The sequence below is a fragment of the Parambassis ranga genome, chromosome 17 (assembly GCF_900634625.1).
Source record: "Parambassis ranga chromosome 17, fParRan2.1, whole genome shotgun sequence".
NCBI lineage: Eukaryota > Metazoa > Chordata > Actinopteri > Ambassidae > Parambassis > Parambassis ranga.
Window position 1 is genome coordinate 7228831 of NC_041037.1, and position 144179 is coordinate 7373009.

A 144179-nucleotide genomic window follows, 5' to 3' on the forward strand; every position below is an offset into this window, starting at 1 on the left:
CTCAGCTGGACAACGATTTGCGGTTTGTTCCACTAGATGGCGAGAAATACAACAGAATAAGAGCTGTACGCTGAGCCGGTCTGTACGGCCTTGTGAAATGGCGTCCTGATGAGATGGTGCCGAAGTTGCCTCGTCACCACTAGTATAAAAAATAAGTCCTGCACCGAGGCGTAATTTATCCGTGCAGCAAAAACTATATTAATTGAGCAGTGTGCGCAGGTAGTTGTGAAACTGAATCAGAAATAAGAGCTGAAAGTTTGCGCCCATATTCAACAGTTGGCATCCGTGACTCACACACACACACACACGCACGCTGTGTGCGCCATACTTTAGGGCGCTGATAGTTTTCTGAGCGCACAGGTCCGCGCGCAAAATATGTGCGCAGCATACAGGGGATGTGCTTCTGTAGCGCAACGCCAAACATTATATAGGAGCTATGTTTACGCCCCTCATCTGTTCACCGCCTCACTTGACAGAAACTGGAGAACTGCATTCTGGGTAATGTATTTACCTCACAGCTTGTTTTCAGCAGCGGGCAACTCTTTACGGAATACACTTTCCACAATGCACTGCGTTGTTGTTAACGACCCCATCTTGTGTCCTCCTCATGAATATATATCAGTCAGTATTTGCGTAGGAGGTCGGCCGACGTTCATTTCATATTCTAGTACTGTATTTTAGTCCAAATGGGACGCACAGTCACGTCTCCGCCCTGAGCTGCCTCTGCGCGCCCAGACTCTTCCCAGCGAATTTAATCAGTAAAATGTTTTTTGAACAGCGGAGGAGCCTCCGACAGGGAAGGAAGACAAGAAGTGAATGACTACTAGTGGAATAACTCGGCAACACCGCCCAGTTGGCGGACATTTACCACGGCGGGCACGTATTCAGGCTTTCAAATGTAGAGCTTTTAGGTGTAACCAAGTGCGCACCGTTATTTATTTAGAGTGGGGGACTTTTCATTGGCACCGATGGAAAGTGTGCAGGCTGTCGCTGAGGACGGCGCGTCAGATGGAAGCGCGACCAAGTTAATGAAGAAGCCCAGCGGACTGTCTGTCGCCCGGGGGACTCCAGCAGATGATGGCGGTGGACATTTCGCACCCTCCCGCGTAGAGGCAAAGAACGGGAATAGCCTTTCTCATTCCGCCTCTACATCGGGATCTAGTGCGTCAAACCGAGCTGTGGCGTCTAATGGCCGGGGCTCATCCAGCAACTCTAGCTCTCTCCTGTTGAGACGGAGGCGCTTGAAGAGGAACCTCTCCGCCGCAGCTGCAACCACCGCCACCTCAGCTGTCACTGCCGCCTGCGGCGCGAAGATGAACTCGGCCCTGTCCTCAGCGTCTTTACATACTCGGAGTTTGGATAGGAAGACTCTCCTGAAGCACCGACAGAACATGCAGCTGCAGCCCACAGATCGCGAGTGGGTAAGAGCAGATCTCCACCGGGGCTCAATACATGTCCACGATAAACTGACGCCTTCATATCCCAGGCCGGTTCTTTGCACTATGGATACCACAGCCGGCGAGGTGGCGCTCCGGCTGAGTAAACTCTGCAGCAAGTCGAGCTCTGTTGTGCGCATTTTTTGTAAAGACAGCTCAAAGACGGACCAAAATGGCAACTGCAATGTGAAGTATGAATATAATGATAATCCATGTAAGGTGAAGGAAGACTCAAGTATAAACTGCAACCATATGACTCCCCTGGAATCCACAGAATTAAGGAGTCACCCCAGTGACAGGTTGAGACTGCTGCTCATGGAGAATACAGATGACAGGCAAGCTCAACAGGACGTTGATGGAAAACTTTTCACCCCAGAATCAGAATCACAGGACAACATAACCTGTTCACTGTCAGATTTAAATTCAAACTCTAACATGGATACCCTTAATGATGATGATTCAGAGCACAGGAACGGTGTGGACAGCTATGGATTAAACTCTGGCTCAGATGTGGAAAGCAGTGCATTTGATGACCTGAGCTCCGGGGCCCGGCTCAGTGAGCACAGAGACTCCCTCAGTGATGACATGATTTTAGGAACAGAGGCATCCATCCTCAGTCCTTCTTTTGACAGTGCCACAGAGGGTCACGACATGTATGGTAGCTCCTCAGATGAACTGGAGCTTGACTGTCCAACATCAAGTGTGGTCTTGGACCCCATCTCCCAACACCACACCAATGGCACCTCTGCAGTCTCTGCCAACTACAATCAGAGCAACATGGGACATTTAAATGACATGGCAAACAATGTGGGTCCAGGCAGCAGACTCACTCCACACAGTCTGGGCAGCCTGCCACCCAGCAGTAGTGCCGGCTCATTGTCGAGAGCCTGTTCTACAGGTAACACACCTGACATCCAAGATCTGGACTGTGGCCAAAGTGCTGCAAAATCAGGGCTGACAGCGCACCAAAATGGAGATTCCTGTGATTCCAGCCCCACACTGTATGTTCAGCTGCATGGTGAAGCTGTCAGGAGGCTTAGCCCAGATGAGAGGCCCCTGCAGATCCAGAATGACTTTCTCTTTAAGCTTGGATTTAAGGACCCATGGAGAGTTCAAGAGGAAGGGCTTAACACGGAAATAGGCTCTTTGTTACGTTTTTATGCAGGTAAATGAAATTATGCTTTCAGGTCTATTCTGGTATGATCCATGTTTTACTTTGACTGAAACTTTTTGAGGTCTTCTCTTGTTGCATAGCACAAACTTTGTTTTTGAATGTAGATCCTTCGTTTTCTAACAGGTTGTCTACCTGTTACAGTCTGACCAGTACAGTCATGCAGGTGCAGATTATGACATCATTAATAGAGCAGTTCAAAACATTCTTTCCTTTTTTGCTGAGACAGTTTTCACACACAGCTTGTGTATTAATTTGAGTGCAGCAACAGACCTTTGCTGATAACTGCGACTGCACTTTAGAGGGTTATTATTAAAGGTCTGTTAGCCTAAGCCTGCTTCCTAGTGGTGGTTTACCATGTTCTGGTTTAAGTGTGCTGTGGTCTGAACAGGTCATAGTGAGGTCATGGTGCAAAAGCTGTTCCAGATCTACAGTGCCCTGTTTAAATTTTCAGGCCTGCTTTTTTGTTTCTTCCAGCTTCTACTGTCTTTGTTGGTTTGTAGCAGCACACTGTGCTCCCATGGACACGCATGACATTGCTACAAAGCCATCACCACAACTTATGGTGCACAGACATGGGGCCCTTTCCGGCTTTTGCCCCATTATCATCCTAATGAAAAGGCTGAATGCCTTTGTGGTTGGATAGAGAATAGGGGTGGGAGCGATATGGCTGGGAGGACCATAAACCCTCTCTGTGGACTCAGTGAATTCTGGTCATTGAGATGCTGCACGTTGCCTGTCCTATTGGCATCCAGCATGGCTACTGTCACACTAACTAACTGCTTGCCAAGCTGGGTTAACGTGCTCCTCCAAAGCTCAGGAAGCCCTTTTCTTCACGATGCCGCTACCCCCACCAGTGGGGCTTTTGCTTTGGGAATTGGAATAGAGGGGGGAGTTGAAAATGTGAGTCTTGTGAGGAAGGTGGAGGGGTTTGAAGTGTGTATAACAGAGACAGTGATACTGTAGTATCCTGTCCCCAGGGACTGCTGATAGAGAGGTTATTCACTGTGAAGTAAAAAAAATGGCCGGACTTTTTCACGATCACATGTGCTTTTTGACCTTATATGCTCTTGGTAGACTGCTTTGCTGGAAGTATGGCCAGAATGATTTAATTTAGATAGCATCATATGGCAGGCTGTATGAGCAGGCATGCTGGGGCTCATGTGGAAGTATGCACATTTAGAGGAAAAAAACAAGTGAGTCCTACATGAGCCTGCGCAGTCAGCTGAGATGAACCTGTAGCCGCAGCAGCAGCCTGGGTGAAAGAAGCCCTGATGCCCCTCTGATGGTAACGCCTCCATATCCCATGTGAGGCAGCTTAAATGTGGTCACCTGACCTCTCCTCTTTACTCCCGCCCCTCAACATACACAGAGCCAATAGTACCACTCAACACTCAGGCTGCAGCCTGCACAAAATGACTGATTCTCATTCAGTAGAAGGACACTGTAGAGCACATTATGCACATACACAGATCATGCATTGTAAAGAGAGAGCGGGGCAAATGCCCTTGTAACATGGCATGTTCTTGCACTACTTCCTTACGCAATGTAAGCATGTGAGGAATGTACGCTGGATCCTCTAGAATGTCAGGCATGTCAGCTTCAGGAGGAAGTGCGTGAGTGAGGGGGTTGGGTGTGGAGAGGGAAAATACTGCACTAACACATGTTGAACTGATTCTGAATGGATGTTCTGCACAGATCCTGGAGATAGGGCCATCCTCAGCTGACTTGCTGGCTGACTCAAAGGCACAGCTGCTACAACTGTAGACCACAGTGGCACTAAAGACCTTTTTGTCTGCATGCCCATGCTTGCCGACTGGCCTTTGATACAGAATCTAAACAAATGCTGGCTTACTCAATAAGAGCCTTATGTTGTTTTATTGGAAACTTAAATAATAAGCATGTGAGCAGCATGTGCTTTATCTTTTGATATGTGTGACAGATGAGGTACTTAGCATTCAGCATGATTAGGCAAGCAGAGAATGTTGGGAAGTGGCTGTTAAGTTGATAGGAGTTGCCTTGGGCCATCCTTTGGACAATGCAGTTTGACTTTGAAGGGGTCAGGTTATGCTTTGAGTGCACAAACTCTGCAGTGGTCAGAGGAGAGAACTCCCTTTGCCCTACCAGACACACACACACATGCACATGTACAGAAGGCAGCCTAGATCAAAAGGCCGCTGTCCTCTTTGGCAGGCTGATGAGTGATCCTTTCAGAGCTGCCCACACAGGAGTCTCTTGTAATGCCCGGCCAGCTTTATTAGAGTTGGAGGGACAAGAAGGAACAAAAAAAAAATATAATCAATACATGCACATTCAGGGCCAAAATGCCACCATTCTAAATAAAAGTCAGCCTCCTCAAGAGACTCGGTGTCCAATCTGTTGTTACAGTCATGGTTTAAGTGACCATCCAGGTTAAAGTACCGGTCAGTGTTGCTCTGTAAAAGAGCTTCTACTCTGACAATTGGAGATTCTAAGTCCAGCATGTAATGAACCTGCCCCCTGCTTAGATGGCTGCTTTGTTACACAGACTGTGTGTAGACCTGCGAGAAAGGGAAACGGCATACTGAACCCTAACACACACTGGCACAGGGTTTCCCTCGAGGCAGAGGACCCGGAGTTCTTAAGCAAACCAAAGCAGCACATTAAATTATTTAGATTCATTAGCCTACTTAGCTTTGCAAACACTCACATCTCTGCACTTCAGCATCCCAACAACTTTTTTTTTTGCGCGGTCTCTACTCACCCTATTAAAGTTGAAATGTTTGAAAAGCAGTTTCTTGTAAATCTAAAGTGGTGTTAAGATTTGGTCTCCTTTATGAGTGAAATTAATGACCAATGGCATATACCGGCCTAGAAACTATCAGGGTATTAATCCCTTTCACCCTCCTTGTACTTTTATAGCTCAAGCTTCTGTGAAACAAAATCAGAGTTGAAAGCAGTTTCAAGCACGCTGCACCCAATTTTCAGGTAATTCCTATGTTGTTGTCATCTGCCAGGAAGGTGAACTTGGCAGGAAGAATCATTCATGCAGAACTACTGCAAAGATAATGGAGATAATACCTTACAAAACAGAAGTGTAAAATCCTGCTTACCAATGTTTGCAGCTTTGCACATTCATGGCAAATATAACAGCTGTTATGATTTCACTTTATGCCACTATCCCAATTAGTAACAGGAATATCTGTTCCTCGAAATAACATACTGCTACGGCTTTTTATTAGGTTTTTAATATGAAAGGTTTTTAGTGCGGCGGTTCTCAAAACAAATTGTAATTTCATGCTCGCTGCTTCACTGTTATTGGTGTACTTATTTACAAAGTCAAGCAATATCTTACTACTTTATTGCTTTGGGATCCAGCTACGACGCCAATGCTAACACTACATAGATCCTTCATTTTTATCTTTCTTCATCTCTGAATGTCAAATTATTTTCTTAGTTTTAGGAAGCTAAATGGTGTGATTATGTTGAATAAGTGTATTTGTGGAAAACTTGGGGACCAAGTAGTTTTAATAGAAATGTTTATTGTAGATCTACCTATTTTTGGAATCTGCCTCAAGTGGCCATTCTAGGAACTGCAGTTTTTTGGCGCAGCCATCAAAGTTGCTGCTTGCTGTTAATCAATATTAAAAGCAATAAAATATGAATAGGTCGACACGTAATATTCCTTTTAAAAGACTGTATCTTTCCAGTCCTACCTCAGGGCCTGTCTCTTGAAGAGGCAGCGGCTGGTGACGTGATGACTTAAAGGACTGTGCAGGATTTAAAGGCTTAATGAGGCTCCCAGATTTCTCCAGCAGGCTCCTGTGGCAGCTATTAAGCAGGGAGCCACTCACTCTGTCTTGCCTGTGCCATATCTTTCTGTCTTCGTACAGTCAGTGAGCCAGATTGCTCTCACGCTTGCATTAATATGAAAACATTTTGAAAGGCAGAAGGAGAGCAGCCTGTGTAAATTTTTGTCTTTTTTTTATGAACGATCACTGATTATCGCGATAATGGCATGATGGTCTCCTGCAGTGGTTTAGATTGAATGGATTTTCTTATTCAAACGCTGTTTTACTGGTTGCCATGGATTTATGAAATGCAATGTTTACCTTCACCTACATCTATAAAACAATGCAAAAAACAACACTGTCCCCTCTGTAGGTTTCTGGGAGATCTTCCTCTCTCGTTCGTTCTCACATCCACGTCCTTGCCTGACAGTTAATGGTCTTTCTAAATGGCCCATTGCTGAGTCATTATGTAATTGTGTAACCAGATTTCACACGTTCCAGAGCTCAAATCCAATACGCATGTGTCTGTGTGTGCTGAGGGTTATTTTTGCATGCATTAGTATATGCCCAAGAGAAAAGCATGTGATCAAAGCATAGAATTCTATATTCCTTCACATGCTGGCTTCACACGTAGAAGTGGCCGCGCTACAAGCCCGAACATTGAGCTGCGTGTGGATTCTCCTTGCTTGTGTCTACGTTCTGAGACAGACATTGAGAGGATGGTGGTGTCAGCTTGTAGCAGTTAAAGCCAGGGGAACTGTTTTCTGTCTAATATAGATTGCCTTCTTGGCTGACATCCTACCACCCTCCCCTTCTCCCTTTCCTCTCACACAGAATCTTCCTCCCTCTCTCAATTTCTCTCATGATCGATCCTCCTCCCTCTCCTCTCGCTATCTTTTCTCGCATCTCCTCCTCCCTCACACCATCTGACAGTAACCATTTATCTTCCCATATCTCTATCTTTCCCTGGCTTATTGCTTTTGATTCCAAGAATTACTTGTCACCCTCATAATTGTCTTTAGGAATATTAATTAAGGTAAAAACCATCAGCTCACATCTCTCTTTCTAAACATTTTAAATAGCCTTTTTCCTTTGTTGAGTCTGTACCCTCTGTGGAAGTAAGTTTCAAAACATAATAAGAAGAGAACAGGGGAATATGCAATTGAAATTTTCATTGCTTTGTGGTAAGCAGATGAATCTAGCCTGAGCAATGTCATGCTGATATGTTACTACTGTCTGCCAGCCAGCACATCTCAGATAGGGAATTGGGGAAAGGGAGTTGGGAAGGGCACCGGCTTTTCCTGCCGTATAGGAAAAGCCAGGCCTCTCAGCCATCTCAGCTGTCAGGTTGCCCTTGCCAAATGCTCCTCAGAAACCATGAGGGGTTGGAGTAGATGGTGTTCACCCACCCCCCTCCTCCCTTCAGCAGGGTCATGGAGTGGGCTGACTGTCCCCTAGCTGAGCACCAACCCCTGCTTTGACCACATGCATGAAGGGAGGGATTAGAGGCAGGCCAGCGGGGGCTCGCTATCCACAGCTTTGATCAGCAGCAGCACAGCCTAATGCCAGAGAACATCTGCAACTCTCAGCATTAAAGAGGCCCAAAAATTCCGATTAGGGAACACGCGGCCTGCTTGCCTGCTAGTGTACAGGACAGAACTGTGTCAATTCCTGAATGGGAGGTTTTTTTAAATACCACCACTCCAGTGGTGCTTACACTGATTTGTTTTACAAAGACCGAATTTCCCGAGAGGACAGTTCACTGCATGTTTAAAACCCCAGCATTTGGTTTTTCTCTTTGCATTCAGTGAGTAATTGCAGAAAGCTAGGATCAGTTTAGTTGTGAGGTAGCTCTGTGTTGAATATTTTGTCATCTTCCTGCCTTGCTGAAACAAAAGGTTGAAGAGATGAACTGTTTTGCAAACAGCATTATGTTAGAATCAGACTGTGTTTGTGTCATCAGGTCGCAGCTAGATAAGGTGTGTTTGGGTGGAGCTTAGCTTGTTTCTATGGACTCTGCTCCAATAGAAAGGGGCAGTGTTGTTCATATGAAATGACCTAGTTTAAAGTTCATCTCTCACAAAAATGCTGATGCTCAGGAACAATACTTCCTTATTGTCAAATGTGTGGTTTAAGAGGACGGCTTTAAAAGCACAGAAAACAGAAAATCGATCCTTGTGGTATATTTTGACCCTCAGCTTTAGTGTGTTAATCAAATCAGCATTGATTTCAGCCAACACAGGTATGCTGCAACCTGTAATTTAAAAAAATACTGCACGACATGTGCTGTGCTCCAAACAGCAGACAGATGGTTAGTGGATAATAGCAGCTAAAACAAGAGGAAAAGTGTATCTAAAATAAAAGTATACGTTGGGCTTGCATTTATTATGTAGCCTAAAGAAATGATTTTATTATTGCCTGACAAGATTTACTTTAATACTAATGTGTGCCAGTGGATTATTCCTCAAAACACAGTTTGCAGAATAGAAACCGAATAATGAGAAGCTTATGAACAGGCTACAATAAACGTAAAAATTGATTGCAGGACTTATTGCATTAAATCAGGTGTGTGTTAAACTCAGGTGTGCCCAATAAACTGGCAAGCTGGTGTATACAGTTTAATGGCAGTGTGTCTGAGATCTGTCAAGCTGAACGCCCAGCGTCAGCCCGGAGAGAACGAGGAGGAAACACTCCACATGCGGCCGGGTACAATCATTAACATGGCAATTTGCTTGTCTCTTGCTGTTAGCTGTGCAGTTTGATAATTACCCAAGTCCTGGAAAAAAAAACAGGGAGAGCTGTCACCTGCTGCACCAGGAAGCTAGCTGTCACTTTCTCTCACCGTGTCCTTCTCATTTGGATTTTATATCCTCTTGCACATGCTTATTTTTGGCTGGCCAGTCTTATTCTGTCTCCAGTTTCAGCTGTGGTGTCTGCCTTATAAAAACTGCACTTTTTAATCAACTCTCACTCGCTCCTGTCTGTCTGGTTAAAGGCTTTCCTCACTATCCTATCTCTGTGTCTCTTACTGCCATCCCACCCCGGCACCCCTTCACTCACCCTCGTCCTCCTCCTCCTCCTCCCTCTCCCTCAGTGCCACTGTGTTCACATGGCCCCTGCATGTGACATGAAGCTGAGCCAAAACACCCCGGATGCCCGCTTCAGCCCTCCACTGTTCCAGACCTTGTTAAATTTTAAACAAAACAAAAGGAGCAGGAAGGAGGGAGGAGGGAGAAGGAGAAGAAAGAGAAAAGTGAACACATGGGGCCAGGGGAATGTGCAACAACATCACAATCTCATTCATTCCCTCATTCGGCCCCAGTGCATCATCAGGAGAGCACTGCCCTTTAATTCATGCTCCTCTGGTGTGAACGCTTTCCTCTCTCTCTCACTCTTTCTCTCTGCTCTGAACTGGACTGATTGTGGCCTTAACCACAGATCTGGGGTCTGATTACTTTGTGGCCTGTCCTTCTGTGGGATTAAAGCACAAGTGACTGTAACTGCTGTCTTCAACTACTTTTACCTCCAAGGCCTCAGATGCAGATGAAACAGAGGAATAAGATTGGAAATAATAACATTTTTTATTAATACTTAGTGTGCTTTTTCTTTGTGGAAATATGAATTTCCATTTTCACCAGCAAAAAAAAATGCCACAACTTGACAGCCTTTAATATAATATATCCCAGTGTGTTGCCACCATATTTAGTTATCGGGACATTTATGGCTTCTGATAATAAATAGCGTGAGAGGTTAAGTACAACAAATGATGCTCTTAATCTGTGTGTCTGTGGTCTACCCTCAGGGAAAACTAACTGAGAGTGCTTTGCTTTCATCATTGAATAGAAGCTAATCAATCAGAGAGAAAACTTCACATCATGTAAACACTGCTTCATAGCGTCCTTCATAATGCTTTATGATGGATGAGGCAACCAACAGCAGCATGCATTTTCACAGAGTTGTTTTGTGTCGTGATTACATTTGCTTGAGTGGGCTAATTGATTGAACTTTCTGGCAGGTAATGGTCAAAGCATGTCAGCTGCTTGGTGCGGTTTGATATTCGATATCACGGATGCTTTTATAATCCTTGTTTACGAGCAAAAAAACAAGTTCAGACAGGAGTCTCTGCAGTCCATCCCACATAATATTCATCCTACCAATCTTACGCACACACACACCCAGATATCCTTATTATTTTACAGTACAGTAAGCTGCTTTGGTATTCACCCAGCCTCTTGCTCTTTCCTGTGCTATTCTAGTCGTGCTTGTATGAAAATTCTGCCACCGCCTACTTAAATGTGCTTTTCTGTACTTGACTCTTTGATTGGCAGCACTTGCTCAGTGCACACGGCACATAATATCACATCTGCTCCATGCGATCATAGTCTTTACAGTATTCTTAAAGACACGATGATGTATGTTCGCTAAGCTGGTGAGCAGTTTGTAGACACAGTCAGCCTGAATTGCAACTTTGATCATGTTTGACATGACTGACTCACAAATACACATTCACACACAACATTCATTGTAAGGAAGTATAAGGAAACAGAGAGGATGAGACTGACACTCCTGTAATTATGATTCTGCTTGGATTTCAGTGCTGTAAAATATGAGCACAGTCTATGGTGTCGCACAATAATTCACCAAATGTTATAGAATCACATTTGTCAGAGTGCTGTGACTCAAACAATCCACATGATGTTTGTTAGCAGTTTTGCTCTTTTGTGACCTTTACATTTTCTCCATCTAATGGGCGTCCATGTCGGCCTCCGGGCTGGGATAACTGCTGTCGCGCCTCAATTAAGACCTCCAATTTTTGAGTGTCAAAAATAAGACTCTAATTAAATTAGTAATACCAAACAAGATTAGTATTACTGGAGGGCCTTGCTAAAAAAAATAGAGGGTAATTTTTAATATGATCACCCGCTGAGGTTTCAGACTAGGTGAAGTTTCACTTCCATTATCTGCATTTGTTTTTTCATTTAAAGAGACTGATTTTTGTATTCAGTCCACTTGAACATGATGTTATGAAAATGGCAGTGAGCATGATGAGGAAGATTGAGAATGGGGAGCTCTGAATGTAAAACGTCCCCATTTTATTTCCTTCAGTGACAGGTATTATTAATGCAGTGGTACAAATGAACACGGAAACCCCGGGTGACAAACAGGTGGGAGTCCCTGCATGCTAATTAATCATCATGCACACAATGCTCATGTGTTCACACTCCACCACAATCAGCTCCAACCTTTTGAGTGACATCAAACCTTCACTGGCTTACCAATTAACGTGCTCATCTTGCCTCTTTAGCCTCTGTATCAGAGGTAGGTGTTGTCATCCTTCTTCTTATCACTGCTTTCCTCTTCATCCCTGGCTCTCACGTTTCACCCTCCCCTGATGCATTTCCCAGGGGGGGGCTGAGTGCTAGGTGGGTAAGCCTAAACCTTAGAGTCTGGAAGGGTGTTATTGTACTGTGCTTAAGATGACAATACGTCGTCCCCCCAATACAGTATATGGCGCTGGACTTTATGAAAAGGCTGTATAGAGGGCTGCAGAGACAGGCTGCTGCTGCTGTATACAGGCCATTAGCAGCTGCTGAGTGCAGAGGCTGAAGTGACACAGTGATGCAGTTGACGAGCAACCGGTGTCCTGAACAATAATATGTGTGTGAGAGAAGGAATATGCATTGCTGGTATTTACTTTGTATATTTGGTTGTCAAACATAACCAAAAATCTACTTTGCTGTAGCAAAAGGTGAATGTTTGGTACTGAAATTATGTTAGAGTTAAAATTGTGAAATTTATGATATGGCAAGCAAGCATTGATAATATGTCTATGGTTATTGTCGGTGGACTCTGTGACATGTTGTTGTGATAAAACTTTATTGTGTGTAATGAAACTCAGTGTGGATACCTTGTTTAAAATCTCCTCCAGGCAGAGACTCAATCACAGTGTTGTCATACATCGTTTTCTTGCTTTGGGATTCACTTTAATGAATCGTCTTTACTGCCACACTGCTGTCTTTGTGTCATTGTGCATGCATTGCCTGTGCGCGAGCCTGATTATGTGCCCACATGTGTTAGCGAGCAAGCTGTAGGACTGAAGGCGAGTGCTGCATCATTCATGAGTGTGTGCCACCCTGTGCCTGGACTGCAGTGACCCGTAGCTGTCAACAGTGTATCCTTGAGCATGATGGCACAGGCTGTGTTGAGGACACACCGCAGGGGCTGTTGGCATGTGGAGGGCTGTGGGTGGGACCAGGGGATGGGTGGGCCTGTCTGACCTGGAAGTGGAAGCAGTGGATGCAGAATAGGGCTGAAAAACTAATATAAATGTAGCAGACTCTTTGGAAATCCTCTTTGGGTTGCCCTCTGTGTGCAGCAATAAAGCAGGACGGACCCTGCGCTGACTTTATGAGTGTGAAGAAAAAGAGATGATGTTGTGAAGTAATCCTCTCCTGGAAAGATCAATGCATAAAACCATTCTGACTTTAAATCTGCCCAAAAGAAAGTAAGGAGAGGAGAGCAGAGAGCGTGGATGACAGCTGGAGATAGTGAAGCCTGACGTTATGTACTCCAGGGAATAGTTAATGGAGGATGATAAGTAGGAAAATGAAGAGTTTCTCTTCTGCTGAGCCCTTCCATGCCCTCTGAAACAGTAAAATATGTCCACACACATAGTTAAAACCTTTCCAGTCATAACCTGTGTGTGTGAGTGAGAGTGTGAGCAAGACAGAGGCACATTACATAACTAGACACCACGGCTCTGCTGCCAGTTTACTATCACACAACAGTAACTCAGTTCACACGTGCGCAGGCTTGCTTTATTGTGTGTGTGAAAGCATAACCTCCCATTTGTTTCTCACGCATTCATGACCTGCTGTTAATTCATCATCTCCCTGCATAGAGTAGCCATGAACAAGTTTATAAGGTTTTTTTTTATTTTACTCTACTTGGAAGAGTATTACATAAAGGCTGGAAGGTTTGACGGAGAATACATCTGACCTTTAGCTGGCTAGATATTGGATACTCACTGTGAGTGACTGAGCTATCAAAGTCTTTGTCTGAGCTGATATTATAACAAGAAAAAACTGGCTGATGTGACGTAAAATCTTATCAGAAAACCGAAGAACTGGATGCCCATTTATGCTACAGATAAATGTGATGTCATTATACTAATGTATGAGATTATTCATGTTTTTCTTGGTAAAGTCAATCACTTCTGTGCAGTAATTGCACATTTTTTGTGTTTACTGACTCAAAGTGTCCATGAAAATCAGTGTAGAAGAAGAATAAGTAATAATTCTGTATAAAATCAATTTCATAGTTGTAAATGACAGTTAATTTCAGTTATGCCTCTTTAAATCAACAGATATTGAATCCTGCGCTACTCAAGTAATGATGGAGGCTCTTGTGTAAATGAAGCTATGAAAACAACATTATTCTTCAAAATACATTATGTATGATTTTTATATTATTATGTGATTTTTGATTTTCCTCAGCCCCGGAGGATCTGCTGTTTTGTCTGTTTTATGCCACTCTCACTGTTCAGATTAGCTCCCATATCTGTGCTGTACTTTCTTCTTGTGTGTGTGTCCCTGCTTAAGGTGACAGGATGTGCTTACAGTCTATCTTCTGTGTATTTATACACTTTGTTCATCTATCTATTCATTTGTTTTTTTTTTTCATCTTAGCCACCTCTTATTCCACTGTTTATTTCCATCATCCTCTCTCTTTCTCTCTCTCTCATATGCCACAAAGCAGCCTGCATGGCTGCCAGTATTCACGCTTTTACTGCATTTACTGCTACTAAGGACCCTCATTACCCCCCCCCCCCCTTGTTCTTTTATTTATTTATTTTGTACACACATATACACACACACAAACACTAAATAATTCATTTGGAAGCCTTGCACACATTGAGTCTTGCAATCATGCTCAGATTTACACCCAGGCATTCAATTAATTTGTAGTTCGCATACTCACAAACTGCATGCAGCATCAGCATACACTCACACACAAGCAAAAGGGGTGAAAAAAAAAATTCCCAGGAGCTCTTGTGTGTCTGTGTAACTGTGCATGCCTGTGTGTGTGTGTGTGTGTGTGTGTGTAAGTGCATGCTGGCTGATCACTGGGCTCGTGTTTTCCAATGTAAGGTTTCATAACACACAGTCATTACATAACAGCAGCAGGACTGGAGCTGGGAAGAGAAAGGGGAAGCACACATCTATGTACGTCAGTATCCAGCTCTCTCGCTGACAGGGAATCACAGGGGAAATCTTTTTATTTTTTCACACACTGATGCCAACACCTGCGATTTGAAGCATCCATAAGTCTTCTCTGTCCATTGTTTCAAAGTCTGTTTTTTTTAGTGGATTTTGTTTGAATGAAACAATAAAGCATGTTGACAGTGTAGCTGCTGGGTGTGAAGGATGGTGCTACTGATGGGAAATGTTATTTCTTTCACTTAAGGGCACATAAGTCATTTGTTTAAAAATTCATAGTCGCGCAGCATGATTTACCAACCACTTATGGAGCCTTTGTAGTTCCTCATTCCAGCTGTCAGGAATAAGAGTTATGATTGCATATTTATTTGCATATGCTGCCCATAAATACAGATTTGCATCAACTTAACATGACCTTATATGGAAGGATATTAGTGTCTGCTACCCTGCAACAAAGTGTGCAAGTGGGTCAAATTCATGTAAAACACAAAATTAAGTATTTAAATGCTGCTTCGGGTCATGCCTGTGTCATTATGCTCCCCCACACTGCCCCTACAGGTGACCGGTGGCAACGCATTAACCTGATAACTGCGGTTGTAGATTCCTTTTAATAGCAGAGGGCTGTTTAGTCGGTGTCTCCCTAGGGGCAAAGGGTAATAATGGTTTGATGGGGAAGATATTGCAAGCTGTGACCTCATTTTGATTCAGGATGTGCTTCACTGAAGTGAGAGAGGATGTTTTTTTTGTAGCGTCTGCATGTTTCCATGGGCCTCGTGACATGCAGATTAGAACTATTAAATGTCCACCTGAACCTCTGTCTGAGGATAGACCGATGTCATAGCATCTCACAGCAACAGTGGCACATTTTCCCTCAGTCCCTTGTCTGTTTGGCTGTAATGATGGGGTGAAATGTGTGTGTGTGCGTGTGTGGAGGGGGTATCACCTCAGCTGTGCTGTTTAAGCTGAAGGATGTTCAGCCTGACAGTAGTCAGGAGCACAAAGCTAAGTGTCACTCAGCTCTTCCTAGATGGATTGGAAGCACTCCTCAGCAGCTCTCTTGAGTGTAAAAAATAAGTGCACACACACAGCCTGCCTGTCAGCTTATCCTGAATAATTATTATTATTTTAGTATGCTAAATCACTAATTAAAATTCTGTCCTTTAACTTTTTTGCAATCACACACAACTTATCTAAAATGCATAACAATCTAATCATGTTTAATTGTTTTATTAATTACAGATAATGAAAACAAGCTGCAACATGGATGATTGAATGCACACTCATCTAGCTAATCAGCAGCTTGTGGTGCTGTCCAAACAAGCCGAGTTTACAGTTGTTTATCACAATGTGACTGCTAATTGTTATTGGAAGAAAGCGTTGGATAGCTGTATCCGATCTGATGTATTCTCAATAAAGCAGAATGCTAACAGGATGCTACACTATTGACTCCTTTAGATGCAGCACTGTTGATGAGCTAGATGTATTCGCATGCTAACACGGTTACTGTTCACTGTATACAGAAATAGTCCAAGAAGTGAGCATTACAACTATTAACCTCTGGAAACAAAACTCTAAAATATGATCACATTTCCCTTTTTATGTTTTGATTGCCCACCTAGCAGTCAAAATATTAAAGCCGAATATTTTTAAAATAGTAAGGCTGCATGGTGACCCAGTTCACTTATGCTGAGGATGATGTCCCAGTTGGACACGTGTGTAAGCACCACAAATGTGGTGTCACACAGCGATAAAGCAGGAACATCTCACTTATTTCCCATGCAAACACGCATTTCATCTTCTTATCACTTTTACACAAAGGACAGCCTGACACATTTCACACATCGACACCTCTTTCGTCCCTGAAGGGGGGAGAAAGCCCCTTTTTATCTGTAAACTAGTTTGTGTGAGAACATCTGGGAACATTTAAAGAGGGTTTGTAGTTAATCCTATGAAGCTACTAATTAAGGATCACTCCTTCTAGAAGCTGCAAGGCCTTTCCTAAAGATCTCCAGTGCAAATTGCACACTCACGGTTCATTGTGTGTATTCATCTGAAAGGTGCAGAGAGGTAAAATGTAATGCAGAGCCCTTAGGTGAGCGCGACGAGCAGCCTGTCACCCATGATGGCCTTTGACACCTTCAAAGCAAGGCTGCTCAAGCAGACAGTAGGCTTAACAGGAACTGTCTCTTTGACTCTTAAGTTATCACATCACACACACAGAAAGAGCACCAATGAAGCAATAAATAAAGCAGTTTAAGCAGAGGGGTGATTAGATATAGGAAGGACATCTTTCCTTGTGTGTTGTGACGCAGCTATTTGTGTCCCAGTGTAACAGCTGGTTTTACTGTGTTGTAGGTCAATTTAAATATCCCTTCTCCACCTACATGTGCCTACTACAGTTCTTCATTCATGTAATGTACTGATACAATATATAATCATCAGTTTTCAGTGATAAGATTTGTATAAAGCCATTATTATTATTACAATTATTATAAAATTCACAGTAGTAGAAACTGCCAGTGTTGTAAGGCTTACAAGCATTTATAAGTCATTGCCATCCGGTACATCACATCTGTCATCCCCTATAGAGTGCAGCGACGCACGCTCGTGCTCTACTGTGACTTATGTGGGTCATGGATGCCCCACGGTATGGCATGCCCAGTCCTGTAGTGGAGGTGTGCCGATGTCAGGTTGCATTTAGCAGGGCACAATGATTAACCAGGGATGTGTCCTTGCTATTACTGAAGAATATCCAGAGTAAAGGAGCATGGAGCTGTTAAATGGGAGATGGATGAAGAGAGGCTGGCCTTGGATGCTGATCACTAACAATGATGGATAACGGGGGCAGTAGGGCATAGCATCAGCTCAGTATACTGACATCTAAGCAGCCACGTGTTGTTTCTTTCATGTCTGTGTGGTTATCTGCAAAAAATACAAACAATATAGAGCATATTATGTATTATTGCAGTATTTAAAGAGGGTTAGATGCACAGTACCAGTAGCAGATGTTCAACATCTGCATTCTCAGTCTTGTGAATGCAGATGTGACTGAAAAAGCAAAGCGCTGGTCCTTTATTGGGTTCTATAGGATGTTGAAGTTGCTAAGCACCTTTATGTCTGAGGTCATGATTCGCTTCTGAAACAGGATGATCAAATGAGAGTGCCTGATCCAGGTGGAGTAGCTTGGGAAAAGAGAAGAAGCTTTGCCTTAGTTCAATTTAGTGGTTGGTCCATATCTTATTGGATGAATTTGAGGTAATTTGGGCAAGTGAGATTGTAAGTTTTAGAAGGCAAGAAGGCTTAATGTCTGAGTTCTGATGGGATGCTCGGAAATCCAGAAGAGGCTCAGAGTGAGGAGACGTACTATAAAGAGGGGGTCTTACTATGCAATGTCTGTGTGAAAGACTTTTAAATGTATTTAAAAAATGAATTCATTATTCAGGTTAGGACAGACTTTGATGTAAAATGCAGCTTGTTGTTGGTTCATGTCCTATTTGCAGGACTCCCCCCTTTTTGTTTGCATGTGAATCCCTGATTGTCGCTTTCAGAGTCTTCAGAAATAGAGTCAAGAGGAGTCATGAGAGGTGCTTCATTGGTCCTGTGAGGGTGTGTGTGTGTGTTTGTGCTAAAGCAGTAGGGGTTTACACACGTGGGTATTGGGAGCCTAGTGTGGAAGGGAAACCATTACTTCCTGAGCCTGGGGAAAAGGAAGGAAACCATCTCTAGACACACACACACACACTGTAGTACTCCAGCTCCTACACTCAGTAGGAATAGACTGACATGAACGTGCCCACATTGCCTGACTATTATTTTTAAATTCCCATCATGTGCATCGCCCATAGATGATGGGATGTCTGACATCATTACTGCTTAAAATATTTTTGTGTAGGTGGCCCATGGTTCATGCACTTTGAATATGGAATATGTCTCCTATAATTTCCTTCCCGTATTGGAAGGTTTCCTTTGGCCCTCCCTTATAAACAGGATGCTCACGTGGGAGTCCCGCCCGTCTCCCTATTTCCTTCACGGTGCATTCCCATGGCCAGACTGAAGTATTCAACCTCCATCATGTCATCCTACGTACTGTACGGTAGTACCCTGCAACATGCGTACAGGATCAGCTTTCCAACTTACTCTCATCTCAAAATCAGCCCACTCAAGCTGTCTGCATTGTTCTCCCTATGAAAAACCTCTTACTGCTTTTAGTCCATCAACATTCAGAGGGGGCAATTAGATGGATGCTCATATGGAGATGGTTAATCACTGTCACTCTAACAGTGTATGTGTGGATGTCAGCACAGAGAGGAGTGGGAGGAGTTGGGTTGTACAGTAATGTGCTGTGTGTGTGTGTGTGTGTGTGTGTGTACGCGCATGTGTGTGTGGGAGAAGAGCACGCTCCAACAAAAGGCCTAAAAATAGTAGGACTATGCCCATGTGACATATTGAGGCTAAAAGCTTGTGAATAATTTGTCTAGTGCAACACATATTCTCTTCCTAAGCTCAATCATGAAAATATGCTCCTGCTGGTAACCTCTGCCAGCCAGCAAGTTGGAAGGAAAAGGGGGTAACCGTCTGTTCCATCACCATAGTTGGGCTGACTCTGTATTTGCAAGATATCACATGGATTTGGATGGCATTTGGGGGAAGCGCGCTCTCTGCATGCAGACGTTTAGTAGGGCATTATGATGTGTTAATTTCTTTCCCCTCGCACATGATATTGCTGTCCATGTGTTTCTTTTCTAATGTTTCTCATCTTTCCCTTCCCCATGTTTCTGATTTAAAACTTGTTTAATTATCACACGTGCCGATATCTAAATGAAAATTAAAAAAAAAGTAGATTCCTTCTAAAAATGTGCATGTTTAAAGGTGGATAAAGATGGCTTCACCATGACAAGGGGAGCAGCCTGGAGTTTGTTACTGTAGCATTCAGGTGACTTTTCATGCACGTTGTTGTATTATCTCTACAAGTTAAAGCCCTCAGTGTGTTTCAAAATAATGATGTTACCTTAGCCAGCACCTTTACCACTGTGTGTACACACGACAACATTAATACAAATGGTAATAATGCTTCTTTAAATAGAGATAAAACCTGCCTGTTTCATTTGCTCTCTGCACACTCCACTTGTTTTATGCAATTGTTAAGTGCAATAAATGAGTGTAGAGATCAACAGTACTGTATAATAGAGGAGAAGATGGGGCAGAGAAAGGGAGGTTAAAATAAAGCATCAGAAACACATTTTCATGGACATATAACCTAGATTTAGCTTTAAAAAGCACAACAAGCCAGTTCCTTCAGCATATTCTTTGTCACAGTGTTCTTATAGTGAAAACGTTGATTCAGATATTGAGTTAATTTGCTAATAGGTTAATGCCTAATGTGGTTTCAGCAATGATTAGAGCGAGAGAACAAGTACAATACTGCAGATTTATTTCATTTCCTGATAGCTCATTAAACACATTTATACACATTTACCTCCAGATTATGATTGCCAGCTTTTAATTGCTGCTGTGAAGTTGAGGCTGACTGCCAGAGCACTGAGGAAAAATTATGAAATAGACAAAGCTGTGCTTTGATGCCATTTATAATACATTACAATACACTGCCATATACAGTATATTTTACAGATAGTTCCCAGCTTTGTGCGCAGTATGAACTGGATTTACTATTACAGGCATTGCCTTGAGGCAGGTCTGTAAATAGTCCTTAAGAACCGCCCACTTGTGTTCAGTTTACACATAAATGGATGTTCCTTTTGCTTCAACATAATTGCACAAAATATCAAGTTTTCCATTCCATACAGAGCAAATATTGATGTCAGAATGTAGTATTATGTTATGCATTCTACGTGACTGTCTACATTACACAGCTGTTGTGTGGCTTCTGCGTATTTCTTCTTTGCCCTCGAGTACAAAGACAGCTTGCCCTTGTTGTCAAGCATGACTCCTAATCAACCTCTGACAAGTGTTATATGTCATACTCAGCATTTAGTCAAAGCAAATATCCTTTTGCAAAGTGAGCAATTGATTCTGCTGTGATTAGCTTGTACCACAGACGAGAGGTCAGAGCTCGGTGCCTGTGCTGGTTTAAAAAAAAATAGAGTAAAGCGTATATTAAGAAAATGATTAGAATCAAACATGTGGTGTTATGCTCCTTCTATAGGAGCTGATGTGGTCAGGATGCTTTAAAAGTCTACTGAGCTTGTTGGATTGAAGCAGCACACAGAGCACCACAGTGCTGCATTAGCTGTACCGTCGGCATGTGAAAGACCTGAATTATTTAAAGACACTGGAGTGTGTGCAAGTTCGCACTTGCTTACCCTACTGACTCCTTCTTCCTCTCTTTAACTGTCTTCTACCACCCATTCTGCTTCAGTCTGTGTTTATACTGAAATGAAATATGTGTGAGGGAGACAGTGCAAGAAAGATGCAGCTAGTTTACAGCAGGCCACAGGACCAAAGACATGTTCTACGGCCATCTGTCACTTGGAAAGGAAAACTTCATAAAACCACGCCACCAATCTCTTGGCTGAATGAGAGAACAATGAGGTTGAACACACTGCGAGCACAAAACATCAAAGCTATAGATAGAATAGAGAATTTAAAGGCCAGGCTGGACAGATAGAAACGAAATTCTGGGTGCAGGGGAGGAGGACAGCCACATGCCTGGGAGTTTTTTTGTGTGTGTGTGTTGTGCGGAGGTGGAGGTAGACAGAAAGCAGGTGGATGTTTAGACAGAATGATAACACAGCCTGGCTGACAGAATGCCTGATAAGCAGCCTGACTGTCAGGTTTGGCAGGCTGGTGGTGAAGTGAGAGAATTAGACAGAGGGGAGGGAAGACAGACAGATGGGGGAAAACCGAATAAAGGCAGCTCAGATATTGTAAGAGCATAATTTAGAAGTGGTGCACCTGCTATTGAATTTGAGACTCTATTAATGTAGACTGCAGTGCGCTAAATGCAAATCTGTTCAATTCCAGGTGCAAAGTGGGGCATTCCAAGGCTGATGCTGAATTTATTCGGATCTTTGCTGATGGCCACACATATTTATTTAGCCATTTTATAGCATCGTGGATATGAGGAGGATAATATTTGTACATCCACCTTTCATGTCTTGTGTTAATTATAATTAGAAGAATTTATGTGGCACGCACATCATGATATTTACATCATAACATTGGACATTCAGCATGTTAACATACAGCTTAGCAAATTCAGGTAATATAAGCTGTAGTGCTATGCTAATTGTAGCTCAAAGTGACATTAACATGGGTGCAGCCTCTTTGCCTTGTTTCACTTTGGCTGTTCATGTTTTTGAGTGACATTGCATACCTGTTATTTCCACTAAATTTCTCCAGTTTTATTTGTTGTATGATTTTTATTCATGTTAGTAATAACAACAATGTTCTGTGTTAAATGCTGAACACAAACAGATGGTTTGTTCTTCCTTGTCTATTGTCAGTGTTATTGCCCTGAAGGCAACATTTTGCCACATCATAACTGTGCATGCAGAATGTTAGAATAAAAGGTTGGCTTCCAGCCCTTTGTGATATCACAAAATTCTCTTCAGGATCTTCAGATTTCAGACATTCAATAGTAAGACGAGCGTTCTCCTTTCCCAATCTATGTTGAGGTCACATCTGGGATGCTAACTGCACATAAATCTGTCTTTCAGGGAAGCCTCAGAGCATTGAGAGCTCAGAGCGGGTCCAGCTGTCTGGAACCTACAACGTTCGGAAAGGGAAACTCCAGCTGCCGGTTAACCGCTGGACCAGACGGCAGGTCATCCTGTGCGGCACCTGCCTCATCGTCTCCTCCGTCAAGGAGAGCCAGACGGGGAAGATGCACATCCTGCCTCTGATTGGAGGAAAAGTGAGTTAAAGTCACACCACAACAGCGCATCATGCACCTTCCTTTTTTTCATCCTGGTAGTTTATGATGATGCTGTATAATTGATGCTTTTAACTATAAACTTACAGTGTCATATCAGCAGAGAATAACCTGATAAAGTTGATCTTATTACCCTCTACAAATGCTTCTCTGCAGTGAAATTTGTCTATGACAGTGTGTCACCTTCAACAACTGTTTGTCCTTTAGTTTGACATCCGGTAGTGCTTCCTGTTTTGTTCGTTTTAGCTCAAGGTCGAGCAGGAATAGTACAAGCAAGGTCTCACAAACTCTCAATGATTCCAGCACTCTGCTGGGATGTTTTGTTCATTTCAAATCAGGAGTCCAGACACGCTTAAATGTTAGAGTAATAGATCTCTATAGCATCCAGGCAGCCTTGCCTTTTGAAATTGCCTCCCCAAAAAAATGCCCTTTATTCATTTATTGCTTTATGTGTGTGTATGTGCTAAACAACCTCTGAAAAGCCTTATCTCTTTGTCTGGCTGGCACAAAGGACACTCCAATACCCAACCACACCCAGTTTTTAAACATTTCACACACAGCACATGACCTCCAGTCAGCCTCTTGTCCGCTCTAGTGCCTCTGCTTGTGTTTGTATGTGGTAACTTTGTGTCTGCGTGCTAGCAGCACTGTAACTAGTCAGCCATTCATTCACTATGCACTTGAGTGTGTGCGAGTCTGCGTGTCTAAGAGGCAATTTCACATACATTTATTGTTGCTCATGTCACGCACGTGTTTATGATCATGCGTGCCTTAGATTCTTTTTACAAGTGTGCTTCTGGTTGACTGAATTTGTCTACCCTGAGGCATGAAGCATTACTCCCTTATTTCCTTAGTCTCTTCGAGAGAAGTGTTTCTAAATAGGAATTAACCTTATCTTATTAATCTTAGACACCACTGTATCAGCGTTAACTCTCTGTTTTCCTTTTCTGATTCTATAGCATTTGTAGGTTATCATTTATATGCATGGGAGGGTCGAAGATGTCAGCCTTGCAGGCTCTAATGTCACTCTTCTGTGTGTCTGCCTGCAGGTGGAGGAGGTGAAGAAGCACAATCACTGTTTGGCGTTCAGCTCGGCAGGGCCTCAGAGTCAAACCTACTACGTCAGCTTTGACAGCTTCACGGAGCACCTGCGTTGGCACAGACATGCTGCCAAGGTAACGTATGTGCTTGAGAGTTGGAGAAGTGAAGCATATGCTTCTCTAGAACTGCATCATATATAAGAACATGTGCAACTGTGCTCTACGCCCAGTGCAATCTCTCTGGCACATGAGCTGAGTGGACTGAAAACTGCACATATTTCACTGCTGTCCAATCTGTAGTAGAGTCCCAGGGAGCACTCCCATACATAAACACTACTTATGGCTCAGTCTCCTTTCTCTCATTTGAACTCAAGTAGGCCATAGCCAGAAAACCTCTTTTCTAAATATTAACAGGGACATGCATGTCACCAGAACCCTGAGGGCCACTCAGAATAGAAGCCAGGATAGAAGCAGCACGTGCCTCAGTGACGACTGCTGAGCCTCTAGCTAACTCCACTCTGAAAGGCTCAAGTTCACAGATCGTACTGTAGATTTCTCCTTTTAGACGAGGCAGGCGTTATTGCTGTCATTTAATTTTCGATTGCAGCCTGCCTTGTGAATTTGACTAACAAATGATCACTGGCTTACTACATCATGCACCTGCAGTTAACTAAATTACACAATGCTGTGAAGTGTGATGTTAGGTTACTAACCTGTTGGCTTTCCCTTGACTTCTCCTGACATTCTAATCCTTAAGAAGATTGCTATTAAATGACTTTTGACCTCCCCTAGGACACACACACACGCACACAGAGTAAACCAGACAAGTCTTGTGTGGTTGATGTAATCCTTTTTAACTCCACGTCCCTCTCTCCCTCCCTCTCTCTCCCTCCCTCTCTCTTTCTCTCTGTCTCTCTCCTTGTTAGATGGTGTCACAGAGAATCAACTCGGTAGACCTGTCCTGCTGCAGTCTGGAGCATCTTCCTCCCAACCTTTTCTACAGCCACGACCTCACCCACCTCAACCTCAAACACAACTTCCTGCCTGCAGACCAACGCCTGCAGCAGCTGCAGAGGTACAATGCCATCGTAAAACTACACTAAACACACCTGAGGCCAAAGGCGAGGTGGGAGAGTCAGAAAGAAGTGAAAGAGAGGGCAGACGTTAGGAGGCATTTTAGGTCGAGGAGTTTGGATGGGCTGGTTTAGACAAGATGAAACTTGAGGCAAGATAAGGTGTAGGTAATCTTAGCAAAACTTAGCCGCAACAGGAGCTGGGATAGGCTGCTCCACAATGAGATGAGAGACACAGTGTGGCTTCATTGAAAACAGCAGGTCATGGCTGACTGCTTTGGACAGCATTAGCTTTCGCCTGTAATTTGCAAACCATCGACCTGAGCAGTCTAGGACTAGGGCCATTGGCACAGATATGGACCAAAAAGGCTAGCCAGGGCTGTACCAGGCTAGGCCAAGTGAGCCCAGAGCCCCAGAAGGGTAGATGCGTCTGCAGGGAAGCTTTTAATGTGCCTGGCCTCCCTCACTTTTTTCTCTCTGTGGGCACCATCTGCTGCATGCTTATCATGCTCCCAGATTAAAGACCACAGCCAAGATATGAGTGTGTTCATGTATGTGTGTGCATGCCTGCACTGGCATTCATGTGCACACTGGGTGCACTTGCAAGCCTCAGTCACAGTGTCTTCTTGTGAAGATTACTGCCAGAAGATTTTGACCATTTATCTGAGTGAATTGTGTGACTCCTTGTGTGATGCCTGGGAGTGTGTTAGCAGTGTGTGTGTGTGTGTGTGAGAGAGAGAGAGAGAGAGAGTTGCTTGCTTGTGTGCAACAGAAAAAGTGTCTGCAGGCTATAGATTTGAGGTCAATGCATATAAAGTCTGTCATATTATTTTTTTAATTTTGTGACAGCTGCACTACAGGCAGTGGTGTTTATGATACAATCTTGGATGCTTTTGTGTCTTTCTGCTTTAAAAATTGTGAATGAATGAGGTCAGGATTTTAATGATTCTCTCCCACAGTCATTTTTTGAATCATCTTTATTTTTTTAATCCCTGGTATAATGGGTGATGTACAAAAAAAAGATGATGATGTGTGGGAATATTTTTTTTAAGCTGAGTGAATGATGCATAGCTCCCCTGCTGGTCAAGTGAGATAACATCCATTTAGCTTTGCCAAACCTAAGTAGGCTCATCCGCATTTGACCCAGCATGACAGAAAAAGAGGTCAGTAATGAGAAAGAGATGAATAGTTAGCTGAAAATAGAGGGGGTTTGACGAAACATGCAGTGGAGTTACTTGAGTAGTTGCTGCCCCATGAGAGACTGGAGCTGCAGTCAAGAACAATAATACTCTCTATGCAGCCTCTATGAATGTGGGTGTATGTGTTTTGGCGTGGACTGTTGTGTGAGAGTCTGTTTTTGTTTCAGTATAAACACTGGCTCTCTCTGACATCTAACATGGGGTCATAGTGCTTTGTATTTTTCCAAGAGGAATGGAATGTGTGAACCTGCCGCATGCCTCTCCCTTTCTTTCTCTCTCTCTCTGTTTTGTTTTGTTTTTTTTCTCTGGCCAAATACAAACTGGTGGGTGATTTGCCAATAAGATATGCATAATCAGTTGTCTGGGATACTAGCTCTTTCCTCTGGCATGGGACTACCTTCCCAGCATGCAACTCTCTGTGAGACAGAGGTCGCCACTCACTGTGGGGGGAATGGCTGGTTGTTCTGTGCATATAATTGAACCTTTGCCCTGTTTATTTACATATGTATGATAGTTGCAGGAGCTGTGAAGGACATGGAAATGAATGGAAAAGCAAAAGGGGAAGTGAAGAAGTTCAAGATGATGAAGGGGGATTATTTAAGGCCAAGGGAAAGGATAAAAGTTGCATGAATTATTATTTTGGGCCAGCCAAGGGGCAGCAGGAGAAGCACAGTGTTACCATATTATCACCTTATTGAAGTGCTATGATCAGTATTTTCAAGGCTTATTCAGCAGACATTAGCATCCATTCATCTACATCTAATGAATATAAATGCAATATTGACACTACCTTTGCATACTTTGATCATCATCAGTTCCTTGTAAGGATATCAAGCTCTTTAGCTGCTGAATGTTTCAATGCATTCAGTGGCTAGTTGCTTAATTTGTATATCTAATGACTTTATATGCTAAAAGATAACAGTGGGGACGCTTGAAACAATGAGCTAAAAGAGGCTAAAATAGATTAGCAGAGCTGTGGGAAATTACCGAGTTGGCAAAAAACTTGTTATCCAAACAAGCAGTCATCATTGACTTTGTCTGTATGACTACTATTTGGAAAACAAAACTTTAAATAGACACAGACTGGATTGAGAACAGAAAAACGTGATCTGGCAGACAGACAGCATGACACAGAGAGAGTCTGAGGAGGGGAGGGTATGAGCATTACTCAGCAGATTGCAATGGTTGATTTAATGGTGGAGTGACATTTTCCCACATACTCACCACCCACCGCTTGCAGGAGTCACCCTCAGCTGGAATCACTTGGCCACCCTAATCAATAGCCCTGACAAGTCGTTTGCCTTTTCCTCCATCATCGTGATATACTGTGCGAATGTGTGCGTGCGTGTGTGTGCGCCGTGAAAAATCAAATGCCAGCTTTAGCAGCTGCTCCAGCGTGCGGTGCTAATATGGCGCGGTGCTCATCCCCGGCTGCCTCGCCGCTCTCTCTGTGATTGGTGATAGCAGGTTGGCTGTGTGTGTCGGCGTGTGTGTAGACGGGGGAAAAAATGAAAAGAGAGGGAGTCATTTCCCCTGCTTCACTTTGTTCCCTTGGCTCTCTTCTCCCCCTGAGGGTCTGACCCCTGTTGAAGGTCACCATGTCTGCCATGGGACAGCACAGTGAATGCCACTGGTCACTGGTGTTTAAATGAACAACACACACGTGAATGCTGCACTTGTTTGGTCAACACTCAAATGTGAAAGTTTACCTTTTTAAAGAAGGGAATTGTTTGTCTGAATCAAACTATGTGTTTTCCATCTGAAAAAGTTCTGTGTAAGCTACACTTTGCTACATTCCCCATGAATATATTTATAAATATGTTACACTCTCCTGCATTATTAATGTTGACAAGATTCTCCTCTCCTCTCCTCTTCTCTTTTTTTCATCCAGGTTTTCTCGTCTTCGGAGCCTCAACCTGTCCAACAACCACCTTGGCCATTTCCCTCTGGCCATCTGTGACATCCCCACTCTGACTGAGGTCAACCTCAGCTGTAACTACCTGGCCTCTGTCCCCAGCTCTGTGGGTGCCATGACCAAGTAAGCAACAACATGAGGTTCCGGGTTCGGGGTCAGGTTCAGGTGTCTTGGAGTATTAAAAAAGGATGTCATCCTAATTATTACGTTCGCTTAATGAGGACACAATGATGACACACATCTTTTTTTCCAGTACATATGATTATATAAGTTGATAATAAAATTGCATCTACAGTCTTTTCACTGCCTACCTAGCCCTGCACTGAGACTGGCTGTTTGTGATGCGGGTAATTACCCTGCTGACATGGGCCAATGCTAGCTTACATTGATGCCATCTAATGGCTTAGGAAACCACTGAACCTTTTCACAGAACAACCACATTTTTGCCTGTTTGAGTGTCAAATGTCCACATAGCCAAATGTGTGGGTTACCTAGCAACGTGGCAACGTGGTCACGTGGCAGAGTAAGCACAGGGATTTAGTAGTAGTTTCAGCAAATGAGGAAACAAAGACAAACACGCACACATGATCACCTGTGGTGCTTGGTAGTGATATTTGAACTCAGTCATGGAACTCTCCTGGACCATTATATTTACTCTGTTTAGTTTTTTATGTTCTATAAATGTGTCTACTTTGTTATTGAGCTGATCACATTTTAGTTTTTCTTTTTGAAGGCCAGTTGCATTTCTCTCGAGGTCTGTGCTGTCTAGAATGCATTGGTTGGTTTTGATGGATTATTGAATTGCATTTTCCAACTGAGTTCTCACTTGGTTATGGTGGCTAAGCTTACTTGAGGTCAGAATTGCTGATCTTGTTGCTTACTTTAAAGAGGATACAACATAGCAGATTTTTTTGGCTGAACACCACTTTTTTTCCACTGAGAACATTTTGAGTGCCAGTATCAACCCTCTGTAGTAAAAGCTGTTACTCTCTCTCTGTAAAGAAGTGGTTCAAAAATATTTCCAATATAATCCAAAGCCTTTATTACATCAACTAAAGCTCTTAAAATATGTGCATAATCATTTGTCCACCATACCATTTGGGATTAGGAGAGCTGTTCAGCAACTGACAGTCTTTGCTTCAAACTCATTCAAAACTAAACATACAGGTATGTCATTTGAAGTGGGGGCAAGATGAGAAGTTAATCTGCAGGAATGAGCTGGTATGCCTGTAAATTCCTCAAGTGCCCAGTAGGGCATTAATGTTTCTACTGCCATCTGCTGGACCATAGATGTACTGAATTTGAATTTAGAAATTGTTTAATAAGTTCTACATCATACTTAGATCCTAACCCTAAGAACTGTAAGCAGTCATAGTGAGCTCACTTTTGCTGAAATATAAAGGTCTTTGTCTCTATGGAAACAGCACAGTCATTGCCAGAAGTAGAGAGAACTCAAATGATTGTTGTGTAGCTATAAAGACATCAGTCATTAAAAATGAATATCAAAAGTTAATTTTGTTAGATTATTGTTTGTGCAAAAATGTGAAATATACTTTAATCAGTATCTGCAACATATGTATTGTATTTCCATGTTACTAAACTTGAGAAAAAAAATGTGCTATGCAGTTTGTATTTTTAAAACCTCTACAAAGCACTCCTTACGCAAAGGAAGGTTGCAAATCAGCAGTCATGTGATGATGGCTACTGATTTGCACCCTTCCTTTGCGTAAGGAGTTTGTTAGTGCAAGCACAATTAGCATGTTTTTACAGCCACGGAGTCTGTGATGAAGTATGACATTCTGAACGCATGAGTGAACACTAATCATACGATCTTCTGTTTCAGTTTGCAGACATTCCTCTTGGATGGAAACAGTTTAAATGACCTGCCCAATGAGCTGGGTTCCCTTCAAAGGCTGAGTTACTTGGGTCTTTCCTTCAACCAGTTTAACCACGTGCCTCAGGTGCTTGAGCGGCTGGCCTCCATGGAGAAGCTGTGTATGGCTGGAAACCACCTAGAAACCCTCACGCTGCAGAATTTCCGGCTTCTGCACGTCAAACACATCGACCTAAGGTACGACTGGAGTTTTACAAATTATGATCATTATGCATTTTACAACTGAGCTCATCCATACCTTTGTAGAACACAAGCATCATTTTCTGTCCACCGTTGTGCAGGTCCAAGGTCTCAATGACACTTGTTCATCCCACTAATGATAGAAACAAAAACACGAGCATACAGAGCAAAAAGCACGGAATCAGGAAATCATTTGCCCACAGTGACTCCATCAGGTGTCTTCCCATCGTCTGGGAAAGCACAGAGCTGGAGTGACTTGCACTATTTTACAGTTAATGCTTCACTCTTTCTGACTTAGCTTAGGCAAGTTTGTGTTTTTGTTCCTTACGTTGTCAAATGTTTGGAGAAAGATCACATGGAACATCCGAGAAAGATTATGATAGTCAATCATGAATGTCAAAGAAATGTTGCTCTGTCATCTTATTTTAATTTATGTATTATGTATTAATGTTTTTTTGGAGAAAACAAAAGTGTGCATCTGGAATTTATGTAATGGGATTACATGGGATAGTTTAATGCAAGAGGTTACACACTAATAATTATATATAAATGCAGTTATGGTCTAACAATTAAACCGCTAACTTCTAATGTTTCTGCACCATCACTTGTCTGTCCATCACTGTTACACATAGAATGACACAAACAAATAAATCTACAGAGTATATCGAAAGTCACCCCAGGCATGTTCTCTGCCTTACAAGAGAGGCCACAGCCAGTGTAGTGCACCCTGATCCAATTGGAGATGAACCTTTGCTTCCTCTTGTCAGGTTGAATAAGATCTCCATCATGGTGCCAGACGAGCCTGACCTGCTGAGACACGTGACCCACCTGGATGTGAGGGATAACAGGCTGACAGAACTGGATGCCTCAGTCTTCCCCAGACTGGAGGTGCTGCACTGTGAGAGGAACCACATCACCAGCCTTAAGGTCAAAGGCTGCTTGCTCAAAGGCATCTACACCTCCAACAACGGTGGGTTTGGCACACAAGACTCTCATCATCTCTGCAAGCTCCCCTTCACGTTTACCCTCCCACCTTACTTGTTTCTTTTAACTTATTACACAAATTATATGTCACCTCTTCCCCTTTATATAAATTCTATCCAGGTAGATCCATATTTGTTCTCATCAGTGCAGCAACCTCATTGTCTCTCCCCATCAGTCCTATCACCCCTTCCATTTCCCATCTACCTGCTTTTGTAATAGACCTTGTCTGTCCTTGCTGTAGGTTAATGTGTTTGGATTTCTCCCCACAGAGCTGCGACAACTGGATGTCAGTCCTGTGCCCTCCAATCTTAGTTACATGGATATATCAAGGTGAGGAAAACTCACCCTTTTTGCCCTGCTATAGCAGAAGTATATGTTGGTGCTTTTCACTGCACAGGAAAGTAACAGTAAAAGTGTGTGACCCTGTCACTGCCAACTATTGTCTGTTAACTCTGTCAGAGACAAAAGTGGAACGCATGCTTTATGTTTATACATCAGGCCTTGATTTCTTTTTTTTTGTCCTAAACACACCTGGTATTCAGAATCTATAAATATCATAAAAAATGGATCCAAAACTGAAATTCAAAACAGACTTTTACTACATTATGTCTCATGATGTGAACTGCCTGTAATTTATCATCATCAACATAATCATCATCCTCTCCTTCTGCAGGAACCATATGGAGTCGCTGCCAGACTGGCTGTGTGAAGCAAAGAAACTGGAAGTTCTGGATGTGAGCCACAACCTCATCACTGAGCTCCCGGCGCGGTCAGTTTCTCTCTCTCTCTCTCTCTCTCATAGCAATTGTGTCTGTGTGCCTATAACTGGAGTACAATGCTGTATTATTCTGCCTGCTCTTTGTCAGCCAGTCATCTATCCCCCATAGAGCCTCATAAATCACCCCGATAGCCTGTAACCTCCACAGTCTTCGTCCATTCTCTTCCTCTTTATATAGGCTTTTAGAAGGTCACTTTAAATGCACCTCTTCCTCATCCCCACATGTCAAATTGACACTGTCATCCTTGCTCCCTCTGCTTCACTCCTTTCCTCTTTCTCTCTTTTTTCTGACTACATTTATTTTTTACCCAATAAGTGTCAGAATGATGAATTTCTGCTGCAGGCTCCACCAGAGGCAGTGCTATTTTTTGATTTTTTTTTTCCATTCTCATCTCCACTACCATCTTCTTCCCCGCACTATCCTCATTTCCACAACTGTACCAGCCTTCGTCTGTCTATCTGTCTCTGACTCAACCATCTGTACCTTCCTTGTGCTGCAGGTTGTTATGCAGCAACAGTCTGAGGAAGCTGAGTGCAGGACACAACCAGTTGCAGAAGCTGCCTGAAAGAGTGGAGCGCCCTCTGCTGGAGGTTTTAGACGTACAGCACAATCAACTGGTTGAGCTGCCCTGTAATCTGTTCCTCAAATCTGACAGGTAACATTAATCATCATGGATTTTTTTTTTCTTTCTTTCTTTTTTTTTTAAACTAATATGCAGCCAACATCTGACAAAAAGATTAAGTGCAGAGAAAATGCAGGTATATGAGGATGAAGGACAGAAATTATGAATAGGATTTTTAATCAGGGTTAAGATAACCAAGGACAAGGATGACAGGCAAATAAAAAAACACCCAACCCTGTAGAGGACAGGAATGTTTTAATGGTGGGGGTCATAGAAGTAGAAACTTGTGTCAAAACTGTAATTAAAGTGACTCATCTCATTTTTTTTCCTGTCCTAATGTGAAGGTGAACTAAAATATGTTTTTTTTAACTTTCAGCTTAAGATATGTAAATGCATCAGCCAATAAGCTGGAGCATCTGCCACCATCCAGCCTATCAGAGGAAAGCCACAGCATCCTGCAGGAATTCTATCTGACCAATAACCGGCTGACAGACAAGTGTGTACCCATGCTGACAGGCCATACACACCTACGAGTTTTACACATGGCCTACAACCATCTGCAGACCTTCCCAGCCAGGTAAAGTCAAACATTTATTCTTCTGTATTTTTTCTTTCTAGTTTTATTCACCATTACGTCCGCAGAATGTCAGAAAATGATGAAAATCATGATTTAAATATCAGGCAAAGGCATATTTTTTGGACGCAGTCGGGTGTTTAACATGGTTGCCCCAGGTTTCACTCATGATCCATACACAATTGTCCTGTCTGTCAGTTGATTCAAATTCTTTTTGTCAAATGTCTAGTAAGAAGGTCAAGAATTTAAGTCACATCACATTTAAGTCATATTACAAGAATTCAGATTCTATTATTTCACACTGTGAAATTTCTTGTGAAATGATAAAAGGATAAAGTCATGTCTTTCTACATGCAAAAGGTCAACTTCGTTGTGACATCTTATGTTCTTCACTGTGTATATCATGTTTGTGAATGGATAAGTACAGCAACTTGACTAGTTAGCATGAGGCTAAATATATACAGCATGAAAGCGTATCTTCAGTCTTCAGACGATCAGAGATATGTTGAGTGTGACTAAGAAACCTGACCTCAGTAGGCTAGTTGAGGTTTTTAGCACACCTTTGCTCACCTACTGCTGTCCCACAGTAAAATGGCCAAACTGGAGGAGCTGGAGGAGGTGGATCTGAGCGGTAACATGCTCAAGACTGTCCCCACCACCATCATGAACTGCCGGCGAATGCACACGCTCATCGCCCACTCCAATGCTATTGAGGTCTTTCCTGAGGTCATGCAGCTGATGGAGATGAAAGTAAGCCCTGTAGCACTTTTCTGCAGGCTCAGTTATTCAGTGAGTGCTGACATCTTGTGTTTTGTTGTCAGTGTGTAGACCTGAGCTGTAATGAGCTGAGTGAGATCACTCTACCAGAAAATCTGCCGCCAAAGCTACAGGAGCTAGATCTCACCGGGAACCCACGTCTCAACCTGGATCACAAGACCCTGGAGCAGCTCAAGTATGTTGTTGTTCTGCAACACGCTCTGTGCGTCTCAAATCGTTACAGTTCATTTTATCTCTTTGTTTTTTTGTTATCTTGTTTTCCAGTAATATCCGTTGCTTCCGTATTGATCCCCCTCCAACCTTCTCGTCGAATGAGGCATCTAGTGGGCCTGCTGTGTGGAGTCATGGTTACACGGAGGCCTCGGGCGTCAAGAACAAGTGAGTTCAATGCAATCAATGATGAAACAATAACCACCATCTTACTCAGCCATTAAAGCCTCACTAATTCCAAACCTGTCAGTCCACATGGAAGAAATACTGAATCATTTAGCATGTCAGCTAAATGGTCAATTCAACACTTACATGTGCATGAAATGATATAAGCTCTACAGTTTCCTATACTGTGTTAGTGATGTTGGATGAGAGAAGTTCTGTTGTGCAGTCAGCTGAATCATTCTTCTCTTGGTGATTATTGTAAACATTTGTTATGTTTCTTTCTTTTCAGGCTCTGTGTTGCAGCCCTCTCAGTCAACAGTTTCTGTGGGAGTCGTGAAGCTTTGTATGGTGTGTTTGATGGAGACAGGAACGTGGAAGTGCCCTACCTGTTGCAGTGCACGATGAACGACGTGCTGGCAGAAGAACTACACAAGACCAAGAGTGAAGAGGACTACATGACGAACACCTTCCTCGTCATGCAAAGGTAGGTCTGATGGACATATTTATGTCTTTTATTTACAAGAAATTATTTGTTTCCTGACAAATATATTGTTCTTTTTTCTTTGCTTCTGCAGAAAACTTGGAACAGCAGGACAGAAACTGGGCGGCTCTGCAGCCCTGTGTCACATTCGGCATGACCCCACTGACCCCGGTGGCTGCTTCACCCTCACAGCTGCCAATGTGGGAAAGTGCCAGGCCATTCTGTGTCGTGATGGAAAGCCTTTGTCACTGTCGCTTCTTCACAATGTAGGACTTGAGGAGGAATACCGCAGGATCAGGCAGCACAGGGCTATCATCACTGAGGTTAAGATCCTTGAGGAGTACATGTAAACTTTAGATGTGCAAAGCATGAGCTCTGTATTAATTTGTCTACTTTCTTCTCTGTAGGACAACAAGGTGAATGGTGTGACCGATTCTACACGAATCATGGGCTACTCTTTCCTTTACCCATCCGTCATCCCTTGTCCCTATGTGCAGACAGTCACTCTCACCCCTCAGGATGAGTTCTTCATTCTGGGTAGCCGTGGGCTGTGGGATGCTGTGTCCCCTATCGAGGCAGTGGAGGCCGTTCGGAACGTCCCAGACGGCCTTGCAGCAGCTAAGAAGCTGTGCACATTGGCGCAGGGCTACGGCTGCACAGACAGCCTCAGCGCTGTGGTGGTCCAACTCAGTGTGAGTGAAGACTGCTGCTCCTGCTGCTGCTCCGAGCCTCCTCAGCCACCTCCAAGCCCCGGGCTGGGCCCCTACCCTTCATCTTCGTCTGCCATCAAGGAGCGGCCCTCAGACGGCTCTCTCCCTGTGCCTCCCTCTTCCTGCAGCGAAATCAGCAGTGAGATCAGCACCAGTGAGATGAGCAGCGAGGTGGGATCCACTGCCTCGTCCGACGAGCCTCCGCAGAGCTCTTTGGTTCTTCTGCAAGAGCAGTCCCACCACCCTCACCTCCACCTGCACCATCAGACGCACTTGCTGTCCTTACAGCACCAGCAACCCCATGCAACTACCCAGCCCTGCCAGTATCTCTTCCCAGGTTCGGAGCTAGCTTCTACACGCAGCTGCTGTGCCCTCCACCCTGCCTGCTTAGCCAGCTCCTTTCAAAGGCAACTGTCAAGTGCCACCTTCTCCAGCGCTCTGTCTGACAACGGGCTGGACAGTGAGGACGAGGAGCCCATTGCTGGAGTATTCTCGAATGGGAGCCGCGTAGAGGTAGAAGCTGATGTCCACTGCCTGAAAGCTGAATCCTCCTTGACCTCATCCCCCCAGACATCAGCACCCACATCTTCAAGTCAGGACCGCACCCTCCTTACTCTTCCCCCGCCTCCTCCTCCACCACCGTGCACCCCAGAGCCCTTGGAGGAAGTGATTGACATCAGCCACAGTGAGGCTGAGAATGGGCTCGAGAGGGATGAGTCGTGGCAGAGCGTGGGAGCGGCAGGTGGGGATGGAGGAAAGCTAGCAGGCAAGAGGAGGGTGAATGGGTCGGTGGCACGCCAGGAAAAGAGTCACAACCTTATTGAAGTGGCTGCAGATGCTCCCTCTAAGAAGTCCGGGGGTTACTTCACAGCTCCGGCTCAACCCGATCCCGACGACCAGTTCATCATCCCTCCTGAACTGGAGGAGGAGGTGAAGGAAATAATGAAGCAGCATCAGCAGAAACAGCAGAAGCCACCTGGAACAGATCAACCCACAGACTACTACGACACCCCTCTCTGAACTGCAACACCACTAACACGGACTCAGTTTCTCTAACACTCTGATTTTCCCTTACAGTACAAAGTTTCCTCAAGAGGCTGTAAAATGCACATGAAAAAAGTTTTATCCAGCTTTTTTTTACCTCAGCCTCATCATTGAAGTAACATTCACTGTAATCCGCTGTACCCAAGCAACTCGTCATAGTATAAAACAAGCAAATGAGCCCTTTAATGATATTCTACCCTTTTAAATATGCCTGTGGACACTGCCCCTAGTGTCCATGGGCGTGCCCTTCTCACAGACTGTGGAACTTTATTTTTTACATTAGACGACCAGCTGAGTATATAATTGACACTAGTCTCTTTGCAATAGCATTAGCTTGCCACAACATGGTTTGTTTGTTTGTTTTGTAAGAACTTACCATATCTTTTAATGTGAAAGCAGTGAAAGAACCTTTTAAAAACAGAGACACATCTTTTTATTATCAGTGAACTATGTTTAATGGTACACCATTAATACCACCACACCTAACTGTTGTAGATAGGGCACTTAAAATACTGTATTTCTTCAGTAAATCATGGCTCTTGGCCTGTAAAATGGCATAGAAATTTTTTGTAGAAATTTGCAATACTAACTCCTAGGAGTTGCATACTCTTTATGGTGACTCAGTCACTATTACTAATCTTCTCTGAGAGAAATGGTGATTTTTTTTCCAATTATTGTAAATAAGAGAAATGTTGTATACTGATGCTTTTAAAGGAACTGTGTACCTGTATGTCGGTGAAGGTTTTAGTGGAGGGGAGGATTTGCTGTTATGGAGGTGTCTGCCCCACCCCCCCTTTTTATCTTACACAATTACAGCATACAGACACACACGCACACATACACACAAATGTAAATGTGCAATTGCAGGTCAGAAAGCCCAACATTCCATGCAATATAATGACACTAAGTTGCTATGGTTTGCTCCACTTTGTTTAACTGTGATGTCCTGTAGTCATCACTGTATCTATTAAACACTAATGTGCATGCACAAACATACAAACAAACACATACACACATACATGGACACTCACAGGTAATATTAGTCCCACCTCCCTCCTACAGTAACTGTTATCACCGGCATGACTGTGTCAAGTTCAGTAATACAAACAAATATATCCACATGGAAAAGAGACAACACAAACGTTCCTGTCTTTGGTATAATAAATTTTAAATTTGTGAATATAAGTCATCTGTCTGAGACTTGTTTTTAACTGAAAATCTTTTATTCATGTAACATTTAATTGTACAATTATTTGACAGTATTTTTTTTCCATTGCACAGGGGTTTTTACATTAACTGACCAGCAGGGGGCAATCTAAGCTCTTTTTTTGAACCACATTCTTATGGCTCTTCCCTAATTCTATTTCAAAAGCTTGGTTTATTATGCTTTAAAAATTCAACCTTGTTTTAGTTTGCATTTATGTCATGTTGTTGTGTTCACCAAGTTTGTGATTGAGAGTCTTTTTAGAATTTGCCACTGGCATACACGTTTCCCATGACCAAGTCACTGCTACTGCGTTTTTTATACTTCTTCTTTACACAGATGACACTGACTGCTGTAACCACCAACATTACTCCCAGCACAGACAGAGAAGAGGCAAGAGCCAGGGTGTTTTTATCCATGACAGACCCTTTGTACTGACAGCTGTCACCGTAGTACCACCAGTCATCACCCACCACACACCTGCAGCACAGAGGAGAAAAGGTAGACAAAAACACACTGTAAGGTATCTACAGTATTTACTATGAAAAATTGTGAATTAAAGCATAATATAAAATAATAATATGAAGTAAGAGGGAAAATGAAAGTAATGAAGGTGACAAGCTTTGAAAAAATTCTATAACTTGTTTCAAGAAAGTTTTATTATGCCATCATATACACAAATCTATGTTGTTTTATTTTATAATTCTCATTCAAGTCAGCATACATAAGTATTGAAAAATGTAACACATCAGTAAGAGATCTGTGTATCCTATAGTCCCTGAGGTGTCTGATTTAATGGGTGAGGTGTACTCAGTCAGCTAACACCAGGTGTCCAAAAGCCTTTTGAACTGAATGTCTTTTGAATATCAAACTTCAAACTGATTTGTAGATTTGTACCTTTAAGGCTTACATTCTCTGAGTGTAGTCCAAATAAAACTAAAAATTAAAAAAAACAACCGCTCACCTGCAAGCAGCTTTATCTGTGTCCAGAACACAGACTCCACCATTTTGACACTTCACATTGAGGCAGACGTCAGGAGTTGTACTGCTGACAGGTGGTGGAGTTGTGGAAGGCAGTGGCTGACTCACGGTCAGATGGGACACATCTGAAGAGAGACAGAGAAACAGATCGAAGCTGAGATATATGGAAACAAAATGAGCTAATGTTAAGATCACATGGATCACATAAAAAGAGTATAGTGTAAAAATTAGTATGCTTGTAGCATCATAAGAATGTTACCTTCCATGGTGAGAAGAAAGATGGCATCTCCCCCCTTGATAAAATCTCTGCTTTTGGCCCTGAGGTGAGTGAGATACACCGGGGTGCCAGCGCCTGGCCCCCTGTAGTACTTTGAACCATCTGTATCCGTGACCTCAACGCCAACCTTTTGAGGATCATCCCAGAATAACTGATCAGAGCCTGTTTAAAAGAGTATGTAAGTACACAGCAAAAATGTTCAACGTTTTCATATTCACATCAGCTGCACCTGTTGCCTTCATGTTAGGGTCAGTGGTGACACTTCGCTGGTTGGACATGCGCTTTTGGATGTGAGGGTGCTGGTCCATTAGCATCATGGTCATCTGTTTCCAGGGACACGGCCACGTCTTTCCCGTGTCGCCTTCACGGGCCACCAGATGAGCATAGGCTGACAGCTCACCGGGGTAGCCTTCCTTACCGCTGGGGTACAGTGACATTTGGAAGGTGTAACCCTCTTTAGAGGTGAATGGGGGGCTGAAGATTGGTGTGTTCAGTGGAGTGTTTTCCATAACATGACTGAAGTTTTTCACTCTCCATATAAACTCTGGGCAGGTGGTCTCAGAGAGGTTGATGTCATCCAGGGACAGCCCTCCTGCAGAGGCCCCAGAACCCCCCTTTGTCCCTTCAAAGACTATGCGGAATTTCAGTTTGACGTCTAGACTCACATGGTGCAGCTGCCACAGATTCTGAGGGGACCCTGTTACAGGTAAACAACAAAATGTACATTTAAATTATGGACACGTGTTATTAGCAACAATTAAATGTTGTAATATTCACCTTCTATGGTTTTAATAAAGCGTAAGGTTCCATTGGGATGAGCTTTGTCGTACTCTCTGACATAAATCTTCAGTGTGTCGCTGGGTTCAGCGCTGTTGTAGTAGAAGAACTGCAGACATTGGTAGCCTCTTTTGGGATAAAGGAGTCTGCTCTCCAGTAGTGCTGTATCTCCAGTCTTGGCTGTGCCAGTGTTAAAGTGCATGAAATATCCCGAGCCTAAAGATACGGATATCACCTGATGAATGATGTTACTTAGAAGTGAGCTTAAAGGAAAAAAAAAAGATTATCCATCCATTTGTCAATAGATTTGCCTCAAAATTATCACAAACGTACATTACATGATCAACAAATTGGAAAAAAAACATGTGATTTTGTGTGTACAGTGTGTCATTTGAACTTAGAAAGTTTTACATTTTTAATAAAATGATTTGCCTGATATGATAGATCAGGCTTTGGGACTCTCATGCTGCATTTAAGTGCTGGTGAATAACTAGGACATCTGTGTTTCATCTGTGAGTTATATATATATATAACTATATAATATCAGAGAAGACCTTTCTTTCCTGACCAGTTACAATAGATATATTTATTAATGTATATACACAGAATACAAATAAGCTAGACATGTATGGCCAGGCAAGGGAACTGTTCATAGTATCAGTGCTAATGATAATGTCTGTTTGCCATTATAAAAAAAGTTGACATAAACAAATGTTACTGGTCCCGGTGATGGTACCACAGTAACAAAGAGAAATCTGTTAAATGAACACACAAAAAGTGCTTGTCACATTGTGGTGTGCACCACACAAAGCACCAAGCCAAGACAGATACTGTTATCTGATGTTAGGGTGTAGCAATGTAATCCCTTCAGAGGATGATCCCTGGGACGTCTAATGTCTGTTAGACCACCATTGTACTTTGTCTCTTGTTGAACATGCACATTTGTGCCCATTCTCAGACATTTTATTCCTTTTACAATAATATAGAACACATGTAATGTGATTTAATAGGGACTATAAGATGTGCATATCCACTGGCTAAGATAGCACTTGATTTGCATCTTAAAATACTCTCTTTATGTATTCATCAGCAGCCATTTTGGATTCCACTAGGAATAGAAGAGACAATTGCTGGGTCCAGTATGTCTTACAGTGTGCATGCAAAATGCAAATCTGTCCTTTGATCATCCTCACCAGTGCATTTGCCCATGTTGGAGTAGTCAGTGTCTGGCCCTCCTGTAGCTCTGGCAAGCCTGACCCAGTCAGCCTGATCTCCATGTCCCTGGATCATGCCGCAGATGTTCTCACGTTCAAAGTCACATGAATCCAGGAAGGTGGAACCCTGAGCTGGGTAAACAGTTCATAAACACATAAGCAGGTGGAGGAGCACTTTGAACTGCAATAAACCATCTTTTTGTCTGTAACACCAAATGTTTTGCTTAGCTACATATTTCCATCTGATTAACAGATAAGCCATCATATCAACAACCTTAAATTAGCTGTAATAAAACATGGGATTAAACTGCTTACTGCAGTTGTAGAGGCGGTGCAACTTGAGCAGGTCGCTGTCACTGAACTCCATGCGCTGTCCAATGACATCACTGAAAGCAGGGATCTTGGTGACGATAGTGGGCTCTGTGCCATTCTGGAAGGCATTTTTACTGTAGTGCATCATTGAGCCATAGTCATAAGGCACACCCAAAGAGCTGGAGGTGGTGTCGTTGTAGGTGTTAAAGTTGTGTTCTTTACCTGCAGATCAGATGAAAAACATTAGAATGCATCATCACAATGTGGACTTGGATATCAGAGGTGTTTCTCATAAAGGCTGCTATGAGCAGGTAAATAAATTAGACATTAACAATGTGATGATCATAGGTCAATGCAGTGCTGATAGCCTGATGTGTTGATAATGGTGCTTGCTTATCTTGTGAGGAGAGCAACACGTGCATGCTTATCACACAAGGAGAATATCAAACACTGCACTCAGCACTTTCCTTTAAGTTATAACATCCTCCGAGTGCTGCTTGGAGAATTTCAATCTTGTATAATGTACTCAGAAGGACATAAATGGTTAATATTCAGAGTAGAAGTGAGAGTTTCAGTACCCTCTGAGATGCGGTCCCACATGATTCTGACGTAGTCATCACGGTCTGCTCTGGACTGCTCATGCCAGAAACCCAAAGCATGCAGGAACTCGTGTTCTATGGTGGCAATGCGGTCACAGTTTGTCCCTATTGACAAGCTCTGCTTCCCAACATGGCGGTTGCCAACGGATGAGAAGCAGCTTTAGAAAAGAACACAGCACAATATCTGTACCGACCTCATTCCAAGGACTGCAGAATTCATAATGCAGTCATCCTTGAGAAAGTTCAGTTTGTCATCTAAACAAGCTGTAACACACTGCTTGCCTCACCCGCCCCCTTTAAAGATAGAGATGTAGTTTGCTTCTCCGCTCCATGGCTTGAAGTCAATACAGGACTTCAGTCGGTACTGCTCAAAGGCTTTAAGGATCACACCTTTTGCATTGATCTCTGCAGAGAGGATGATAAATCACTTCTATTAAAGATGAAAAAAAAATAACTTCATAATTCCCTTTTAAGAATGACGATAATGCCCTGTTAAATTATTAAAGCCTGCTAAGGCTCTAGATTATGTCCACTCCTATAAGGCTCACATTTCTGACTCAACACAGCATCAACTATGAATGGCCGAACATCAAACACACAGACAGTAAGGAGGAATGTACAAGTAAAAACACATCAATTTTAGAGTATTAAAGGTGTGGAGTGTTTAAATTTACTTACATGATATAGTGTGTGTGTGTGTGTGTGTGTGTGTGTGTGTGTGTGTGTGTGTGTGTGTGTGTGTGTGTGTGTGTGTGTGTGTGTGTGTGTGTGTGTGTGTGTGTACATCTTAAATAAAAGCAGAAAATAGTACAGGAAGGTCATACTCTTTCATAGAGATACAAATATTGTATCAATCCATTCATTTTCTTTCACAACTATCCCACAGAAGTGTTTTCCTGACCCAGCTGAATTTAAATAACTTCTTACCTAAGTCATCTTCCATGTAGTAAGGGATTGTCTTCGGCCACCTGTACTCATCTCCAATTATAGAATTTCGAGTTTGCCTCTGCAGCAGCCGGCAAAAAGCAATCACAAAGATAAGAGGACCACAATGAATTAAGGTTCCTCCACAAAATTCTGTCTTGCAGGTGAAAATTAAAAGTAGTTAAAATTTGCATACCTCATCAAGCACAATGTCTCCCTCCACAAGATTCAGCCCTGCCTCTTTAGACACGGAGTACAAAGAACGTTTATTTACAGGGGGGCTGAATGAATAAAAAAAAAACGAATTCTAGACACAGGAGGAAGAAAAAGGTTTTTTTTTACAAACCTTCGTTAATGTCGATGATGTCACGGTCCCTTCCACCGTCCACATCATGGTCTTTAAGTGAAGTGAGTTAGTTAGAGAATTTGTATTGGACGTCTGTCTGTCTGTCTTAACGTGAGGAAAAACACTTACCTAACAATTTTGCTGTGGGCTGAGCAATATAAAAAGACAAAATGTAGTTATTATTTATTTACAAATGTATTCAAATCAATATTTATAACTTCAGTACAGACTGTAAATTTTCTCACCAAGCAAAGAGTTGCACCACAAAGAATGCATACAACGTGAAGAAGAGCAAACACAACCGTAGGTTTCCTTCCTGCCATGTCCTCAAATCGTCCTCTACATGGGAGCGTGCAGGTGAAAGTTACTGAGCTCTAAGAGACAGAAGTGAGGTGTCCTAATTAAAATGCACGTGATTACAAGTCAATAACTGACAGAGCGAGACAGAGTCTGAGTTACACAACAACCTCTGCCACCTACCAGCAAATCTTTACACATTTGCAAGGGGCAAAGCAGCCATAAAGCCCAGTGACCTGCTGTCGGACAAGTTTTTTTATGCACTCATACCTAAATATGCTTATCGCTTATTGCGAAGGTGTGGACCGTCATACTAACATGTAAGGAGTGTGTCTGAAAAGCTTTGTCTGTTTGACTGAGGGCAGGGATGAGCAACAAACACAATCCAACAATGTGGCACCTTGCTGCTTTGTGCTTGCTAACCTTGCTCCCTCCCTTGACCACCACTTTGCTCTCTAATTTCTGTCACTCATTGAGCTATAGGGTTAAGGTTTGTAGCATCCAACAAATCCTTTAAAAAACCTGCTGGCATGGAGAGTTATTTAAAGCTCATTACAAGCCAAAGATTAGTTTACACTAGATAACCATTACATGGTTTTGGTTTTCTCCCATTCTGAAAAATTCAAAATTCCTCTCCGTCACTGAATGGATTGTGATGACGGCAATGTGTCTGACTTCCAAACACGTACGCACAATACTTGTGGCTTGTTGTTGGCACTGCTTTGTACTATATGATTGCAGAATGGCAAGAAGATTGGGACGTTCTTATCCTTACAAATCCTCAAAAAAGTAAACATGACCCACCATCACCTCATAATGACTTCACCAACCCAACAAAAAAGAACACACTGACTATTGTCCACACTCACAAGGACTCCTGGCGTTTTACCCTTTAAACTCTAAGGGTTATTTTTATTTTTGTTTATTGTGGATGGTTGTATTTTAGCAGGTGGTGTGCTGCACAGTCCACCACATAGTTTTCACTGTTAACCAGATGCTGTTGTTTCCTTCTCCACATCTTACCATCACACCTGCACTAAAATAATAATACTTTGGATTTACTTAAAAAAACGTATGTAATTTTTTTACACCTAAATTTATTAGTTTTTCTTAAATTAAATGTAGGACCTGGTTTGCATTCTCATTCACTGGTTTACAATATTGGTTATTGTAATGACCACACACCATATTTACATAATTTTTTCAGTTATACTTAATATTACTATAATTCACTACATTAAAGTAGATTTTACTTTGATGTAATTGTTACATGCAATTTTATTTAGTTCTCTCAAGTTAACATCTTTGATTCAGAACTGTAAACTGCCAGAAACAAGCCAAAATGTCACTTAATGCAGGTCATTACATTTTATTATCTTAAACCTAAACAAGTCAGACTATTGATGTAAAGGACTATAAACAGTACTAACAATACTTGTTCAGTCACTGATAGTAAATTTATATAAGAACTGCAGGAAGAAACCGACAAAGACATCACAAAGTCAAGAAAACCTTAGCCTTGGCTACCATTAAAGATGGAGGTGAAAGAAAAAAACATGAAAAGCTGCACTGTTTTTCAGTATAGGAAGCAGTTTTTATCACCTGTTATTTACATTTTTGACACATATGGAGAAAAATTTTCAACCTAATGGCGCAAAGTACAGCAGATTTGATTGGTCAATACAACCCATACTGCAGACAGACAGACAGACAGACAGACGTCTGTTCTTGGATGTAAAACTAAAAGTTGATGGTGCTTGTGCTCTTGCCGGCAGGAAAGGTTGCTTGGACATTAAGAGGAGCAGCTTTATGGCAGCACAGATGTTTAATTTGTCCTGCAGATGGCAGTAGAGATAGCCAAAGTACATGGTGGCTGAAGATAACCATGATGCACACACTGAAAATTTTCATATTAAAGTTCACTTTGTAATATTTTGTTGGTGATGTTGATGTATTCCTCCAGAGGTGAACACATTTCTGTGTTCTCAGTATTTATTTATTTATTTTTTTATGGCTTTTAAGCCTGACTCCAAAGAGCAGCATATCATAGTGCCATTGATTGTAGTGGAACTAGGACAAACCAGGAGGAAACCATCCCACAGCTGTCACATTTGTGCAATCTTTGTGCGGCTTGATGGTGTCATATTTTGGCCTTTGGTGATTACATATTGATATTTTCCCGTCTCTGCTTTATATTACTTAAAAAGAGGGTTCATGGGATGGATGGAACTAATGAAGCTGAACTGATGTAACTCGGGCTCTGGCCGTTTTTTTTTTTTTTGTTTTTTTTACTGTGACTTAAACACAGCAGTGAGATCAAACTTTTAATACAACAAAAGTGCATAAAACAAAAAGTTGTTTAAGATAAAAAATGGAGGAAGCATGTCCAACAACGGTTTCAGGAGAGTAATAGGGTTATGCAAATGTTATGTTTATGTCCTTCCTAGGCCCTTTCATTCTGCTTTGTATTAATTAAGAAATATATTTGAATGTATTTCCCTGCATTTTACAATGTGTAGCAGGGTCGACTTAGTCATTAGCCTTTGATCTGCTGCCTGATCTCAGTTTGCCTCCACTGGAAAACCCCAGCACGTGTGTAGATAAAGTGAATCATTATAGGAAACTGCAGCAGCATTTGCAGTCAGCCTACATTTGATGTTTTCAGTGGTGATTCAGGTTTGGTTGACAAATTCTTATGAATGTCAACTACATTCTGCAGCTGTAGCTACATGATGATTAATGTAAAGCATATAACTGGAGGGTTTAAAGAGAAAGTGAGTTATTGCCAGGCATGGAATCGTTTGTATGTGTGTGTGTGAAGTGTGGAAGTCAAAGAAATGTAATATGTGCCCTTCTTGTGTCACAGTTAATCAGGTTTATACCTGACAACGGACACAGACACGACAAAGAAAAACACAGAGGAATGAATTTCACAGCACTCCTTATATGTATAAATCAGAAGTCTGAACATGACGTGAATACAGTTAAGATAAAGCTGGACCAAAAACGTTAGACAGAAAATTAAACAGAAGTCACCATGTTATCATGCACATTATCATTGGCAGTCAGTTACCCCGCATCACCCTGTATAGAACTTTTTTATGTATTTAGAAAAGTTGCAAATGAGTAAAATGATCTTTATACAGGCATCTGCAGACAGTGCATTTATCAGCTCTTCTCTGGCATTGATCCGTCTCAGCACAGCAAGAATTCAGACCTTCCACCACTGCTTTCATAGCAAGCTCGCTGCCTCTCATTGATCTAACCATCAGAGAATGTGTATCTGTATATCTCTCCTGCATTTATATTTTTGAATTTACATATGTATTAGATCTCACACAGCATGTGGTGTTGAGGTTACGGTATTCCAAGTGATCAGGCTACTTCTGGAAGGGGATCATTGGAATGTTAATGAAATAAATACAACACAAAAATCCAAAAAGGTCAGTAACTAGGTTTTTCACAGTTGTGAAAAAGTGTGTGCAGAAATGCTGTAGTTTGACTTTTGAGTTACTCAATGTAAGATTTCAAAGGAGTTTTTAATTTTTTATCATGGAATGACAAAATAAGAATGAAGATATTTTTAATGAAGAAACTACTGGAGAGAGCGTGCGGTAGCAAATGCACAAGCAGCGAAGAATTGTAATTAAACGTATACATAAAAACTATTGGTGTTGATTGACTATGTGAGATGAGTTTTCAAACGGTGTCGCCCTAGGTGTTGCAAACTAAATTGCATTAACAATGAATTCACTACCAACATTAATTGTTTCTCATTAATTGTTCTGCTGAGCACCTCAACATCAAACTTAATAAGGTAAAGTCTTCCTGCCTACAAATACAATTGATAGCCGGAGGCTTGGTGGTAGTTTAAACCTGAGCGTCTGGCAATAATGGCCGGTGTAAGCTCATTATGTGTTTATGTGTCCTACCATTTAACCCTCAGGCATCTACTTTAATTTACTACCCTTTTGTGTGATTAAGAACAAAAAAATGTCCACTTCCAAAAAAACTTATCACATTAATGTGTTTTTCTGCATAAATCTCTTAAACAACTTCAGCCCTGCTCAAAGCTACCAAACATTAAAGCCTTTTGAGGAAATTTAACCCTTTAAATGCCAGTTTGATTACTTGATGTCACTTTTTTTTTTAATTGAAAAACATAAAACATTTTGTCCTTAGTGACATGAAAAGGTAGTAAATTAGTTTCACAGTGTTCTATTGATGCATTAGATTAAATTAAAATTTGAATAGCCTATTAAACTTTGTCATGAGAGAGTCTTTGTGCCATATTCACCAACACAGACAAAATGGTGGCCAGGTAAAAAGATGCAAAAATTCCCAAATGGACAGAAATGTCCATAATGATGCCTGAGGGTTAAATCTGTTTTTTTGTTTTGTTTATGCCAGCTGACGGGTTTCTGTGGGTCTTTCCCTGCTCTGAATTCCATTAAGCTGAATTTAAAAAATCTCATCTCACTGGGCTGGCAGTGACTTCAATCAGTGGTACAGTATGTGGCTGGAAGCAAGAACACATTTAGACCTCTTTCTTCTCATGATGTACTGATGTGGGGTGTTTTTGGTCCATTAGACTGCTGTTTGTTGATCTCCAGATCACAAATTCAAATACATCCAAAGGAGAACTGCAACAAAATATGTTGCATAAAAGCTTCATGAGTAACAGCTACATTTTATTATATGAAATCACCACAGATACTCAGCTAATACTGCTGCACATCCTTTAGAAGGACAGTTTTTGCATCTTTAGTGTGAACACACTAGTCCTTGGCAAGTCCTTTGCCAAACAAGTTCTCAACAAAGCTTTCAGCGCAAGGATGCAAGGATGCTCGGGTTTGAATAGGAAGGGCGCCTTTCACGCAACCACACAACCTAACACATAGCATGTGAAGGTCAGCTGCTCCTCATGCCTCATGAAGGTGAACTGTTAAACTACATGTTTGCACAAATAAACACGGTTTAATATTCCACCTGATCCTCTGTATATATGCAGGCAGGATGCTGCTTTTCCTCACAAGGTAAAGTTTGTGCTCAATGCTTATTCGGTATTCCCAGCAGACCACTTTGATGTCCATGCTGTGTTTTATCTAATCGTGAACGTTCCTTTCTCTCTACCCTCTGTGGCTATCACAATTAATTCGTTGACAACACCATTACACTTTGAATGGAGCTTTCATCTCAAGCTTTGGCTCAATCTGTTCCAGCCTCCATCTGTGTGTTGGTTTATATATATATATATATATATATATATATATATATATATATATGTGTGTGTGTGTGTGAATTCACATGTGAAGGAAAGAAGGAGAGCAAGTGGCATGCAATGCAATATTTTCACTGAGTGTAATTCTTTTGAAGATAATTCATCCCTGCTTTCAAGGTGTGACAAACTGGATTGTTTCCCGTTCTGCATTTTCTGAGACAAATTCGAAATTAATTTTCAAGTGCCACCATGTGTGCCTTTGACCCACTGTGATTTAATTTATGTTCATGTGGAGAGATACGCAATATTGAGTTCTAATTAAAAGCAGCACATTATTGCCAGAAGGGGTAACTAATACTTTTGAAAATGGATATTTACTGGGCTAGAAGTGACAGTATTTCCAACAAAGAACCACTTGGCTGAAACAATAAAGATTCAGATTTAACCATCTCCTCCTCTGGCTGCCCTTTGGCAAGTTCTTTATTACAAACTCATGTGTGGAGAGGAGCTCAAGGAATTTCAATTTCAATTCTAGTAACGACTAGAAAGACTCCAGAAGAATAAATATTATATTATGCCATCCTGACTAGTGACTTATAGAGAGATATTCAATGCATCTAGTTCCAACGTGTACAGCGGATATTTCTGCTGTATTGGCCCTGTGCTCCTGGAAAGTGTATTGAGAGGAAAACATCATGACTGACTTTCAGCTTTCACTTGTTGTAGGTTTGCAGTGTGTCTTCACTGAACAGCTTTCTGTTGTGTCCCTGACCTTTTTGAGGGTTTGTGTAAAAAAAAAGGTTATAAAAATGTGAACAAAATGTACAACCACCTCCAACTCCTTCAAAGCTGAAGGTCAGTAGCCTATCTAGTATACCACAACACACAGCAGCTGTACAATAGAAATGTGTCACTGTACACTGCAGTGTGAGAAGTGATGTGCAGAAGGGAGCAGAAACTCTTACAGGATATGATGTCAAACACATGTTTTAGCTTGTTTCAGTAAGGAACTAAACATCATTTGTGTGTTTTTATGTTAATTATGATAACATAATCGTTTTTTTTCTGATGTCAAGCTAACCATGTGTATTAAAAAGCTATAAATCCACACTTGTAGACAAGTGAATGGTCAAGGACTACACTTTATTTATATGCAAAAATATTTATATTAGATTTTATTTGTTGTTTTTTCAATAAACCACACACATGCTGCCTTAATAGCCCAACAAAGTAAGGTTTTTGTTAGGTCTGAGTTTTTGTAGGCCTGCAGCACAGCCAAGTAAATCACACCCTGACAGTACAATAATAGAAACAACATCACAATTTAAGGCACCAAGACAGAGTCCTTACTCTGGACAAAATATAGACCTACATTATGCCCTAAATGTATCAGAACGAATGCAGAACTAAGACTAATCTCACTGAAGCCACCTTTAATTTGCTTGAAAACAGAGATGAAGTGTGAACAGTTGTAAACAACAGCGCAGTCCTCTGGGCTTTAAAATAGCCTGAGGTCAAGATTTTAATTGTTAAAGAAGCAGGTCAATCCAAGGCATTAAAACTATGAATATTGCAGGTGACCCCCGCTGGACAGACACTAATAACCAAAACCAACACCTGGTGGGAGTGAAGCGTGTTTCTGTTTTCATACCTGCAGGCATGCACTGACAAAGAGCATCCTCTGTATAGTCAATCACAGCACACGCTGCAGTGGGGGCGCAAACTGTGAGTCACTCTAATTTATTTTCTTGAAGTTATTCTTTCGGCTACAGATGCTTTATTTGAAGGTGCTCCTGCCCCCCCCCCCCCCCCCCCTCCCTATTGACGTGAGTGTACCCTAATGAATTAAGTCATAATTGACGTCATTAATTGACCAGAACAGCTCACTGTGTTTGGGGGACCCGACGCTCCTGCTCCTTCACAGACGTACAGTAACATGCAGAGTGTGCGGTGCGCTCCGCAGCCACTGAGCGCTTCCACTGGACATCACTAACACAGCACTCGGGCGTCAGCGACAAGCAGGGTGTAAAAAGTTTCTCTTTGTAATTTTTGGAAACTTGCTGGGATCTTGATTGGCTCAAGGAGACGCAGATTTTTGAGATTTGACGCACATTCCTCAAGGTAAGCCGTATTGAGTTGTACATATAGACCGAAGTGTCTCTCGTAATGCATCTGATTAAACTGAATGCTGCACGACTTGACCGCCTATAAATGGATACCTATTGATAAACTGAAATGATAATCTCTCGACTTCAGGAACGAGCTTCTAGCGTCTAGTCTAATTTCCTTTCTCTATCTGCATGATGAAGAGCGGACATAGGTGAAACAAGCGTGCGTAAACAGTGCGTCTGGATGAGTTTTGCGCACGGAGAGAGATTTGTAATTACTGACTTGAATCTATAGCGGTAGAAGCCTGATAAGGTAGTTTTGCTTTTCTTTGGATGAGCTCCTCGGATGTGATGTTCTGGTTTGGCAAAGACGTGTTCTCCCACGTTCACGCGGAGATGTTTCCTTTCTGATAACATTTGTGGTTCAGACAGTGACAGTCAGATTAACACAGATAATGAGCAGGTGAGAGGAGCGAGAAGTGCACATTTTCTCACACGTTCCGTCTGGCAGCATTAGAAACACAGTGCCAAGAATGATGTGTCCAGCAGTTACTTACTGTACTTTTCCCCTTTTTTCCATTTTTCACAGATAAAACTGCAACAGGTAAACATAGAATAAAAAGTATAGGTAGGCCTATAGGAGAGAAGCATATGCCCACATATACCCATGTAAAATAGAAAAGCCAGTCACAAACGGAGCTGTTGATTTGTCAGCTGGTGTCATGTTGAGCTAATTGAATACTGATCAAATGTTCTGTTTGTTGTTGAATGGCATGGAAGAAGACCATGCATAGCATAAGAATACTGCACATTTCTATAGCTGTTCCTGCACATGTCATGTGTAACTGATGATTTTTAGGAAATCTGTGCAGAAAAACATGGCTGATCCCAGCATATGTGTGGGTGTGTTTGATGTGCTTTTCCTGTTACCTCTTATTAAACCACTTGTTTATTGACCCTCACATCACCCATTGATTCATGGCTGTCAGTCACTATCTGACTTCGGTTGCTGAAGCAGAAGGAAAACTGAGAGTGCTGATGACACTAACTGCTTCCTTGCAAGCATTTTAATATATGTCCTCCCCTTTGAATTACAAACATACACCATACTATATATTACCACTGCAACGCCATACTGAAACTCCATACAATTATTGCATTTGGATTGACTTCTCAGATCCAGTGCTAATACCACAATGAATTAAATTCATTCAAATGAATATATATGCCCAAAGTACTAAATATGTTACTTTTTGTTATCAATAGATTATGAATAATAAGGATTTTACGTTTCCTGGGTCAATCGTGAATCGCTATGACCCATAGACACAGACTACATGTATAATGTTGGTGTTTTAAAATTGCTCATCCTAAATTCAAATTAATTAAAAAATAACTAAAAGCCACAAATTATGTCATTTTATATATTTATATATCCAGTGATTGTTTCAGTGCTTTGTTTAATATACAATCAATCATCATTATTGTATGAGCTCTCCATGTTTTTTGTCTGTAAAAATCTGAATTAATAAAGTGAAAAAGCTGTCAGGAACACTTCCCTATGACTGTAACGATGAGGTGCCTTCAAAGAACATAATCACTTACTTTGGTGCTTACAGTCTAGTAAATGTATTTTGTTACAGTCCACTAGCAGGATTGTCTGTGTCCACATGGTAAACAGTTCGACATTCACTCTCCTTTAGTGCTTTTATTTTTCATTTAGTCTCTACAAACTCCTGAGGGATATATCTGTCTCTTCAGGCGCTAAAAGCTCCACCATGTTGAAGAGCTAGTTGCTAACAGGTTTTGCCTGCTGTTTGGCACTGAGCATGTTATGTACAGTGGTTTTTTAGAACTTTTAACTGAAAACATTTGCCTGCCTGCTGTTTTAGATGACATTATGAGATATGTGAGAGTGACCCAAAATGGGTCAAAATTAAACAGCAACAGTGATATTTTGTGCTTAAAGCTCGCTTTAGGGATACATAAAGCCAAGTTAAGCTGTCTGTAAACGACCCACGTTGTACAAGCAGGCTATAAAATGAAAAAAGACCTGCAACATGTTCTACAGCAAACAGCCTACACACAAAAAGTAATATACTGTCAGCTAGTTTCATTCTTGAAATGACTCTTCTGTTTTCAGATGGCAGTTTTAGCTGAAGACTTTGCATTCCTCTCTAATATTCCTGTACCAATGGATATCACTGTGGCTGTGGTCTACTCTGTCTTTGGTGAGTTGAGTCTACACAATTTTTTAATTAAACACCTGAAGAAACCAACAATTAATTTGATAACTGTGAGTTCTACTGAAGTTAAAATGAATAACAGCCTGAAGGAGGACACTGTGTACATACTTTATTACTTTTTTATATTAAATATGTTGTCATATACACTGTGTCTAACACACCAACATAAAGGGACTCTAATAACAAATGCTATGGTTGTGTCACGTACTAAAAACACATCCAGGTTAACTTTCATCTCAGTGCTTGATCTTGTTAGAATCCCTACATTTATGAGCTGCATAATATGAGCTATAGACTTTTCTTTTCTCTCTGGCATGCTTCAGGCCACACTTTAGTGTTTCAGATTGCAGATGGCAACCAAATCAATACCCCTCTCTTCATAGACGCCCTCCAAGTTTGTCCTTTGTGGGCTACTGTGGAAAAATAGTGTTACAACACAAGGGAAAGAGGACTATCCCCTTAAGTAGATACAGCATATTGCCAAAAGTATTCACTCACCCATCCAAATAATTGAATTCAGTTGTTACAATCACTTCCATGGTCACATGCGTATAAAATCAAGCACCTCTGCATGCAGACTGCTCCTACATTTGTGGAAGAATGGCTCTCAAGAGCTCAGTGAATACCAGCATGGTACTGTGATGATGCCAGGATGCCACCTGTGCAAGAAGTCAAATAGTACAATTTCCTCACTACTAAATATTCCACAGTCAACTGTCAGTGTTGTTATAACAAAGTGGTCAGAGTCAGTCACTACAGACCTTCAAACTTCATGTGGCCTTCAGATTAGCTCAAGAACAGTACGTAGAGAGCTTCAGGGAACGGGTTTCCATGGCCAAGCAGCTGCACCCCAGCCAAACATCACCAAGTGCAATGCAAAGCGTCGGAGTCAGTGGTGTAAAGCACACGGGCACTGGACTCTAGAGCAGTGGAGATGCGCTCCCTTGAGTGACGAATCATGCTTCTCCAACTGGCAATCTAATGGACTAGGTGGGTTTGGCAGCCGCCAGAGGAACAGTACACCTCTGACTGCATTGTGCCAAGTGTGAAGTTTGGTGGAGGAGGGGACTATGGTGTGGGGTTGTTCCATGCTCCCAACTTTGTGGGAACAGTTTGGGGATGTCCCTTCCTGTTGCAACATGACCGTGCACCAGTGCACAAAGCAAGGTCCATAAAGACATGGATGAGCAGGTTTGGTGTATGTACAGAGTCCAGACCTCAACCCAATAGAACACCTTTGGGATGAATTACAGTGAAGCCCTTCTCATCCAACATCAGTGTCTGACTAGTCCTTCTAGAAGAATGGTCAAAAATTTCCATAAACACACTCGTAAACCTCGTGGAAAGCCTTCCCAGAAGTGTTGAAGCTGAACCCTATTGATTAAGAATGGGATGTCCCTTAAGTTCATATGTGTGCAAAGGCAGATGAGCAAATACTTTTGGCAATATAGTGGCAACCAGCAGCTTAGCTTAGCATACCTTTAACTGTAAACAACTGAGTGAACAGCTAATTCTGACTCAATCCCCCAACCAGCAGCACAAAAAAAATTAATTTGCCTAAAATGAATGGGGTAATTATAACAACTTGGTCTGCTTTATTTCTGCAGGTGTGTGCTCTCTGTTTGGCAACAGCACACTGCTGTATTTCTCCTACAAGAAAAAGCACCTCCTGAAGCCTGCTGAGTACTTCATCATCAACCTCGCTATTAGTGACTTGGGCCTGACTCTGTCCCTCTACCCTATGGCGATAACTTCAAGTTTCTACCACAGGTACTAAAATTGGAAACTACTGCAGCATTAATCAAAGGAAGAAAAAAAAAACTAAAGACAAAGTGACTGTTCTCACCACCAGAGAATGGGATACTTTCAAGTGAAACTGGCTATGGGGAAGACTTTTTATAGGTATTTTAAGTCAGACACCCTTTCATATTTCATGGTTCATTTAACAATATGGTTGGTTAGCAGTATGATTGCCTGTGAGTTCACAGATATGGAGTGTCATGCTCAAGCTACTCTCTTCTTTTCCCTTTCACACCTTCTCCCTCATTGATCTTCCTTCTCCGTCTTTGCTTTGCATCGTCCTCTTTCTCACACCCTCTTGCCCTCCCACACAGGTGGCTGTATGGGAAAACAGTGTGCTCCATATACGCATTTTGTGGCATGTTGTTTGGCATCTGCAGTCTGACCACGCTAACCCTGCTAAGCATGGTGTGCTTTGTGAAAGTATGTTATCCGCTCTATGGTAAGTCTTCAAAGAAGCTATTTTTGCTCATTGAAAATGACATTGGATTAACCATCACACTCCTAAGTGGCTGACTGTTGATTTATCTGTGGAAGGAAATGCAGTGATAATCCCTCTGTGAGGCACTGCACATTAGCCTCTCTTTGATGACTGACAAGTTAAGGGGCTGCGCTCAATAAGAATTACTTTTGAAGTAGGTTAATGCAGGGCAATTGGGCTTTTTGTTTGGCCTCAAGAAAGTGTGCGTTCTGTTCAGAGTCATAAAATGGTCTAATATACAGGAAAAGTTACAAGCATCATTACCTGTAAAACTAAACTCATTTTAAAATACTTATCAGTCATTGTGGATTGTACCTAAAAACTGGGACACTTATCGACTTATGCGTTTAATTATCAAATCCTAACAGACATGTCCATATGTATAAGGCTGATGTTATATCACACTGATGCTGCAGACAGTTGGTGTGACATGTAATGCTCTACCTGAGCTAGTCTGACAATGATCAATCCATGTAATTACCCTGTATCCCTTTAGCACGTCAACAAAATGGACACAACTGCCAACCTGCCTCCTGTCTTGTGGGTGAGGGAAAAATACTCCTAAACTGTAAACTATAGCAGCAGATGGTTTGTTAAACTAGAAAGGACAGATGGACTCAAAAGAAAGTTAACTTACTGAACTCTCTGCCAGTCAATGTGTATGGAAGAGGATCAGAGACATTTGAAAAGATTTTTTCTTTCTTTTATGAGTTTTTTCCTCTTAGAAAACTTTTCCCCTCAGAATTCTGACTTTAATCTCAGAATTTTGACTTCTTTTTCTCATATATCTCATATATAATGGACGTTAACACTTTAAAGTGACCGTCTCATTCAAAAATCAGGATTGACAATTGGATTTGCGTGTCCATACAGACCTGAAAAAATCTCATTACCCAAGAAATATCAGATTTAATGTGCTACCTTTAACCAATCATAACTCGTGATCCCATTACTAAGCATTGCTCCCTAAACATCCCCATGTCTACCAGATCTTCATTATGGATCATTGATTGGTCCTGGTAAAGTTAACTTTCCCACTCATAGATGAGCTTGTAGGCTACAATATAACAATAAGCCACTGGTAGCTGACGACTTCCAACCAGAGTTGTGAAGAGCAGCACTTAGGCAACACATTCTTCCCTAATAAAGGAAATAAATGATTGTCAGTCAATTTTTTAAGGCTTACGAAACAGCTATCATTGTATGTTCAAGGACAGAGCAGTGACTCTGAAATGGGTTTCTTGAGAAACATCTTTTTTTTTTTTATCAGGCCGGACAATGGGTCTTTGTGTCTTTTATCGTGAGGGCCATGTGTCCATCACTTACACAAGCTGCCACACTTAAGTGTGATGATGCACATGTCTTCTCTCTTCAGAAAGGAAGGTTCTCATCTACCTTTACATTGTAGCAGACATTTTTACTACAAAATGCCATCACAGACAGATAAAGCAGGTAGATGTATAAATACACCGGCGTGAATAATAAATAATAATAAACTTCTTTGTTTTCACAGGAAACAGATTTAATTCTCTTCATGGCTGTCTCCTCATTGCCTGTGCTTGGGTGTATGCCCTGCTGTTTGCTGGCTCCCCACTGGTCCACTGGGGGGAGTACGGACCTGAGCCATATGGTACCGCCTGTTGCATTGACTGGCGCCTGTCCAATCAGCACACAGCAGCGCGCTCTTACACTTTGATGCTCTTTATCTTCTGCTACATCCTTCCATGCTGTATTATTGTAGCATCCTACACAGGAATTCTGCTCACAGTGCATGCATCCCGCAAGACTATGGAGCAGCATGCATCGAGGCAGACGCACACAAGCAGCATCCACGCAATTATTGTTAAGGTAAATGGTGCTTGAAAACTTGTGAAATCTAAAATATCAGCAGATTTTACTGTCCTGCAGCAAGACAACAACAATAAGGACACAAGTCATTTCGCAAATAAAATGGTTAAAGAACAAAGTACATTTTTTAAAAAGAAGTAGTCAAGTTTTTCTGAATAAATAAATGACCATACAAAATTTCTCTTTTGTTTGTTTGTTTGATTGGGTTCTCTTTGCCCACTTTCAGTGCTTGTGTGAAATCATTTCTAGCTTTGCTGTATTACCACCAACTCCAACTACAAACAAATAAACAAAAAAGCTAATGTGGTCCTACAACTAAAGGGTTGACATGAAGGCCAGGCTTCACGAAAAGCATGTCAAAGTATCCTAAAAGATACAAGTCTTCTGTCGAGATTCGCACACCTATGTTTGTAGAATAAATTGGCAGTGACCCCAATAGATCCTCCCTATGATGCAGCTTCTCATTAGCAGGAACTGGCTGCAGTTGTACAGTGTGATGGATGAGAGGCTGCTGCTGCTTCTGCTGCTAAATCATCATATACTTTCTAAAAAGGACTTTATACTACTACTTATAAAAAGGTATCACCAAACTTGTAGAATATTAAGGATATTGGCCAAATGTTTCAGGTTTCAAGGATAAATGTTCTAATTAATCCAGCCAAAGAAAAGGTGTCATGTATGTACTATAAATACTCAATTATTGTCCACTACCTACAAAGGTTAGATTTGTAGGTAGTGGTTTGTTGAGAATTAACGTATATGCATGTCTTTGTTCCCCACCAGCTCAGTGTTGCTGTCTGCATTGGTTTCGTTGCTGCCTGGAGTCCATACGCTGTGGTGTCCATGTGGGCTGCCTTTGGACACATTGAAGCCATTCCTCCTCTGGCGTTTGCCATTCCTGCCATGTTTGCCAAGTCCTCCACCATCTACAACCCAATCATCTACCTAATGCTGAGGCCCAACTTCCGCCGCATAATGTGCAGAGACCTGGGTACCTGCCATGCCTGTCTGAAGAGCTGCCTCTGCCCGCATGGCCCAGTCCGACTTCTCACAATCCACAGACAGACCAACCAGTGCCCCCTATCCAACTGCTCTGCTGCACCACCTACAGTACAGCTGAAGGATCACAGCTGTGACAGGTGCAAAGATGCTTTTGAATGCTTCAGACACTACCCACAAATATGTGGTGTCACTAACCCAGCTGTCAATAGTAACTTATCGAAGGATCAGGACACGCCAGTTTCCCAAACACGTAAGCAGAAGGCTGAAAGTGTGCACCACAAGAAGTCCCTGTTAGCCACCATGTGTGCAAAAAGGACTTCAGAAATGGAGAACTTCCATATAAATTTAGAGATGGTTCCAGGGCATGCAAAAGTGGCTTGGCCCTGATTTATCATTTCTATTGTTTACAGAACATTTCTGGACATGTTCTTTTAAAAATGTGCAATTATTAATTTATGTTTTCAAGAAAAGTCCCAAAGTATGCTATATTTCTGAAGTCTTCTTCTTCTCCTCCTCTTATGTCCTTCTCCTTCTGGGCCAGCTGTGCTTTACTTTGGCTAATGTGACACAAGACAGAACGGCAGATTGAAGGAGGCAGCTATAATTTGAGGGGTATATTTAATTTTCAGGTTCATTAGTTTTTGAATGACTTGAATGAACAAATCAAGGCTGCAGTGACTCAATGAGTTTACAAAACATAAACAGTGCAGTCCCATTTGATGGGTGGCTAAAATCTTATTCTTAAGGACTACATAGGCTGAGATGCAGGTTTTTCTCCAACTAAATTAGTTGTTGGCTTTTATTGGAGGCTATTTTGCAGTTTCTTTGAAATTTGTCAATCCCAATAATTGCATTTTTCCCGCTAATTTTAACCAACACTATTCCCAGCAGTATTGGAAAAATCTTACAGGCTCACAACAGATTAGTAAAGTTAAAAAATAAACTGTGAATGTTCATGTTGTATTCATAGATGAAATTATTCAGACATGTTTTTGTTTGCTAGCCCTGAAACATGAGATGAAAGTTGCTGAATCATTGCCTTGCTATTGGTTCATCAGTGTCAAGAAAAGAGAGACGACACCAGGTTAACTAATACGGAGTCAAACATGACCGTTATGAATGTTAAAGATGTTTTTGACAGCATTGTTATAAATGACTGCCATACTCATTTCTGTGCAGACACTTTTTTTTAATGTTTATTTATTTATTTTTACGAGTCCTAGCACTGCTAGTATAAGGTAAGCATAAATTCAACCTCAGTCTCATTAATTGATGGATGCTATGTTGTATTAATCTCACCATTAGCTTTTTAATCATGGCTTTGTTGAAAAAAGGGATATGACGTGGTTTAAAAGATAAGGCCTTTAAGGTGAGGACATTCCCCAGGTTACACAACACAACAGACGTCACGTTTCAAATTCTAGTAAAATGTTCTTATCTATGCCAGGCCCAACTATTGTTTGTACTTACAAATGCAGGTATAGATGATGGTGCTTGATGAAGTATAAATGTGCACATATATGTGCAGAATACATTGTGGCATAACACTATTACCATAGGGCACGGTATGTACTGTCTATATAATGGGAACTTTAAGTCAGTCTTTATTAAGTGTAAACTGGAATGTATGTTTTACTGCCTAACAGTATCTTCATTGGAGGACACAAACTATTAGGTTCATGTGTTCTATATGTTTGTTGTGTGTAGATTTGTAAAGAACATATATATCTGGGATCTGGGAATTCACTCGGGAGTCTCGAGCTATTGTTAGAATGTTTTCTTCTTATCAACTGATCTCAAACAGCTGTTCTGTGTAATCTAAATAAAATAAAATATTTTTTTTCATTGTTATACATCCTGGGATGCAGGGTCTAATCAGTTTAGATTTTGTCTATTGAGCCACAGGAGACCATTTTCATCTTTCGATCTGATAGAAAACGGATGTAATTATTAAGACTTGTCTCCCTGAACTTTATCTTTAATTCCTAATGGAAATGAAGGGATTAAATTCCCTCTGTTTAGTCAAGACATCATTAAGCTCACCAGGTAAAAGAGGGAGTGCCTGTTTGATTTGTGAAAACATACTATCATCACATCTGCAATCCATTGAAAGATCTATTAAAATGTGACTTCAAACAGTCTTCCTGTTTAAGCCTTTCAACTAGAGCTATTTTTCACATTTTAAAATAAATGCTGGTGTATTTAGACAAAGCTTGAAAATACACGCTTTGTATATTGCAGTGAAACCTTCTAAATTTGTTACTTAAGGCCTACAGCGAATACAGCGTGAACTACATGCATGGCAACACTTACAATATGTGACATCATTACTTTATTAATAGTGAATTCTCAGTGTAAAGGCTGTTTAGACAGTAATAAGCAAGTAGTTAGGTTGTAATCTAAGTGTTAATTACAAAAACACACAATTTAAAAAATGTATGTGTAGTTTATTTTGAAGGTTTGGTAAGGCTTGTGGATTTGTAAAGTGATGAACTGCTTGTTGCAGGTTTTTGTGATGTTGCGGAACAGTTTGGTGTAGCACACACAGCCAACATCAAGACTGAACAACAGTAAACAAAGTAACTGTGATCTATAATCATAACTACTGTATTAACACATCTCCAACAACATGCATCATAAGCACAATCAATCATTAACAGGGAGTCTGCACACACTTACACAGCTGATACACACATACCTTTGTTGTACTGTAATATGGAAACATTACATTCAAGTAATTACCCATGGCTGCACATAATATGTGTTACTTCAACACTATGCTTTTTGCTAGATTCTTTGTATAACCAACGTTTATATTTTTTCTTTACGACTATTCATGGGTTTCACAACTTTCATAATCATTGACTAGATCAGTTGTTGATTCATTGTTTGAGTTGGGCTGGAATAAATGTTCACCACGCACCATTTATCATACCAGGAATCTAGGTACATCATTTTGCCAAAACTACAGTCATTACGCATAATGCAATGAATCTTCCATAATATCAAAACAAAATAAAATGTCAAAAAACAAATACTAAAGTATTACATTTGTAATCATTTTTGGTTTGGCCTCCTACATGCAGTAAGCATGTCACATGATTAAGAACAGCCAATCATGACACGTATGATTTTGAAAAAAAAAAAAAAAAACCCACAATCATTTTAACACATTAAGTTCATAAAGACAGGTTTGGTAGAAAATATCATTTGAAAATGCTATTTGAGCTTATAACTAACACATTTCCCCCAAAAAAGGTGAGTTCCAGGCAGTGTTTTTTTAACACAATGTTTGTGGTAATAAAATAAAGAATTAAAACAAATAATGTTTGGTTAAACTGAGCCTCTGAGTCTGTACAAAAGTACAGAATGGGACCACCGGAGTTAAATCTGGGTGGAACAGCAGTTGTCCAGTATTTTCTGTATCACTTCTACCTTTACGGTTCCTTTCAGAGCACGGCAGAGATTCCCAATAGTACATCCAATGGATCCCTCCTTCATCTTCCAGCGCTCCAGCATCTGGTGCACCATCTCAGGCAGGCCATCACGGCAGTAGTCATGATCGATGGTCTCTATTTCAACACTGGTCAGACCAAGGCGCCGTGCACATTGCTTCCATTTGGCCCCAATGTTATCCCTCAGCAGGTCCAGGTGGTCCTCGGACACAGCATGGCCCTCTAAATGGGACAAAAACATAAATAAATTGTGTTGAACATTTATTCACAGAGTTAACAAAGACTTAAGGAATCATGTGATTAGCATTAAAATAAAGCCCCAAACTTTGCTGTCTGTGCTACCAACATTCTTTTTGCTTGTGTTTACCATATTTGAGTATGGCTTCTGTGATGGAATATTTAATGGAGCCATTAGCAGATGGAGAAAATGAACTAAGTGGGGACTCATAACTTCTGATGCTCATTGTGTTGTTGCTTCCAATCTGGATCCCACTGGCATTCTGAATGAAAAGAGGCCCTGGAATGAGCACAAAAATATAAGTATATATACATATATGTACACAGTTTCCCTGAAAGATGATGCAAAAAATTACTAAACGCATTGAGATTTAGTATTGGCCAGAACAGGCATTGTTGTACCTTGATCTTGTAGTGAGCCACACTTGGAAGTAGCCAAAACACGCCCAGAATTGACATCAGGCCCATAGGTATCAGACACTTGGTAAGCTGGACAGGATTGCTGCCGGTCATAGTGGGAATGTGGATGTTGCTGGTTAAAATGTTGCAGAGAAGGTGTGCTAGCAGACAAAGGCAGGTGGGTTGAAGTAGGCAGGAAAGTGTTCATTGGCTCATACTGCCCTGGTATGAGGCGATGCCAAGTCTCTTCTTGGCTGGTGGGGTGCTCAACTTTAGTCCAGGAATGGACAGAGGATCTTTCTTGCTCTGGTTGTCTTATAGCGTGATCTGAATTGCTGAATTCATTTTGCAGAAAAGGATTTGAGGAGATTTTAGGAAAGGCGTTAGCAGCATCAAACTGATTGTCACAATTATAGCTGCCATGTTTGTGGTACTGAAACTCCCGATCCAGCTTCTCCTCCAGTGCTGATGGGCTGACGTCGGCCATAGCATCTGACTGAATAGACCCCACAGGTGGCTGATAGTGGAAGCCATGCAGGTCCTCAATACTGGCTTCAACTGGCACAGAGACACTTCCGTCTGAACTCACCAGAGGAGCAGGGCCATCTGCTGGGTATGGACAGATTAAAGTAATGCAGCTGCCCTTTTTCCAAGCGATTTGGTACATGTAGGAACAAAGAAAGACAATTGGGCTCACCTCCCGAATAAAAGGTCATTGACAAAGATTTCATCTTCTCAACAAGTTCGTCTGGGCCTTCATATGATTTCTGCACAAAAAAATAAAATGAAAAATAAATACGTAGATGCACAAAATCTGTATTTATACCCTGCTACCACATAAAATGAAACATATATTTACCCTCAGAACAAGTAAGTCTTCCTCTACCAATGGTTCAAGCTTTTCCGTGTAGAAAGGAAGAAAGTTGTCGTTACTCTCTGCACAAAACAAAAAAGGATGTAAAGGAACAATATCTTCATATTAAGGTGCAGGGATCAAATTCCTGAGCTTAAAACGACAGACTGCTGCCCTTCGAAAATGCTACAGTACACAATGGTTGGACATATTCCATGAAAGTAAAAATCTTGAACCCAGTCTGTATGATCAACAGTGTGATTTCTCTGACCATGTACAACCAAATTCAAAACATTGATATACAGTTTTATAGTATACATTTAATGACAGGTCCATCTTTTAGCAGCAAAATATTAGTTTAAATTACTGCCTTATGTATGCAGATTAGTTGTGCTGAAGGAGAATTAAAGTTATTCTTTCTACATTTTTCTGTTACCTACAGTATGATTATGGTTATTTTCCACTATGTGCCTTAATGCTAATACACAAACACACAAACTGTACCTTTAAAAGTTGGTCGTTTCTGAGGATTGTGGTCCCAGCATCGTTTCATAAGCTGAATTATCTCTGAAGGTGTATCATATGGAATGAGGTTCTCTGCTGGTCGTTCACCGTTACGAACACACTGGCTGATTTGCTCCTCACTTCTGGCATCTGGGGATAAAACCACATTTGTAAAGCTGACTTGCTGTTCCATCAGATTGATTAGGTTTATATTGTTATGTTTTGGCATCCCAGCTTACTTGCATATGGTTCTGCCCTTGTCACAACGACCCAAACCACAATTGCAAAACTGTACACATCAGACTTCTCAGTGGATGGTGTGTGTATACTCTCCAGGTGCTCCGGAGCCATGTAGCTTAGAGTGCCATCACCTCTTGCCCCACCCGACTGCGCCTTATTGCTCTTCCTGCGAGACTCCTGCTTTGAGAGCCTGCTCCATGTCTGGCATGTGGCCAGGCCGAGGTCTGCAATCTAAGCAGGACATAGGAACAAATAAATATTCTCCATGTCTGTAAATGCATAAACTTTTAGGGGTAATTTAAGATACCTTAATGTGAAAATCCTTATCGACTAAAATATTCTCTGGCTTGATGTCTTTGTGTATGACATGTCTTTCTGTGAGGTATATCATCCCTTCTAAAATCTCTAAGATGATCCTTCCTTTGATGGATACAGGCACATCCACCTAGAAACCAGAATTTAGTGTATTTAACACACACATATATATATATATATATATATATATATATATATATATATATATATATATATATATATAATAGTAGCACTTTCAAGTGTGACTATAAATTTTTAAGCTGCTAACCGTTTCTAACATGACCAGCAGGTTGCCTCTAGGGATGAGCTCCATGACTAGTGAGCAGTCTCTGTCCTCCATAATGACACCTAGTAATTTGACCACTCGCTCATGGTTCAGGCTGGCCATGATGTTCCCCTCATCCAGCAGTGACTTTTTATTTTCCCTACAAAAATAGAGCAAAAAACAGATATGGCATGTGACAAGTGCAAAAAAGGATCATGAACAGATACAAGTGCTGGATTCCTACAGTAGAAAGTTGACCAGGTACATGGATATGAAGCAATTTTATTTTGTGGTTCTGTTATTATTTATTATAACTAATTTAATTAAAAGTTTTTGATTGTCTTTATCTAGACTTTGACTAGTCTAGTCTCGATTGAATATACCGTCTGCATATTCAGTTAAAATAATAATAATAATACACAGTGATACAGATTGATAGATAACCTGTAGACATGGTTAGGATAAAAGAAGAAAAATCTTTATCAATTTACTGTTTTTTCTAACCCAGCCTTTTTTAGAGATATTAGTAGCCTATGATGTTTTATACATAAGAGTTTGACAAAGATGTCATCTCCTCATCTAGTTTGCTTATGTGAGATTAGGAAAAACTGTTAATGCTGCTGAGCTGATCAACAGATGTTATCACTACATCCCCATTTCAGATAAGTTTACATCCCTTTTTTCTCCCCATTATAAAAGGAAGTGAACAAAAATCAGTGCATGCTTATTCACAGACTATCCCCACGATAATAACAATAAAATGTAATGCTATATACAGTTAACAGCTGTCTTTGATGTACTTAGTACTGTGAATATTTGCCAACTCTAATATAAATAACTGTGAAGGAGCTTTTCTTCAGTGTCCTACTGGACACATGATTCAAGTTATAATCTCTCGAAGGGGGAATACCCAGGACAGACAGTAACAGAGAATACTAACTCGCTGCGAAGAGGGCCTGTGTACATGGTCTTCAACACCACTTGCCCGAGGGTTACATGGTAGCACAAGTAAACCTCCCCGAATCCTCCATAGTCCAGGGGCTCCTTCTTAATGAGATCTGTCGAACTCATATGAAGCGAGGAATGACGCGCGGTGGCCATCCCTGTGAAGAAGAAGGTACCAAATTACAACTACAGCTCAGATACACCCATGCTATTAACGTGTTTCGCACATTAATACTATTTAACACAGAGACAGATATTGAGAGGAGACAAAGTAAAAAGCTGACGCATCGAATTAGCCATCCGTAACACCCAAAACACTTTGACAAGCTCACGATGTAAGCTAGCACCTCACATCTGCAAAAGTTTCCGCAACAAAACGAACTTAGCTAATATTATCCAACTTATTATCAATTAAAACAACTTTAAGGAACTAATTCTAACTTTTTACTTTTAAACTGGCATGAAACAGTTACCTAAAAGTGCTGCCAACTCCACGACAAGGACTTTATTCTTATTTCCGGGATTTCCTCGACGTCGTTGAAAAAGTGAAACCAGTTCAGCGGCATACAAAACTAAAAAACTACAAACAGACAAACATAGTCGATAACAGATCCAAAACAGGACCGCAAGTAGATTCAGGATTGAAGATGCAGACGCGTCCAAACAAAACACAAATACATGATATAAGAGTTAAAAGTGTCTGCCTCTCATTAAGGGTCTTATTTTGAGTTTTTTTTGAGACGCTGAATTCCCCTGATCGGCTGTAAATCCCGGCGTGTGACATTAATGCCACCTACTGGTCACTTTAATCTGTGCAAACTAAGACTGCAAAAAGATCTGATGCTTAATCTAGTGTATTGCTTTTTCAGCTGTATCTAAAAGCATAAATGGAAAGCCTACCCAGAATCTTAAAAAAAACAGGATGCAGGAAAAGCAAACTGTAAATGTACAATCAAAAGAGCACAGCGGATGCCTTAACCTAGAAAAAAACTTCATTGATAAAACAAGCATTTATGTGAAACTAGAGCGGGAAACCACCTGAATTGTAGCCTCTGAAAGTGTGGGTGATGTACGACATGTAGGCCTACATTTTGGGCAACCTATCTGTGAACACCCACACTATAAATGCCTCTTTTTACACACTAAAACCACAACAAAGTAGTATCATATTTACCTGTCTGGTATTGTCACATTTTTTCCTTCTGTTATTCTTATCTAGTGCTGGAAATTGTTGAATTATTTAGAAGAAGAAAAAAATCCAGGTACCTGTGACAGTAATTGACATATAAACTACATTTGATCTGTGATTTGATTAATTTTAGCCAATCATCATCAACACTTCAAATGAAAAAATGGACACTGTAGCTTCTCACAACTGAGCAATGAGACCGATATCTTATTCTTCTGTCACTCACATATATGCTGCAGATGTCTTCTTTCATTCAAGTCTGATAGTCACACGCTGCCCCACATACAACGACAGATCGGCAGGAAGTTATAACCAAACTTCATGGGGCCTGCGGTGTAAATGTGCTGTCAATGTGGGGCAGGGGGTAGTAGATGTACTTCCTGTTGATGCTCCTTTCATGATAATGATCTGTACAGCGTTGCCAGGTGCCATCATTTCTCTGTAACAGGAGCACTGTCGAGGCTTGAGTCATGTGTGATTGGCCTCTTCAGCCGCCACACTGGTTTTATGGTCAGGTTGTTTTTGTGCTTCCAGACATATAGGGGAAGGACGTGGTTCTTTCCAGTTAGTGATGAGCTGTAGAGCTGTAGTCTGTGTAGACCTGTGATCCCTATGGGCAAAAATACAGTTGACGGTGCAGAATTAAAAAGTACTACTAGCATGTATGCCCTCTACTCTTCCCCTTTGACACTGGTATTTTCTCTAATGTGACATCAAAATTCCTTTTTCATGGTGTCATGTAAGTAAGGGATGAGTTCAACCTCCTGTGATAGTCTAACCCTTTTCTGGGTAGTCCTATAGTAGCCAGGAGACCTCACTTGTCCGTCTTGGAAGACAGAGACAGAGGCCACTTTGTCTTCTCCTGGCACATTCACAAACTTGTGTGAGAGGTGTGTTTCAAAATTATGCTATTTAACAACTGACCATAGGTGATCATACATATTATGGAAGCACAATATATATATTTTGCACAATATATATATATTTTGTTTCTGATATATAGCATGCAGATATTGTTCAACTCCTTATGGCTGATTGCCAACATTCACATATTTTCCTTTCACCTTATTGCGGAGAACATGCTGTTATATAGTTACAACCCTATAGTGAAATAAACTGATTAAATTAAAATCTCTATGCTATCAGTGACTGACACTTTACACACTCAATAATATATGACCTCCAACTCATTTCTGTCAGCTGATATACTCATCTACGTACAGTATATTGCCAAAAATATTGTGCAACCCAGATATACATGAAATATTCTAGTTCAAATTAGTGATATTTCACTCATACAACTTGTTATCGGTGTTCTTTCTTCTATTGTATTTTTACTTTAGCCTATAGCCTATATTTCCTCAGTATATTTCTCATATATCATATCTGTCAAGTTTCAGATTTAATGGGATATTTCTTCAACAATTCTGCTTCCAAGTTTTAGTATTAAGATAATGCCTCATTCTTCCACACTGGTAGTTCAGCAGTGGGCCTTTGTATTCCTGTAATGTTGCCACAGATGGTTGGATAATTATCCTATGACTGTTGACGGTCTGTTGTATTTATAAAGTTTGCTGTCGTGGGACCCACACGGGGTGTCTGCAAGGTATAAATATTCCAGCAACACAAATGCAGTGTTGGGTTTCAGATAACAGCAAGCGCCGATCTCCTTACATGAGTAAACTACGTCTCCCAGAATTCAACACGGGCAGCTCGGGCAATTCAGTGCTCATCTCACTCGGACGCTGGGCTGCTGCTTTCGCTCCCTTACAGTGGGATTTAGGAAGCTACCAAGACCCCCAGATAAGCAGTCTAAAACAACACAGTGGCTTTTCTTTTAACTCTCGTTTTTCCAGACGCTGTCTGTCAGCATGGGGAATGGCATCAACAAGGTAGTGTGTCTTAAAAGCGCTCTCGGTTGAAGCGCTGCTTCGTGTTACAGGGATCATTGGAGGATGTTTAACAAAATAAAGTTTTGTCTCCTCGTTAGATTACTCAATGGATTAGTGTAGGCTTGCTTTTTGCTTTAAAGAGGGGTGATTATATGTATCTATTCACAGGGTGTCAGGGTTAAATTTAATTCCTACTTATCACGTAATATTTTAAGGCTGTGATTTTTAATGCAGCTGTTGCATGTCTTTATTTATGGTGCATTCTGACTGTGTCTCCCTATGCTCTGTCCTTGTAGGTCCTGCCTGATTTATACTTAGGAAATTTCAAAGGTGTGCCTCAAAGTGCATTTTTCTTTTGTTGTTTTCATTTGATTCTTATAGGTGCATATGTCTGTAACTATTGACTGTGGTGCTGTCTCTCCCTAGATGCAAAGGACAGAGAACAGTTGGCTAGAAACAACATTACTCACATCCTGTCCATTCATGACAGTCCAGCTCCTATCCTCCCGGTGAGAAGCTCTGCATTATCTTGGTATATATTCAATCTAAATATGGATTAAAAAAGTGCAGATTAACACCATTCACCAAATATGTGAAGCTGAAATGTATTGGTACACTGTGCGTGACTCAGTCCCAAAGACTAGTCTGGCAGGTTTCTTCAGGAGGAAGTGCTCGTCAATAGTTCTTCTTCCTGAGCAAACAGTTGTTACTCCCGAGCAAGTCAACAATCAGCAGGGTAGTTTGTCACTCATGTGATTCTTAGAGTATCATGAAAAATGCCATTCAATGGCAGTCGGTTCGGTCAGAGAGCTGAATTGTGTGCCTGCGTGGGTATCAGAGTAGGCGTTTGTTCTTGTTTCAGCCAGTGTGCAGCCTTCCTTCATTATTATTGTGTTTTGGGGATTGTTAATGATTTCAACATGAAGTGGAGAAAAGAGCTAAAGTCTCAAAATTGACATTACGCAAACTGCATTCCCATCATCGACTCTTTTAAAGCAATGTAAAATTACTGACTTGTGTTAAGCAAGCGACTGCTGGCAGGTAACCAGTGCACTTTGTCCACCAGGAGATGACCTATCTGTGCATTTCAGCGGCCGACCTGCCCACACAAAACCTGTAAGTGTTGAAAAAATGTGCAGCACAGCAACATGACATAGAACAATGAAAAGCTGAAAAACACACTGAGAGAGAGAGAGAGTACCACATTCATCTGAGGCTGCACTGTGTGGGCGTCTGAGGTTCATTTTCTTCAAACTAACGTGTAAATGATATGCTTTCACAGGCTCTAACTGTGAACCATTTCTCTGACTAGACCGCAGTAACACAGCTGGACTCGGCTCTTGATGCGTAGCTGTTATTTTGGCATGAATATGTACAACATGCAGTTGTTTTTATATGAAGAAATGGTGCATGCAGCTCACTTATCTATCATTGAATTCACATTTTTAATCCGCGTATTCACATCTCTTACACAATTATTGCAACATGCTGTTAGTACACGCATACACACAACCACTTTTTTACTCATACATTGCCTCCTTAGATTTAGCTGTGTGAAATGTGACACCCATTCTTTCAAACCTAAAGGCACATCATGCTCCCATTGTGTTAAAAACATTACACCTTTGTCCTTGTGTAGAAAAAGAACAGCAGGTACAGTTTAAACAGCAGATCTTGTCACATTTTCATAGTGGTTTGATGTGGTCATGACCTATTTAACAAGGATTTTCTTATGCCTCATAGGACTCAGCACTTTAAAGAAAGCATAATGTTCATGCACGAGTCCCGCCTGAAAGGAGAAGGCTGCCTGGTTCACTGGTGAGAGAAAGATCGTCTGTAGTCTTGATTATTTCAAGAAGACATGCTGCTCAGAGTTGTCCCTTAAAAGTATTTTTTTTTACACAAATGCTGACGACACATAAGTATGATGTATTTCTTTGAGGGGAACTCAGCTCTGATGGCTCATGCAATACAGGCCTGACATCAGAGCTGTGCGCTCAGCTCGTGCAATAAGAGCTAAGGACCTAAAATGCACTGAGCAGCAGCATAGAAATGTCATCTCCTCATAGATTTCCTCTATCTATCTTAAACAATCACAAACATATCAGTTTATTATCTGGGGAAAAAACAGATCGTCGCTAAGTGTGCAAGTGAACTCATGTATAACTGCTGCACGGAATAGATTCAATGATAAAGGTCTATTCTTGAACTTCCCAAAAAGAGTAAAGTAGCAAGTCTGTGCCTGTGCAGTGCTGTGGCTGACAATGTGTTAACAGGGTATAGTTATGTTTTTTTTTAAAAAACATAGGGTTTTTCTTCTCAGAAATACTATTTATAAGCACTGCTTTGACAACTGTTTCTATGCTGCTTAATACTTCTTAACGTCAATTATTTATGTATTATTCTCATATATCTGGTAAATCAGCGTGCCACCTGTTAGAAAATGAGCAATAACTCTGATGTGTATTTTCTCTATTATACCAGAGTCAGATTTTCACTGTGATTCTCAGTTTGGCAGGTGTGTCTCGCAGTGTCACCCTGGTTGTAGCTTACATCATGACGGTGACAGGACTGGGCTGGCAAGAGGTGCTGGCTGCGGTGAAGGTGGCACGGCCCTGTGCTGGCCCCAACCTGGGCTTCCAGCGGCAGCTCCAGGAGTTTGAGACTAGTCAAGCTGAGCAGGTCAGTGCCTTGGGAACATGGTGATAACATTAACTACAGATTTACATTAACAAATCTTTTTTATTTTTGTAGTTCAGAGAGTGGCTACAGAAGGAATATAAGGACAACCCCTTCAATGATGAGGCTGATATACGTGACTTGCTGGCAAGGGCATCCAAAGTCAAGAGTGAGGAGGCAGAAAAGACTGCATCTACCCCACCTGGAGGTATTTGATCAGATTCTTTGCAGCACAGACTGGATATCTGGTGTTGTGGACTTTTGTCTGGATCACAGATGAGGACATGAATGGATGCAAGAGACTGTTCATCCTACTGTACGCATTTTTTTTCTTAAAAAAACATAAACCAACATTTCTGGTGCTTTTTCTAACTTATAAATGTTATGCACTCTGTTTTTCACTGTGTCATTATAATTTCAAATTGTTAAATAAAAGCAGCAGAGGAGTGTAGTGTTGTGTGTATGTGTGTGCGTGTGTGTTGGTGGGCTGTCATGTTGGAGGTGATAAGATACATTGTGCGCTCTGTTTACGACTGTGTTTCCTGGTTCTCTTCCTGTTTGTCAATGTGCAAGAGAGGTCATGCATGGTGGCATCAAAAACACAAAGATCACACTCTTGTCACTCTTTTTACACAAGTGTGTTTTTTAAAGGCTTTAAAGCAGTAAAAGTTCAGCAATTTTAGGAGATATTTGTGATGTGACTGCACATCACAAATACCCGTGCTCTAAGGTATCCACTGGGTGGCAGTATTACTAACAAAGTACTCTTCTAAAACAAGTGTATGTTGAAGCCAAGTATGTGTATTCTTACATTGGTGCCCTATGTCACACCGATGCATGTCTTTTCCTAATAACAATATTTCGTTATAAAAAGCTCTACAGACGTTTCCACTCAGTCAGTGGAAATCAGGCTTACGCTTACAGGCTTTTAGAAAAATAACAAATATGTGGGGGTGATATTTTTTTAGTGCAGGTAATTGTTCCATTCCATCCCAGTGGCTGCTGCAGGGTGTCACTGAAAGGGATTCCCCACCACAGATGTGTGTGGGTGCAAGTTTAACAGAAATGAACGCCCAGTTGCTGCACATCTCCTTTTGAACTTCTCAGAGACCGAGAGGCTCCTCCCTTTTAACAAATCAAGATGTGATAACACTTAAGAATAGGACCCTGAAAGCTTCATAACAGATTTCAGCGGTGGACCTTGCACAACCTGCTCAAAGGTAAGCAGCAGCACTTTATAAGTGAGAAATGATACCGAGTGATGACAACTTTTAAGGTGTGTGATCACAGTGAAGATCCAACCTCAACATTAACTAGCACATTTCAACTACATATTAAACAGTAGAGTGTATTATAGGTGGAACACACACATGTATTCATGGATGTATCTTTAAATGAGTCACATTTATTTCCTCACAGTTAAAATTGTGCCACATGTGACTCACTTCAGCCCCTCTACTTACATCCTTATCTTGTACTGCGTATTGCTTGTAATGTAAAAAACCCATTGCGAGATGACAAGATAGAAAGTAGTTTTAAGTGATTGCTACTGTTACAGTCAGGGCTGCAGAAGATGTGGGCTTAACTAGCTTAGCACGGAAGCTTAAAAACATGTTATTGATAATGACAACAGTGCTAAACTCTGGTATTTTATCAAATGCATCTTTTCTGGCTTAGTGAGAGTCTTGTAGTAAATATCTAAGCTGCACCATGCTGTGCCCACAGTGATTTTATGTTGCAAAAATGAACCTGGATGAGGACAGTGGCCTGTCGGTCAGTTGCGGCAATGGCAAGCTGAGACAGTGGCTGATCGATCAGATTGACAGCGGACGATATCCCGGCCTGGTTTGGGAAAATGATGAGAAAACCATCTTTAGGATTCCATGGAAACATGCAGGAAAACAAGACTACAATCGAGACGAGGATGCTGCACTCTTCAAGGTCAATTCATCACATTCCACACACACACAGACATGCACACACACTCTGCACATGAGTTGATTACAACCTGGATGTTCATCATATTATTTAAGTTTTGGTTTGACATTAAAAAAAATACTTATTTTTTTTGTTTTCAGGCATGGGCGATGTTTAAGGGAAAATATAAGGAAGGTGTGGACAAACCAGATCCCCCCACATGGAAAACCAGACTACGCTGCGCGCTTAATAAAAGCAATGACTTTGATGAACTAGTAGAAAGAAGCCAACTGGACATCTCAGATCCATACAAAGTCTACAGAATCATTCCAGAGGGAGCAAAGAAAGGTATTGTGAATGTAGAGCTGAAGAGTACTGAATAAGGGACAAGACTAAGACATTTAGATCTGTATTTGACACACACAGCTCAACCTCTTTATAAACTATTGGTGATTTTCTACATACACATGCACCACTGCAGTTGATTCTGAGGCAGGAAGCACAAAGGAAGCCAAAGCATGTACCAAAAAGGCCTTAGTGCTTTTTTTAGAGGGCTTCGGTTACTAAGTGCAGGGTGCACATAACACAACCAGACGACCTCCAGCCTTGCATAACTAAGTGTCTAACATCATACTACTACAGGCTTTTTGTCGCACCAGAGCTGCTCTCGCTATCTGGGCTTACACTTAACACTCAAAACAAACAAAAAGCACTTCACAAGTGCACAAAAACACATTCACAGTTCGAAGCTGTGAACAAGGCAGTAGATAAGTTCACGGAATTAAGCATCTCATATAGTCTCAGTTCATCTGTGAAAACGATCTGTGATATTTTTTGCCACAAAAGTACCAGTGTTAGGAATGGCCTAGATTATAACACTAATCTTCTTTTCTCTTTATTCACATACATTTCTAGGAATGAAGATGACCAGTATGGAGGATACGCCATCACATGTAAATGCAGTTGGCTACATTTCTTCATTCGCATCACTGCACAACCAGGTCAGCTGCTGCATCCTGCCGTAAAAAAAAAAACTAGGGAAAGCATAATGTCTTCTCTGAGTGACCTTTCTCGTGCTTCCTTCTCAGGTCCCCAGCTTTATGATTTCTCAGGAGAGAAGGGACTGGAGGGATTACCATGGACCGCCAGAGCAACAACCTCTTACTGCATCACATCACCATGGGCCACATACAGAATTGCAGTATGGTCAGTGCCACTACCCTCCATCGATTCCTCGGGCCTGGCCTGCATCACACTCAGAAAATGGTAAGATGTTATGTCTAATTCAATGTTTAGTGCCGTAATCCCTTTTATTATTTGCGCTGACAAAATACAGGATGTTTCTGATGACGCTTAATTGATTATGTAATGATATGATCTGGTTATAAACTAAAAGAAAAGCCTTCAGTAATTTGGACATTACTATAAAGCAGCAGCATCTTTATAAAGTATTGTATTGTTTTATTATAACCTTCTCATATACACATTAAAACATATGGTGCAGCAGACAAAACCTTACATTCCTCAAAGTTGCTCCAGATATAAACACAAAAATCTACAAAAGCACCACATTATTATTATTTTTTTAATATTATTCCATGCAGGTTTTCAGCTCGCCTTCCACACCTACTTTTCAGAGTCTCAACCGTCTGTGTACACAATGGACCAGAACAATGCCATAACAGGTAAAGGATTGTTTCAGGTGCATTAGGACGGACACACACACACACACACACACACACACACACACACACACACACACATAGACTAACACTATTATTAACGTGCTATTAAATGCTACCGTATTTGCATCTACAGATAAGAACCACCAACAACAACACTTACTTCCCTTTTCTAAAACACAGAAAAACAGGCCATGAAAGTCAACAACTTTGATACAAAGGGTTAAAAATGATGAAAGAGCAGTGACTAAAACTGAAGACCTTAAGAGAATCAGAATGATAATGCTGTCCCTCCTACATGCTTCTCACTTTCTTCCAGATTTGAGCCTGCATGTGTCCCTGTTCTACAGAGAGTCCTTAGTAAAACAAGTTACTACCACCAGCCCAGAAGGTTGTCGCATCACCTCTTCCTCCTCCTCCTCCTCCTCCTCTCCGCCCTCCTCCTCCTCTTCTTCTCCATGTTTAGAGGACAGGTTTCACAGCGGGGCAGAAATCATTCTGTTTCCATTCCCATACCCCGAGTCTCAGAGACAGGGAGCAGAAATGCTTCCTAATGTACTGGCAAAGGGGGTGCTTCTGTGGATGGAACCTGACGGGCTATACGCTAAGCGCCTGTGCCAAGGACGAGTATACTGGGAGGGGCCTCTGGCTCCATTTATGGATAAACCCAACAAGCTGGAGAAGGAGCAGCCATGCAAACTGTTTGACACCCAGCAGTTCCTCACTGGTAAGCACCGGCATGCTGTTCAGATCTCCAAGTCTGGATGGTACAGTACAGAAACATCCTGCACAGTTTGATAAGAGTAAAGCGAAATATTCCCTCAACTCAAGATTTCTTATTTATAGGCCAAAAATCTGTATCTGTGTAGCATATGCCATCTGTATTCTTAGAATCATACCATACAAGAAACTGGCTCATAAAAACTATTTGACCTACTTTTGATCTATATCTATTAAGCTATCAAGTAGTTTTCTAGTAGCGTACATTATAGCATGAAACAGACTCCAGTAATTGCTTCAAATTTTACTGAACAGGCCTAAGAAAATGTAAGTTTTTACAAAATTACATGATAGCTGTTTAGCCCAATGTCTCTGAGATGTTACTATTGTACCACAAAAGCATTTATTTGTGTAGCGGAGTTTATCAAAAAAGATTTTTTAAATCAATATTCAGAATATTGGTGTAGGAAATGTTATTCACAACTTTCCCATCTTGCTGTAATTCAGATTACTTGGCTCGCTGACTGGATGCTGCAGCCAATTTAAGTGAACAGATGCCCATACTTGTGTATTGTGTGATGTGCATGGTTTTTGTTAGAAGTATCAGCTTTGACTCTTCCTCCTCATTAAATTCTTTAGAATAACTAAGAAAACTTTAATAAACATGCTGCCACAGCTTCCTGCAGTCAGACAAGGGTCAGGCAGATTGTGATGATGGAGGTGGGAAATTATTAAGGAGAGGCTGCAGGTACTTCAGATGCACGGGTAAGTCCCTATGCGTGTTGAGGTAGCACAAAGAATCCACTCTCATTCTCAGCAGGGGGGGCCAAAGTGTGTGGAGTCCCCACCCACCTCCTGTGGTCCACCACACTGCACAACATAATAGTCTTTTCTGTGCCACCTTTCCATCATCCTCATCTGTAATTTCCAGAGAAGTCATATCAGTTAGGGAAAATGTCATGAGAGCAAAGTGTTTGCTCAAAATTCATATCCCTTTGGTTTTTTGTTTCTTTTCCTCTCAGAGCTTCAAACTTTTGCCCATAATGGTCGTCATCTACCAAGACACCAGGTGGTGCTATGCTTTGGAGACGAGTATCCCGATCCACAGCGGCCACGGAAGTTGATCACAGCACAGGTACACCACATTTCAATTACATATGGCTAATACTGCCTATAGTGTTTTTATTAAATAGAGACATCAACTTCCTAAAAAAAAACATTATGCCCATTTAGTCACCTATCCTTACGTTCCTTACTTACATTCTCAAAAGATAACAATAAATAAAATATTTAATATATAATGCTATACCAATATAAACCATTTTAAATCAGAAAACTGGACTATAAAAGAAAATGATACTATCTACAAACCGCTAAAAACAGGTAGCAGTAACCGTAGCTACTGTAAGCTGTTTGGAGAACTTACATCAGTTAGCATTAGCTAAAAGAAAAATAATATCGACTTTCTTAAAACGTTCATTAATAATTGAAACATGTTTATTCCTAAATAACTGCTCATTAACTTATTAAAGAAGTTAACAAGTAAAAATTCAGAAAATGAATGCTTGCTTAGCCGCAAATTGGCAAACTCGCTACAAATTTTATCGGAGTAAAGGGAGATAAATGCATGATATTGAGCTAACATTAGCATTAAGTTTAAGTTAAGTTATTATGCTAATGCATACAAATACACTGTATACCTATAGGATTTAGACAACACATACAAGACTCTTATATTCCTCTTACTTACGTTACATCACAAGGGAAAAGACACTGGTGGATTACTTATAATAAGCTATAAGATACATAGATAAGATATACATGTTTTTGCAATGCACTTACTCACCACTGCTTGTAGAAAAAGCATGCTCTCTGCCTTTGTATTGTGCAACATGATAGGGTATTGTTAACATACATCTTTCATACGGAGACATAATTTCACTTTAGGTGGAGCCACTGTTCGCCAGGAAACTGGTGCACTATTACCAGCAGAACAATGGTCACTACCTGCGGGCTTTCGATCACATCCAGGAACAGAACACCCCTCCAACAATTGACTATCCCTCCCAGAGATCTCTGCAGCATATTCAGGAATGACAGATGAACACACATACAGGAGGGTATGAATGTGAGTGTGCAGCTCTGACCTTTTGTCGTGCCCTGTGACTGTAGGCCTTCGTACTGTAAGTGGACTGAGGGGTATTTACGGGGAAGACCCTGTTGTTTTCACTTGCACGCCTTTGTGTCTTGGAATTCGTGTCTGTGAGTGTGGAGTGAAGTTTTTTTTTCTTCTCTACAAATATTATTGTGACAGTGTGAAGGATGCGGTTTGAGGGTGGGTGGGGGTGGTGGTGAGTGGAGTGGAGGGCAACTGAGACAGGAAATACTAGCACAGGTGCACAGGAAGAATGGCCTCTAAGACAAACACTGATACGTCAAAGGGATGAATGAATACTTCATATTTACAGGTAACAGCTGACAATGTGATTGTTGCTCTCAAATTAGGTAACAGCCAAGGCGAAGCCTTTTTGTCACATGCTTGATATGTAGAATAAACATTTACTTAGATGAGCAAGTGAACCACGATTAGTCCTATTTATTGGAATGTACGAGAAATGTAAGTTATCACTGGTGTGGTATTGTTACTCTTGATTCCCACTTACAGTAGCTACAGGATGCACTTAATCATATTTCAGATAGTAATGAAGTATGTAGCTACATATTGTCTGTATTTACTATATTATATTTTAGATTTGACAGGCTTTAGAAATCATGTGCATTAAAACACCCAGACCCTAGCCTGGTGCCTCGGCCAAATTCATGACCACTGCAGATCAGCTCTGACAGATCTACAGACCAAATCCACAGTGCATTATAACCCTAAATGATTGTCCCATGTTGGAACATTAAACTTATATGTTATACTGCCATACTCTTGCCTCTTGTGGTGAAAGGTCCTGGAGATTTTCTGCTAGCATGCCATATTTCCTGTGAAACTTACAGACATTAAAAACACAAAATCATTTGTATTATGTGCTAGACACCACACATAGCATGAAGTCGGTCTTGCTGATGTTAAAAACTGATTCTTAAAAGACTGGATTGACTTATGAGCTTTGACCTATGTGGACTGGCAGAAGTTGACTGGAAATTTAGACTCATCTCGTAACTTGCTGTACCTGTTCCTCTTTACCTGAAACCAGTGGCCTTACAAATGGGAAGAAAAACTACCTTTGCGGTTTGTGTGCCGGTTTAGACAGGGAGAAGGTCACTGGTTCCCATCGCCTGGTGGAAGCTCACACTCCTGTGGATGCAGCGTCCGCCTACAGATGTACTTAGAGTCAGGCCACGTAATGCCTAGTTAGAAATGATGCACATTACAGGAAATGCCAGAATGAGCGTGCTGGAATTCCTCTTCCAGCTTTAAAGGTGAATGCTGGAGTAGGAGGAATGCAGGTTTTGTTATGTTTTTCTTCTGTGGTCCAGAGTTTCGATCTTTGCACTTACTTCCTTCACACTTAAACCACATCACTTTCACAATTGCTTCAAATGTCTGACCAAAATCACAGGCAGGAATGTTTTTCTTTCATTTTTGAACCATAAATCCTTCCCCCCCCTACTCAAGCCTCCAGTCACCCCACTGATCTGATTCTCTGCTTGAGTGACTTTGTGTTTTACCATACTTCACAGTCAGTATCAATCAACTTTAATGTTCTGCTGTGGTACTGTGTATTGGAGTGTGTGTGTGTGTGTGTGTGTAGTAAATGAGCATATGTGTTTATACGTAGGTGGGTATATGTCACACAGTTGCGGTATTACTGTTATCAGGAATTGACATTTATGGACTCAGGATAAAACATGTGACTCACCCACCTACAGCATCGGTGACTCAAACACAGACACACACACACATTTCGTATCATAGTCATGGTTTACAGATACAGTAAAACATTTAGGAACAAAATGTGAGGAAATCACCAAATTTGTATGAAATTTTTTGAGAAATGTTTACTAGAAATTGAAATTGATTTTTTTTTTATTTCTACAATTGCACCACATATTTTGAAATAAACATCTGCAACTACTTTTGTCTACTGGGCTATGTTTTGTCTTTGAGCTTCAAACATTTGCAAACAAAAGGGAGGAAGACTGAGAGACTCATATTTGGTTAGAAAAAGACAAAAAAGAAAAAAAAAGACACATTCACACATTTGCCATGGTGTTTCCCCCTCTGCAGGAAGCCACATCATTTGTAGTCAGGCTTCTTTTTTTTCTCTTTTTTTTCCGCCTGTATGAGCCGTTGCTCCAAGCAACATCGTCTCTCTCTCAGGTTTGGAGTGATCGGACGGTGCACAAAAAAAACCTTTTAAAACGTTTGACAGACACAGTGAAACCAGCAACTGCCACAATTTCTCTCTGTTTCTGTCAGTAGCATAATGACTCATGAAATTTGACTGATTGAAAGATATAATGTGTTTGCAACAGTGTCAAACTATCTGATATAAGACATGACATGACATGTCAATCACAGCAACACTGTATTCATGAAGCTGTCTCTTGCACATGGAAATGTTGTTTCTGGGAAGCTTCACACTTTACACTAACTCTATAATGTTTTTTAATATCTGTGTTGATTTAGCTTAAACTCAAAGGTTTTTTTTCTGAATGCTAATTTCAAAAATCATGTTAAAATGTGTAGATTTATCAATTCTGGGGGTCAAATTGAAGTGTGTTGCTGACATCTGCTGGTTAATGCAGCCAAACAAAAAGCTCTTGTTGGGTCACAGAACAGTGTTTAACAATCTTAGGATCAAAAAATCCCACCAGAGACATCAGAAAATAGTTACTGCATTTAACTAAAAACATGTGACATGTGTCTTTTCCTAATTATTTGTTGATTGCTTACAGGACAATTAATCAGCATCGCTACAAATTCACAGGAATATAAACAATAATTATGAATATATTTGAAGCTATTACTTTTCAAAATGTTCCCCTGCTGTAATCCTACCCTACTCTCAGTGTCTCTGACCCCAGTTGTGTTTAGGGTCAGACCCTACTTGGGATTTGTTGACAGTCCTGTTTAACTCCCCTTCACTCAGGCTGATCCTTCTTTACTGCTGTGCTTAGGAAGGTGCTGACCTCATTTTCCTTTTTTAAAATGAATTTTGACCTTTTTAAACTGACTCCGCAATTCAATCAGTCATCACTCACTGCCTATTGACGAAGCTGTGTCAAACAGTCATTGATAGGAGCAAATAAGCTGTTGATAGATTAGTTATAATAGAATTCACCATTCACCTTATTAATTGATTGATCATTGAATTAGTGTCATTTCCTCGATATCTTCTGTGAGACACACAAGAATGACTCCCATCAACAGAGAGTAAAATCTTTATCTGCACAATTAATCAGATGGAATTGTTCTCTGATGGCTCTGTTTATCTGTGTGTCTTCAGACAACAATGCGCTTGAGCCAACACATGACGATGGCAGGAAAGCAATAACAGTTGTCGGATAAGGAGCAGCAAAGTAATAGAAAACAATCATCAGATGACTGCATACATGAGTGTAAACAGATAACGCTCGATAAGCAGAACAATATGGTGGACTAACCTGGCACCGATGCGAGGGCAGCGCTGACTGTTTAGATTGGCTGGCAGGCTTTGGAGATAAATGATGTCACACTCAAATGTCAATAAAGTTGGAGATGCTGCAGTTTTGTCTAGATTTTCTCCAGAGGTTTTTTCGAAGCCTGAGCAGTTGACAGAGGGTGCAGTAACAGACATTTCCAGCAGGGAGTGATATATCATTGTGTAGAAGTGGAATTACACCAGCCATAATGGACACCCATTTAAACAGTTGGACTACAATCATTCAGGATCGTTTGCCCCAGGGTGTGACTGCACTGACACACCTGCCCTCTTCATGCATACAAACACTTTTTTTTTTTTAATTTGACTAATTTGTATTTTTAAACATGATTGAATTATGCTAAATGGATTTCTAGAAAGCAAGCAATACACTGCTCTTTTCTATCACAAATTGGCACATAGAACCAGCGCTAACAGAGTGACAGAGGCGCTCAGAGTGACAGCTCGTAGCCCTTATTGCGTGAGAGTGAGTCGGGCTGTTCTCAGACTCTGTGTGGTCTGGGTGTGTGGTCTCCAGCTGACGGGCAGGGAGGAGAACGAGAGAGCCCTTTGAGTGTATATGTGTGTGCGTGCTTGTGTGTTTACTCTACATCCAGAGCAGGGTCCAGGCCCTCAGTATATAGCCATGGCTTGACTAGAGAGCTCTGCCTTCCGCCACTCAGCAGACCTGGTCTGAAAGATAAACACACACTGCCACCACTCTGACACGGCTCATCTAAGGATAATTCTTGTCCATGTATACTTATAGGACCTTTGAGACTTTAAGGTTACAGGCTTGTGTGTGATTTCTGAAACTATAGACTTGTATGCATCAACTGTTCCACTGCTTGTGTTTAAAGGCTGTTTATTCTTTATTCTAAGTTGTGTAGCTTTGTTTTTTTGTATAAATCATACTAATTATTCCCTTTACCTGCAGATCGATTCATTTAAAAATAATACAGGTGACACAGATAAGACTACAGCAGACAATCTTAGACCTCATGCAACCTCCATCTACACACACACACACACACACATATTCAGCCACTGGGCTCCTCTACACTCTTCTCCCTCTCCCACAGCGATCTCAGGGGAAGGCTTTGTAATGCAGCACTGCTGAGAACGCGCCATGAAAATATAAATACAACCTCGCCGCATTTCAACCATGTAAATAAACAAGGCCACCCAAATTTCCAATTAGAGCCTGTGTTGACGGCAGGAAATGGAGTAGACAAGAAGAGACCACACCTCCTTCTCTGTCCTCCGTTCCTGAATTGAGTCCAGGTCCTGCAGGTCCAGGTCAGATCCACGGGACATTAGACATGGCACACAGGGCACCGCTTAGCACATCTCCCCCCATTCAACCCAGTCGTACTATAGTTATCGGGCACAGATTTTCATGAAAATTCAGATATGGGCATGGAACGAATACATCGATTTGATCAAAATCACCATAATCAGAAGAGTTTTTCAGTCTCCAGCCTGTAAGCATTTCAGATACTTCATTTGGAGAAAGCAGGTCTTACACCAGCTTCTCTTATCAGTCCCATCAAGGTTATGAGGTGACTGGCTGAAATGAGGCATTCTCACTGTATTCCACATCTTCTTGGAAGAGTGAGGCACCATTATTACGCAGCTAAGCCCTGAGACCACCCAGGAGCAGTGGGCCAGTTGAGAGACAGAGATGAAGGATCCTTTATGTGATAAGAAAATCAGGCTTTTCCTAAAGAGAGATGGTGCTTTGATAGCGTGCAGTGAGTTATTGCCTGATAACTGCCCAGCAGATATTGGCACACATGTATAGGCCAGGTTAACGTGCCTGCTGGTCACTGCGTCAGCTGTGGTCAATCAGCAAACATCATGGGGCCTATTAGGCAACATAAACACACAACTTAGTGTAATTACCCCAGAGAGTCAAAAAGCTGAAAGTCACTTTCACTCCAGATATGGTAGTAGAGATATCCGAACCTTTCTTAATTATATCGAAACGGAAAGGGCAGAGCTCATTTAGATAAAGAGTCAGAGAACAGAGCTGAGGTAATGATTTATCTTTAGGCCTACATTTAGTTTAACAACTTTGTGTCATGTTGTCCTTGGATAGCACTGACGGTGATACCTCCATAAACTGTGTCTTTGGAGCAAATCCCCATCCATTGTTCAGTGTTTATATTTGATTGGGCCCTGACTGCAGCGTCTCTTCCCTCACAGGCTCCTAAACAGCCCCACAGGAAACAGTCAGTATAAACACAGGGTTGCTCGGCAGATCCTCTCCTGCCTCGACTCTGAGCTTCAAAACCCCAGTGTAAACACACAGAGACACTCGCTAGTCATTCTGAACATGTTGGTAAAACTATGAGAAACATCTGACCAATATCTCATGAGAGCAGATTCGGGAATATTTGGACACTATAGTGCCATTTGGAAGCACACAGCATTGCAAATAATGCAAAGTCAGGCTTTTACTTGTTCCTCTGATATTCAGTTATAACAAAAGTCAACAGCTTCTGTCAACCCTGTGCTCTGTGAGCCTGTTGTAGCTTTAAGCTAAATGCTGCATTCTGGTGTTTAGCTGGGAGTGTTTCCTACATTCATGTCACTATGTTACTAGTTACTAGTTTTGTGTTTCTCTCTCTGTTGTTCATCTTTGTAGTACTAGTACTTAACAATACATCAGCTATAATAAAAATAATCCAACACTTCATTTTTTTAGTTTACCTTATATTACAATATAACCTGCCATGTTTGTCCTTGTAAAGCATCCTCTCTGTTCTCTATCCTCTTCTCCACCTTTACGTGGTTGGGCATCAGCTGGAGGGTTAACTCCTTATGAGCTGTTCATTGGTGCTTCCATTTAAAGGGGAGCTTTTCCTTGCCACTGTTTGCCAAGTGCTTATTAGAGGGGGTCATACTCTGGGTTTCTGTAAAGTGGCCAGGAACTATTTAGATTGTTAAAGATGCTGTACAAATAAAATGGAACTGAAGTGAATGCACCTGAAAAAAGTTTCAAAGTTTAAAACGCTTAACATTGCCTCTTTGTTATCTATAGCATTAAAGCAGTGAATTTGAGCTTGAGAGGTTATCTAAGAATATCTAAGAATGTCAAGAAGAAGAAGAAATCAAATCATTGCCCAAATAACACTAGTCAAATATTAATGCAGTGAAAATCCGATAGCTTTAACTGGATTTTTTTCCCCATTTTTTTTAGTAGTTATATACTGAAAGGTTCAAATTTCATGGCAATCCTAATCCATGCTGTTGTCATTAAAGATGTATCATCATTCTCTGAGGATCCTAAACTGGACAACACTGAAGATGAACTGCACATCACTGGCATAGTTCTGCAATTTAACCACAGGTCAAAGTCTGAGTTTTGAAGTTTGAATGTCTGTGGTGTTCAACCATTCAGGTTTCAGACCGCTTGGCTGGATTCAGAAAAATGAGAAAACCCAACAAGGCAGCAATAATCCTTAAGTGCACCACTGCAATTACATTCTTTTAGGTGTAAAAATGAAAAGGACACACTGCAAACTTTACACTAATATTGACATTCCATTAAATGAGACTTAAAGCTTTCTGTCCTGCTTTAACGTTAAGACTTCTGCAAGCCCTCTGGGGAATGTATTTTTAACAGCAGTGTGATGGTTTTAACAACCCTGGTTAGAACAACACGCTGCAGACCGGTGCAGCAGGGGAACACCCTGGTACTGGATTAAAGGGTCTGCTCAACATCAGGGGGAACAACACGGAGGTGTATTAGCTAGAGAATATTCATTTGACGTGTGATAACAAAGATAACAAAGATTATCGACAAGCTGCTCTGTCAATAGAAAATGAATGGAAGTCCTATGCGCTAGTCTGCAGTTTTAATGTTGGTTGAGGCAATCTTGTCTGAATTGTGACTTTGACTCATTGCAGCTGCACTAAAAGGGATTTTTAGAAACATGCAGTGTACTCACATTGTAACCATAAAAGGCAATATTGTAGTACAGTAAATTGAAAATTCACCCAGTGTAAAATATGAGGTCTTCTGTTACAAATCTAGAAGCTACATAGTCAGATTACATTAACTCTGACTATTTTTATATTATCTTTCTTAATACAGTGTTTTTCAAATAGATTGGATTTCTTCATTAAATATTTTCTTTATACCTAATAACAAAATTAGTTGAAAAGTTAATTAATACTTTGTTGATACAATTACAGAAGTATATATATATATATATATATCCATTTACAATGAAGAAGTGAACACTAGATTTATTGATGTTTATTATTTATTATACAGGTTCAGAGGGGGAAATATTCTTTAAAATGGATTCTGATAAGTAAAATTGTGATATATCACAACAACTTTTTAGCTTAATATTTTACATACTTTTCAAGACAACTTAAACGGGGTAAAGGTAAGTGCATGCGATATGTCCGTTGAGCATCCATCAGCATTTCTAGCATGCTGTCTATCTCTTTGTGCCCAGCAGGGGGCGTGTTTGAACATACTTCTGTGACCAGTTTTACTTTTATTTGATGAATACTGTAGGTGTGTACCTTCTTTATTAGTTCATGGAAAAGAGGCAATACTTCTTTTAATATCTAACCAGCAACAATCATGTTTGATGTAGCAGATAGTGGAATAGCTGGAAGGCCTCTATAGTGACCAGGTTAATGACATATGGCAGATTTATCCTGCAAACACTAACAAAAAAGAAAGAAAACAACATATGAAAAATTGTAGTGAGTGCAATCAGTCTGGACACAGCAGCAGACTTTTGTTTGCACCTGCCACAAACAAAGCTGCCTCTTCCCTTTGCCTGTTAAACCTCATTTACATAAACTGGGCTTCAAGATGTGACCTTGTAGCCTCATTTGCACCCTTTCTCCATTTTCAAAATACTTCCTGTGACAGAGTCCTTATTGAAATGCTCTTCTCAGTTGTCTCCCTACATGTAAATGGATACTCACAAATACACATTTAACTCTAAGTGATTAAAATACAGTATAATAAATATAATGATGATGGAATATCCTTAGACATAAGAGAACCACATCAGACTGTGTTAGTGTTCACACACTCCCATTATCCATCATCCACTTTGCAGCTAATATCCCTGTGACTAATGCTCGTCAACACCTCCTCATATTAATGACTCTTCGGAGTCTGTTGTGTTTAATAGATGAGGTGATGAGGGTGTTTTCCTCTGAAACACATTTTAACAGGGTGACTGTGTTTTCTTATTCGCTCTGCCAGTCTCCTCCCTTTCTCTTGTCTCTTTGTGCTGTCACTCGTGCACAGTCTTACACATAATCATTTCTTGTAATGCTAACACAGTGTAGTCAGGAGACTAAATGATGTGTTACAGTAAGTCCCTTTTCCTCTTGTCATGAATAAATGTGACAATGTTCTGCTGAAGGTCTCTTCCTGCTTTTGAGGGTTTTGGGATCAGAGGTCTGAGAAGCACTTTTCAAAAGGAAAAAAAAAGGAATATTGAAGTGAATATGGGCCACACTGCTGCTGCCTGCAGCAAGAAATTGACTGGCAGCCTCTTCAGGTTGCACACTTCTCTCCCATTGACAGCGGGGATAGGCTGTATAGGCCCCCCCTGACCCTGTAGTAGTACCAGAAAAAGTGGGTTAAGAAAAAGGCTGGATGAAGGGATATTTATGTAACTAATAATGAGACCAAATTGAGCCTGTTTACAGGTCATGTTTCTCATAAACATAATGTGTATTGAAAACATAAAAACAAACATGTTTTTTAACTGTTATAGTATAAGTAATATAAATGTGGGTGCCACGTTGCTGACAGCAGAACCGTGGCAGTGGATTTTAACTACACAAATAAATACAGCAAGTAATCTAAGATTAAAATCAAACGTTCTTGTAGAAAGTCCAGATGTGTCTGTCTGTCTGTCTCAGCTTACGTTGGGAGAGACATACAGCAATATTTTGTGATATTTGATTTCTCGCTCTTTAAGATTTAAATAGCTAAAATCATTTGCTCCTTGCATGTTCAGCTCACGTTTTAAAATAAGTTAAACATATTAATGCACCTGTTGTCACACTTTCTCTCTTTCCGCCTGTCTGTCTTCGATCTCCTTCCTCAACAGGTTGATTTATGGCTGATTATTAATAATTTATCATGTAACTATGCTGACCTGTAAGGTTAATAATCACATCAGTCATTAAACGTTGAATGTCTTGATAGGATAAGCAATTTTTTTTTTTGCACTCTGAGATATCTGCAGGATTTTTCCCAGGCTGGTGTCACTTCCCTAACTGGTGACTACTTCATTTGAGAGTGAGACTCTCTCTTTATGTGTAAGTCTTAACTGTAGAGGGCCCCATAGTCAGAGGTGGAGACCACTGCTGTGCCTCCATAGCGTGACAGAGCAGAACACAGCTGTCAAGAGGTGTGGAAAGGCCTCTCTGCTGTTCTCAGCTGCAAAAACAGTTAACAAGATGCAGCTCACCCCCCACCACACACACATACACACACACACTAGACAAATGCAGATGGAACATTTTTATGTATTATACCTTGTGATTTTTATCTGTTGCCATGAAGTCCTGATGATGTCATATCAATAAAAAAATAGGTGAAAGATAGATTACATAATGCTTACAATCTATCCAGGACACATTTGTTGTTAAAGTTTTGTCACAGTGGCAATAAAGGCAATACTGTGTAAACACTGTTATACCAAAGAAAAAAATCCCTCCTGAATTACTTGGCACTATCAAATGGCTAGGATTAAAATGTAACCACGCTACTTCCCTTTAAATCATTTGAATTGGCATTTATCATAAAGAAGAAGAGGAAAAGACGATCATACACCAGAGATCATTAACTTATCATTTTATGTTAACACTAGAATACAGGACCTCTGTCTTCCCCTTTCTCCCCTCATGGGTGGTTCCCCTATGTGGGGAACAAGTCATTGATGATTCATGTAAAATGCATTGTATCAGTGTGTAAACAGGCTCAATAGGAATTGTATGGACCTGTTTAGAAAGGATTTTAATCTAATGGTTTATGTGTAAACTAGATTAATACCGTATTAAAGCTTTAACTCCTTTGAGAAAAATTACAGATTAGCTGTCTGTGTTAACAAATCCTTCCACACGGAGCTGATAAGACCTGAGTTTCTGATCTGACAAATGTAACTACTTATTGCTGTTGTTTTAGGTGAATACCTGAAGTTAGTTCAGGTATTCATTAGTTAAGTTAAAAAAGCAGAAAAAGGGATCAATCACACACACAGTTAATTTGGGGGTGGGGGTCTCAGGTGGATTGTACACAGGATCAGTTCAGTATCAGAAAAGTCGGGCTCGTGAGCCTCGGGCGGAGCCAGACGCAGGTTTGTTTATGTCCTTAATCTTACATCGCGTGCCAGACAGCAGTCATCCATGTCAACACCAATCCCAAAGCATAGAATTCCCTTGCATAGAGACATTAGTCATTACTGTTTACTATAGGCACTATTACTTTGTGTCTTACTCATCAGTTAGCTTATTAAGTAAGCTTTAAAATCCCCAGAAGAAAACACCTAGGAATTTCAGGGCTGTTTGTATATCAGTGCCTCACCTTCTCTCATCGGATTGTTTAGATTTGGGCCTCACCCCAACTGACGGCTCTCATTCAAGCAATGCAGCTTTTGTTATGGAACTGTTTGAATGTCACCACTGAAAGCATGTCTGTGCCCGGCCGCTACACCAGTTTCATTTTCCTGATAAACACCGAAATTCTCTCAAACTATCACAATACTTTCACTTCTCAACAGTTTAAAAAATACAAACTACACTCCCAGTATAGCGTTGCATGTACAAGGGTGTGCTTAGTAGCACTTGCTGGCCTTTACCAACCCCCTAAGGAGGAGGTGTTTAGTTAACTTGGTGCCATTTTAAGAATGGTTGCCTGGCAGCGTGTGTTTATACCGTGTATATGTTTAAAAAACAGTGATAAAACATCATTCACCAATCATGCACACTAGCGATTAGAGTTTCCAAAGAGCCGTTATTACACAGGCACTGATGCCATACAATTACAGGCGTCATATTTACGAGAAGTAAAAACATTCCAACCTGCTCTACTATATACTGCAAATGTTTCCTGCAATATTTAAAATTTTTTGAAGGCACCACTGTGTGCAAATGTCTCTGGCATTTATTGATATTGCCAACAGGACAATAGACGTGATTGATCAGACTAAAAAGCTGTAAACTTCCTGATAGGAAAAACCTGTATGGATGAACAGCTAGTAGGAAGATGATCTGTAAAATGTGAACGATAAACACTTTGGGTATTTTCTCCTCTTATTTCCTTATATACAAGTTCCTTTTTAACCTGTTTAACCATGAGTAAGTATCCTTTTCACAACAACAAAGACATTTTACACAGCAAACATCTCTCACCTGTCACAAGTTTCTCCTTCATTTTTTGGCCACCACGATGACCAATCCCGCCCATATTTTAACCACAAAGGGTTCCGCACCTAACACATGACGTAAATGAACTTTAGTGTAGCATAAAAACACAATAATGTAATGACCAAATCAATTTTAAACAAACATCATTGTGTTTGTTAAGACAGCTGTATTAAAGGTGCGTCTCCACCCATAGTCGTGTACAAAAAGATAATCTGTTAAGATATTCGATGCGTGTCTTTCTAGGGATGCTGGCACTGTTGCATTGTTTAAGCACACAGACAGTAATGGTTAAGAGAAGTAACAATGTGCAGGCAGACAATACTACCTGCTGTCATGTGATAGCAGCTAAAAACAGCCTTTATTCAGCGCCATGCATTTCCACTGCTCTGATTGTGCCGCTCTCATTGTGCTGCTCCCTTCCCTATTATACCTGGAGGGTTCGCTTACTAAGGGAAGCCAGATGAAAATGTTTTTTCCTAAAGTTGACTTCATGTGTCATGATGAGTCATATTGTGTTTATGGTTTTGTAAATGGACATCACCACCTCCTACACATTGGGCGTGCAGACAGGTTTTCCTACTGTAATCATCCACCAGGAGAAACTCTTTGCACTGAATGTAACTTTAGTCAGTAAAACACATACTTCACATCCTTTTATATCTCTTTAATGCTCTAATTAGGACAAATGACCTCTGTAATGTAGGGAACTTGAGTTATTTTTATTTATCCACATATAGTCGCTAAACTAAAATAAAATCGACTCAAAATGTGGACAAAATGCCAGCATGTCTTTCATGGCATTGTGTTATGGCCTTTTCCTTAGCTATTTTTGCGCCTTTTTTTTTTACCTCATTGTTTGTTGTTTTGTTGGTATAGTGGCTGTTTGATGCTGAATGAGGATCAGATTACAAAGGGTTTGTGTTTTGATCTCCCTTCATAACATGGCAGGCCGGGAATGACAAGAGGTCAATGGACGGGAAATGCTTTCATGGAGCCTGACTCTTTGACTCTGGACCTGCATTGTGTTTATGGGCTTCACGCTCACTGATAGAGTTCCCAGATCATCATTAGCCGCTGAGCACTGCATTATTTTCAGATGCCTTTACTTGTTGCACTTGTGTGTAAGGAAATCCCAATGCTATAGATCAGTGCAAATATTTGAATTGTCTGGTTGAGAGTCACAGTGTTGTCATGGACTCTTGTCCCCACTAATCGTTTAGAAAACATAAAAAAATATCAGATTTGCCCTTTAGGTAAATATTTTTAAATTAATTAACCCTTTTTCTCAATATATTTAAAGGAAACTATACACTTGATTTTGTTTCTACTTCTGCTGCTCTTTTCGTGCTCCTTTTCCTTCAAAATCTGGGGCAAAGGTTAGAGACAGACCACAGACACCAAAGGACAGACATCCCTGTCCTTCGGTGAGACTGAAATAGAAATTACTATTCACCCAGGCTCTCCTTCGACCTCATCATAACCCACCTTCCCTCCTCAAACCTGACAAACAGTGGGTGTAGCAAAGAAAACATCCTTCCACTAGTTGTTCCATTGCCAGTTTCCTGGGAAAGGTACCCAGTCTCTTGCAGAGTGTCTTAGAACTTGAACTTCCCTGTTTAGCAACAACAGCTGGTGAGTCATTGCAGTGGACTGTGATTCAAAATGAAGATTAGACACTGGGAATAACTTCAAATTGTTTACCAGACAGCAGGCCAAGTCTTGAGTTTCTGCTTCTCAATGTATTCCAATGGGATGGCCCTTAACAAAACCAAGTTCGTCAACATGTCCTGAAAACTTGTTGATATCTCATTGGAAAAGGTTAACTATTGTAATTGCAACACAAAGGTGACAAAGCAGAGTTTTCAAGGATCCACAGTTGGATCCTGTCACAATATTGGCAGCTGCTAAGTCTGCTTTGTCTACATAGACAGAGGAGTGACTGCCATGCCTCTTTATCTTTATAATCACAGAATGATCAAAGAAATTGGGATTGACTCACTTTTGGAGCATTGCACATTAAGCTAGTACGCTTCAGTGTACACAGTTTACATATGTACCTGCATGGTTCATGGATTTTCACAGGTCAGTAGTGTTTGAAATGGAAAATATCAGTGTGCTCCTAGCAGAAATGCCCATGGCATCTTCTGACTGAGCTAACCCCGACCTTTATCGATATAAAATGCAGCTGCTAGGTTTAGCTCAGCAGATGGCAGATGTAAAAGCACACATAAACATTACAGATGTAGTGCAGGTTGAATCAGACAGTTTGAGAGTAATGTACTGTTTGATTGGAGAGTTATAGCATATTTGAGGTTGTATAATTGAGGTAGCTCAATTTGTGTTTGCATTTCTTGGCAGATAACAATGAACAGGGAGCATATCAATACCTCAATAGTACACTAAAATAGTAATAGAAATAGTAGTAGACAATTGAGACTTGACAATAAACATCCTGTGACTTGATATCCGTATTCAGTCTGGTTCTGTTCTTCTCAGCAGCTCAGCAGATCTTTGGTGGAATTTAGATGATTCTGTCGTCTTGATTTGATCCTTGCCCACATGAATCATGCACAGACTTGGCTCATTTTCAAGTACTCACATTCACCAGTCATAATCAGGAATGTTTATATAGACAGCTGATTTATGTTTCTTTATCTGATGTTACTGATCAGTAAGATGAGGAATGATTCATGAAAACAGGGTGGAGCTATGTCTCTCACGCACCTTCGCTGGTGTAGGCTGATAGGATGATTGTGCAAGTTTGTCCTTGGAGGCTTTTTAAAAGTTTCTGCCGGCCAGCCGGGCCAAATGACTCGACCTCATTTACCCTTTGTATGCCTGTACAAGGGGAAAAAATCAGAGTGAATCTAGCTTCTTTGAACACTGAGCATATGGCACTAACGTCTCTGTTTTGCTAAACCTGACAAAAAGAGCGTGGATCACGTTTCAGTACAGTTTACATTCTCCTCATTGTCGACATGCCACACACACACACACATACTTGCATTGAAGGAATGAATTTCAGGGTGAGGAGAAGCACAGCTATGTGGGCTTTTCCTCAGTTCCTCCCCTTCTCTTCAATAATAATACTACTAATAATAGTTATTATATAATAATTTTAATTGTTTGGATTCTGCTACTATTTGATATTCTGAACATGTTTCTTTTTAATCTGTCAGATCCTATGACACAAATCTGTGCTTAAAAAATTGGGCGAGACACCTGGACCAGTAACATTCTTTCTAATGACATCTGCAGTGACATCAGCCGCCCGACAGTCAAACATGATTTTTTCAAAGATTATAAAGATGACTCGGAAGGTGTGAGAAGGTGATTTCACTGATTGACAGATGTTCTGTCAAGCTGGTAAATGTAATAAATCTTCACATGTAAACAATGCTGTAAAAACTGTTAACGTGGCACAAGGTGGCATCCCATACAATGAATACTGATTTTATAAAAATAAAGGTCAGCCTCAACTAAAATTTACATCTACAGAAGATTGGTTTACAAAAAGACTACACACCCACAAGTGATTGTTTTATATGCGCCGACACCAACTGTGATTGCCTTGGTTTCACTGATAGTGTGCTTATTTAATGAGGAAATGTTGCTGCCATAAACCTTGAAGTGAATGTGGGCCATCTTTGAATAGCTCGCTAGTGATCCTTTATATAAGTTTTAGATACATTTCAGTAGAAGTAAACACAGATATAAATATGATAGGCATGAATCAGTGCTTTGAACTATGAGAGTGCGGCAAATATCTATGAACACAACATAATCTAGTATCTATAGCAACCAACATTGCCCCCTTTAGTGCTGTGGATGTTACAGCTTCAGGCCATGAGGTTTGATCTGATCTTGCTTTAACACTGAACAGAGTGCTGACCCGATGCAGCTCTGTGGTGGGGCTTGAAGGACTGCAGCCGAGATGTTTAATCTTCTTGGGATGGCAGGTAGGAGCAGGCTAATTCACCTTCAGGATAGTGTGTGTATCCAAACTGTCATAAGAGATGCATTGCTGCTGTCAGCGAGTGTGCAATAAACACACTCAGAGACAGTGTGAGGAGTCAGCGCGCGTACCGATGGCAATGCACGCCCACACACATGCAGTTCATACAGACACACACACACTCATCAAACATCTTGTAAACATTCTCCATTCACAGACATTAGGAGTAAACTCACACCAGGCTGGAGGCATTGTACTGAGCTCGGGTCCAGTGGAGAGAGCAGATCCAGAGCAGGTCTGGAAGCGTGTTGCTTGGAAATAAATATCATTTAACTTAACTGTCAGATTGCATTTGGCTTTGCTGAACGCGCCGCCATCTATAAGAGCTTGGCTGTCCTCCATGTTAGTGTTGGTTTTCTCTCTTTCTTCCATACTAAACACACACATGTATGCACTTTAACATGCTGTAACTTCCAGTCTCTCTCTCTCTCTCTCTCTCTTTCTCTCTCTCTCTCACACACACACACACACCCATGGTACACTCAGACCACCTGGGAGATCTGTTTATGGAACCCGGCAGAGACCGCACGAGGAACAGACGTCACTTTTATTTCACTTTATCCACAAAAGTCCCAAATAGCCTCATTCATTTACTTTCAAAATACAGTTTGGCCATTGGAGAACAAGGATTACAAAGTTATGCTGTGATCACAAACAAAGAACTGCTGTTGTAAACAAGCACATAAAACACTGTAGACGCCTGGTTGTTAGTTTGTAGCTTTATGTATGATCTACTTTGCAATACTGTGATTTATTATAAGACAATGAATGAAATGAGGAAAGACAACCCTGAAAACAAAAGCAACAAATGTGACAACAGAACACTAAAAATAAACACGATGATAAAGATTATTAACACCTTGGATTCTCAGTGCATTAAATCTTCTTGACAGGATGGCATTTGCCCTCTGATTGACTCCTGTGTGAGTAGGTGTAAATAAGGTGTGTGCAGGTAGACCTGTGTTGGTTTCGTGCAAAGCCAACATTTTACAGGCACTCACCTAAAGGGAGTTCCTCCGCCCATTTGCACGCATGGCCCTTTGTTGTCTGTGCTGTGAGCATTTTTTTCCTTCCCTGTCTTCTTTTCCCCCGTTTCAAAATAACCCAAACAGGTCCTGTAGACGTAGTAACGGTGATATTATCTAAGCATACTTCACTTGAAGGGGATCCCAATGCACTGATTTGCCTTTTTTGTGCACGAAAGAGCCTTGTAGGCCTGAAGGCAGCCAAAACAAATTAAACATGATTGGGACAGGCTAAATCCTGCTAACAGCTTTTCGATTTTTCTTATCACAGCTTGCTGTAAAGTCATTCCACATGGTTAACACATGCAAAGTGTCAGAAACATTTGTTTAGTTTACATGACTTACGAAGAAGCCAAAAGGCCAAGATAAACTTTGACCTCTCTGTCCTGTGTTTTTACCCCCCCATCCCTTTTGTCACCGAAGCTGAACTGTTCCTGCAGTAAGTGTATAAAAACACTGAAAAACAAAGACTTCAAATGCAGTATGATTAAAATGTTGATATTATCATGACTTCTATCAAGATCCCACATGTTGATTTACGAAAGCCGCCTTAAATGTTTAGGCACAGGGCAGCAGAGCATGGCCTCACGCAACCCGTTGTCCTTGCAGATAAAAGATAAAATATCTTGTTGGTGGTCATACTGGTATAATGACTTGTCTGTAAACAACATGTAAAAAAAACATATTAAAACTACTATGATACATACTGTATGTTCATAAATGAAGCTATATCTCTGCTATAATCATAAGTCGCGCAAAGGGAGACAATGTTCAGCTGTTACATTGAGACATTTCCGTAATGGTCTCAGAGAGCCGAATGCATCAAACATTGAACCACAACTCCATGACCTTCTTGTACACTTAACACCTAATAACAATGATTTAGCTGTGACTTCAATGGGGTTAGCATACCAAAATGTTGACAACAGTATAAGTAACCTTTGCCACCTTAGGTGGTACCATCGTCTCGTCTGGCCCATGGACTATATGGACACATAATGAGGTTTGTGGACTGTAGGGGACCTGTTTTCAAGTTTTTCCATTAAATTATTATTTTTTTACTAAATATTTACTTTATATACTATATATATATATATATATATATACTTATATATATAAATATAATACACTTTATTGCTCAAAAGCATTAACCCGTTATACAGCACATCCCCAGTACAAATTAAAATAAATGGTAAAACTGTACAAATCTGCAATATTTAAACCTGACCTGTAATCATATTATTACACGTATTTCAGTTTCAGTTTCTCTCTGGGTCACCAGAGAAACTGTGAAGTCAGGAGATCTGATAAATGTCTAACAGCTGCTTGATAAATCTGTGGATAAAATTTATGGGGCAATTTGTCTTTGCTAGCAAACATATACAGAGAGGACAAATGCATCTTTCGAAACAATAATGCATCTTTAGTGATAAAAACAACTTCAAATTTTAAGAGAAATATTGTTCATGATTAAAGTAAATCTGGCACCCTGGTAGCTCTGCTGCTTGTCAATAACAGCTTACATGCACAGACCTCATTTCCTAGAACCCCATAGAGCAAAAATAGAGAACAAATCGACCCCCCCCACACACACACACATCAGCTTTTTGCTAAACATGCTACCTGATTTTTCCCTGTAGTTGTCATCATAAGAGCACCCAGCCCATGTAATGATGTGACTTTTTCCTGGAAATCTTCCTTCCAGCACTCCTTTTGCATCCAAGAAAATAAAAGGCCATATTCAGGAAGGCATACAATATGAGGCCCACTGAATGATCAAGCTTTGTTTAGAGCTGGAGTGGGAGTGGGTGGTGCAGTGGTAAGCACTGTCGCCTCACAGCAAGAAGGTTCCCAGTTCGATTTGAGTTTGAGTTTTCGGGTTTGCACGTTCTCTCTGTGCCTGCGTGGGATCTCTCTGGGTGCTCTGGCTTCCTCCCACATTCTAAAGACGTGCTAGGTTAATCGGTGACTCTAAATTTCCCGTAGATGTGTGTGTGAGTGTGATTGGTTGTCTGTCTGTGTGTTGCCCTGTCCCATAGTTAGCTGCCCCCTGTGACCCTGCACTGCAGGACAAAGCTGGTTAATGGAAGATGGATGGATGGAGCTGGAGTTTCTGGGTGTTTCCAGTGTTGTTGATAGTTTTTTATCAGTTGGTGCAAACTGGTCATTTGAAGTCTGTTGATAGCCAGCTTATTAAAAAAAATATACTATTGGTATGCACACTGCTTGATCTGTCACATGCCACAATGGAGACTATTTCTATTTTTCCTGTAAACTAACCTCTCTTGCTTACATTTTTATTGCTTCTTCAATACTTTCTTTTTACCCCCATTTGTTCTGCAGCTCACTCACTTCACCTCTAAGGTGACATGACTAAAATAGAATCTTTCCAAACCAGCAACAGGTAAGGGCTTGCTTTTGTTCCTTTTTTTTCATAGTCTACTTTTACTGCCAAGATACATGAGAGAACATGAATTTTATTTACTGTCATTTTTTTAAATTTGTGTCTAACACATCACCTGATAAACTGCAAATGCAACGAATTAACGTATGAATGACAGAATGTGTGCGTTCAGAGGAAGGGAGGAGATGTGCATGAAGGGACATGTGGAGACAAATATGCACGGAGAAACGGTTTCTATAAGCTGTCTGATGATGAGTAAGAACACGCACATGTTTGTGCAAAACCACAACACTGAGACACTGGCACTGTGGTTTCAAAACATAGCTGTCAAAATACTATAATTAGTGACTGACGACACATTTTGAGGTGGGACGCATTGTACAATGGTAATAAACACACAGCTTCCATAAATAGCATGAAGGAATGCCTCAACATGTAATGCTATTTGCATCTTGTACAACTGAATACTTGTACATACAGCTCTGACTGTTAAGCTATAAGCCATACCCTTTACTAACAGTTTAGTTCTGAACATTTCAGATGATCTGCAGCTTTGCACGCAAATGCTTTTGTTTTGTTTTCATACATAGACAGACACAAGCCTGCAGCGGTAATTATGCAAACTACATTTCTACCAGGTTGACATATTCTCAGGGTTATTTTTAGACTTCTTGTGGAATCCAATTGCAGCAGTTTACATTACTGAGATGCTTGTGAAGGTTTAAATATTTTTTAAATGTACTGTAAATCCTCAACAATACATCTTAGTAGATTACTCAACAAGCCAATAGTGTGTTGGGTTTACACAAAGATCAGATGTTTTGCAATATATATATATTCACTATGTCATGTGAATCAGTATAAGAGTGCACAATTCAGAACAAATTCAACCAAAGTATAGTTAAAACCTTTCAAAAGTTGTATAGCCATGCTAACCAGCTAGCACTAGATGCTACCAATGCATGACATCACTGCCTTATTGCAGGATTGTGAGCTAATGATTACAGACACACATACTGGGATGTCTTAAAAATGAAACAAAGTCGAGCTTAGAAACAACAAAGGCTGTGTTTAAATCCACTGTCTGTACTTTGCCCTTCTTGTGCTGTTTATAGCAACAGCTTTGTTCTTTTACACCTGCAACCAACTAAAACTATTTATATTCTTCTTCTTCTTGCCCTCCAACAAGCTGACTGGAAAGGTATTTTCCCTGCACAAACAACTAGACAGAAGGAACTTATTGAAAAATCACAGGGTTGTGACAGTTTATTTCATGAGTTTACTGGGTCCACTCATGTTCCAAATACTGAATATGATGAGTATAAAATTGATAAACCCATAGAGGAAACTGACTGTCTGTGCAGACAACTGCAGTATGCTGCATTCAAAGGCATGGTGTGACATAGGATTTGAGAATGTTTAGACGTAGAGTTGTTAAACACTGAAGTCGTTCTTCATTCCAATATAAGAGCTACGTGTGGAGCTATAGTTGCAGCACACTGCACCAAAACCTGTTCATCTGTATTTGAGTGTCACTGTAACAAGAAAGATGAAGCATGTCCATACTGCTCAAATAACTCAATGCCATGACGGCACTACAGTCTGACTGTGGTGGATTTACATTTCTATGTGTGCTTTACAAATGTTGTTAATGAAAGACATTATCTGCAGAAAGGGAGCACATTCTTCTGTTACTTATGTGCTCATAAATCACATAATAGTGCTCTGAGCAGAGAGACAAACAGACCAGCAGGTTTTTCTTTATGCACCAGACACAGTATACTAAATTATTGAATACTAATATCTTCAATATAGCATCACTCCAGTGCAAAAAGTACCATAAACTAGCAATGAAATATACAAAATGTACTCATTATATAAGCCATGCTGGGATCATTCCACCCAAAGCCATAAGAGACAATATACACTGACACATGCACACAGGCTGCTACAAGCACTGCACAGGATGAATACAGGTATTTGAGCTCTTTTCATTGTGCGGTTAGCTTTCAGGAACCCATCCTTCACCTGCCACCATTCAAAACAGTGACTTCACCACCGATTCTGTGACACGCTCCACACAAATAGATGATTACACCTGAAAAATCAAAACATTCACACCAGCACAAACATGTGTAACACTGCACTTTGCACAAACACAAGCTTGGCGCAGTGAGAGCAGCATGAGCTGTGATGTCAACATTGGTTTCCAGGTGTAACACAAGGGTATTATTTTTCCATTTGTTGCAGCGCAACCTTTGATTTAATGTAATTTGTAGGAGATAAAACTACAAATTAAGCAAAGATGGGTTGCTGAGTTCAACATAACTCCCAGGTGAACCCGGAGGAGAGGGTGTGGGGAGACCCAAGCCATGAATTGGGAGGATGAATAAATGAGTAATTAAAAGCACAATCCAGAGTGCAGACATCATTGATCTGTTCACCTGCTGGCCTTGTAGTCATAACTGCACTAAACCGTTTCTTGGCATCACATCAAAAGACTCCCCTTCTTATAAAGGGATCCAAACCCTCTAGGCAGTTCATTCAGAGAAGGACATAAATCACAACATTTGTAGTAGGCGAATCCTCTATCTTGGCACCAACTTACAGGAAGGACCAGACACAATAACACTGGTTTCTATTTTGGCTGCTGCAGTTGGCATGGACATCTAAAGTTCACACCTACAGAGCTTTGATGTGATCTTGAGAGCAGTTTTTCTTATAGTGAGCTGTTTAAATAACATGTTCCAACTGTTTTAAAGGGTCAAGTGTACTGATTTCCATTTGTATAGAAAGGAAGAGTTGTATATGTGTGTGCGTGTTTCCTGAAGAAGAATTATAAGGGAATTCTACGCCCCCTGGTTGTCTCAGGTGAAACAGTCCCAAGGTGCCTGATAGATCATATTTCACAGGTGAGACAGACTACATGAAATGGGATGCTGGAGTACGCTGTCTGTTATTAACTTGTGGATAATACATCACACAGCCTTGATGAACTATTTGTAGTGATCACTGTTTAATCATTATGAATATGAAGGTGTTGTGAGATGTTCTAATTCTTCATGATCATCTAGCCCCGCCTACATTGGGTTGGTCCTGAGGTGAGCCGGCTATAAACTGCTCCTCACACAGACCATAGGTGAGACTGGCTTCAGCGCTCTGGCAGGTATGCTTACAGAGACTCCCTTCTTTGGATACAGTTTAAGGAACTCTGCGTCTTGACGCACAAAAGGGGATCTGGACTTTACGCAAAGAGCTCACGGAGGTGTAATACTGGACAGATCAGAGCCCCAGCAACCATGAAGCTGGAAGTTTTGTGTGGAAGCCACTATGACACGAAACATTTCGAGAGGTCCAGGGATGCAGAGGGAAGCGCGAGATCTCCCCTCTCTGCTGAGGAGGAGTTGGGCTCGGATGGGGACTGCGTAGCTCACAGCCCTCCACCTGTTACGCCGTGCGGCAGCAGCAAGTCCAAGCCATACACACGGAGACCCAAACCTCCGTTTTCATACATCGCTCTCATCGCCATGGCCATCCGGGACTCTTCCTCCGGACGGCTGACTTTGGCGGAAATAAACGATTATCTGATGAAGAAGTTTCCGTTCTTCAGAGGCAGCTACACCGGCTGGAGGAACTCAGTTCGGCACAACTTGTCTTTAAATGACTGTTTTCTCAAGGTGCTCCGGGACCCGTCTAGACCTTGGGGAAAGGACAATTACTGGATGCTCAATCCTCACAGCGAATACACATTTGCTGATGGGGTGTTCCGGCGCAGAAGAAAGCGCATTAACAGAAAGATCAGGGAGGGAGAAGGGATGTCCGAGCGCGCAGAGGAGGCGCAAAACATTCACCAGTCTGCTCCGACAACCAGGACTGATCCATGCCCTAAATTCACCAGCTCATTCGCTATCGAAAGCATCCTCAGCAAGCCGTTCAAGTCAGACTCAAATTTACCTCCGCTCCTCCCTGCATTCACGTGGCCGTGCTACACCGAACTAATGATGCATCATTCAAACACACCTGCCCCATTTCCTTACGTTAGAGCGCCCTACCATGTGGACTCCTCTGCAGCGCAGGTGTCGAACGCCTATGGGATGCTGTCATAGTGCAGAAACTCAATCTTTTTTCTTTTTTTTTGTCTCATGCACTGATGGAGGAAACAGAGGAGGAAGAAAACACACAAAAAACACACTGATGTGCTGGGACTATTATTTAGGTGGGCTGGTGTTTCACTGTTTGTACCTCTGATTGATATTGATTCCATTTGTTAAATATGATATTTAATAGTGTTGTTTGTAAAACGTTACTGAAAAGTTAAACTGACTTTCTACTTAATTTTTGACATAAAATATGCACTTTGACTGCTGTGTCTCCGTCTCTTCTGCTTTGTAATTAAAAGTGTTGATACGTGCTGATACGTGTTTTTGGTTGCTGCAAGTTCAATGGCGCACAAGTCGCTGACGGTTGTTTTGGCGCCGAATGAGGACTGACACCTGTCTGAGGCATTAACACCTGCTGCACCTGATGTTTGTCGGGGCGTGTGTTCCTGTAACTCCGCCTCAGGAAATCTGAGAAAGTGCAGCAACAAGAGATTGGCCTGTTGGAAACGCACCAAGGGCCTGTCATGCCTTCTTATATAATAATGCAGCCTGAATGGAAATGGGCACTAAATAATAATAATAATAATAATAATAATAATAATAATAATATTAATAATAATACGTTGTACTGACAGGAAATGACCAGACGAGTATTTGCTGCCAGTGGACAGAAGAATTCAATATTTATGTTTTTTGTCTGGCTCTGCAAATAGCTGTCGCCTCAGTCACCACACATGCGCAGGAAGGCTTCATACAACTGGTGCATCCTGAACAAAATTCAACTCCAATCCACAATAGGAAGAAATGTTGTGACCAAGTTGGGCCTATTCTTCTGAGACTAGAAAGTAAATTTCCTTTAAAGCAGCTGCGCATCCTGGACGCAGCGGGGTTACAAGTTTGATGTTGCTGAAAGTCTCTGTTTGGCTGATGGGAAATTATTTCATGTCTGCTTATTTGCTTTAAATTGGCACAATAAAAATGACAATTTGTAGTAATGATCTTTGCAGAGTGTATTTGAATATTGTATTGTCAGAATAGTTCTGAGAGATTCAAGCAGTCCCAACTCCTCTGCCGTGCACACGGGCGTGTCATCTTACCCTCTGGATCAGGGCTATCTGCACCATAACGCACGAGATTCTTCTGACATATCAGGTACAGACTCACTTATGCATTAATGATAGATTATATGCGCCAAGAGCTATATTAAATAACACTTACATGCAGCTCAGGATTTGCCTTTTTTTCTAGTCATAACAACCATCATACCGTTATTCAAATGAACAAATAGCTATGAATTTCATTTTCATATTTTCCATGATGCGTCAAATGTAACATGTAACATGTTAACAAATGTACGAGGAACATAAACATGCAAATCCATTTTGAATAAATAACCCACAAACCTTTGCAGAGTGTATTTGAATATTGTATTGTCAGAATAGTTCTGAGAGTTTTGTTAAATTTTCTAATAACTGCATTTCTCTGGGGAAGTAATCCAGGCTCTGAGAGGTAAACCGACACTTGTGCGCTGTGTGTGGTATGTTGGCACGCTCTGATGGAAAAAGCATGCTTCCTCTCATGTCAGAGCCCTAACCCTGAACAGATCCCCAAACAAATCAGGACTTCTCCCGCACAACTTTACAACCCTAAGCTACCAGCAGGCACCGTTCACTGTCTGCAGTACACGTGAGGTCAAAGGGAATCATTCTGCTCAAACCACTTAATACATCACGCTTTGTCAGGTCATCGTCCCAAACATTGCTCTGTTAACAGAGGTGTTTTAGAAAGTGAGTCGTGGGAGGAGATTTGTCTTACTCCACTGCGCAGTGTCCGGCTTCTAGCCTGGATCCTGGCCAGATGGGGAGGGAGTAGTTCCTGGCGATTTTCTTGGAGGGATCTGAGGGGGGGACAGAGGGGCAGAGAGAGATTTAAGAACTGATAGGTGGTCGAGTTGTGTTTGGCCGGGTGGATATGCGCAAGCAAAGAACGAGGAGCTTTATTTTCCCTCTCTTATGGGATTATTGCCAGCAATGGACAGAGAGAGGAAGGAGGGACAGCGCCTGGTGTTTCTTGATTTTCACGCTTATAACCTTTAAGCATTTAAAGAGGACATTTACCTCTTTAAATGCTGCAACAGGAAACTTTTAATAGCACTTGAAATACATACAAAGGTGAGTCGCCCACGTGTTACAGAGACCACGCACTGTGTGTATCTAAAACGAGAGAGCGCAACCATGACGACTGAGATTTCGCAGCAACATTTAGCTTCATCTAATCCTCTGCGCTCGAGTCCAGCGGCCGGTGCTGTGAGCGCAGCTCTGCTGAGCGCGCAGCCGGTGATGGAGAGCGCGCACAATACAGCAGCAAAAGGGAAAAAGGGAAACTCAGGGTTGAGGCGTCCTGAAAAGCCCCCATACTCTTACATCGCTCTGATTGTGATGGCAATCCAAAGCTCGCCGACCAAAAGGCTCACTTTAAGTGAGATCTATCAGTTTCTGCAGGCCAGGTTCCCTTTCTTCAGGGGGTCATACCAGGGATGGAAAAACTCCGTCAGACACAACCTGTCTCTGAACGAATGTTTTATAAAGCTGCCCAAAGGGCTGGGCAGACCTGGCAAGGGGCACTACTGGACCATCGACCCGGGTAGTGAGTTTATGTTCGAAGAGGGCTCCTTTCGACGCAGACCTCGTGGGTTTCGTAGGAAATGCCAAGCTTTGAAACCAATGTACAGGATGATGAATGGTATCGGGTTTGGTGCTTCCATGCTGCCGCAGAACTTTGACTTCCAGTCACCGTCAGGCTCATTAGTATGTCACAACAGCTACAACTTAGACTTGATGGGTAATACAGTTCCAGGTGGGTTCGAGGGACTCGGAGGAGGGCACCACGTCCCTCATATGTCCGCAAGCTCCGGATCATCGTATATGGCCACATGTCAGGTGGCCTCTAACGCAGACTATTGTCCGGACAGCAGCAGCAGTCCCCTGCAGTCCTCCCCGGCGATGGTGGGCACGTTGGACTGTCAGTCTCCATATGCAAATGCAGCCTCACACTGGAGTACACCTGGCGTGTCCTCATACATCAAACAGCAGTCTCTGGCATCAAGCAGTCCCAACTCCTCTGCCGTGCACACGGGCGTGTCATCTTACCCTCTGGATCAGGGCTATCTGCACCATAACGCACGAGATTCTTCTGACATATCAGGTACAGACTCACTTATGCATTAATGATAGATTATATGCGCCAAGAGCTATATTAAATAACACTTACATGCAGCTCAGGATTTGCCTTTTTTTCTAGTCATAACAACCATCATACCGTTATTCAAATGAACAAATAGCTATGAATTTCATTTTCATATTTTCCATGATGCGTCAAATGTAACTAATGTTAACAAATGTACGAGGAACATAAACATGCAAATCCATTTTGAATAAATAACCCACAAACCTACTAACAAAACACAAGAAGTAAATGCTACAGCAGCTTAAATTAAAATATTGATCAGAACTCAAAATATTGAAATGTGGTGTATAAACTGCACACAGTTTGTCCTAAATTCATCCTGCAGTTCAACTGAAAACGTACATACTATTTGATTTATACTCCCTTTGTACTGTACAATATCTATCTCCATAAAGCACTACAAATAAATAAATAGAAAGTTACATTATAGACATAAGTCACATCATTTTCATAAACAAGCTATTTTTTCACTGCAGATTTATTGAAGCGAGCCACATGTTTATATGGAAGCAGTTTTATTGATTCGTCTATTTTATTCTTCTAAATTTTGCCCGAACGTTCAAACAATTATTCTATATTTTAACACAACTTATTAGGGTTTTATGAATACAAGTGATAAAAGATTTATATTTCTTAATGATATTTTATTGTCTTATTTTCATATTCATGGAAAATTTTGAATTAGTTGCATAAGATCACCACATCCTACAGAATGTGTAGAATTATAATAACCGTTTTATTATCATTTAAATATTTAGTATTTTATTATTAAAATCAACTGCATTGTTAAACCTGGTAACACAAACGTTGCATTCATAATCTGTAAGATTTCGACTATGATGTAGGCTAATTATTCATAAACGTATGCGTTATTAATAAAATCTTTAGCTATATCAGGGCTAATAATCTGCCAGATTTATCTTTGGAATGTATTAACAAATGCAGGTTTCCTCCGGGGGAAAAATGAAAAAAAATAATAAACCTATTAGTTGTGTTTGTATTGTCTTGACCTGCTTCCTCCTCCTGTCCTGTTTACAGTGGGACTGTCTCGATATTCCAGCCACTCAGCTCCTGTGTGCGACAGGAAGGACTTCGTTTTAAACCTCAATGGAATCTCTTCGCTCCATCCCAGCACCGGAGGATCCTATTATCACCAGCTTCACCATCACCATCACCAAAGCGTCTATCAGGACGTAAAGCCGTGCGTAATGTGACAAAGAAGAGGCGGCCCTGCTTCTGAAATAAAACTCAATCCTACTCTTTGAATCTAAATTCTGGTGGAATTATTCTGACAATATATATTTTTTTTTAAGTGAAAGACATTTTGAATATGACGTTCACATTTTAATTACGTGACTGATTTTACACATATGGATAAGCAGTATTCACATTAAACTCAAATCATAAACATGTACCTGAAATATTCATGCACTTAGTGTTTTGTTGAAATGATTGCTGACAGCTTAAAGAGATTTATTTTTAAATGAGACTTTGGAAGTGCTAATTGTTATAAAAAATAAATATTTCTTGAAAAAACATTTCAGAACCACAGTTTCTTTCATTTTTTCTGCTTCAAGAACTAACATTTCTATTATTATGCAATCACAATGACACAATACCGAAGTCATTCAGAAATATATTTCTTAACAGTGAATTTTATGTGTTATATACCTGGTTTAATTTACATAATTAAACAAAATCCACATGTTAAAATGTTATCATATATATATATATATATATATGCATATATATGCATGCATATATATGCATATATATGTATATATATATATATAGTTTTCCTCTAAAAGGTCAAAGTATGGGCAAAAGGCACAGCAAAGTGAAAACTGAGCACCAGCTACACTCAAATTCAGATAAGATGTAAAAAAAAAAAGGAAGTTGGGTTTCAGACATAAAAGTCTTATTTACTATTAAATGGCTGATAAAAATGATCTGTCAGCAGCTGCTTGACCTTCACATTTTACATTTCTAGTTGAGTCCCCTTAATTCTTCTCCAGCCATCTTTACCTGACGTATACTGCCATCTTGTGGTGACTGAAGGTTTAAAGGCTCCAACAAATAGATGTAGCTGCCAAGACAAAGCTGGTGTTTTATCTCAAAGCTGTTAACAGCCACTAAAAGGCCCAGCTGGTCCACTGATACAGGCTCACTGATATTCAACTAATTGTTGTCAAATAAGATACATACATAAGATTTTTCATATAGGTTTCAACATTTCTATTGTTATACAAAGGAAGGCATGTGAGTGAGAGCTTATATGTGCCTGCTGTCTATGATACTGAGGAACATAAATCAAACACATTATTTATCTGTAGGGACAATCAACTCTAATCGCAGTTTTGTAACAGTAGCAAGCAATATTGTTTGCATTATCATTGTGTTAATATCAGGTTTCACGTGGGCGTCATATGAATGAAGTCTGAAATGGTTTCATACACAGTAAATGTGGAAAGACATTTTACATGCTGAAGTGTACCAAGTCAACCATTCATCAGTTCCCATCTATCCTTGTATTTGAACAGATGAAACAATTAGAGATTTGTTCACAGGAAGTAAAGGTGTGAAAGGAGACGCTTAGGTGTGATGAAGGAAACTATGTTTCTCAGCTATAGATCGCTATATATGAGAAAACGAAATGCTGTAAACTAATCTATATCATATCTATATAAGTTAATGAAGGCCTGTGGGGACCTCCAGGAGGATGGGTCAAAGGTTGTTAATTTTCTCTTAGCCTTAAAAGAAAAAAATAGCCTTACTTTATCAAACTGTAAATCATGCCTATAAAGAGGGGGATGTGTATGTAACTGGCTGATACCAATGGTTATATTTAATATATGTATTATTTCAGTTAAATATAAGTTACCTATATATAAACCCTTATATAGGGTTAGTCTTTTTTGTCTTTATATTTTTCAAACGAGAATATTTTCAAACGAGAATAGTGGCTAATATGATTATTATGATCCTACAGAGCAGTTTTCAGGTATTTATAATGAATATTAAAAGTTTGTATAATTTTACTTAAATTCATAATAAAAACACGCTTTGTGTAAACTTTGTTTTGTTTTGACTATATGCCTTACTAAATAAATCAATGATTGTGCTTTGTAAAAATGTACACACAGACACAGTCATTTAGACTCTCTATCAGTAACTGTAGTACTTATAAAGACCAGAAGGTGGCAGCAGCTTCTAATAAATGACCTGCAACTTTAGCAGCAGAGGGAAAAAACAAGGAATGTGGTTGGAAGGCAAAAACAAATACTTTAAAAAAGGTTTTATTTTATGTTCCCAGATATATTTTGTTAAGAAAAAATAAAATAAAATAAAATAAAATCAGTCTTTTTTCTTTTTGCTTGTGTCACTTGTGTCAATCACTCAGATCTCACGGTGGACCAAAACAAACAGAGCATAGACCAAATGTGGTCTGCAGGAGCCTCATAATAGACAGGAAGTGTATCTCTCAGCAATACGTAGAATTCTAATGTAGACCACCGACTAGTATTAGTCTTAAATAAAAGCTCCATATGGATGGTTTAGCTGAGCTGTATGAACACCAGAGGGAGCCAAGTCCATAGTTATGATGACGATGATCACCCCCCCCCCCTTCTTTTTTTCTTCTTCCTCCCTTTAAAACGTCAGTAGAAATTTAGTTTTTATTTTGGTTTTGGTTTTCATGTGTTAAAACATCAATATTTGATGTTGAATATTTGATCAGCACAGTTTAAAACTTTAAGTTCTAATCCTTTTTTATGCAGAACAATATAACTGCATTTTTTGTCGGATTATTTGATTATTATAATCTCGGCCTTTGTTTTTGAAATGAAAATGTTAGTGAAAACAAATATACCAATTCGTAAATGATGCAATAATTAAAGTTATATTAAACATGTATTTACAACATTCAATCCAAAAAATTTTAATTGATCAATTCTGATATTGAAAATGCTCAATCCAGCGATTTTACGCACGCTATTTTGTTTATCAATTTCACACTTACACATGTTTTTATCAGCGTGTTTTAGTCGTGGATACTTTAATAATGATAAAGAGTTAAGGAGGACTGGGTGGGCAGGCCGAGGAATTAAGTAAAAGGCCCGTCGTGAATTGTGTAAACAGCCCAGGGCGGTGGAAAAAGTTCATGCCTGGGTCCATGTAAGGAGAAACCACCGGAGCACTGCAGGCCACGGCACGGACATTTAATTAAGACGACCTGCAGAGGATTACAGCGATATTGGGACTGTAACTTTGCCTCACAATGATCATTAACAATTTCATGCACGGTCGCCCCTGACAGCAGGGCCTTCACGGGGCCGGTTTATTGAACCTTTTTTCAATGTTTGGTTAAAAAACTTTATTCTTAACTTTATTTCGTGTAATTATGGAGAGTGCTATACAGCTTAAAGTTTCTTTTAAAAAATCAAAAGATTGTTTAACTTTTATAATCAAAATTAATCTGCAAATATTTTATTATTTGTGAGATTTGTTCTATATGTTAAACTTTTGTGTATTGGGACAATCAATTCTCCATGGGGCTCCAATCTGTTTTAACATTGTGGTGAAAAAGCCACACATGTAAGGTGTCATGGTCGTCCCATTTGGCTCCTCCGTCTTTAAATGTTTCTCTTGAATAAACTCTCACACCTCTGGTCACTCTCAGCCCAAACTGTCTTTAATTCCCGTTGTAATGAGATCGCACTTAACCGCCCACTGCCAACGATGCGAGCCTCTTCACTGCTTTGATCTCACACTGATCCGCTGCTGGTGTTGAGTGTTTTAACTAATAAAATACACTTTAAAGACCTTAAACTAACGCGTAAAAGCCGCCATTTGGTTTACTGGTGTCAACAGGTTTTTCTAATGAAAAAGACACACAAAGAATTAACGTCTTATTAATAATAATAATAAAAAAAACAATATAGGGTAATGTCATGTAGAGTAAAATACCAATGTGCCGTGCGTAAAATCGCTTACATGATATGAATATTAATATGGTGAAATCAATACAATGTACTGATTAATAATGAGTCCTTTTGATAATTAAAGTATCTCAGCTGTCTCCTTGTATGGAGGCATGTCTGATATTAGTGCCTATTAGTAACAAAGTGTGCGGGAATATACACTGATACATGTGATTTGCTCTGTCAAGTCTGAAGTCTTGGCTTGAGTGGGCTGGGAGTTACCAACACCTCCTTCAGTTTTTTTTTCTTCTAAAAGCCCTGAGTGTGGCCAGCAGCTTTCTGCTCTCTTTGCACGGCCTGACTTCCCATTGGACGAGTCTTGCACTCTTTTGGGGCGGGGCTTCCCTAGCAGCAAAAAGGAGGAAAGAATTTAACTGCGCAAAAGTCCTGTGTGGTGACGGATGTCCAAAGTTCAGAACTTTTTCAGTGTGCGTTTCATAGGGACACAAGGATGGGGACAGCTTAAACACTGCACTGTGGTTAAGACTTTCTTTTTTTAAATTTGAGCAGTGAGGAACTGTGATTTTAGCACTTCAGCTTTCGGAGGAGGGAGAAGTGGAGCGCACATCTGCGCATTTTGGAGCTTTATTTCCTCTGGATCAAAGTGAAGACATGCAGGCTCGCTACTCCGTCTCCAGTCCCAACTCTCTGGGCGTCGTGCCGTACATCAGCAGCGACCCCAGCTACTACCGGGCCGCAGCCGGTGGGGGATACACGGGGATGCCGGCACCTATGAATATGTACTCTCATGCTGCTCATGACCAGTACCCTGCCAGCATGGCCCGCGCGTATGGACCGTACACACCTCAACCTCAGCCCAAGGATATGGTAAAACCACCCTATAGTTACATTGCGCTCATCACTATGGCTATCCAAAACTCGCCTGACAAGAAGGTGACCCTGAATGGGATTTACCAGTTTATCATGGAGAGGTTTCCATTTTATCGAGACAACAAACAGGGCTGGCAGAACAGCATCAGGCACAATCTGTCGCTGAATGAGTGTTTTGTGAAGGTGCCCCGCGATGATAAAAAACCCGGTAAAGGCAGCTACTGGACCTTGGACCCGGACTCTTACAATATGTTTGAAAACGGGAGCTTCTTGAGGAGGAGGCGGCGGTTCAAAAAGAAGGACGCAATGAGAGAGAAAGAAGAGCGGATGCAGAAGGAGGTGCCGCCGAGGCAGCAGGGCCGGGAGCAGGAACAACCGGTGCAGGGCTCCCAGCCTGTGAGGATCCAGGATATAAAGACTGAGAACGGGACAGTCACACCGCCACAGGCTGAGTCTCCTTCTTTAAGCACCGTTCCTAAAATCGAGAGTCCAGACAGCAGCAGCATGTCCAGTGGGAGTCCTCACAGCATCCCCTCCAGCAGGTCCATTGGTATGGACAGCTCAGAGCACCACCAGCACCACAGCCAGGCCTCGACGCAGGGCTTTAGCGTGGACAACATCATGACCTCGGTGCGAGGGTCTCCACAAGGAGCCACTGAGCTCAACTCCGGCCTCAACGCCTCCACTAGGACAGGTATAGCACCGTCTTTGTCCTTAAACTATTCTCCAAGTCAGACATCCGTCTATAGTTCACCCTGTAACCAAAACTCCATCTCCACTACCTCCAACGCAACCTATCATTGTAACATGCAAGCCATGAGCCTATATGCTGGGGACAGATCTAGCCACTTGGCACCAAGCACCACCGTGGACGAAACGTTGCCAGATTACTCGGTCACAACCACCTCATCCTCCCTGACCCACGGCAATCTGAACTCTGGGCAGGAGGGCCACCATCCCCATCAAGGGAGGCTGACCTCATGGTACCTCAACCAGGCCGGAGACCTGGGCCATCTGGGCGCAGCTTACCCAGCACAGCAGCAGAACTTCCATTCAGTCCGAGAGATGTTTGAATCCCAAAGAATTGGCTTGAATAACTCACCGGTGAATGGGAATAACAGCTGTCAGATGTCATTCCCACCGAGCCAATCCATCTATCGCACTTCGGGAGCTTTCGTATACGACTGCAGCAAGTTCTGACCAAAAGCAGGCTCAGTATTTTCCTCACGGTGTTTGAACTCTCAGTCAGTTTTTTGCCCTCCTTACCTGCCCACACCAAATGGACAAATATGAGACAGAAAGCATAAAAAGACTTGATCTTTTTTTTTCTCTAAAGAACAGTGTTACTGCAAATAACACGTAAGTCTCTCTTTGCTTTTGTGGCTTTTATGTGATATGTTAAAAAGATATGTCACTTTTCATGGACGTGTAAATTGCATATAGTAATTTATTTCTAAACTGTAGCCGGATATTATGGACCAAACACCAAAAAAAGTGTTTCTAAATTGAATTGCCTTAATTGTCCAAAAAAAACTGTTCCATTATAAAAGGAAAAGGAACGTGTATATCACCGTACTATTTCAAAGATTCTTCCTTTGTTGAAAAAAAAGTATTCTGAAGGATTTGTTTGTTTGTTTAATAAATTGTCATTTTATGTGAGTTAAAGTAACGCCTCATTTCTTACAGACTTGAATACAGGGTAGTGATAGTTTACACTCAGGCTGGTCCATGGTAGTTTTCTGTGTGAGGTTATTAATCTGATCTGACGCCTTAAGATTTTCATTTTATTAATAGTGTTTAGAATAATTTGAAAAAAGGATATTTGCACATAATGCTCCTTAAAAGTAAACAAAGAAGCATGTTTATATGTCACCGTCTTACGTTTTTTAATTATAGCAAATGTGAAATAGTAAATTAGAATGTGTCCACAGAAAATTCGTTTTGCTTCTTTCACATGTTACTATTTTACCATCACATAGGAGACGTACAGGCGTTGTAGTCACGCTGACCCTGAGCCACAGACCTGAGAAACAGGCAGCGGACAGCACACACACTTTGTTTTGGACTGCGTTGTGTGTTTACTGGCGCATACCAAATGCTTACTTAATATCATACCACACATGCCAAAGATAGTCCCGTTGTCACATCAGTTTTGATGTCTCAATTCTCAGCAGTCTGACATGACGCTGACCTGAATGGAGACAATAGCCCGTCACGTTTTTATTATGTGTAACATCTTCAAGTTTTTTTTCCCTGTTCTTTTTTTCAGAGTGTGTGGATAGAATGAATAGATTACAAATTGGCGTGCAAGGGTTTATTGTGATCTTATTTGGCTTTTTTTAAATACACATCAGGGGCTACAAAAGTTTATTATTTTTCCTTCAGGATTAATGAGAACGAAGTGAATTTTAATCACTTTAAAATTCAGCTAATAGGGGCATTTATTTTCTTTTATTCTATAAGCTACAGTAACCTTTTCTCTATAATCTAAACAAACATCTTGTTTATTATTTAATTTAATTTAATTTAAATTTTATTGATTGGTTCAAATATTTAAGCTACTATGCGTAAGTATTTTAAATATCAATAATATATACGTCATTTCAGAAATGCCTTGAATTGACTTGTGTGAAACGTGTATGCGTAAAATTGAACATGGCTAATAATAATAATAATAATAATAAAGTTACGAATATAAACAAATACCATACATATTTTAAATAATAAATAAAAAATAATACCCACAAATACAACAACAGAGTAAAATTTGCGTATTTGATTTCTAAACCAGCTGCTTTATTTTCAGCCTAAATCCTCTGACTCACTGATTTCTTTATCACAGTTCTGAGGTTTTCCTTTTGACAGACAAGTCAAAATCCACTCACGACCAACTATCCAGTCATGTGACCACGCAACATGAAATGAAAGGTGGTTTTGGTTGGTTTATTCGTCAGTCCTTCGTCAGGCCTCCATGTCAACAGGACGAGGCAAACTGCAAGAACAGAACATCTTATGGCACAACAGATATTTCTGACTATATAAACATTTTCTGAACCAAAATATCAATTGTTCATTTCAGCACAAAATCATGTCCTCCCAGCTCTCCGTTTGCACCGTAATCAGACTCATAAAAGTCATTAGATACTTTCCCAAGTGTAGGCCTAATAAACAAACGTCGTGTTAGTCCAAAGATTGATGGCGCTCTCACAGAATGGACCAGGTCAGGAAGGAATAAAATTCAATCAGAGAGCTGGAATCGTTTTTCATGAGACGGAAAAAGCAGAGAGGGAGACGGGGGTCAATGAGGAGGATGTCGGCCGCCAGTGCGCCATCAACAATATAACAGGACATAGCAGGCACAAAGAGACAGAGAGGGGCGATGCGAGTGCAGAGGATAGTCTGGTGTGGTGCATTTTATTTTGAAAATCCTCAAAATTGTTGAATTTTGAGATAAGTGAATGAGAGACTGTGCTTCTTGTTCTGAACTGATACTTTAATTAAATGAGTCACAATAGTTTGTGAGCCCCGGGGAATTTCTACCATCCAGGTACAAATCTAATTTCACTTTCATTTCCCTCATCGGAAGAATGAGCATAATAATGAATGTTTCGTTTTTTTGTTTTGTTTTTGATTACAGTAGATTATTATGGCCATTATTTCTCACAACATAAACACTCTTTAATCAGATGTTGCTGTAGGCTAAGTCTCATAAACAGTGGGCGCATGATGTCTTTTTTAGGGCCTCTTGACGTGCACACATTTGGGGACCACAGTTTGAGCCTGAGTACAGGCTTCACTCTGCTTCTTCCTGAAACGTTCCGCTACATTCCTGAAAATGCACAACTTCCCTCACTGCTTTGGGTCAACTAGCAAAGACAAAAGCCTCTATGTTGGCCCAGCCTTTAATATTCAAGTAATCAGAGCTGCATCTTTGATTTAAACACATTGTCTTTTAATGTAGATCATAATTTGGTTCAAAGCAATTAGTCCCACTTTATTGATGTGCTGTTGCCTTATATTTTCCGAACCTGGATTTAAGTGAGACTATAATTTAGGCGCATTTAGAGAGAGAAAAAACTATAATCTGAGAAATGTGTATTTATATGAATATGATTCCATATACTTGACTGTCAATAGCTTGTGTATTTGGAGGTCAGGCTCAAACTTTAGGAAATAAACAAACCCTATCCAGTGACCAAAATATTATTTTGTATTAGTGTGGTTATGGTGTCATGTTAAATGTAGTCCCTTTATTTTGAAGTTTACAACTGAATTATTCTCTTATTTTTGAACATTTATGTGAGGTAATGCTGCAATATGAATACGATCAGAGGTACAACTTTGCAATATCCAGCTTTGACATTATCTTTTGAGCAACTGTGATCATCCAAAGGACAAATTAGGAAATTTACGGGAATTTCATTCAACAATATAATAACTTTTTTTGTTTGTTTTGGTCTTAAAAGGGTGTCAGTTATTGTGTATTTTTGTGTGTCAGACAGGAGCAGTAATTTTTTATTTATTTTTTTCTGTGGCGTTTTTACGCACGTAAATGAACCGCGTACTCAGCCTTAGACTCAACTTTGGCAACCTAGAAACCGTCTTTTATTCCATTTATTAGTTTTTTTATGCTGTCTTAAATGTTCACCAACAAAGCAAAGCAATCTGCACCAAGTTTTTTTTCCTTAAGAAGCTACCTGTAAACAGTTATATTCGTGCGTAATTTCGGATATGGACCTTGTAAGTTATCCCATGTTCCGTAGGGTCTAAAGGGGGAGGGCAGAAAAAGAGTAAATGAAGTGGAGTCTCGGTGAGCCCCTGCAGACTACGTGCACCTGTATGGCTGAGTGACCGCAGCTCACTATGGAAAATGCTGTGTTTCAGCTCTCGGTTGCTCCCAGCGCCATCTGTTCCTAATTAGGAGCTCATAGACGTAAAATTCTGTCTGCTCTGCGGCCAAAGTAAAAGGTTGGAGGTCCAACACTTGTCTCTAAAGGATAAATAACCACCGCATGCAGCCTCTCATTGGCCATGTCCCATTTTAGAGACAAATGATAATTTCTCAAGGAATGATTGTCAAAACAGGCGGAGTAAATACATGTAACCACTGGCTTCTGATTATATTTTGCAGCATCTTCGAATCAAAAGACATGAACTCATGCAGACTTCATCGCCACTGGGATGCTGGGGATAATGGGGCACTGTGAATTCAGACCGAGGGGAAACGGCCGACCTGCGAATAACCCGGCAGCCTTGGCGAGATCCCTCAGAAAAGAACAGACTTTCTTTCAAGTTTAGACAAAACCTGCTTTTCTGGAGCTCAGGCCCTGTGGTTTCTAATTATAGAACATTTTACGCACCGAGCACTTGAATGTGCCAGTTATATGGCATGGCATACAGTAATTTATTATCACGAGGAGTTTAATATTTAGGCATTTAATGCACCCACAGTCGACGACAACCCTATTTTTAATGCGGATGGCCCGTGAGGAATAAAACTCCACCCTGCGCAGGAGGAGGTGACAAAACGTAATTCATACTCATTTATTTATTATACAGTGAAATATCAAATCGTAGCAGCAGCATTTGTGCTGATTATTGTTGAAGCACCAAATAAATAAACCGATGGTAACACATGTTGTTCATATTTAAAATAAACGCAATTAAGTAGCTGAAGGTTAAGTTTAACAATTCAACAGGACAGGAGAAAAGGCTCCAGGTTTTGGTTTTTGTTGTGGTCGGAAAATCCTGCTGCTGCCTCACGAAATGAAACAAATTACATCACAGAAGTTTAACACAATGCGCGCAGACACCCAGTACGGATACATGGACAAACATGTACAAGAACAAAGTCAGTTCCAGTCAACTGCTGCTAGCAGGGAGTACAAACTTGAACTCTGTGTCATGTGAGGGCCACTTCAGAGCTGTCCAGCTTCTGCTATTTGAGCCACAGTAGCAGTTGTCTGTGTCTTTCGCGGGTCTCATCTCATTTATAGAGCAAGGCGGCCACTGGGCTATGAAAACATCAACAGCAGACTTTAAACGGCTGCAGGTCCGAGACGTAAACTGCCTCTTCCTCACAGGAAGGAATGCAAAAATATTAAAGCTGCAGGAAAATCTGTTGTTTTTATTCACTGTACTACAAAAAAATATTGAACACAATGAAAAGATAAGAAAGAAAACGTAGATTTTTCTTCAGGGTGCCGTTTATTTATTAATAATAAATATAAAAGACAGCAAATTAATATATACATATATATTATGAGGACATATAAGTCATATTATCCTTAAATTCATCCATAAAATTTTTTAGAGCCTATCACAAAAATCAGACGTTTTTGCCAGCAGACACAGGACGGGCTGGTTTGACTTTGTATCAGCTAAAGAGACAGTGCTGGAAGCAGTATGTGAATCCTGTAGTTCCCTGAGGATAAAAAGAGAGTGTCACACAGACCAGACAAAGAGACAGAGATGAATGAGGCTTCAGACTAAATGCTTCTATCCTTTTAAAGTAAAAATGAGTTTCAAGAAGTTGAAATTATATTTTTAATTGGCGCCTAAATTTGCAGTATGGCCCTTTAAATGAAATTATGCAATCAGAAATACACAACACTTTTGAGAGTTTACACCATAATCTCTATATAAGACAGACACATTTGTGGTTGCACACTGTCTCTGCCAATCAAACATGGTGGCCAGCAGGTCACAAGAAATTATCTGATTAAAAAGTGCTGACAATTCAGGGATACTACAGCTAATCAGAATGTCAACAATAACACATGCAATGACGGGAAATGCTATGAGTGCTGCTCCTCAGCCTTTCCTGCCTTTATAATATCGCTGACAGATTTGGTAAGTGCTATTTAGGTAAATGAAGCTCAGGAGGAATCACCATATTCCCTGTAAATCAACAGTCATGTTTTTTCTCATGATTAAACATCATTTGAAACATAATCCAGCATTTAATAGTATTTTTGTTTTACCTCACTCATCAGTTTCCTCGCAGATCAATGACAGCATTTGTCACAGTTGTGGTTGTTTTTACAACACAGGGGCTGACAGTATAACTGTGTGTGTGTGTGCATTTGTGTGTGTGAGTGTGTGAGAGAGCGGTATAGTTGTATTTGTCCTGCAACCAGAAGAGCAAGAGATTTACCTGCAGCCCTCTTGACCAGCACCCACATAAGGTGTGAGGTGAAACACGGGCAAGGAAAAACAAGCTGGTAAAAAAGAATAACACTGACCTAAGCCACAAATTTTCACAGTTAAGGAGGAGACGCAAGTTTAAGTTTGTTTAAAATACAACCGAGCAACTGGAACAACACTGTAGATCCTATACCTGCAGCAATAACCTTTAATGGACACATTTCCTGTGACCTGAAACAGCACCAACAGTGTATAAGGACTCTAAAAGATGAAAGACTAACACAAAATCGGAAATATGCTGTACAAGCTAGGCAGACAAGTAGTGATTCAAAATACATTGCAACATGTCAGCTGTCTGAGCTTGTGTCAACGCATAAACTGACCTCTGACCTCTGTGAGGAAAGCCCTTCCTCCCAATGGCCTTTTTTCTGCAGCCATTGTTTACTCTTCAGCCAGTTAACTCATTTTCTCCTTTCTGTGTTTACATGGCTGGTTGTATTGTAAAGATAATTTAAAATTCAAACACTGGGGTGTGCAGAAAAAAAATGGAGGAATCAAAGAAAATGTTCAGACTTTACGCTCATGGTATTTGTGATAAATCCGAGTGTCATAAGGAGCAGTTCTTCGTGAATTTCCGCGAGGTGTGCAGGTGTGAGGTCTTCTCTGTGCGGTGTGAGGCAGCAGCCAGATGGTGTTTGTGTGTGATGGCGAGCAGCAGCGATACAGCGGTGGTTCCTTTCACAGATCAGCACTCATATCTCTGTTCCATCTCCAGGCTCTCTGCTCATATAAACATCCCCAGTCCATGGGCCTCTGATGTTTCTGCCTTTGTGTTTACAGTGAGAAGTCAGGCAAATACGTGAACCTTAGGACAAAGAGAACAGAGATGAACAATAGACTTGTGCTTGAATTAGTTGCAAAGAAACATTATACACATAAACAAAAAAAAATATAGTGTTGTAATGTTCCTCTTTTTCCACTGATAGCCTGCTGCATGTTCCTGTATTTATATCCCTTGCTAGTGGCTATTAGGTCTTTGGACATTTAATCCTCTGGAGGTTTTTCCACACACACTGCACACCATGCTCTACAAGCTGTAGGAAACATGTTCGATTACACTGATTCAGCATAGCCATGGGCTGACTTGAGTGCTTAGGGCAACCAAAAGGAAGAGTTCAAGAAAAGTGGAATGAAACACATACACACACACACACACACACACACACACACACACGCACACACACGCACATGTTTACTCACAGTCCTGCCAGATGGTTAAATTGTCTTGAAGCAAATGAGATGTAGCGTTCGCTTTTGAAAATGGAGCTTTGTGTCGGGGAAAAAATAATTGTGCACATTTCCAATCAAACCCCATGCAACGCTACAGTACGACTCAAACATCAAAGCACACTCAGAGCAATCGTCTACCCCCCACCACCACCACCACCACCCGCCTGCTTTTCAACTGTAGAAAAGAGGAAAAATCCCCGGCACATCAAAGAGGGAGACAGAGAAAGTAATTTAGCCTTATCTTAATTGAGCTGCAATTTTAATAATGATGTTACACATTGGGACTGAGGAGGAGAGAAGGAGTGAGGAGGAGCAGGCTGCGGGACTATAGAGGCTGGCTTCCCTCGTGCTCCACTGCTCACTACTCTATGGTTGTCTAATCTCAGTTCCAGACATGTCATTGGCCGGTGATTTATGATGACCTAATGTTTTGTTTACTTCATGCTCATAACAGGCGGGCCGACTGGATAGGGCATGCCGTATGGGGAAACATGAAAGCTCTGGGCCTGCTGTTTGAAAGGACTGCAGTCCCCAGCAGCTTCACAGAAATAAACAGCTCTGTACTGCAGCTACCTGGCACACTGAGGTCCAGGGGCTTCTGGGAAGTTTACAAAACTTCCAGTCTGTGAGTTTCATTGGCCGTCACACGGCAGCCATCATTCTAACAATGTGGAGGTTACACACTTGATTTAACCCCTGGAAAAACACATTGACCCCTCTTTCTCAATAATTGCCTTGCATTCGCCGTTCGAGAGGGCAAACATATGGGGTCTGACAACAGCTTGACAGTAAGGTCAAGAGTCCAGTTAAGTCAGTCTACTTTTAGACGTCTTCCATTCAGCTTCTGTTGATGGTGTTCTGGTGTTTAGAGAAACAATTTAGAGGGACTTGAACTTGCACAAAAGAAGCATTATGTGAGAGATTTAAATGATGTCATAATGTGTGTGTCATAAAAGGGCAATTGTTAAAAAGTTCATCTACACATATGCTTGTGTTTCTACCATTAAACCTCATCCTTATCTGATCCGGACATACAAGTGACTTTTCTCTGACAGTAAGAAAGAGAAATATTTGAGGTGGTGCATGTTTAGCGGACAGTAAAGCCAGGAAGACAGGGGCCATATCTCCAACAACTGTGGGAGTATACACAGGTTTCACCTTTCTGATGCGGGCAGTAAAAAAGGTGATGGCGCCATGTGTTTTCTTGCAGCTCCATCCCAGTTGATGGCTCATAAAAATCTTTGAATAGAAGCCTTAAATACCAATTCAAAACAGCAAACACACACACACAAATATCTTCCAGTGCAGTCAATGTAACAAATTTACTTTGAATTTCAATTTAAAAAATGTGTACATTTATTTGGATAGACTTAGATTGTTATTTAAAACACAAAATCAGGATAGAAGTGAGAGATACTATAGCAAATACATCAGCAAATCACCCTGAGAGTCAAACGTTAGACGCTCTTGTAAACTTCATCTGTTTAATTTTTATGTGTTTCTGTTGTTTACAATACTGCGCAGACGCCATGCCTACAGCTCCCAGTGATGGAGATGTCACTTGTGTAAATATTTTTTCTCCTTCCCTGTCTACCCATTCAAAATCCAATTTGAAAATCCCATCAGATAGGAATTTCCTCCTTCTGCACCAGCAACCAGAGCAGGCGACTGCTACATTCTTATCTTATCAGTAGCAACAATCTGGCATCTCATCGTGTCCAAACAGGGAGAAACAGAATCATAATAAAAGCAGTAACTGCTGCCTCTCTATATTGCACATACAGAAACTAATAGCAGCTTATCAATTGTGTTTTTATCAAAGCAAAAGTCAGAAAAAAAAACTCCTCTTGCTCTCTACTTGCTCTTAATACTCCCCGGACTTCCCTTTCTTTTTCCCCCTCTCTCTCTCCTGGCATGGTGACACGCATGATAAGACCAGTCAAGCAAACTGTGTGAGCTGTGTCTGGGTCTGAACAGGAAGCACAGACGAATCAGTGGTGTTGTCCATCAACGATAGCTCTGCTGCCGTCAGAGCTTAGAACAATGGCCACAGACTCCCCCTGGCATCGGGAAAACTTAGTCAGGCGATAAAGAGAGAAAGTTATTCGCCTGCATGTGGACATATTTGCTCCAACTCTGGTTTTATGGACTGTTCAAATGAAGATTTCAAGACATTTAAGGCAGCGTTGCGACTGTCCTCTGCAGTGCATCCGTGAAAATGTACACATTCCTTCCAAGGCTTTCTTTACACTACAGGAAACCTAACCCCAATTACACAAATGCAAAGTAAAGGCTAGATATACTAGGAAAACAAACAAAGCATAGAGACTTGTTAATGTAATGCCAGGGCATACATTATTGCGGTGGAAGCATTTTTCTCTGCCAACATAAATACATTCCACTCTCACATTGCACATACTGGGGATAAAATACAATCAATAATACAGTATAAACAGTGTCCCCTGGAGCAGCTGTAATGATGATAGATCCAATTGCTTCTGTACAGAAATGTGTTCAGCCTTCTAATACTTAAACAGGGGAGATCATGTGGGTTAGAAATGGCTAAAAAATCCTCCCAAAGACTTTTTACTGTGACGGAAAGTAAGACAACACACACACATAAGCCATCTGTCCTGGACAGGACACAGAGAGTGCATCCTTCAGCTCACACTTACTGAAGGGGAAGCCAGTCCTTGAGGCTGTTATATGACATCAGCACAGCAAAAGTGACACCATTCATCACTGAGCACCGAGCATGGAGACATTCATAACATCCTGACAGGAAAATCTTGTGGAAAATAATCACTCAGGCTCTGATAACAACTTGGCTCCTTCTTTTGGCCCTCATTTGGATGGTGTCCCATTCTTTGTCTGAGACTTTGATTCATTAATCATGCATTCAATTTGGCATAATATTCATATAGATTTTGATCATTACAAGCCTTCTTAGAGGGGGGTTACTGTTGTCTGCTTTCTTTTTTTTTCTTACTATGACTTTTTTGAATTTATAAGCTAGGCTAACTGCAGCTAAATCTATGTACTGGTGCTAGCTGTTTAGCATGCTAACTTCAGAAGATAGTGCTGCAAACCAATAAACAGATAAATATATTGTACATTCTGACAGACTAAATGTGGCTTTATAGTTACTAATTAAAGTTATTTTTTCCACTGGCTCAATAATTGAGGGTTTGGCAAATACAATGTAAAATGGCAAAAAAGAACCTTTCCAGAGCACTCCCATTTTGGTCCTAAGGTGAGTTACCCCTTTCCCGTTTAAAAAGCAAAGCAAGCAGCTCTTTGTAAATGGCCTGCTCTCACTTATGGTCTCTCTTTTGTACTGAGGTGAGAGTGGAGCTTTTGTCATATGTCAGAGGAGCATGGACTGCAGCCAAGCCTGTCCGTGGGTCTTCCTATTTTGACACCCCAAAGCACCTGCCCTCGCTGAAGCATGGCAGGGAGCGTCACAGAGAGAACAATGGAGAAAGGGCCTCTTTCCAGCCACTCCTCTCCGGCTGATCCAGTGCTGACTGCCTGTCACTCAAATCCATTAAAGGTCAGTGTAGCTTACTACCCTCCAAAGCCCAGGAGGACGCGTCCTAATGGACCCTGCCAGTTTTAGACTCACTTTTTCCTCTCTTTCTACTATCGAAGGTCATAATAGGGGGATATCCCAGAAGGAAATGCCTGAGCTCTGAAGGAGGTGCCTGCGCTTTCTATCTTTTTTCCCCCATTACTTTTAGCATACTCCTTGGTGTTATCGCTGTTATGTAATGAGGTGCTGGAGGCTGATAACAGGATTCAGAAGAAAACACATCCCTCCTGAACAACTATTACTCTGATTTCTGCACATTTACTTTTATCATGACACGAGAAAGTTGCCAAAACAAACACTACCCAAGTGTGTAGGCAGACACTAAAACCTGAAAGAAGGTAGCTAATGCTGTGACTAGTTCTACCAGTTAAACAGCAATTAATATAGCCAATAAAAGAACTTGAATTTCAGTAGGAGACACTTCTTACCTGGACCTATCAGGTGAAAAATACACTTGTATGGAGGTTGAATTGCTCAAATTTGTACATTAACATTCAAGTCAACACTGTTTTGAATCTATTTACATGGCACATGTGTCACCATGGGTATATCTACACATAAAAAAAAAACAAACCTGTACTTCAAGCCTGGCAATGATTCACAGTATGATAAGGTGATGATGGCTTAATTCAAGGAGCCAAATGACAGTTGGTAATAACTCACCTGCTTCAGAAGTTACCATCCAAAGTGAGAGATTTATGGAATGTTGCTGGACTGTTTTCGTCTTCCAATCTAACTGCCACTCAAAAGAAGTTGCCTGAAATAACCTCACATGTATTTAAAGTTGGCAAACAAGTTACAGAAAATTGAAAGCCAGGTGGCTCTAAATCAAAAAAACGGGTGGGTTTTCTGTCATTATTCACCCAGAGTCATCTCTCATGTCCATCAGACCACACCGCAGAAACAAGACTTACTGCACATAAGCACGGGCATGCACACACACTTGCAAGCACACTCAAGCACAAATGTGTTCAGCCATATCAGCCGTGGCATTCCAACCCCTAGCTCTGGTGCGAGAAATGATTTAGGTCTCTTCCTCTTGATAAATGCATACCTTCACTGTAGTAAAATGAGGGGGTTCAGGGAAGGAAATATGAGGCACCTGAAGCAGTGAAACTAAGGAGGCAGGTCGTTGTGGTGATACTTCACGCAGCACCTCGTTCGTCTCTGGTGTTGTGAAGACAGATAAATCTCTTTTTTTATGGCAATTCCATCATCAGGCGCAGGAGATAGAGTACCCGCTGCCATGGTAATGACGACTCACCCCTATCGCTGCGCCACACAGGCCTCAAGTATAGAGAGTTATGTTTGACTGCCTGCCCTTCTTATCCATCAAAACCAAATATGAAAGGCTTCTCTTTGTATCATCTTTTTTTTTGCTCAAACAGGGTGTGGGCCACCGATGACACATATTTAACAGATATTTTCTATATAAGGGCAAGACTGTCTAGCAATGATAATTCATAAGGTCTAATAGAATCCATTGCCCAAGTATAAAGCCAATAAACTGATAACATGCATACAAAAAACAGATCATTTGTGAACAGGAAAATAAAAAAATTGTATAAATGCATAAAAATTGTTCTCTTTAGGATTTCAGATGGAGCTGGAATAAATGGCTAACCTCAATATTTATCCGATATTATCTGTTTAACTGCAGAATCACATTAATATTATATATATATATATATATATATATATATATATATATATATATATATATTTCACCCAAGTGAAGAGCAGAGAACGCAGAAGCAACTACTCCAATGATCTACTAATAGCTCCAGGCGGAGCTTCACCACAAGACTGTCCATCATCCAGCTACAGTTCCTGCCTCTGGGTTGATAGTGAATGTGTAGATAATGTCAGTGAGTTTACCTGTTTAGCTTTCCTAGCTTCACTGAAAAATATAAATAAATAAGAGAAGAAGAAGAAGAACACACCTATAAGTTGGAATAAGTACGGTATGTTGATAGTGTTTAGAAACACTGTTGCACAAGTTGCTTACATATTATGCCAACTAATTTTGTAACTGTGCCAACAAACGCACAAATAAAACTCGATCAAGCAAAACGCATTCAATCAACAGTTCATCTTTTGAAAGCGGGTTCATTTTTGGTGCTGAATATTTCATCCCTGTCAGTGATAGCTGATAACAGATATGATGTTTATCTTTTTATAACATTTCTTGATTTGATCTCATCTGTTGTAATAGAAAAAAATATCATACATAAATATAAATATATATATATTGATAACAAAAATGAAAAGTTAAATTCTTTGTTGAAAACTTTTGAGCTGAGTCATAAACCATGTGAAGCAAGGAGATGATAGCAGGTCGCCTGCCACGTCCATGGCAGCTGTCAACCTTGGCTCGTGGTTCCCTTCTTTGGGTCAGAGGTCATCCAGCTGTGCCCTCCTCCCCCCACTCCTCCTCCACCACCCCCTTTACCCCTCTCCCCCTGACACAGCAGATGTGGTCGGACCACCGTGGCGAGGGCCTGACCACATCTGGCTCTGATTACAGCCAGACAATCCAGCTTTATCAGCTCCATCCACTTCGCTGAGCTCTGCTACACTCATTCTCCCAGAGGTGATGTGTGACACATTCTCAACTCACCAATACCGGCTTTACAGGGTGATTTATACGTATTTAAGTCACCAACACATGGTTACATGCAACTGAAGTTCTATTTTGGTTTGACTTGAACACATACTCATAACATCTGAGTTTAAAAATGACTATGGATATTTTTTATCTAGCAAAAAGAGGAAAGGAAAAGTGATAATTCCTTTAATTACCTAATGATACTGCCTCTGAGGACTCTGACATGTATTATTGATGCAAATCATGAAACAGCTTTATGAGCAAAGTGTTATGTTGCTCATTACCCTCCTTTATTCTGATGAGCCGTCATATGATTTGGGTTAGAAATATGTCACACTTGCAGAAAGAAATCCCAACATCCATAAACAAGGGAGTTTGAGAAGGGATTGTGTTGCATACAGGGATCACTGGCTGCAGTTTATTTTCCCAGGGTGCCTTTCCCATTATTCCCCACCCATTTGCCAATGAAATCTCTGCAGCCCTTAGTTCCCGTGGTTACACTGGGATATCTCAAATCACTTCAAACAAACAGTTGACAGATGAGATGGATCTCCACAAATATGAAAATATGAACCTGAAATTGAGTCTGCCATGAAAAATTTGTGTGAGGATAGGAAGCTTTATGCATTGTGAGAGTGAGTACTGTCTATCATCTCCTGCACCCAGGCTGTTTTACTCTGCCTTAGCCTGCCCACTGAGTGTTTAACTTCGTGCAGTGTCACTGTGTCATGCCCTCTTCGGCCTGCTGTCTTCATCACATCTGAAGCCAAGAGGAGGTGTTGTCATGGCGGTTATCACAATGCTTTAAACTCTTTACGACTCTTCTATCCTTTCAGCCATCATCACCCACTTTAACCCCACTCAACCCTAACAGCAGCCCAGAGTTGGGACACTCTCTCCAGGCTTGCACATGTAAGGGGTCCCTGAGTAGTCCACTCGCAAGGACATATGCATGTGCACTAAAGCTGTCACCGCCTTCTCCTGCTGCCAGTGCTGGAAGTTATCTTCTCCACAGAGGTCCTAATTACATCTATTCATTTTAAATCAAGATCTGAGATTTGCAAAAGTCCAAGCGAGGAATCTGTGACATTAAAATATTCCTCAGCCTTGGCTGCAGTGTCAATGCAAGTTCTTGCTATCGCCAGGACAGACTAATGATGAGACTTTGGCTTTATGGATCCTATCAGCAACTGGAGGAAATGGGTGAGGTTTGCTGCTCTTGAACTGTGAGAACAAATAAACAGAATGCTAATCGGAGAACCTCAGCTGTAAATGGCCTCCCACTGATGGTGAAAACTGCCAATCAATGGAGAGGCTGCTTCACCTCTTTATTAGTGTTAAGGTGATAACAGCCCCAAAAGGTCATTCAGATATGCTGTGGTGACTTTGATGTCACCCCCCCTAATATTCAGCTCACCAGGAAAAAAAGAGAGCATGGAAATCAGAGACATTAGTTGTTAAGTAGGTTATTGTTAAATCGAAGGCCAAGAGCAGTGAACTGTCTTTGAAGCACTTTTGTGTATTTAGATGAAATGTTAGAGGAACATTAAACATCAAGATACTGGCAAAAACAGGGGAGGTAGCTAGATGGCCAAGTCCAAAAACTACAACTTAAGCAACTGAGATATAAGCTAATGTATATCAGGACGGTAATAACTTTGCATGCAACCAAAATGTAGAAAACACATTACATAAAATTCAACTTAAAAACATAAAGACATTCTGCCTTTTGTTGCTCTGACAACACCTTATTCTAACTAAGAATATTTCAGGTTTTCACTGGCATAGAGCTGCAAATCATTCATTCGCATGGCACAGTGTGAAAGCCAAGTTGCACCAAATTGGTGATCACAGTTAAACAACAATGAACCTTTCTGTCTTTTAAAGTGGAAAATCATTCAAATCAGACCTGCTGCCAACTGGTTGAGGAGTTTGCAACTTTTTTTAGGTGTCATCAAAGTGACCCAGTTGGTTAAACCTCCTACATGTGTGAGAGTGTTTTCTTTTGGGGGAGGAGTGAAGGTCCAGGGGACTGCAGGGAGCTAATTAGAAGCTATTCTCTAACTCAGGGCCAAATGGAGCAATTATCTGGCCGAGTGAGTAGATAATTCCCTCCCATTCATCTCCCACTGTCAGGGTCCCACTACACATCAACCTGGCTGAGGACTTGAAGCTGGCACCAAGCTTTTTTTTTTCTATCTCTATCTCTTATTAATGTCACGCTATCCCTTAGCAATAGCTAACATTGTGGATCATCAGGCTGATAATTTCTCCCATGGTTGTCACATACCATTGCCCACTCCCGACAGGATTTATGACTACCGTATCTCAGATTCAACTAATGACTCTGTTGGACATTGGTGGGAGAGCTGGCCTAAAGGGATGATTAATGCAGCAGCCTCATAGGCCCCATTCTTGAAAAAGTGGGGGGTGGAGAAATGCTGCAACATATGGACTTGCTGATTGAATTAGAATTAAACATGGGGTTGGCAAAGGGACAAAAAGAAAACTTGATTACTAAGGAAAACAAAAGCTCAGCCACAGTACATGCTAAGTGCACTCTTAGCCTACGCATGACTTAAAGCAGGTGATTTGTTTGTTGTCATTCAGCTTCAGTATTTTGGAACACTGTGCTGTGCTATGTGAGAATTGTATGTTAATATTTTCTGTACAGGGAGAGGGAGTTAAGGACCTTTGTCCAAAGTCTGGTGTTTCACTGCACATTCAAAGATGGCAAGAAAGTTCAGGCTGTTGACAGAAGTTACCATTTATTACAATAAGTATCTCAGTTAGGACCAATAGAAAGTAGGCATCCTTTCAACACGTCTCCTCTGCTGAAAAGATGTGTTGAGAAAACAGGGCTAAAAGACTTCACTCAGGCAGAACAAAGTATGCAAGTCACAGGCAACATGTGTTTTACTGGGGGTCCTACCTGTTAAAAAGGAAGCATGGAACCTTGTTCAAAGTCTATTTTTAATGTGCAGACTTACCCAAGTTTGTGTTTGGTCAGAGATTCTGCACAATAGTCAACACAAGTTAAACTTAAAAGAAGATTTCGCACTTCCCGAGGTCACAAAATCTCAAAGCTGAAGCTGAAGGTCTGGCCACTCACTTTTATACTTGCACTAGAGGAGCCAAAACAACCCAAAAGGACATGACAATGTACTTGATCCTGCTTTAGTGCAAAGCCTTGGTAAGCTCAAATTGCCTGTATGTCCTTGTAAACTTCAGTGGACATTCAAACAGTGTTGGGGAGTAATGGATTACATGACGTTACCTAATTAGAGTACAAAATATGAGTAACTGTATTCTGTTACAGTTACAGTCTAAAGAGATGGTAATTAGACAGTTACAATGTTGAAATCAGTGAATTACATGGCGGTACTTTTCACATGTTTATTCACCTTGCTGGAGAAAACAAGTTACATAAAAATCATTGTGCTTTGTTGCAACAAAGAACCTGCAGTTCAGAGTCTGAGAATGAAGACTGAAGCGTTGCACTTAAATAATGATCCTCAATCATGAAAGTGATCGTCTGCCAAAAACTGATTTTTGTCATGGGAGCACACATGGAGCCCTAAAGCTGCTCCTAACTCCATGGTCACAACAGTGTCTAGGAACGGTTGCAATTTGTCATGCTGGAAGGTTTTTGTTTGTAGGATTTCTGAGGCTGTACAACAGGCACCCTGTCGAATGAGTGATCTAGTTAGCTGTTAGCTTCTAACTAATTCTGTCCAAAATTGAGGCTGATTAAAATTTACTGTAAGTACGAACATGTCTCTTGCAGTCAGGTGGTTTTATACATGGTAACACGAAGGACCGCAGTTTTATGTACGTATACGGACATTGTTTCTGTGTGTAAAATGATCTTTGTTGCATTGTTTGAAAAATATATTATTTTGATGTCATGACGTTATGTTTCTCTAAATAAATTAACATTGATGTAAATACAGTCAGCAGTAACAATCTGGACATGTTTTATTGTATGTTTTGTACCATCCTTTGTAGTCAGCAGGGGGTGATTGCTGCATTCAATCACTCAGATTGAGTAATGTAATGGATACACTACAAATTACATGTTAAGACATGTAATCTGTATTCTGTAACTGAATACCTTTTAGAAGTATCCTTCCTAACACTGATAGCAGATATTGATATCATTATGGGCTTTTTCAGTATGCTATAAAAGGGCCTCAACACCAAAAATTACAACAGCTAGTTCAGGCAGATTTGCATCTAAACTCTGTGTCTCCAGTGGAATCAGATTAATAGAAGCCACGTCTCTTGGTTCAGCCACCTGAGAGGGGTCACTGAGGAGGAGGGAGATTTAGGAATGTCTGGTACTGGTCTGGGCGCCACTAATGAAATATTCAATCACTAAAGATGGAGAGAACTCAGAGGACAGCGCCGTGCCTCCCCTGTACTCCCACCTCCAGAAATACATGGCCCGTCACACCTCAGTAATCTGTGCTCTCAGATTTGTTGCACGAGGGAACTTCGCAGCCAAACGCCTGTGTGACAAAGCTGTGCATTCTCTGTCCCCTTCTATACCATTTTCTCTCACTTCCTCTCCTCCAGTTGCAGCTGAGGTAAGCAGACAGAGTGAGAGGAAAGGGGTGGAGGCTTCCAGATGACCTTGGAATTAGTAGAACTCCTGGGACACCGCTTGCTGGGTGGGACTGCATTGGCAGCTGCTGGATTTTTCCCCTCCTGGGTGTACAAGATTAATGCATGCACTGGGGGTTTAGGGGTTCTGAGGCAATGGGGGACTTTGAGGGGCATGTGCTGTTGGAGTCAAAATGATTCAGAACAAGTCTGCACACTGTAAGGGACTGATGAGGGAGGTTCTGCAATGGTAGAGGCTTCATAACGTGTCTAATAGGTGATCACAACTTGAACCCTGGTGCAAATTTACCAGTACACATGTACCATGCTTTACTTTGTTTTTATCTTTATCTTGCTCAATAAAAACGCACCTATACCAAGAAGCTGGAATGTCTTGTCTTGTGTCACTTGATGCTCCCAGTAACAAATCTTCAGTGGCTGTTTTCCCAGAGCTCAGCTCTCCAGGAGGTACTGCAGTAGCACTTTGAATGGAGCTTCCAGACCTCAGCTGCTCAGGCAATCAGTGTTTTTTTTTCTCCCCCTTTATTTTAATTTGGGGTGACTGTAGCTGTGCACACACACGTGTATGTGTTTGTTTGAGAGTTTATGTAGCCTGCGGTGTGTGAAGGTGTGAAGCGTGATACATTTATCATATTCGTGTGACATTAATCCAATGGCCTTGGGTTCTAAGTGTCACCAATGTGGGCAAATAAATACTGGAAATACAGACGCGGGATGACGGACATGTCATCCACTGTTTGACTTCTGTGTGTGTACTCAAGCCATATATATCTATTTATCCAACTGTATTTTGATTAGGTGAGCAAATGTAGAAAGATAAATGCTAAAAAATGGTTTGCTCCCATGCGTACGATGTATATTTATCCTGGCACTGTGAAGCATTTTATATCATTAATTCTAAAGGGAGCTTTCATGTGTAAACAGTATCTGAGATTATGTAAAAACATTTTAGGATTATGTAAAGGAGCAATTAGTCAGCGAAGCTGCTGGCTGCGCTGCGTTCACTGACACAGCTCACATTGGCTGGACTCAACAAAGCCTTTCATCTGGTATTAATTGTGATTTTTCATTTAAGTTTCTCTTGCTTATGTTTGTCCGTGTTTCTGACAGGTGTTGAAACAAGCAAGCTACTACGCATGCTAACAAAGTGATCCTATCTTTTGTAGTCCCTTCAGTGATTCACGCTCTTTATTTGAATTCCCACTGACCTCATGACGTAGCGTGGAATCAGAGCATTAATCGGGACTTAGGCCCAGCCTGTTCCGGCTTCTCATCTTAGGAGCGCCTACAAAGGTGCCTGAGCAGTCCAAATCCTGGCTTCATTTCTCCATATGAACTCATTTCCTTGTGGTGGTTCTCGAGTTCATGGTAATGTAACCTGAGGAGAGCATAGACTGAGGGCCTCCAGGGGATGAAAGCATCCAAAAGCCTGAGAATTAACCCCTCAGGTCAACTGCATTATCCACCTCTATTTATAGTTAAACTTTAATTTTTACCGGGTGAAAAAAGGCAAAAAAACAGGATTACAGGGGTCACAGCAAAAGATTTGCAGTTAATTAAATCAATCGCAGAGATCGACAAAATCTGTGGTTTTTTCACCTTTTAATATTCTGTCCACTTAGTGACATCTTAATCAGATTACATGACAATTTCACAACTCAAGTGTTGTAACTGAGCCATGTATGTTTTTAACCAGTGACCTGGGTGGCATAAACCATAATTACAAGATTCATATGAATTTTTTTGCATTATAAAAATCAATATAATACATAATAAATGCAGTTTACAGCATGCATTTTTAACCGTTGCCTTGCGTGGTGACTGTAATGAAGATAAACAGCTTTCTAGATTACTATCCGGTTGTTTCCAGAGATGAGAATAGATGGTATGTACGCCCTTTTTTACATTAGCATGCACAGCTGGCAGTAGAACATCCCAAAATGTAAACAGCCACACCAGAGGAAATTGACTGAAATATCTTGTTAGCAATTCTGGAATCAAAAACATGCCTTAAAATGAAACTTTTTGAACACCCACTCAGATCCCACTGGGAGGAAACACAGCAGCCTCCAATATTTGCTCAAATGTCCAAATAGAGTACACTGCTATCACAGTAATATTGGAACTGGAACATAACAGTACATGATTGCTGATTTGTACATTTAAGGGCATAAGCATGGATGCAAGTATCTGTAAATTAAATAGCAGCAGTAGCACAGTGCAACATCGTGGTTCAGGTTAAATCAGACCAAGGCATGTTGCATGACAAAGTTGTCTCTTTGACAACAAGCTTCTCTACTGTTTTCTTTGCTACTTATTTGCTGGGCCACAAGAGTGCACACAGCTATGTAAACAGCTATGGTCGTATCAATAACCTTCTTTAAAACCATACCAATACGTTCATATCAGATACTAAGCAGCAGAGGCTGAGTACATATCATGTATGAACTAGTGTTTGAATAATAAATAAGAATGCATCCATCTTCAATGTCCTTCAGTGACACCTGTATTTAAGAGGTCAAAAAAGTGTACAAAAAAATATAATTGGGAAACCTTTGTCGTACCTCTTAGGCCTTTAATTAAGTTTTATCCTGTTTAATTCAACATATGAATATTATAGCTTTTCTGACTATGCCACCTTAAATGGGAAGATAATGTGTTTGAGCATGTTAATGACCAGGTAATAGTTGTCCCAGTACAGAACAGTATGGTCGTCACCTTGTATTGCTCCATTATACCTCACCCATGTACCACAAGCTCCTGCCCACAGCACAAAGGGAGTCTGTGTGAGGTGTTCACCTACCCCCACCGTCCAAACTCCTCCACTCCCACCCCAGTTAGGCTCTCTCCCCCAGTGTGGCTGATGTTCTCCATTTGCTGGATGATGGACTGAGCGGGACAAGGCAAAAGTTCACACACCTTTCCTGTTCACATGGTGGGGAGACCAGTTTGACCCCACTGAGCTTACTCAGGGGGGAACACCTCCCATGTGCTGCTGCTGGCTGCTGGCTGCTGGCCCTCCCTCTTGCAACTACAATTTGTCCCCTCATTTAAGGGCAGCCACGCCTCTGTTGTCCTAATGCCATAACTGCTCTCAACTGTGCTTGGGCTGCCATTTCCTTGCCAGGGATTGAGAAAGGAGGGGATGCAGGGGGGGAGGTAGAGACAGAGAAGTTTCTTTGTATAGGGCCAAAAGTCACCACTGTAATGAACATAAAAAAGCTCAGCTAATGCAATGTTTTTTTTAAGGATAAAGAGCTTTCACTTAATTCATGTTCTATTTTTTAACTTTTAATGCGTGCCACGATATTCTGCTATAAAGCTGTCACATCAACTGTAAAGCCTAACAGAGTGTTTGTGTGTTTGTGTAAGGCAGAGCCACCATGCTTCCTCTTTTCCCACAATTCAGATGTCTCAGTGCAAATAATCTGCCAGTGACTGAGCACAATTTGGCTTGCCCCACCCACCACCACCACCACCTTCCTTCAACATAGACACCCAGCCTCTGACCCCACACACACGAGCACCGCCCTCACTTACCCCCCTTGTGAACACACTCCACTTCAGCCCAGAGGAATTCATTTTCTAATTTTCCTTGACTGAGAAAACAATACACATGCCTTAACAATGTTGACATCTCTAATGCCTTAAAACGCAGTAGTAATGGAGCTTTGATTGGTAGTAAGTGGATACATGCACATTACAAACACACATAGAGCTCCCGCACTGTACTGCAATCTGTCTGACCTCTACAGAACAACCCTGAGAGGCAAATTAAAGTGAAATAATGAGAGGTTATGAGTTTATAAACCTAAAATGAATGGTTTAAATTCTTTTTAGAGATATGTAATAAAGTTAATTTATAATGTAATTTATGCTTTAATTTTCATTTGAACCTAAAAATGCTGCAAAAAGCATAACATCAATGGTAAATCACCTTCCTTCACTGTCCCATGAAATCTCTGTCTCTGGTTATACACTAACTATGAAGTAACACATTTAGACTTTATATGTGATTTATTTCTATTGCAATAAAGGTCAGAGTGACGCACAAATCTCAGAACACCAGGCAAATCACAGGACAAAGACTACGAGGTTAAGAAATCTGGGCAAATTCATGTTTTAATATTAAGAGATAACTGCAGCCTTTTAGGTTTTAATGCATTTTCTCTTTGATTTACAGGCAGCAAGGAAGGGAAAAACAGAAAATATAACAAATGGATGTTTGGAACCACTGATATACATTAATCAGATATTTAATCTTCACATTTTAGTGCTTTATCTCTGCTAGAATTTGTAAAATGGTAATAATATAACATGAATTGCATTTATCCGCTGACTATGGCTTCATGTGTCTATAATTTGTCTTTTTCTTAATTTCTTATGCTTTTTGTCAGCAGGGCTATAATCCAAAAAGAAATCAGCCGCCTCATTCACAGTTTGTCGCACACTCATTGTGGCGCTATACCGCAGAATGAGAGAAAACCCAAAGTTATGAGAGCAGGTCATAACTGATTAGCATCATTACAAGTCATGTTGATTGGATACAAATGTTTGCAGAAAACAAATTAAATGTGGTGTATTCAAACACCTGTAATGAAGTTGATCTTTATCTAGGTTCAAATAGCACCCAGAAACATTTCATATTGTTTACATTTTCTTTCTAAACTTTTCAATTTCTAAAGGTTTTTGCCTCTCATAGTTTACATTCAGGAGCTGTTCTCACTACAAGCTGATGTCTGACAGCATTCATTAACCAGTTTGTCTCCCTTTAACACCTCTCTCTGTTATGAAGGCTAATTGTTAGCCAAGTTAACAGCAGCAGCAAGTTTGCTTCCTCAGCCGAGTGATTTATGGCAGTTTCTGCTTGAAACAATTCACACCAGTGCACCTGTCACACTCCACATAAATATGGTAATAGTGTGGTGGTAATGCTTAAGCATGTTGACACATTCACATGTGTAATGCATAAACCAAACATATAAAGCTCGAATGAATATATTAGTCAGTAAAGTAGCTGAATGAAGACGAAAAAAAAAGAAGAAGTAATTGGCAAGCAGAGGTTGGCACATGTGTGTATTACACTCCCCTCAGTTAATTACTGATAACACAGACTGCAGCCAAGTAGTTTAGCATAAAAAACTCAACTAAAGCTCAACAACTGTCAGTTTTTCATTGCTTAATGCTAAAAAAACCCAGCAGGACAACTGCTTGATTAGCCAGATAAGACTGATATTGACTTTCTCAATTATCCATTAAAGTACATCAAAAACCTTTAAAGCTACACACCTGCAACCCCCCCCCTTCTAGCAGCTACAGTAAGTATGCAACACCCATGCACAAGATTTTTGAACTTGCCACAGAGTAAGGTTTGACCCTGGAAGAGCTTGTGGGATAAAAACTTAACCAACCTGAGTAAGCGATGAGAGAGAAAGGACCAACTGAATTTGAAGCACATCACACTGTTTTGGACCCATAACAGTTTCTTTAATATACTGAAAAGAATTCTTAGATATATGCAACATTGCCCACCGTTTACCTGGCACTGATATACTTAGATCTTTATATTTATATGCGTAGGCATGTCACAAACCACTCAAACTTTGTCTGGCTTCATAAGTAGTTTGAGATCTCTGTTATGACCTTCAGGAGATGACATCTCTCCCATGTCCGTGATCCCCTTGACCTCGTCATGTCCCCAGCCATTTACCATAAAATCATCTGTTTCTGGCAAACCAGCCGTTGAGTGAGTTATGCCTGGCTCGGCAGCCGGGAGGCGGCAAGGAAGGCATTCATGTCCTGGAGACAGACTAGTTGTAGTTTAGCGGCCCACACACACAAAAAAAGACCCCCTCAATCATTCCCATGGTTCTTATTCTGGGCAGCATGCGTGGTGTCTACAGTTTCCCAGGCCCCTCCTAAAAAATGACACATTCTCAGACCAGATGCTTCAGACAGTCAGTACAGAGCTGTGATTATTAGCAGGGCTCCCATTTTTTTCTGGTCCGAGAGAGGGGCGGCCTATTTTTAACCAACGATGAAAGTTTAAATATCCTTCAACCGCTTGAGCACACCAACAACTACTGCCAGATAGTGGACGGTTTCAGCCCAGAAAAGGGGGTGCCTAGAGGGCATGGCTCCTATTCAGAGCAGCGAGACAGCACTATACCATTACTGGCAATGCTACATTTACTTCCACTCACTCACACAGTTGAAAGCAACAGAAAAAAAAGGGACGATCGACGAGTGATTGAGAATGCTGTAAGGTTGGTCTTGAGCTTTGTGAAGACTTGTGACTGCCTTCCTGTTCCTTTGTTGGCTGGCAGTGATTGCCAGTGGCATTCCAAGAAGCTACATTTCCCATACATTCCTAAATGTTTGGAGGGGGTTCTGCAGTGGGGGCTGTCAAGAGTGAGATGCAGATGACAAGCTGGGATTGAGAACAGAATGAGGGCTGTCAAAGCTTCACTGTAATACATCTGATGAAGAAAGGACAGACGCTTAAAGTCGGGACAAAATAACGTCCGCTGCACAGAAAAGGCTGGGACCATTGTTTTTGTAGTTTGCACACTCTGGGATTGGGAAATGACTTGGAAATCAAAACAATATTCTTTGTGACTGTGCACCGCCTCTCTGATCTGCTTTTCTTCCTACAGCTGCTTGTTGTCATGAAAACAAATGATGCTGCACATATGGTAGCATTGGGAATGTTTGCAAACAACTGCATTGCCTGTTCGAGTGTGATTGCACAACACTAGTCAAACCCACTGAAAACTGATATTGAAACTCCCTTGGGTATTGTGTGCTTTCTGTACAGTAGGTGGAGTGTTGAGGATTTGGGAGGCCAGATAAAGTCCCATTACAGTGCATCAGACCTCCAGTGTGCTGTGTCTTCATTGTAATTGGTCCACAAATTAAACTGTCTGTTTGGTCTACATTTAATAATCATTGCTTTAAAGGAAGAATTTGTAAACTGTGTAAAAAAAGATATTATTTTTGTTGTGATGCACACACATTTGTTTTTCTGAGTCAAATAAAGATTAAATCAATCCAAGAAACAATTGTATGCAGTATGTAAACTTGGTAGTTCTTGCACCATTCAGTGTGAATACATAAACCTGAACTGCAGTGGTACGTGTCTGTCTTTCTGTTGTTGTCCGGACATGACCTTGACTCTCTAGACCACCTAGTGGTATTAGGTGGGGGGCTCTGCAAGTCTAGTCAGTTAGCATGCTAAATTCAGAAGATCTATTTAAACGTCACCCCAATCCTGGTCTCCTTCTAATGGCTGCCTCTTCAAGATTTTACTGATCACTTGAAGTCTTGGGCCGGCTCCCAGCTACATAACAGAGTTGTTGACACTGTGCGAGCTAGCCCACAGCCTCACAGATCCTTGGCTGGGCCCCTCTGACTGTTCCAAAGTTGAGGCTGAGGACTAAAGGGGACCAGGCTGTTGCCATCACTTTACTTTGGAAGAATCTTCCTGAGGAGATGCACCTTAGCCTACCCAGCAATACCCATCTATACCCATTTGGGTCTCTCCGTATGTTCTGGTATTACCTGGTTGTTAAGCACTTTCTAGCTAAATAAAGTTTTTTATTTTGCAGCGTGTCATAGCAGTCATTTCTTCAACTTCTTCTGTAACTAATTTGCACAAATCCCTTTATAACATTGCATTATGATTTTTTTAAAAACAGAACCAGAGATGCTGATAGTTATTATAATTACCTGCTTATCCCTGCTGGGTGTTCATGTGCAGACAGTCAGTACACACCGCTCAGCACTGTGTTGAGCTCCAGTATCTGCTGAATGAGCATTAAAGACAGAGTTGATGAATAATGTGATTATCAGTGTCCTGCGACCTATGATATCTGTCACAGTCTTAACTGGCACCACTGCTGCCAAACACTTCAGCTGTGCACACACACTGTAGCGTCTTTAAACAAATACAAGGTACAGATTATGCAAATTGTTTTTGCATACACATGTGAGTGATAAACCTGACATGCTATATAGTTATAACCGGGACTCTCTGCCAAAAAAGCTAGTAAGAATTCCTCCAGCTCCTCAGACTTCTGCAGGCGCCAGCCACCACTGGACTGGAAATGACTTAACCAAGGGGAGGAGAGAGGAGAGGAGAGGAGAGAGAAAGACTATTTTAGGAGTTTGCCTAAAAATATTTTTATAAATAATGACAGGAATGAGTGTACATAGGTCAATGTGAGTTTATGAGTCACTAACAATGCCTGAGAGTGTAAAATGGCTGGAAAATATATGTGATGCTGTAAACTGTGTGTGTTTTTCTCTGTTTGCACGTTGGTTGTTCTGTTAGGAGGGTAAATGGAAAGAACATGCAAAGTTCTCTCATTCTTTTTCTCTCTTAGGCTCGCTCTGTCTTCTCCTTCAATCAGTCTTTCCCTCATCTTTCCATCTCTCTAGGGGAGGAAGGTCTCAGAGTTTCTCAGGAATGTTGACTTCTCTGTGCCTTGGTCCCTTGGGGGACGTTGGTAGGGGTCTTGACCCTTCTCCTCCTGTATCCCTGGAGCCTATCAGCTAACTAAGTTAGCATGAGATAACTCTCTCCTCCTGGCCCCATATTACTCTTCCCTCCCTTTTTTTGTTTCCTTCACCCTGGGCTAATATGAGGCAGAAGCTTCATTAAAAGCAGCAGAACATCCATCACACTACTGTCTAATCTTGGCCCGTGGCAAAACTTGTCTTTCAACTCCTTTCGTCCTCACTCAGACTCTGTGCCCAGAAACTGATGAAATCTCTCTTGCTAATCTTTTGCTGGGGTTGTCATGCCATCAAAATTTTCTCATTCATATTGTGAAATTTGGGATATTTTACTAATATCATTGAAAACACATACTTGTGGCACTGTTGTGTAACACAATAGGAAATGTGTTACAGTTGATGTGCTGACCTCCTGTGTGCTTCCATCAGCACTGCTGTTCAGCTCTGTACTCGGTATGTGCAGGTACCATGGGGAGCATTTCATATGTCATCACAACTATACAGGTCAGTCCCAGCGATTGTGTATGTGGTCTGTATAAGAACTAAAGGGAAGAGGAAACACAGTCAATTTGCCTGATAGGAAAGGTTTTTGGTTTCGTTAATGATTTGCTGAGATATGAATTGGTGACTCATGTACATTAAGTTACTGTACAACATTATTTTACTAATAATGATGTTTTATTTTTCTTTGTGCAGTTATTATGATAACTTAACAAATCCATGCATTGCATGATTGTTCCTTTGGTAGATTAGATGCATTTTCCATCCACACAATGCATGATTTAATTTCAAAATGAATTTACGGTAAATTATCAACACAATGGACAGATGTCTGACATAAAATTGCAACTGCTTATATTAGCATGCTAAAATGTGTGTTATGTTGCACTTCTAGGGGTGATGTGATTCAGTAACATGCTGGCTGCCCTGACTGGAAGTATACTGTTCAACAAGTGTATGATTTTAAATAGAATACATGATTTCATAGAATTGTGTTGACTGGATTAGACAGGTTTAGGACCCACAGGGCTATTTTATATGTAGGTCATATCACAGCAAAGCCAGAACTGGTTACATAAGACCCCATAGACCTTTTTTGAAAATTCATCTAGTCACCAGAAGACTGACTGATGCTGCTGATCATTTTTAAATTGTGATCACTGAACCTAGATTATATATGTGTCCCAATCAACCTGACATGGTAATGATAACACTGATATCCTCTAGCCACTGGCCTCTAAAGCCACGCTGTGACCTTTCCAATGTCACGCAGACAATATTTATCAAAACCATGACTTTAGGATGATTGTGATCTGCCTCCTGTTTTTTTCTTGTATTTTCTCAAGCCTAACTTATTTCCCTGCAAGGTCAGTAACCCTGCAATTTTCTCCCACACACTGGTTAGCATTGCCTGGCTTTAACACTGGTCCACCTCTTGTTCTCCTCACCCTGTCCTATTGCCTGAGGTGCAGCTTGAACTAAGGGACACACTTCGTCCCTCAGTGGGAGAACTTGGAACCAGGAGGAAATGGGCTTTTTCCCAAGACTGAGACAGGCAGTGTGCAAGAAAACATGAGGATCGGCTTAAAAGGGGGAAACATGGGGATTGCACAGGGTAAATCAGAAAAAGGTTTAAAATGTGTCACTGCAAAAGGAGATGCATCGGTGACATGGTGACTTTTAAACAGCTTGAGGGGCGAGATGGTCAATTAGAAGGTCAAAGCTGGAATGCAGAGCTTCAAAAAGAAGAGGCATCTATGAACTTCTAACCTAAAATCTGGATTTGGTTATGCTGTTAGCAGTTATTTTATGCCATTATTTGTTAGTGGACTCTTTTTGTGCCGTATAAATATTAAACCACATCACACTGGCTATTATTTATTATTTACGATTTCCATTCTGGACCTGAAAAACAAAGGAAATGGACAAGTCCATACCTTTTTTAGAAATAAACCGCACTGTCCCCCCCCAACTCACTTGAGCCATTTATTGCTCGTCTCTTAAATGAACTAGCTGCCTTCAGACGGATATTACTCATAACTCCAGTCACTGCCAAGTCCTGGTCTGAGGGCCATTAAGGTGTTTAGAGTCAGCCATTCATATTTGTGCTGGATCGCATTTCTCCATTTTAAACATTCCCCTGAAATTTTTAATGAAATATAGCCACAGTGATTTGAGCATGCATAGCATCTTGCCTTACCATCCTGCATTAGCAGGCATCATTCAACACCTTACCTATTATTACACAGTCCCATTACACCTTTGTATGTTCCTTTTTTTGAATAAATAAAGGGAACATTGGGCATTAAATCTATGAGATGTTGCACTCTACCCAAGCTTCTTATATGTTTTATTAGAAGTTGTCCACTAATGGGCATTTTAAACAATAGCTTGGACATTTGCATGTGTTTATTGAGGTTGAAGAAGTGATGTAGTGTCTCCTTTTACAAAATTCAGGGAAATTTAACCATTGGACCTGTTGTTTTTTTTTACAACCAATAAACCAGCTGCACTGGTGTTTAGCTATAAAACAACTATAGTTAGACAATTGTACAGAGAGTGCACCAGTGTGTTTGTGTTCATCTCAAATGAAAAACTTTACATGCAATCACACAACATTAAAAAAATAGGTAGCACTTTATAATAACTGCACACTATGAGGCATTAGTTAAGCATCAGTAAATACTTAGTTCATCATCTATAAAGCATCACTCCTACATTATTAGCCATTACCACTTAGATTGTAAAGGTAGTTTTAAAGGCTTCACACATGATTTATAAGCATATTTATTATGTGGTTATTAATTCTTATTTCACGCTTAAGTAATGATCAGTTTATCATGTCTTAATCAAACGTAAAAACATGCTTATAAATCATGTGTGAAGCCTTTAAAACTACCTTTACAATCTAAGTGGTAATGGCTAATAATGTAGGAGTGATGCTTTATAGATGATGAACTAAGTATTTACTGATGCTTAACTAATGCATCATAGTGTGCAGTTATTATAAAGTGCTACCAAAAAATAAATTTAGTTGTACATGTGGCATGTTAATAAAAGCCTTTTCTATTCTAAAATGCTGTATCAAAAGTTCTGCTTATTCCCATACACATGCCGGCCATTGGAAGGAGGCAAAACATCAACACCATGTTAGCTATTCAGCATTAAAATTTTATTTTGAGTGTTTGAAAACTCTCTATCTCACATTTGTAAGTTTATCTGGTCAAAACAGGAGTTACATATAAGCACCTTTCTGTGTGCTTCAGCAGAAAGGCCCCTTGGGTGTACTTTACTCTAAAGACTATGTGAAGCTAGGGAGCCATCCACACGGTTTAAGTTACACTAGACCCCTGTGACCTTGGAGTCACAGTGCTAAATGCAAAAGTGACAATGTGGATAACTGCCTGCTAAAGATAATGGACTGTTGATTGAGATCAATGACGTTCCCCAAACACTGAAAGTTTAAAGCTGAAGCAGCCTGAGACACTCAGTCAACCCGTCGAGCATGTCGATGGACAGCTTTCTAAACACAAGTGTCAATCACAACGCACATTCACACTTTTAGGCTTGAGAGCACACACACAGGAGAAACAGGAATGTACACACACACACACACACATGCATTTCCAAACAGCTAGAACATGCAGGGATAATGAAGTTATCATTTTGATGGAATAACTCTCCCTGAACAAGTGACTACACATGTGCTGTTCATACAGACACATACCCAGGAAATGTTACACATTCCTTTAGAAAATGTATGCATGCAAAGAGTTCATATCTGAGCATCTTGAATTTTAAGGAAAGAGAAACGACCCATGTTTACACAGCTACGCACCCTCCTATGGTGATGTGAATAAGTGCATGTAATATCAACCGGTCGAAGTCGAGACGTCTCCATGTGAGGGCTGAAGAACGCTGCAGATGGTAGAACACTGCAATCACATAAGGATGTGTTCATGCTAGAATCTGTAAGCACACAACATTGTTTTGTGTCACAGCCTTCGTTTTGTGTGACTTTTAAGTTCAACTGTAAGTGCAGCATTCAAATTTTAGACCTCGTGCAGCATGCAGTGCCAAAGGTAGTACTTCTCCTTCCAAGGAAAGTTTAAAGCCACCTCAAATAAAATCTGGTGCTAATCACAAGTGGAAGTTACATATTACATCTGTAGTCCATATCTTCGTAAAGCAGTGTAAAGTGTGACTGTGGTTTCGAAGGCACACATTTGTCACTCGGAGATTTTGGCTTTAATTACTAACCCAGGTTTTCCTCCATAAGGCACAGAGTGTTCTTACATGGTGGTAGTGGTTCTCCTGAGGAAACCTCTGCTGAAGTAAAATCATATGAAAGAAGCAGTGCTTCCTTGTTAAGTGTAAAGTTAAAAAAAAAGTATAACAGCAAGAGTTTTGTTTGGAACACCTGTTATTTTTTCTTAAATACTAAATGAATATTAATAGCCACTGGGGTAATGCACAGGTATTATGAAATCTGAACCACGGTGTAAAGCTGAATCAGATTTAAAACTGCACACTGACAAAAAAAAAGGAGACAAATAAACGATGTGGTCACTAAAGTACTTAACTATTGTTAGGCTGGCAGATTTAAGAGGCTAGCCACATCCTCTGGTTATTAGAAAACATTCACAGGGTGAAACACCGGGACCTATCTATCCTCATCACACAGTACAGAAAAATGAGATAACTAGGTTGACCCTGATTAGGAATAATGTATTACAGGAAGAGAAGCAGTGGCAGGCGGAGGCAGGATTTAGCCAGGGTGGGATGCTACTAACGGGGAGGGGGGGTTTAGGTGATGGAGGCAGAGCGGTGTGGGTATGCTGATGTTTAGGGGCTTTGATGTAAACAAGATGAATATCTTACATGTTTATACTTAAATTTGGTGCCCAATTGTAAGAAGATTGGTTTACAAATTGAAAAATGAAAGTCAGGTGCAGAGTCTGGTAGTAATACTCGCCTCTTTCAGTGAAAACTGCACACGCTGGTGTTTAAAGCACACACACACACGCATGCACGCCTGCAGGCACAGAAACATTTTCATGTCTCATTCAACATCATCTCGCTCCATCAGCGTTCTCAGGTCCTCAAAGCTCGGCTGTCACTCCCGGGCAGGTGGATGTTCTCCTTGCACAACACTCTTTTGAATATTCAGCAGCCTTGTGTGCTTTTGTCACACTTTTTTTAGAAAATCCTGAGTATTTATACACCGTCCAAAGTCAGGAAGGGAGAAAGAGAGAGTCCTAACTTGAGTTGCACTGCTGCTACCCTCTGTCTATGGAGAGCAAAAGAAACATCTTGCTTTCATTACTGGAGGGTCAGCGGTGGGGAGTGGGGCGGGGTGGGGGTGATGTGGGGGGAGCAGAGGAAGGAGGAGGAGTGGAGGTAGCAGTTTAATGTGTATGTTTTATCTGATTCTGTGTACATGACTGTGTGTGTGTGTATACAGTAAATGTGCGGTGTGGGTAATTGTCCACAGAAGCAGTACTATTAGCCCTGCGGTGAGATGGTTCAGAGTCTGCGAGGGACAAAGACAAGAGGGAGCTGATGACATCCAGATGACAAACATCACACTGCTGAGCTTTCTGTCACCAAGGAACTGTGGTTAGCTGCTGTGACATTACTAAGCATCCCGCTTTCTTCCTACTGTGACAGCTTTCTCTTTAAACTCTACTATTCCGCATTATCATTGCGGTGAGCATGATTGGCCTAACATGTATGTACTGTACACAAACCTACATATGTAACACAAGGCTGATTCGTCCAACCTACAGCTGAGGTTATGTGGTTGACATTTCTACTTTATGCACAGTTAGAGTTAAGTTTGTCCTTTCTAGGCTACTGTAGAAACATGGTAGACTCCATGGAAGAGGACCTGCACCCTGTGTAGGTATGATGGCTCATTCCAAGTTACAAAAACACAGTCTGAAGAAATTCAAATATTATTTCATGACAATGCAGCTTTTAATTCAGACTGCTATACATCATAAAGCCTTTATAATGTATCAGATCCTATATAAAAAGCACCACTAGCTTATGTGCAAACAGAGAAACAATCACATCCTACCTGAGTCACCCTGCAGTTAACAACAACAAAGTGATAACACAGCTTCCTCTTCTTCCTATGGGCTTGGCTTTATCACTTCACGTTTGTGTTTATATATGGCACTATCTATTCATACAGCAGGAGCTGAGACAGAAAAGCCTGGCAGTCTTCCTGAAAATGTTTGTCCTCTGTCCTTATCACATCTGGCTCGTCCTTTGTCACGACCACAATATTGACAGGATTGACCACCTATGTTGTCAAACTACTGTATTTTGTCACCGGGAAGCTTGCTGTGTGTGTGTGTGTCAGTGCTTTTATCTGATGTATCGTTGTATATTTAATCTCCAGTGGAAGCAGACAAAGGTACAAAATGTCTAACTTTTATTAATTCCATGGTCAAGTGGTAGAGACATCACGGCTGTAGAAATTAACAGTAAGATAGTACAGTAGTTTCCGAAGGCGGCAAGACTGGTGTCTTCATCCTCTGAAAGTTCTTTGAACACAGCAGCAAACATGTGTAGTGGAAGTGTCGGAAACAGGTGCTTTGTGGCTCAGGCAGCTCTCCCTGTTTGATATCCTTTATAAGAAACAGACGGTAAGTACCGGGTGTGTCTATAAA

The 144179-nt window shown here is 40.9% G+C and overlaps 9 protein-coding genes across 11 annotated transcripts; 7 read left to right on the forward strand and 2 right to left on the reverse strand.

The window, feature by feature from the left end:
- Positions 1 to 968: 968 nt before the first annotated feature.
- Positions 969 to 37319, forward strand: phlpp1 (PH domain and leucine rich repeat protein phosphatase 1). Its single transcript, XM_028427048.1, has 17 exons — positions 969 to 2601; positions 22273 to 22469; positions 23537 to 23662; positions 24454 to 24602; positions 27691 to 27837; positions 29558 to 29785; positions 30556 to 30758; positions 31042 to 31102; positions 31446 to 31541; positions 32051 to 32206; positions 32550 to 32750; positions 33335 to 33497; positions 33569 to 33699; positions 33789 to 33902; positions 34189 to 34383; positions 34475 to 34703; positions 34788 to 37319. The coding sequence occupies exons 1-17, from the start codon at positions 969 to 971 to the stop codon at positions 36108 to 36110; spliced, it is 5352 nt and encodes a 1783-aa protein (XP_028282849.1). The 3' UTR covers positions 36111 to 37319.
- A 19-nt stretch (positions 37320 to 37338) lies between these two features.
- Positions 37339 to 43130, reverse strand: mep1bb (meprin A subunit beta b). Its single transcript, XM_028427049.1, has 14 exons — positions 43014 to 43130; positions 42898 to 42916; positions 42769 to 42819; positions 42619 to 42662; positions 42426 to 42504; positions 41786 to 41903; positions 41478 to 41656; positions 40903 to 41121; positions 40567 to 40719; positions 39374 to 39589; positions 38826 to 39293; positions 38579 to 38758; positions 38303 to 38444; positions 37339 to 37818 (listed from the first exon to the last, which is right to left on the reverse strand). The coding sequence occupies exons 1-14, from the start codon at positions 43089 to 43091 to the stop codon at positions 37599 to 37601; spliced, it is 2166 nt and encodes a 721-aa protein (XP_028282850.1). The 5' UTR covers positions 43092 to 43130; the 3' UTR covers positions 37339 to 37598.
- A 9407-nt stretch (positions 43131 to 52537) lies between these two features.
- On the forward strand, positions 52538 to 58158 carry opn7a (opsin 7, group member a). The gene is made up of 5 exons (XM_028428065.1): positions 52538 to 52625; positions 54248 to 54410; positions 54755 to 54882; positions 56435 to 56769; positions 57553 to 58158. Exons 1-5 carry the CDS (start codon positions 52538 to 52540, stop codon positions 58156 to 58158), a joined length of 1320 nt encoding a protein of 439 aa, XP_028283866.1.
- A 2039-nt stretch (positions 58159 to 60197) lies between these two features.
- Positions 60198 to 65726, reverse strand: ripk1l (receptor (TNFRSF)-interacting serine-threonine kinase 1, like). 2 transcript variants are annotated; one of them, XM_028426816.1, is made up of 11 exons: positions 65458 to 65726; positions 64980 to 65142; positions 64043 to 64199; positions 63767 to 63904; positions 63459 to 63690; positions 63220 to 63369; positions 62722 to 62798; positions 62560 to 62629; positions 61866 to 62468; positions 61594 to 61743; positions 60198 to 61448 (listed from the first exon to the last, which is right to left on the reverse strand). In XM_028426816.1, exons 2-11 carry the CDS (start codon positions 65138 to 65140, stop codon positions 61156 to 61158), a joined length of 2031 nt encoding a protein of 676 aa, XP_028282617.1. In that variant the 5' UTR covers positions 65141 to 65142; positions 65458 to 65726; the 3' UTR covers positions 60198 to 61155. The 2 variants fall into 2 exon arrangements, with proteins under 2 accessions (XP_028282617.1, XP_028282616.1); XM_028426815.1 differs by having other exon boundaries at positions 61866 to 62471; positions 65458 to 65725.
- A 2150-nt stretch (positions 65727 to 67876) lies between these two features.
- dusp22b (dual specificity phosphatase 22b) lies at positions 67877 to 71205 on the forward strand. Its single transcript, XM_028426820.1, has 7 exons — positions 67877 to 68065; positions 68362 to 68395; positions 68492 to 68574; positions 69132 to 69181; positions 69809 to 69883; positions 70576 to 70747; positions 70820 to 71205. The coding sequence occupies exons 1-7, from the start codon at positions 68045 to 68047 to the stop codon at positions 70958 to 70960; spliced, it is 576 nt and encodes a 191-aa protein (XP_028282621.1). The 5' UTR covers positions 67877 to 68044; the 3' UTR covers positions 70961 to 71205.
- Positions 71206 to 71411: 206 nt separating this feature from the next.
- On the forward strand, positions 71412 to 79130 carry irf4a (interferon regulatory factor 4a). 2 transcript variants are annotated; one of them, XM_028426819.1, is made up of 9 exons: positions 71412 to 71964; positions 72470 to 72685; positions 72823 to 73009; positions 73577 to 73662; positions 73750 to 73927; positions 74299 to 74346; positions 74663 to 75070; positions 76086 to 76198; positions 77011 to 79130. In XM_028426819.1, exons 2-9 carry the CDS (start codon positions 72488 to 72490, stop codon positions 77158 to 77160), a joined length of 1368 nt encoding a protein of 455 aa, XP_028282620.1. In that variant the 5' UTR covers positions 71412 to 71964; positions 72470 to 72487; the 3' UTR covers positions 77161 to 79130. The 2 variants fall into 2 exon arrangements, with proteins under 2 accessions (XP_028282620.1, XP_028282619.1); XM_028426818.1 differs by having other exon boundaries at positions 71414 to 71964; positions 74266 to 74346.
- Positions 79131 to 99719: 20589 nt separating this feature from the next.
- On the forward strand, positions 99720 to 100726 carry foxq1a (forkhead box Q1a). Its single transcript, XM_028427791.1, has one exon. The coding sequence runs from the start codon at positions 99864 to 99866 to the stop codon at positions 100668 to 100670; it is 807 nt and encodes a 268-aa protein (XP_028283592.1). The 5' UTR covers positions 99720 to 99863; the 3' UTR covers positions 100671 to 100726.
- A 1865-nt stretch (positions 100727 to 102591) lies between these two features.
- foxf2a (forkhead box F2a) lies at positions 102592 to 105448 on the forward strand. Its single transcript, XM_028427746.1, has 2 exons — positions 102592 to 103868; positions 104949 to 105448. The coding sequence occupies exons 1-2, from the start codon at positions 102899 to 102901 to the stop codon at positions 105122 to 105124; spliced, it is 1146 nt and encodes a 381-aa protein (XP_028283547.1). The 5' UTR covers positions 102592 to 102898; the 3' UTR covers positions 105125 to 105448.
- Positions 105449 to 109288: 3840 nt separating this feature from the next.
- foxc1a (forkhead box C1a) lies at positions 109289 to 111309 on the forward strand. Its single transcript, XM_028427541.1, has one exon. The coding sequence runs from the start codon at positions 109502 to 109504 to the stop codon at positions 110918 to 110920; it is 1419 nt and encodes a 472-aa protein (XP_028283342.1). The 5' UTR covers positions 109289 to 109501; the 3' UTR covers positions 110921 to 111309.
- Positions 111310 to 144179: the final 32870 nt, after the last annotated feature.

Coding starts and splice junctions, on each gene's coding strand:
- phlpp1 (XM_028427048.1), top strand. CDS start 969: ATGGAAAGTGTGCAGGCTGTCGCTGAGGACGGCGCGTCAGATGGAAGC. Junction 29,786..30,555: donor GTCAAACACATCGACCTAAG/GTACGACTGGAG, acceptor TCCTCTTGTCAG/GTTGAATAAGATCTCCATCA. Junction 31,542..32,050: donor ATCACTGAGCTCCCGGCGCG/GTCAGTTTCTCT, acceptor CTTGTGCTGCAG/GTTGTTATGCAGCAACAGTC.
- mep1bb (XM_028427049.1), bottom strand. CDS start 43,091: ATGGCAGGAAGGAAACCTACGGTTGTGTTTGCTCTTCTTCACGTTGTA. Junction 41,904..42,425: donor CTACATGGAAGATGACTTAG/GTAAGAAGTTAT, acceptor TCCTCTCTGCAG/AGATCAATGCAAAAGGTGTG. Junction 39,590..40,566: donor CAACATGGGCAAATGCACTG/GTGAGGATGATC, acceptor CCGTATCTTTAG/GCTCGGGATATTTCATGCAC.
- opn7a (XM_028428065.1), top strand. CDS start 52,538: ATGGCAGTTTTAGCTGAAGACTTTGCATTCCTCTCTAATATTCCTGTA. Junction 54,883..56,434: donor AGTATGTTATCCGCTCTATG/GTAAGTCTTCAA, acceptor TTGTTTTCACAG/GAAACAGATTTAATTCTCTT. Junction 56,770..57,552: donor TCCACGCAATTATTGTTAAG/GTAAATGGTGCT, acceptor GTTCCCCACCAG/CTCAGTGTTGCTGTCTGCAT.
- ripk1l (XM_028426815.1), bottom strand. CDS start 65,140: ATGGCCACCGCGCGTCATTCCTCGCTTCATATGAGTTCGACAGATCTC. Junction 64,200..64,979: donor ACAGGCCCTCTTCGCAGCGA/GTTAGTATTCTC, acceptor CTATTTTTGTAG/GGAAAATAAAAAGTCACTGC. Junction 63,370..63,458: donor AAGGGCAGAACCATATGCAA/GTAAGCTGGGAT, acceptor TTTTATCCCCAG/ATGCCAGAAGTGAGGAGCAA.
- dusp22b (XM_028426820.1), top strand. CDS start 68,045: ATGGGGAATGGCATCAACAAG. Junction 68,575..69,131: donor GTCCAGCTCCTATCCTCCCG/GTGAGAAGCTCT, acceptor TTTGTCCACCAG/GAGATGACCTATCTGTGCAT. Junction 70,748..70,819: donor AGACTAGTCAAGCTGAGCAG/GTCAGTGCCTTG, acceptor TTATTTTTGTAG/TTCAGAGAGTGGCTACAGAA.
- irf4a (XM_028426818.1), top strand. CDS start 72,488: ATGAACCTGGATGAGGACAGTGGCCTGTCGGTCAGTTGCGGCAATGGC. Junction 73,010..73,576: donor TCCAGAGGGAGCAAAGAAAG/GTATTGTGAATG, acceptor ATACATTTCTAG/GAATGAAGATGACCAGTATG. Junction 73,663..73,749: donor TCGCATCACTGCACAACCAG/GTCAGCTGCTGC, acceptor CTTCCTTCTCAG/GTCCCCAGCTTTATGATTTC.
- foxq1a (XM_028427791.1), top strand. CDS start 99,864: ATGAAGCTGGAAGTTTTGTGTGGAAGCCACTATGACACGAAACATTTC.
- foxf2a (XM_028427746.1), top strand. CDS start 102,899: ATGACGACTGAGATTTCGCAGCAACATTTAGCTTCATCTAATCCTCTG. Junction 103,869..104,948: donor AGATTCTTCTGACATATCAG/GTACAGACTCAC, acceptor TCCTGTTTACAG/TGGGACTGTCTCGATATTCC.
- foxc1a (XM_028427541.1), top strand. CDS start 109,502: ATGCAGGCTCGCTACTCCGTCTCCAGTCCCAACTCTCTGGGCGTCGTG.